Source organism: Diospyros lotus, chromosome 7, assembly GCF_014633365.1.
Source record: "Diospyros lotus cultivar Yz01 chromosome 7, ASM1463336v1, whole genome shotgun sequence".
Taxonomy (NCBI): Eukaryota; Viridiplantae; Streptophyta; class Magnoliopsida; order Ericales; family Ebenaceae; genus Diospyros; species Diospyros lotus.
The window spans coordinates 34,511,224-34,655,402 of record NC_068344.1 but is presented as its reverse complement, the minus strand read 5'-3'; the positions used below and the strand labels follow the sequence as shown (position 1 = coordinate 34,655,402).

The following is a 144,179-nucleotide window of genomic DNA, read 5'->3' as shown; positions in this document are numbered from 1 at the left end:
ATTACTGAGGTAATAAGATGATGATGGGCACTGACTTATCTGCCTTGACCAGAGTGGAGGCGTGGGTGGTCCTTTGCTTAAATAATATTTTGGACCTAAAAAGGCCTATTTTGGACTATACACTTGGATGTTTGTGACAAGTCTGGTTACGTGTGTAACTTGTGATTGTTGATTGACATACAAATTAAAAAATATAAAATATAAAAAATATATTTAAATTTTTTATATATTTATTAAATTTATCTATTAACAATTAAAAAGAAGTTATGTAATTTCTTATTTGATATTTTTTATATATGTTTATTTCTTCTCTTTTAAATAAATATATTTTAAATTTTATAAATAAAATAAAATAACACATGTCTTTCAATATATTTTAAAATATTTAACAAATAATTTGATAAAAAATTTAAAATATTTTATATTTTTATTTAAATTATTCTATATCTTAATTCTAAAAACATTCTAATTTTAACAAATGCTACTTTAAATGAAAACTTCTCAATTTACAAATAATGATGTAAGGATATGCACCAACAAGAGACTTGTGAGGAAAGGCCTGATTAAATAATTAACATAATTAAGAGAAAAAAAACTTGTAAAATAATATTTAATCAAAAATATATACATAGGTATTAGGGGTGTTTAAATTTCCATCCGATCCCAGATGGATCGAAATTTAGTTTGGTTTTTGATTTAAATTTTTACTTTAATCTATTTTTGATTTGTTCAGGAGTGGTCTAAGACCATAAATTAATTTTAAAAATAATATTATTTATTAATAATACATAACAATAGAATATACATATAATATATTATTAAAGTGTAAACTAATTGTTTCTTGTTTATTTATGAAAAATTTTATTTAAATAAATAAATAAATATATGTATATGCATATTTTTTAAAAATTTATGTTGAAAAAAAAAAAAAACATATTCATGACCACTCTAAACCAATTCACATTTGAAGAGAATGTACGTCTCTTAAGTATATATGAACAAAAAGAACAAAGAGAAAGAGTAGAGAACAGATAGTTCTCAGAGTATAGATCAAATGGTTGAACTATGATTAATTGAGATTTGTACCAATAGATTATAGATTCGATTTCTTGCCTTGCGCAGTAAAGTAAAATCTTCACTTGCGATTTATCTCTTCTACCAAAATATAGGGCACGAGCGACAGAAGATTACACAAAAGTTATAATCCCAAAAGTAGAAAGCATATATTATTTCTTGTATATGAGGTTTAATATTTGGGTGTAGCATTTTTATAATAGAGGTATCGTTTGACACTAACCCCATGTTCTTATATGGCTAGTAATTAGAGGAGTTTTCTAAAGATTTAATCTCGAAAAGATTAATGATCTTAAAATTTTATATGATAGATAATTATATCAATAATGCTACATTTATTTACTTTATTGGGATGATTCAATATCATATTAGCAATTTATTCAAATGACAATTAGTGATGACATGTGAACAAAATCAATTCATCAAGACTGCTACTAGGAATGTATTTGAAATTGACTTAGATTTAGGATTTAAGTTTTAGGGTCAAATTGAGATATTAATTTCTAAAATCATCATATCGTAAAAAAATTTAAAAAATTGTCATCACCCCAAAATTAGCAATTTTTTGAGCATAATCGATTGCTAGAGAATTAAAATAAAAAAAAATAGTAGTTTTTTGCAGATATCTAGTACCAGCATGTTATATCACCTTACTTTGTACACCCAATTGAGTTAACATTTGAAGCCCAACGTGCTAATCCTTTTTTTATTGGGCCTTAGCCCAGCCTATTGAATTTACCATTTACATGCCCAGGTTAGAATTCTAAACATGCCCACTCAAACTCTGTCGTTGGCAATTTTTTTGGTAATTTTACACCAAGTATTTGTTGCCATTCCAAGCATTTGTGAAATAAACTTCAATTGTGCCCCGGCTGCTACTCTTTAATTAAATGTTTAGGTGATAGTATTATAAATTATGAAAGATCAATTAAATGTGGGCTGAAGTTTAGGGCTGCCCACAACAAAATTTAAATTTGTAAGGTAAATTTTTTAATAATAGTTCAGTCCAAATTTAGTTTAACTCACCCCTAATTTTTTCTAGCTCAGCCCACCTGCCTAGATCCACCACTGATTCCTCTTAACTAACTAACAAACACATGATAAGAGTATTAATTATTTGTGTTTTTAAAACATTTATCTACTACTTTGAATGATTTCATGTTATGACACTCAAATGCTCAAGTAGATAAATGATGATGGCGCCCTCAGGGCATATGTCAAGTAGTTGAACGAGCAATATACTAATGTTAATTTAGTGGGTTACGAGTTCGATCATCGTCCTACGTAAGAACCAAAAACTTAATCTATGATTTATCTCTTCTGACATAATCGACGGCACGAACATCAAAAGTTGCTCAAGAGTGATCATCCCAATATAAGTGATGGTGACTCGAATAATGAATTCTACTTAAATATTAAAGAATAATTGTGATGCATTACCAATTGTAATGATCCAATTCCAAATTAATAGGGTTTTTGGATATATTTTTTAGCTACACAAGTTATTTTTATTTATCATTTTTTATTAAAAAACCAAGTTCCATGGTTGCGGCCATGCTTTTCATGTGTGTGTGTGTGTATATATATATATAGGTGTGTGTGTGTATATATATTTGTGTGTGTGTATTCGAGAGAGAGAGAGATGGAGAGATAGGTATGAGAGAGAGAATTTTGACGGGAGTGACCGCCATCGCCAACCCACCTCGCAACCACGCATATAGAGAAAAAGTGTGTGTGTGTGTGTGGGTCAATCGGCTACCATGGCCGACCCAGCAATAGGTTAGGTCTGCCATGGCGGTGGCATGTGTGTATATATATGTGTGTGTGTGTGTGTGTGTATATGGTGCGGAAGAGAAAGAGAAAAGCAAAGGCTGGCGGTCGAAAGAGAAAATGGACCGTAGGTTATGGGAGGGGTAAAATAGACTATAAATAAAATGTGTAAACTATAAATAATTTTTTTTTTAATTTTTTAGGTTTTTTAGGTTCAGTGTACCCTCCCCTTGGCCTTGCCCTTGTCATTGCCCTATGCAACATCTCATCCATCAATTAAGATAAAAAAAATTCTATTTGCAACTATAATTTTTATTCTCTGCAACCAACATAAGTAAAATTTTAGTTTTTACTATTTACAACCAGAGTGATTACTTTTTGCAACTATTTATATTTCAAACATACCCTCTAAACATCCATCTCTCAAAAGACACTCTCCACGCGCAACAAACCCTTTTCATATCACTTCTCACATCAAACCATCTTATATTATTGCCACCTCACCAGAGTCGCTTGCCTCGCCCGCCCTTTTCACTGGAGTCCCTCGCTTTCTCATTAAAACCACAAAAGCCATGTAAAAAAGATTTAGGAAAATTCTATTTGCAGCCAAGTGTTTTGCTATTCGCAAGATAATATGACTATCCATCATCGCACCCAAAGATTTGGGGGCTTTGAAAGCACCCAAATCTATAATATGTATATAATTATAATATATATGTAAATAATAATATACATATAATTGTATATAATAGTATACTATTATATTGATACTATTACATAAATTATTACATATAATTATAGTATCAATATAATAGTATATAATATATTATATACATATAATAGTATATATTCAGGAGAATTGCATTCTCTTGAATCCATGAATTCGGGAAAATGACCCCGAATCCATGAATTCAGGAAAAATCATTTTCCCAAATTCGGATTCAGGGTATTTTCGAAGTTCTTGAACCCTGGGTTTGTGTTCAATCAATGGCATTCAGAGGCATCGAATGGCTCCGACAACAGTTGGCGAGAATACCTCTGAATCGCGAACGTTCGAAGGCGATGACAGCCACCGAACCCTGGGGTTCGAGGTTGCCCGAACACCCAGAATGCTGGGGTACGAGGAACCCCAAACCCCCCCAAACAACGAGGTTCGGGGAACTCCTAACCCCCCCGAATCTCATTGTTTGAAGGATTAAGGGTTCCTCGAATCGTGGGGTTCAGGGAACCGCTATGTTATTATTTTTTAATTAATGTTAAATATAAATCGTGTATTATCTTAATTTTTTAATTAATCCTAAATAATGCAACCTATGAGAATTTGTTTTTAAAAAATATTAAAAATTTGTGTGTGTTTAGTGTAATTGTGCAGATAAATAATGAGAATTTGTGTTTTAGAAATATTAAGGCATGTTCTCTTTGTTGTTTTCGACCCGTTTTCTGTTTTTAGTTTTTCAAAATACTCAAAACGTGTTTTCTTTGTTATTTTCAAAAAATACATTTTCAAAAACAAGAAAAAAATTTGTGAAGAAAATGCAAAACAGGAAAAAATCGTTTTTGCCGTTTTCAAGCCAAAACAAGGTGGAAATTGAAAACACGGAAAATGCCTCATCTTCCTTCTTACACAGGCCTTCTCTCCCAGACTCCATCTCTCTTCATTCTTCATGAAACTTGAGCACTCTCTCTTCCTTTTCTCTTCCAAGCTTCACTCTCTTTTCCGACCAGCAACCATATCTTCCTCGTCATCGATTGCGCCAGCCATGGCCATCACCGTCGCCAGCGGTCGTCAACTGCCATCTCTTTCCCTATTCCAGATCTAACTCCATCTCGCCTGTCAATCGCGTTTGCCACGACCATCACCACCGGGAGCAGTCATTGGCCGCCATCTCTTTCTCTCTTCCAATCGTCGTCGACTCCCTCTCTTCCTCGTCAACCATCGCAGCGCCTGCCACCGCCATCGCCACCGCCCCACGTCGTTGTGACCAGCAAGTCAGCAACCCAAATTCACCGCGCCTTGCCTTCACCCACGCCGGTTGTTTCTTCTTCCCCTTGGCCGTTCTCTTATACTAGTCGTGTCTTCTTCCTTGTCGCTGGTCGCCACGCCTTGCCTTCGCTTAATTTGATTTGTATTCTAATTTCAGTAATTCTTTGTATTTTGATTTCATTAATTTTGTTTCAGTGATTTCATTAAGATGCTTAAATCTGGATCTCTGTTTGTAATTTGATGCTTAAATTTGAATCTATGTTTGTAATTTTTGGATTATGAATTTGTTTTGGTGAGGAAATAGGGTTTTAGATTTCAAAAATATGATGTGTTCCTTGATTCTTTTAAAGATTTTTGGAATGGCTCTTGGATTTCAGATTTCAAAAATATGTTGGGTTGATTGAATTTGTTTGGTGACTGTTGGTATGATAAATGGGATTTTTATTGGTGATTTTTTTTAGTGTAATTTTGTGTCTTTAGTTTTGAAGGATGACAGTGGCCTAATTCATTATAACTGATTACATGTGCTTGTTGTGAATAGATGCACAAGCGCATTATAACTAATTATGTGTCTTTGTGTGTGTCAAATGAACAAATGCATTCAAAATGTATGATGAAAGTGAATAACTATATATGGCATTATAACTAATTATTTTGTTCTTGTTGAGTTATGTTAAATTGTATATATATATATTTTGTTGAAAATGTAATATATAGGTACATATATATATATATCATTGTCACCATACAATTAAACATTTTTTTGTTAAAGTTAATTTATTTTTTGTTTGTATTTTTTTTTTTTTTTTTGTAATGAGAAAAAAATATTACAAATTTACTTACTTCAAAATATATATTATTAATAATATACTAGTATTAAATTATTTTAATTTAATAAATAATAAAAAATTTCAAAATTTTTAAGTGAACGCATTTTCTAATTTTTAATTTTGAGAAACAGTTTTTCAAAATGACAAAAAAAATGCGTTTTCAAAAATTTCAAAACAAATACTCAAAACATAAAACTGAAAATGAATTTAAAACTCAAAACTGAAACACGAAAAGAACACTACCTTAATAATTTGTGTGTTTTAGAAATATTAATAATTTACGTTACGCAAAATGTATGATACCTCATTGGTAGTAAACGGTTCAATAGCTTGAAGTGAGAAAAAATTATGTAAATAAAAAACATAAACAATTTGAAAACATTGTTCAAATAATAATTAAATAAAAGTTTAATAATGTATAATACCTTATTGTTAGTAAACGATTCAATAGCATCAAGTACTGTTGAAATGAACAAAAATTATGTAAATAAAAAAACATAAATAATTTGAAGTAATGAAATATCCGGAACCATTGGATTCGAGGCTACTTGACTCCTCCGACCCGAAGGATTCGGGGCATCCTCGAGTTCTCGAATCATTCGGTTCAGGTACTCAAGAAGTCTCTGAATCCTTCGATTCTGGAGGTATCAACTTCCCCGATTCGGGGTATACTGATTCTCTCGAATTTGAGGATTCAGGGGCATCCTTCTTTGGGGGACACTCCAAGTGTCCCAACTCTTGGTTCCCGCCTGTTAATGATAAACAAATTTAAAATACAACAAATTTTCAAATACCTCATAGATTTGAACATCTTATTTCTCGCTGGAACATGAATAGTTATTATCTTCTTTGTAAAACTCCATAAACATTTGTTTATAATAATCTTTTATGCTTAATTTGCCTATGACGAGCAGAAGTGTGCTTAGCAATCTTCAGTGTTGAATAATAGTTGTTGTGCAATGCTTGATATTGAATAATAATGGTTGCGCGGTGTGGGTAAGTAAAGGTGTTTAGGTGTGGTGAGTAAAGTAGTTGTGGCAATGGTGGATGAGAAAATGCGTGCATGTGCTTAAAAGAGTAATGGTGGGTAGTTAAACGTAAAGAATTTAAATGAAAAATAAATATGAAATTTCATCTCAAAATATTTTAAAAATATTAAAACTGAGTTACGAGAACAAAACTTATTACTACGAATAGAATTTCCCTCAAGACAAAGCTACCGTATGACTGTCAATTCAAACTCCCATTAACCCACTCTCTCTCTCTCTCTTTCTCTCGTGAGTTTTGAATATTTTTTTAAATTTTTATGTAATTAATTTTTTAGGTTTATTAAAAGGCCATAAAAATTTAATAAAGTAGGATTGAATTCATGGTGGATAATGGAGGGTTATCTTACTATGTAAAAATTTTAATAAATAATTATCAATTGCATCATCATGCCTGGCCTCACAATAAAAAAATTTCAAGGACAGGACTTTTCTTTGAAGGGACACACATAATCTGCCCCCAAATCTTCTGTTCTTACATAATTTAAAGTGACATATTTGTCTTCTTTGACCAACGCATTTGAGGGCAAATCCATATTACTAGCAACTGATTTTGTACGTTATTTGGCTTTTAACAATGATTTAATTTGTTCCTCAAAATCAGGAGAAATATAAGGAGTTGGACTTGACCATCCAATCATATTTTTTAAGTTTTATTATTTATAATAATAAAAATGTAATCTAGAAGATTAAATTTAATATTTATGTCCTGTTATATTGATAAAAATATATAAGATATTAATATAAAATTTAAATAAAAAAATAAATTTAAATATTTAAATAACATTTAATTTGATAATAATAATACCAATAATGCAAACGAGTTGTCTGTTTAATTTGTCCCACGTGTTGAAGACAAGACGAGATTAGGTTAGTAAGACAACCCTATAATCCATTTTGAAAATTCTTAATTCTGTAAAAAAAATATCATTTTCGGAGAGGGTCTGTGACTGTGAGTTGCCAGTGGGGAATTAATTGGGCGGAAAAGGCGGTCGTTGGACTGATGCCCGCAAAAGCTTTACAAATGCAATAAACACAAGCGGACAAATGGGACCTTTTTGCCTCTTCATGGCGCTATCTGTCCTCTCCCTCCCTCCCTCTAAATTGAAGGAAATATCCAACCCAACCCAACTGCCGTCCCCCTTCCTTTATTGTTGAGGCTGAGGCTCCATCATCTGTCCCATCCATCAATATCAATGTTAATATTTTAAATATCAGATATATATATATATATCTTCCATTTGCGTGTTGAAACAGCCATCCCAATTCCCCATTTCACAGTAGTTTCGTCTTTTCAATTCAATTCTTTTCTGATGTATGAAATGCAACTGTATTGGATGACGGCAATTAATTCAGAATTAAGCTTAATTAAGGATCCATTTCTTAATCACTTTTTTACTTTCAACAGCCTAATTTAGATGATCTTAACCAAGACCAAGGGTGGCATATATCATGCATGCATGGTGTTATAATAAAAAGGCCGAATAGATAAATATGTTTTAAATTTTAGGTTGATTTTTAATTTTATTTTGATTTAATTTTACTTTAATTTAGTTATCGATCTTTCAATTTTATTCTTAATCTAACAAGCGTGTGTCTAATCTTACCTGGTTGCTGATGTGATGGTTGAAGTGTCAAATAACTAACAACTCAGCTAAAATGACACCGTTTATGTCATTTTTGTCATATGTCGTTTTGGTCGTGCATAAAACACCAATCGAACCCCCGCCCGGATATCCCAAGCACCCGGACTACCCGAACGGGAGCACCTACGGGAGGAGAAAAGAATGAGACACCAGACAAAAACCACCCCGGCATGCATACTCAAAGATGAGAGCAACGGAAGCGAAGAAAAATACATGCATGCACTACGGGTACCCCGCTAACACAGCGGTCACAAGATAAATAAACAAACACAAACTCCTGTGCCGAAATACACAAGACTCGAGAAAACACCTGGCACAGTAGAAAATAATAGAGTGGACCCTACACAATCATCAAAGTTGACAGGGATTGACGAGACTGCCTGTACACCACACCGACTCTGCCGTTAAAGCTGACTCCCTTGCCATGGCCCACGCCGCCACTACCTGGAATGATGAAAAGCAAGATGAGTCGAGAGACTCAGCAAGCATAAGGAAGAAAAGGCTGAAGGCTACACAAAACCAGAAATCTCACCCCAGAATAAACCCCCAGGTACACACAAGCCATGAGACGCTACAACACAATAGCTCAATAGCATAACAAAATAAAGGCACATACCGGTCCTTGGGGCCCACATAAGACACTTGGCACCCAAGTCCCATACCAACCTGTCGCTGCCCTGAAAGGCAACAAATATCTCCACAAACCTGCGCGCGCTGTCCCAGGCCGGTACTCCCGTCACCTGTATCCGTCGGTACTCCCGACAACCGAGCCATAGGCTCCCTCGGAACGGTACTCCCGTCCGAGAACTAAATACTATCAGTATCCATGCAATGCACATAGAAATGCAATGGCGTAGTGAGCATCAACGTGATACAAGGCGCCCATACATCCAGGCATCAGGCCATGCTCCGCCCACATAGTAAACCACACGCCATGCATATGCTCGCGCTGGATGCAACCTAACCAAACTAGAATGTCCGTGTCCAAGCATTCTCAATAAATGGATATCCCAATATGCATCCCGTACCCATGTGCATATCAAATCATGAACAGTAATACAATGTATCTAATCATGCAGTAAATCACATACCGGCAGAGCTAGTCAGCAATGCCCGGCACCGGTCAACGGTCAGTGACTAGGGGTGTCCACCCGACGGTCCACATCAGGGCCGTACCATAGTCTACCCCAACGTCACCAACAACCGACCCCTGCCCCACTGCTCGATAGCTCTAACCGAACCACAAATAAATCTGAGAAAAACTGTAAGTAAACCTAATAAAATCGTAAATAAACCCTCATGTCTAGGAACCTAGTCCCCAAACTGGTTCAGCATCATTCCCAAAAGGAGTGGGGGCGGTACAAACCCCCATAAGCTCACAACAAACACAACTCTAGAAGTCTCGGATTTAATTTAAATTAAAACAAATGAATAATAGTTCAACTAATAAGGCAATGTACCGAATTAAAGTAAGGGAGGTGATAAAATACAGGAAATCACGAGGTCTTTCACGGGAATTAAAGAACACGAGAAGAGGGTTAGGAGCTTGCCTTTACACGACCGTTTCCTCCATTTCTTGCATTCCCGCTGCGAAGTAAAATGTTTAAAAACGTTTGATAACAATTAATAAAACCCGAGACTCACATTAATTAAATCTAATCGTATAATATAATTAATTTAGCCATCTAAATCCCACATAGGCACCTCGTAAATAAAATCCCAATAAATCTCATATTTCTTTTAAATTAAATCATGCCCAAAACATTCCTAATTCGTATAATTAATACGCAAAATCAAACCGAATTAAGGGAAGACAAGGGATTCACCAAATGGAAATAGATCGCAAGGGTAGAGGAGAACTTGCCTCGCTTAAGCTGATTACAGCGTTTCCATGCTTAAACATCACCAAATTAATACACGCTGTAAATTAGATTAAACTCCCAAAATTAATAAAATTGAGCCCAAAATTAAATTTCAACCGTAGAGAATGTATAACACATAATTATTTACTTACCTGATTAATTAAATCACGATTAAACGTAATTTAATCTTCAATTTTTCTCTAAAAAATGACCCTCGCGCGCGCTGCTTCTTCTTCATTTTTCTTCCTCTGGTTCTGTCTCAAATTTGGCCGAAATCGGCCTTAAATCGCAGCAAAAATGCTGCTTTAACGCGAGGCAAATGGGCGGCCCACAGCGCGCCACGTGGCGCGCCTAGCAGCTGCACATGGCTGTCACCGCCTTGCCCAAAACGACGCCGTTTTGGGCAAGGATTTTGGCTGAAAAATCAGCCAAAATTCTCCAGCGCGCGCGCACACCCGAGGGGGCTCGAACCCGCGACCTCACCCAGCACACGAGCACTCGCGACCGCCCGCGCTAGCCGACTCCTTTAACCATATAATGCCTTCACTTATATTTAAGGTGATTTGCGGCCACTTCGGCAAATCACATTTCAGCCCCCAGAACTTTCATTATTGGCACACACACCCCAGACTCCAATTTCCTTTATTGCACTTACACCCGAAAACTTTCAAAAATCCATTAAATTAATTTATTTTTTCTTATATCTCCAAATTCCCAAATAAATTAATAATTTCCATAAATGCAAGAATTAATAATTATCTTATTTACTTATTTTCTCAAAATAACATAAGTAAATATTTTCTCTTAATTTCTCTAATACTCCAAAATGACATCAAATGCCAAAATTATTAATCATTATTTATTTCTCAAATTTTCGGGATATTACAATTCTCCCCTCCTTAATAGAATTTCGTCCTCGAAATTCGCGCTCAGTCCATGTCCTCAAGATACGCTCACGATTCTCATGATATTACCTAACACATCTTCCGAGACCTTCCATATCATCATTTTCCAATTCTCACAAGTCCAAGTCCACGACATATCCTACTTGACTTAATACACTAGCACATCTCCCTAATCCATCACCGCAAGTGAACCACGATATGACCACTAATACCTTAACCAGCCTAAGAGACGTCATCAAGGTTCTTCTATTACTATCTCATAACTCAACTGATAACGATAGGAGTGGGGCCATCCTCTTACATGGCGAGAAGCTAATATTCGATAACACGACCTAAACCTGCCACGTACTTACGACGCACTGAAACACGGAAACGATACGACATCCTCAATCAAGGATTCAGCAGCAATATCCTTTAGTCTGACTTTTGCCAACTGATTCTTAACCAGATACACATCATTTTCTCGTCAGTACTTTCTCCCACAATTTGCCGCGTACGTTCGGGGTCCTGTTAATAAACATGAGTAGCCATTTAATCAGAACTATCAAAGGTTACACGTTCCCCCCTCAATACACCTCGAGATCTTAAATGTCGCCAGATCTCCCCTCCTTAAAGGAATCAACACACCTAATTTTGACTTATTCGGTGACCACCAACCCTCAATCTTGACCTGCCGCCGATCTTAACTCCAAATAGCTAATTGGCCATACTTCTTCTCGATCACTAAATATTAACCCTGACCTCCTCAAAACCTTATACGGTAGTTGGGACTCGATCTTTAGAACCGATCTTATTTACTCTATAGCCTGTACGACTAAAAACACCTCACCGTATCAAAAACTATTCCATTCCCACGACATCTCATAAGTCGCCTCAAAAACGAAAAGCAACCTAAAGATGTGGGTTAAGCGTTCCTCTGACTGGCATAACAAGCCATCTCATGTTTCTGCCGATGTACCACTTGACCAGCACCCAAAGGAGTCTCATCTCCTCTCTCGGTCAATAATCCGACCCTAGGGCATGTGGTCCGTGATTAGCACCGCACGTACTCATAGCAACTACTATCCTTGCAGCAGAACCCAATAGTTACTTAGACCTGTATCCAATTTCGGCCGTGGCCATACACCGGGGTATCTCCCACAACACCAAACGTAGAGGGGTTTTCCTTACTTCTAATTCACATTATCACGAATGCACCACGATAGCCTAAAACACCTGTTACCACCTTTACTTTACCCTATTTGTTACAGAACCTCACAGCCTTAGCTCTTCGTCACGCCAACCGCGACGTCACCTGTACTCCGCTCCACTTGTGAAAACTAAACACCTACACACCATAGCCAGGTCGTGATGCTAAATCTCCAAACAGCATAACCACTGTAAACTCCAAGTTCATAAGTCCATAATAATCCCTCAATAAATTCCCATCATAGATCTCTCTTGGGACTTCGTATTAATGTTCCAATTTATCCTTCTAGATTCGATTAAACTTAGGGTGGATGCCCTAAACCTCCAAGAAAATGCAAACCCCTCAGAACCTCAATTTACCTCCATACCTCATCAAATAACACGTCTCTCGACCAAATATGTACAGACAATTTAACTGTTACACACGAGCTACCGCATTACCCAACCTTCAGCTTCTCATCTCAGTACACCCTATACACATCTCGGTACCTACGGATCTACCATTTACCATCAGACTCCTATAACACATTTTCCACCATGTGGGACCTTCCCGTACCACCCCTAGCAAAATCCAATCATGGACCTCCATCTCACATTTTACCATGACCTCATCTCTCATGACATTGACGCTAGCCTTAATAGGACGTCGACAACACCTAGCGAGACCAAGGAACTCCAGACCTCTTTAGAAAACACCTCAGAGTTAGCCCGGCAAATCATCTGCCAAGTAAGCTAAGTCCAACAAGTCCCTCCGGTGGTTATGACGACACCCTCACAGTGGCTCAGACTGACTGAGTGTCAGGTAGTGTTCCAATCCTGGGCACACTCTGTATCAATCCCTAGTAAGGCTCCCATCATTCATCACTACTTTAGTCAGTCGCCTCCACATGTCCTTCATGTGCTCGCAGGCGAACATGACTTGTCTCTCTGACAGTCCCCAAAAAGATCTCGTGGATCATCTCTTGAGACAACTCGTCAAGCCGATACACATAACCCACTAGGTACTCCTCTTCGTCTTGCCCGCCTCCCCATCCAGAAGCAAACTCCTGTTGCCACTGACACCATAAACAATGCAATTCTGGGAAGGCATCCAAATTGGGTAGGGGTACACTGGGATCTAGGCCTTCGGGTTCCATTGGGAAAACTCAAAATCTGTATACATCACCAAACATCAGGCAGCTATATTAAGGCGAAACCACCATCTTACCCAAACACCTAGGGGCAGGCACAAGTCCTAAATAAACCTTATTCATACCATTTCACAGTCCCTTCCTAACGTGCATTTATCACCCTTGCACGAATATAAATTGGGACACGATCTCTTACACGAATCAGCAAAACACAACTGGGACACAGTCTAACCCTATTCGGTTCACCTAGACATCCCTAACTCTACCCGACAACCTTGGTGTACAGGAACTCGTCCCTCAAAACTGACTCAAACTATGCTCTGATACCAACATTGTAAGCACCCCCGCCCGGATATCCCAAGCACCCGGACTACCCGAACGGGAGCACCTACGGGAGGAGAAAAGAATGAGACACCAGACAAAAACCACCCCGGCATGCATACTCAAAGATGAGAGCAACGGAAGCGAAGAAAAATACATGCATGCACTACGGGTACCCCGCTAACACAGCGGTCACAAGATAAATAAACAAACACAAACTCCTGTGCCGAAATACACAAGACTCGAGAAAACACCTGGCACAGTAGAAAATAATAGAGTGGACCCTACACAATCATCAAAGTTGACAGGGATTGACGAGACTGCCTGTACACCACACCGACTCTGCCGTTAAAGCTGACTCCCTTGCCATGGCCCACGCCGCCACTACCTGGAATGATGAAAAGCAAGATGAGTCGAGAGACTCAGCAAGCATAAGGAAGAAAAGGCTGAAGGCTACACAAAACCAGAAATCTCACCCCAGAATAAACCCCCAGGTACACACAAGCCATGAGACGCTACAACACAATAGCTCAATAGCATAACAAAATAAAGGCACATACTGGTCCTTGGGGCCCACATAAGACACTTGGCACCCAAGTCCCATACCAACCTGTCGCTGCCCTGAAAGGCAACAAATATCTCCACAAACCTGCGCGCGCTGTCCCAGGCCGGTACTCCCGTCACCTGTATCCGTCGGTACTCCCGACAACCGAGCCATAGGCTCCCTCGGAACGGTACTCCCGTCCGAGAACTAAATACTATCAGTATCCATGCAATGCACATAGAAATGCAATGGCGTAGTGAGCATCAACGTGATACAAGGCGCCCATACATCCAGGCATCAGGCCATGCTCCGCCCACATAGTAAACCACACGCCATGCATATGCTCGCGCTGGATGCAACCTAACCAAACTAGAATGTCCGTGTCCAAGCATTCTCAATAAATGGATATCCCAATATGCATCCCGTACCCATGTGCATATCAAATCATGAACAGTAATACAATGTATCTAATCATGCAGTAAATCACATACCGGCAGAGCTAGTCAGCAATGCCCGGCACCGGTCAACGGTCAGTGACTAGGGGTGTCCACCCGACGGTCCACATCAGGGCCGTACCATAGTCTACCCCAACGTCACCAACAACCGACCCCTGCCCCACTGCTCGATAGCTCTAACCGAACCACAAATAAATCTGAGAAAAACTGTAAGTAAACCTAATAAAATCGTAAATAAACCCTCATGTCTAGGAACCTAGTCCCCAAACTGGTTCAGCATCATTCCCAAAAGGAGTGGGGGCGGTACAAACCCCCATAAGCTCACAACAAACACAACTCTAGAAGTCTCGGATTTAATTTAAATTAAAACAAATGAATAATAGTTCAACTAATAAGGCAATGTACCGAATTAAAGTAAGGGAGGTGATAAAATACAGGAAATCACGAGGTCTTTCACGGGAATTAAAGAACACGAGAAGAGGGTTAGGAGCTTGCCTTTACACGACCGTTTCCTCCATTTCTTGCATTCCCGCTGCGAAGTAAAATGTTTAAAAACGTTTGATAACAATTAATAAAACCCGAGACTCACATTAATTAAATCTAATCGTATAATATAATTAATTTAGCCATCTAAATCCCACATAGGCACCTCGTAAATAAAATCCCAATAAATCTCATATTTCTTTTAAATTAAATCATGCCCAAAACATTCCTAATTCGTATAATTAATACGCAAAATCAAACCGAATTAAGGGAAGACAAGGGATTCACCAAATGGAAATAGATCGCAAGGGTAGAGGAGAACTTGCCTCGCTTAAGCTGATTACAGCGTTTCCATGCTTAAACATCACCAAATTAATACACGCTGTAAATTAGATTAAACTCCCAAAATTAATAAAATTGAGCCCAAAATTAAATTTCAACCGTAGAGAATGTATAACACATAATTATTTACTTACCTGATTAATTAAATCACGATTAAACGTAATTTAATCTTCAATTTTTCTCTAAAAAATGACCCTCGCGCGCGCTGCTTCTTCTTCATTTTTCTTCCTCTGGTTCTGTCTCAAATTTGGCCGAAATCGGCCTTAAATCGCAGCAAAAATGCTGCTTTAACGCGAGGCAAATGGGCGGCCCACAGCGCGCCACGTGGCGCGCCTAGCAGCTGCACATGGCTGTCACCGCCTTGCCCAAAACGACGCCGTTTTGGGCAAGGATTTTGGCTGAAAAATCAGCCAAAATTCTCCAGCGCGCGCGCACACCCGAGGGGGCTCGAACCCGCGACCTCACCCAGCACACGAGCACTCGCGACCGCCCGCGCTAGCCGACTCCTTTAACCATATAATGCCTTCACTTATATTTAAGGTGATTTGCGGCCACTTCGGCAAATCACATTTCAGCCCCCAGAACTTTCATTATTGGCACACACACCCCAGACTCCAATTTCCTTTATTGCACTTACACCCGAAAACTTTCAAAAATCCATTAAATTAATTTATTTTTTCTTATATCTCCAAATTCCCAAATAAATTAATAATTTCCATAAATGCAAGAATTAATAATTATCTTATTTACTTATTTTCTCAAAATAACATAAGTAAATATTTTCTCTTAATTTCTCTAATACTCCAAAATGACATCAAATGCCAAAATTATTAATCATTATTTATTTCTCAAATTTTCGGGATATTACAAATCGATGCCACCTAGTTTTGCGATTTCCGACTAGGGTTTTGAAAATGACCACGAGACCAAGCCAACGACGACGAAAACTCACTATAATCGAAGGCGACTCATAGGTTCAACGGTGAAGGAAGAGCATGGGTTCAAAGGTGACCGAATCAACGGCGATGGTCGTGAAAACTATCGACATCGGCTAGGCATCAACTTCTCTCTCTAGGCTGTGTTTTGTCTCTCGATTAACCCGTCTTCTATCTCTTGGTGGAACTGCATATTGGTTCCTATTGTTTTATACAATTGACAAAAAAATTTGTTCATTTCTTATAGTTATTTTTCAAATCAAATAAGTAGCCCTATTTTCCATTGTTTTTGGCTTTCACTTTTGTGCTTATGCTTGATATTTAGAGTAAAGAAGTAGTAGTTTAGGTAAGCTTCCACTAAATGTAATATGTCTTTTTGTTATGACTTTATTTGTTTTTGTTATGACTTTATAATATTTAATAATATTTTTTTTACGTAAAAATTGGTAATATTTAATAATGTTGTATACATATTTTATAATGCATAAATTGGAGGATATTGGCAAAGTTGAAACTTAAAACTAATCATTGAATTGAATTAAATTTTACTATCTTGTCTCAATTAAGATGACATCTAATTTGGAAATCGGTGAAGCTTCAATCAACTCCTCTACTTCACATAAAAAAATTGTGTCAGCATGGTGTATCTGTTTGGTGCAATACATCATTGTAGTAAGTCTAATATATCTTGAAAGGAAATTCTTGCAATATTGATTTTGGAAGGTAATTTGTTATCCATATTTATGAAAAAGATGTTAATGTGAATGATATTGATTCTTGGATGGTTTTGTGGACAAGATGATGATTGAAAATGATTTCAGTGGATTGATGATTAACACACTACTTGCGAGAAAGCATTATGTGGTGTTTTGTTGGACAGATTGAATGGAATCAAATATAACATGACAGATATGGTTGAGAATGAGAGAACACTACAAGAATAAGCGGGGGTTTTTGAAGAAAAGTTTTAAGGAGAAAGGAAAAGTTACTAAAGCTTGAGAAAGACAATAGGTATATTTTGGAAGAAAAATTTCAATTGAAAATGAAACTTCAAAAGTATAGATCGAAAGATAATCAAATTATTAGGAGTCTAATCGTGTTAGGGTTAGTTTGTTTTGTGTAAATTTTATGGTTGATGAAAAATGAAGGAAGTAGTTTCAAATATTTGGCTTTAGTGTAATTGGTGTATGAATAATTGTAAGTTAACGTAATAGTCATCAAGTAATATAAAAACATTTGTTGGCTTATTATTCTACTTAAGATGATTATCATGTAATCTGATCATATATATGGAAATTGAGTAACACCTTCACCCTCAGCAATCATAGTATACAAACCCCCATCAATAAGGACAAAGGCATGTGGCATATTTCACATTTCAAAAACAAAGGTCACACAGATACCATTGCACATTTTAATTGGCAAGAGAGATGAAATGAACTGAACTAAACTATGTACAAGCCCTCATCAATATAGAAAAATCATCATCATCATCATCAATCCTATCCTTAATGCACTAACATGCATCATAAAATCATAAACAAATGTACATTAATCAACAATTCAGTTTCCATAAACCCAAAATACAGCATGATGTTCATCATTAATTTAGAAAACTCACTAAATTGTCTTGTCTAGATGGAGAAGCTGGAGGAATGTCTTTTCTTATACATCCATTTTTATTGTACCCATATTCATAGTAAATTTGGCATTACATTCTAATCCCAACTCTGAACATCTTTTGGGAGGATGTGTCTCTCTCATCCATTGTTTTTTCCCCTACTAATTTTAGGTCTACCAAGACCCTTCTTGTAAAGTAGGGGTTTCCACTTTTTCTCCATCAGCAACGGGCCACATCTTTTTGCCATTTATAGCCTCCAATGCATATTTATAAGCCAAATAATAAGCATTTTCCTTAAAATAGTCATTCACATAATCAACTACCTCTTGCTTCATGTAATGAATGCAAGATATAGCTTGACTATAAAGAATACCACTAAGACTGCATAATCTGCATTAGCATGTACTAGCATTTAAATCCAATATATACTAATCTTCCCCAAGTCTCACTTGAAACTTATTGTTTAAGGCTGGTTTAGGAGTGCATTATCTTGAATCTAACTTAAGTTTTTCAATCTTCTTCCTAATTCTAAGACACAACACGTCATCATATTTTAGTATCATGTTTACTTTGTTGTGCTCATCTCCATAAGTGATGTCCTAATCTCCTCTAACATCTAAATAAGAGACATTGTTCTTGCCTTACAGAGATAACCATTAAAGGTTTCAGCAATGTTGTTATCCACGTTATCACATTTAGGAATAATGCTAATAAATGACTTACAATAACTTGTGGTACTTTGGCCCCTAAATTGCATTCACAGCATTCCAAAATAGAAATTTTGGCTCATGTCCCTTATGCACTTTTTTCTAGTCTGTATAAATGTGCCTTGCACAATTTCAATACTCAACATGTACAAATAGTTTGGCCACAACATTTAATCAACCCTATATAAAAGACAAACAAATGATGAGTTAATAACACCAACAACAAGCAACATCATTGTAACTAAAAAAAAGACAAAGATAAACAAGTTATAGTGATAAACCTTTTGTTGGTCACTGATTATAATATAACCAAACCTAGTGCCCATCCTTAGATGTTGTGCCAATAGGGATAAAAACCACGTCAACATCGCTTCAATCTCAGCTCTCATTACTGCTCATGCAATTGAAAACATTTGATTGTTTCCATCTCTTCCAATTGTAGTCAAAAGGGCCTCACCAATTAGAGTCTCCAAGAAAGCACCATCAACATTAATAATAAGCCTGCAACCCTCAATAAACCCCTTTCTCAAGCTACTAAAACCTATATACAACCATTTAAATATAGGTTCATTATTTTAATTATCCCTATCTACTCCCAGCTCAAATGTGCCTTCAGGGTCCACACTCTTTAACTCAATAATATAATTCCTCAACCATTCATAATTTTCTTCTAGAGTTTTTTTTAATTTTGTTCATTGCCTTTTTCCTTGCCCTATAACAAGAAACTCTACTAACAAACATGCCATATCTTTCCATCAAATCCTTCTCCATTGCCTGCACTTAATAGTTCGAGTTCTTCCTAAACTCTAATAAATATTATGATGCCAACCACTTTGTTGTAGCTTGCCTGTTGCTCATGAATCTGAAACATGTGTGACTGGAATCATAAGTCTTCACTATAAAAGTTCTTTCACTCTTGTTCTGAGAGGCATATAACCCCCATTTGCATGCCTCATTATATTTGGCTTCCATCATTCTATCAGTTTTTCTCACAATACAAAAAATAAATAATTTAATGACAGATTTAGCGACTAACTTTTTTCGTCGCTAAATAGAGACGTCTTAGTGATGGATAATCCATCGCTAAATTTTTGTGACGGAAAATTATGTCCCCAAATAATTTTTAATATTTTTTATTAAATTTTTAAATTTAGCGATGGAATATTCTGTCACTAAATAATTAAAAAAATTCAATTAAAATTAAAATTATCTAGCGACGAAATATTCTGTCGCTAAATAATCTTTAATTAATTTTTTTAATTTATTTTTATATTTTTAGCGATGGGGCTATCCCATCACTAAATTTTGTATTTTTTAGCGATGGGGTTATCCCGTCACTAAATTTTATATTTTTTATTTAATTTATTTTTATTTTTTAGCGACGGAGGTTATCTCGTCACTAAATTTTATATTTTTTATTTAATTTATTTTTATTTTTTAGCGATGGGGTTATCCCATCGCTAAATTTGGCATCTTTTATTTAATTTATTATTTTTTTTAGCAACGGGTGTTACCCCGTCACTAAATTTTAATTTTTAATTTAATTTTTTTTTATTTTTTAATGACAAGGGCTATCCTCACTAAATTTTGTATTTTTTATTTAATTTATTTTTATTTTTTTTGCGATAGGATAACTCGTCGCTAAATTTTAATTTTTTAATTTAATTTATTTTTATTTTTTAGAGACAAGGTTATCCGTCGCTAAATTTTATATTTTATATTTAATTAAATTAAATATATTTAGCGATGAAATATTCTGTATCTAATTAATAAAAAATTAATTAAATAAATAAAATTAAATTTAAATTAAATATATTTAGTAATAAATAATTAAAAAATTAAATTAATAATTAAAAATGTCAGTCCCTAAAAAAGAAAAAATAAATTAAAAAAATAAAATTTACTAATTATGTATTAAACAAAGATTAAATAAATATTAAAATGTATTAAATGCATATTTTATGTATTTTATTTACAAACCAAAAATATATAAATTGATATGATATTGTAAAATTTATAATAACAAATATGTACTAAACTAATTTTTAATCAAATAAAACTTAAATATTTAAGATATTAGTTAATTATAACATTTAAGTAGTACATTAGTTGCGTTAAAATTTATAATATTTATTTTTTTAAGTATTAACTTATAAATTTAAAGGATTTAAAATTTAAAATAAAATTAAAATGGCTGGAAGCTAAGTATAGTATATAGTTAATATGTGCAGTGTATTAAGGAGCCTCGCAGCTCGGACGGTCATGCGGACACATGCGACCAAGGATCGAAATTGAGGAAGGGGAGAAATGAGTGCGCTGGGAAATTATTCCTGTGTTACACGTGGCGGTTCAAGGCGGCGCCACCTGGCGCTTGCAAGGCAGCGCGCGAGTCCTTCCAGCGTGGGCTATTATTTTTTTTTAAAATTAAAGTCAGCGACGGAAACAGTTTCATCACTGATTAGCGACATAATTGTTTCTGTCGCTAATTCTAATTTATTTTAATTATTTTAATATTCTAATTTTTATTGTGAATTAGCAATGAAAGGTTTTCCGTCGCTATTCAGTGACAGAACGTTTTTAGTCGCTAAAATAATATTTAATTTTTTAAATAAATTTTATTTTTTTATTTCTTAATCAGCGATAGAAATTTTTCGTCGCTGATTTGTGCCGTTGCTAAAATTTAGCAACACCATTTTTTGCGATGGGAAACTGCCCGTCACTAAATTATTTAGCGACGAATTTTGATGTTTTAGCGATAGATTTTTCCGTCACTAAATTATGTTTTTCTTGTAGTGTCACCCACTTTATGTTGTACAATTGATTGATACCATACTTCTAAACAACTTGTTTAAATTGTGTACCATTGATTGATACCATACTTTTGAACAACTTATTTAAATTGTACACCATTGTCAAATATCATACCAATACAAAAAGTCTTAACTTTTTTTCTTACTTCGCATCCTAACAGTAAATTTCACTTTCTCACTATTGTCTGGTGTCTATATTATCAAGGCCTAAACCATAAACACCAACCATTCCCAACCTTTAGATTTACATGTCTGATATTCCACATTCATTATGTAACTATACCCTAAATAGTTTATTCTATTTATTAAATATCTCAATGTCAACCCCTCCACAATCTGAATCAAAACAGCCTCACCACCCTCATACATCATCATGAGTTCACTAACAAATGTACTATCATACCATAACTCCGCTAATATGCTGTCACTATAAGACAAAAATGGGCACTAAACAAATGTACACATAAAAAAATCTAAGGTATGTTATCACTATAATGCAAAACAGCCGCATAAATAAATACAAACACATATAATGGGAACTTTGAAGTCATGTTTGTTGGGAGACAAAACATGTTGCATATTGTTATCAAATAATGTAATGGAGAGAAATAGACACAACATGTTTCATATTGTTATTAAATAATGCAATGGACAAAATAGTAATCAAATAATAATTTAATAATATCATTGTTGCACATTATTGCATAACATGGACAAAACATGGAATGGGCATAACAAAACACGTGTAGGGGATCACAGATTCTTACTCTCGTTGTCTTTTTTGCCTTTTGCCAATGGTGGGAACAAAATACAGCCTTCAGGACCACAAATTCGGGACCCACCGATTCACAATTTCTTATGAACTTCACCTAACACCAAACACTATTATTAAATTCCAGCAATGTATTGTATAAAGCAAAGGAACTAATATCCTCCACTTGCACACCTCATTACATTTGGCTTTCATCATTCTATCAATTTTTCTCACCCACCTTATGTTGTACCATTGATTGATATCATACTTCTCAACATGGCCGACCCTACCCTTAAGCCATGTATGCCATGGCATTAGGCCCCAAAAATTACAAAGGCCCAAATTTTTAAAATTTATAATATTTATGTATATATTTTTTTATTTCTTAAAAATTAATATTTTATTAAAAAAATTAAATACAAAATATTATATATTTTTTTAAACTTCCTTTCACCATTTTTCAATTTTTAACCATTGTGTGGTGTTCCCAAATCCCAATATCCCATAAAACCCACTTTTCCTTCTCAATATCCCATGAATATATAGTTTTTTTTTGTTGACATTGACCTTTTTAGAGTTTCAAGAAAAATTAGTTTTGTTTTTCTTTGTTTATTGTTCTAAGTTGTTTGACTTTTTTTTTCTTATATCTGAGACATTATATTTTAATTAAAAATTTGTTATCATTAAGAAATTATTATATTTAATAGTTGATTGAATTTTATTTTATTTAATAAAATAATAAAATATTTATGTAAAAAAGTATATTATTTATTTTTTTATAAAAAAAATAATACTCAAAGGCATCAAAAAAATCATTTCGCCTAAGACCCCCAATTCTGTTGGGCTGACTCTGCTTTTGAACAACTTGTTTAAATTGTACATCATTGTCAAACATCATACCAATACAAAAGTCAAACTCCTTGTACTCACAACTAGGATTGTAAATATTAATTTTTTTCTTGTTTCGCACCCTAACAGTCCACTACAAGAAAAACGATATTTAGCGACCGATTTTGTAATGGCACAAATTAGCGATGGAATCAATGACTGAAATTTCCATCGCTAATTAAAAAAATAAAAATTATTTTAGCGACGGAAAACGTTCCGTCGCTAATCAGCGACGAAAACAGTTCCGTTGCTGACTTTTATTTTAAAAAAATAAAATAATTAATCCCACGGGCAGACACGTGCACGCATCTACACATTAAGCGAAGCTCCCTTAAGCCACCACGTGGACATTGGGATTAATCTCCCGACGCAACTCATTTCCCTTCCCTTCCTTAGTTTCGATCCTTGGTCCCTCGCGTGAGCGCGCGCGTGCACGATCGTTTGAGTTACAAGCCTTCTTATTACATATATTGCACATATTAATTATATACTACATTTAGCTGCCAATTGTTTTAATTTTATTTTAAATTTTAAACCTTTTAAATTCATAAATTAATACTTAAAAAATAAATATTGTAAATTTTTAACTCAACTAATGTACCACTTAAATGTTATAATTAATTAATCTTTTAAATATTTAAGTTTTTTTGATTAAAAATTAGTTTAATACATATTTATTATTATAAATTTTACAATATCATATCAATTTAAATATTTTGGTTTGTAAATAAAATACATAAAATATGCATACTAAAGAATTTTAATTTTTATTTAATTTTTTTAATACATAATTAATAAATTTTATTTTTTATTAATTTTTTTCTTTTTTAGCTATGGGTTATCCCGTCACTAAAGTTTCTAATTATTAATTTATTTATTTTTAATTTTTTAACGACGAAATATTTTGTCACTAAATAATTTTAATTTAATTAGATAAAAAATTAAAAATTCAATGACGGGATCACGCCCGTAGCTAAAAAATAAAAAAAATTAAATAAAAATTAAAAATTTAGCAACAGGGTCACACCCGTCGCTAAAATAGAAAATTAATTAATTAAAAATTCAGCGACGGGGTCATGCCCATCGCTAAAAAAATAAAAAAAATTAAATAAAAATTAAAAATTCAGCAATAGGGTCACACCTACCCGTTGCTAAAAAAGAAAAAAAATTAAATAAAAATTTAAAATTCAGCGACGAGATCACGCCCATCGCTAAAAAATAAAAATAAATAAATAAAAATTTAAAATTCAAAGACGAAGTCACACCCGTCACTAAAAAGGAAAAAAATTAAATAAAAATTGAAAATTCAGCAACGGGGTGATGCCCGTCATTAAAAAATATATATATATATTTTTTAATTATTTAGCAGCAGAATATTCCATAACTAAATTTTAAAAAAAATAAAAAAAATTCATATTTTTCACTAAATATGAAAAATATTTAGTGACGGAATATTCCATCACTAAATTTTTTTAAAAAAAATAAATTGGGGACGGAATTTCCGTCACTAAATTATGAATTTTTTTTAGTGGTCAATTCCCCTTTCTCACTGTTGTTCGGTGTCTTGTCATCATCGTCAGTGTCATTATATACACTGTGGCAGCCATGTCATCACTAGCATTCACTCCATCTCCATCATCATTTTCATTTTTCACCACCCCTAATAAAGTATTGTGTACTTATGTTGTCTCTATTATCATGTCATAAACCATAAACAACAACAATTCCCAACCTTTAGATCTACGCGTCTGATATGCCATATTCATTATGTAATTATAGCCTAAGTCTTTTATTCTATTTACTAAATATCTCAGTGTCAACCCTTCCACATTTTGAATCAAAACAACCTCACCACCCTCATACATCATCACAGGTTCACTAACAAATGTACCATCATGCCATAACTCTACTAGTATGTTGTCACCATAAGAAAAAAATGGACACTAAACAAATGTACCCATAAAAAATTATGAGGTATGTTGTCACTATAATGCAAAACAGCCACATGAATGATGACAAACACATAATGGGAACTTTGAAGTCATGTTTGTTTGTTTGGAGGTGCATGCATGCAATTGGGTTTAGGGTGTGTTGGTGGATGATAATGGAATTAAGAACCATTTTAAACTGACAAAAACATTATAATGTCCTTAATAACACTATGCATGAATACAGTACAGTACATAATACATAAAGATGTTGTAGGATATTGCATAAAACATTAACTTTATGTTTATGTAGCATTTTTTTTTTTCCATAAATTTGTCTTTCTCATGAAGTAACATATTGCATAAAACATAATGAAGAAAATATGCTTTAACAATGTATACATTAGGGCAGATACTCACACAGTATTTAAAGTGTTAGGAGACAGAACATGTTGCATATTGTTATTAAATAATATAATAGACAATAATGACAAAATCGTAATTAAATAAAAATTTAATAATATCATTGTTGCATAACATGGACAAAACCTGGAAGAGACATGATAAAACACATGTACGTAGGAGATCACAGATTCTTACCTTCGTTGCATTTTATGCCTTTTGCCCATGGTCAGAACATAACACAATCTTCAAGACTACAAATTTGGGACCCACTGATTCACCATTTTTCGCGAACTTCACCAAACACCAAACATAATTATTAAATTCCGGCAATGTATTGTTTAAAGTAAAGAAACCAATATGCAATTCCAACAAGAAAGAGAAGACGGGTCAATCGACCAACAAACCACAACTTAGAGAGAGAAGCTTCAAACCCGAGAGAGAAAGAAGTTGATGCCTAGTCGATGTCGATGGTTGTCATGGTCGTCGATTTCAAATCCATTGACTCTGGTGTCACTGTCTATTCAATCACTGTTGATCCCTTCGCACCTTCTTTGTCACTATCAAACCCGTGCATCACTTTCGACTAAAGTGATTTTTCATCTCTGTTGGCTTGGTCTCATGGTCATTTTTGAAACCCTAGTTAGCAATTGCAAAAAGGAGTAGGCAATGGTGTTTTATGCACGTAATTGTTTTGGCCAACCTTAATGACAAAAATGACATAAACAACGTCGTTTTAACTAAGTTGTTAGTTATTTGACACATTATTAACCACGTAAACTTGAGCACACGCTTTCTAGATCGAAAATAAAATTGAAATAAAATTGAAAGTTGGACAACCAAATTGAAGTAAAGGTTAAATCAGAATAAAATTAAAAATTAATCTAAAATTTAGGATATATTTGTCTATTCAATATATAACTTCTCGAAGGTTTTATCTTAATTAATTAGGAACTGATCAACTTTAATTTATTTATGAAAATAAGAATAAATGATTCATGAACCATGAGGTGGGCACCTTCCTCTCCTCTCCTCTCCTCTCCTCTCGTATTCAAATGCACCTTATCCTTAGCATTGAGAGAGAGAGAGAGAGAGAAGAATGCAAAAATCATACAGAAGAGAAAGGTTTTTGTGCATTAAATTGGGGTAGGGAGAGATAGGAGAAGATCATGGTGGGGAAGCCTACCCAAGAGATTCTGGCTGGCCTTTGATGCGATGCAAACGCAGACAAATTCATACATATATACATATATATATATATGAAGGTATCATATTTTCTTTCTTTTTCTCTTAATTTCTACCTGATCTTAAGAATTACAATATCTTTAATTTCTTTACGTTTTAAACATATATAATTAATGATAGTAAAAATAATATTAAAACCACAAATATAACAGTGAGAGCTCTCTGAAAATAACTCTCCAAAACTAGCACAAACTTATCCTTGTTGGGTAGGTATATATATATATATATATGTGTGTGTGTGTGTGTGTGTGGCCCTTATAGCCGAATTCTGTGATATATGATCACACCCACGCACACGTATATATACCATAAAGTCAAACAACACATTAAGGGTGCGTTTGATTGAAGGTAGAAAAATGAGGTGAAATTTTAATTTGATGAAATTTCAATTCTCATCTCACCCCCTAAAAATTTTAATTCTTTGATTTGAAGGAAAAATTTCATTTTTTAAATTAAAATAGAATTCAAATTTCATAAAAAATAAAAAAATTTTAATAAAATTTTTTAAAATTTAAATAAAAAATAAATTTCATCCTATTTTCCTTCCTTATCAAACACACCTTTAAGTGATATCCAACTTTCCGTAAAATCTCCCGTACAAAAGATGAAGCTCCTCTTAACATGCAATATTGCTTGGTGCCGCGATTGACTCCCAACCTATCTTCCTTCCTGCCTCTAAAGCACGTTGACTGCCGCAACAAAAGTGAAAGCAATTTTGCTTCCCCACCATACGCTCTGCGTAGTCATATGTATGTTATGGTATTAGGTCCCAAAAATTACGAGCCTCAAATTTTAAAAATTTATAATATTTATGTATATATTTTTTTATTTTTTAATAATTAATACTTGTTATTGGAAGCAATTCATTGGATACATATATATATATATATGTGTGTGTGTGTGTGTGTGTGTTTTATTTTACTGTTTTGCTGGTTAATTACACGCTTTATCTTCTGTTGTGATTCTATATATGTTGTATGTTGGAGTCTACTTACTTGCCGGCCGGGCACTTTGAGTCATCCTCTTCCTCTCACCCTTGTTCACAAGCCGCAACCTAAGGAGTCGGAGCATGCTCTTTGACTTTATGTACTTCCATCTTTGTTGTTTGACTTTAACTTCAACCTAAATATATAAATATATATATATATTAATTTTAACCCCAAAAAGCCTGCATAAATCATTTGTTGTACAGATAGTATTTGTTAATTAAGATATAAACAGAAAAAAATGAAATATAAAAAATATTTTAAATAAAAATATTTTTTATTATATTTGTTAAATTAAACATTACTTGCATAGAAATAATGTGAATTCTTATATTGAATTTTTTAAATAAATTATGTCTAATCTATCATAATAATGTATATCTTAATATAATATATAGGCAAACTCAGTGTTGCTTAAATATTTGAATTTTAAAATACCCTTAAAATTCAAAAATAAAAAACTATATATATATGCTATCCATTTCCAATAATTAACTAATTAAATACTATATAAATAATTTTTTTATATAAGTAATACTGAGTACAATTGGACCTTCCTTATGGTGTCGTCTATAAAAGACAGCCGGTACAACCCACAAAGCTGCGCCTTTCTCCTTCTCTTTCACTCCCGTCTCCGTCTTCTTCTTCTTCTCCAACACCTCTATGGCCATGCTCGGAAAAGCTCTATCCGCGGCCATGAATGCCAGAACCGTCGGATCTGGCGCTGGCGAAACTATAGTTCTGGTTCATGGGTTCGGAGCAGACCAGTCGGTGTGGGACAAGATCCTCCCGGACCTGGCTCAGAGGCACCGGGTTGTCCTCTTCGACTGGAGCTTCTCCGGCGCCGTGAAAGACCCAAGCCTGTTTGATCCGGCGAAGTACTCCAGTTATGATGCTTTTGCTGATGACTTGATCTCTCTCATGGAGGAGATGAACTTGCACAGATCTTCGTCGGTTTTTGTTGGTCATTCCATGTCTGCCATGATCGGATGTATTGCTTCCATCAAGAGGCCCGAACTCTTCAAGAGGCTCATACTGATCGGAGCTTCGCCCAGGTTCATATATACATATATATGTGCATAAACCATGAATATATGTATATATATTATCAAATTAATTAGTTTGATGATGATTTTTCTATATTTATAATTCTTGAGTGTGTTGAATTGCTAATTAATATACATGGTGTTCAAAATCATGTTATTTTCTGTTATCTATGGTTTGATATGTTATATTATTATAGCAAAACTTATATTCATTCATTTCATTAAGAATTAGCAAACACAGCAGAAATATCACATATTTTTATACATATATATGTATATATATATATTATACTACTAAATGTGTGCCCAAAGTTCGATGTTTCCTCTGCAGGCAGTTATCATGTCTTTCATGGTCCGTATAATTCGTTCAGTCCCCACCTCTCTATGTACATCTCTTCGTTTTCTGATTCATATCTACCCATTTATTGGTAGAAAAAATGAGAAATGTTACTGTTAAGTCATTATCTTTTTCTCTTCGAGTACTGTTTACTGCAGAAGTTTATCGATCCCTTCACGTACAGGTACATAAACTCGGAAGACTACGAAGGGGGGTTCGACAGCACCGAAGTTGATAAATTCCTATCCAGCATAGAAACCAACTTCCTCGAGTGGGCTTCAGGCTTCGCTTCTCTCATCGTCAACAGCCCCGACGACCCTCTCTCGGTGGCCAAATACCGGGACTGCTTGCAGAGTATGTCCCCGGAAGCGGCGCTCGCCGTGGCCGGAGTGGTTTTCCGGTGCGACCACAGAGACATGCTGGAGAACGTCGTGGTCCCCTGCACCATCATCACGATGCCCGACGACGCCGCCGTGCCGGACTCCGTCGCCGGCTACTTGCAGAACAAGATCAAGGCCGAGTCGACGGTGGAGATCATAGAAACGCCCGGCCATTTCCCGATGTTGACTGCTCCTCTCCGGCTGCTGGAGGTGCTCGCCGGAGCCCTTGCCTCGGATCTTTAATCTCAATAAAAATAAATAAATAAATTGTCCCAATAATTGCATGGTAGTGTTTTTAAAATTAGGAACCATCGGATTTATATTTCTTTCTTTCAGCATAGACTCATAAAATTATTCCGTTGTGTGTATCATTAGCTATTATGAAAGTGTTTTAAATTTATGAATAATTTTTATAAATTAATTTATGAAAGTGTTTGATTTATTATCATAACAAAAATAATTTTTAAATAAATAAAAGTCCATTCTGGATAAAATAAATTAATGAGGTAATGCGATGGTGATGGGCTCTGACTTATCTGCCTGAATCAGAGTGGAGGGGTGGGTCGTCCTTTGCTTAATTAATATTTTGGACCTAAAAAGTCCCATTTTGGACCATACACTTGGATGTTTGTGACAAGTCTGATTACGCGGGTAACTTGTGATTGTTGATTAACATATAAATTAAAAAATATTAATTTATTTTATCCTTATCTAGACTAAGCCTATGTTTTTAGATGGCAAGTGGTTCGAGGAGCCTTTCTGAAGATCTAATCTCGAAAAGATTAATGATCTTAAGATTTTATACGATAAATAATTATATCAATAACGCTACATTTATTTATTTTCCTGGGATGATTCAATATCATATTAGCAATTTATTCAAATGACAATTAGTGATGACATGTGAACAAAATCAATTCATCGAGACTGCTACATAAGTGAATGTAGTTTAGGAATGTATTTTGAAATTGACTTAGATTTAGGATTTAAGTTTTAGGGTCAAATTGAGATATTAATTTCTAAAATCATCATATCAGAAAAAATTTAAAAAAAAATTGAGCAATTTGTAGACCCAATTGCGTTGAAATTTGAAGCCCAACATGCTATCCTTTTTTTTATTGGGCCTTAGCCCAGCCTACTGAATTTACCAAGATTTAATGGGGCCTCTCCCTGGGCCGTACTGGATTTGAATGGGCTTTGAACCGAAACCATTTTACATGCCCAGGTTAGAAGTCTAAACGTGCCCACTCAAACTCTGTCGTTGGCAATTTTTTTGGTAATTTTATATCAAGTATTTGTTACCATTCCAAGCATTTGTGAAATAAACTTTAATAGTGCCCTCTAACGCTACTCTTTAATTAAATGTTTAGTTGATAGTTTTATAAATTAGGGCAACTCACAACAAAATTTAAATTTGTAAGGTAAATTTTTTAATTTTTTAATAATAGTTCAGCTCAAATTTAGTCCAACTTATTCCTAATTTTTTCTAGCCCAGCCCACGTACCTAGATCCGCCCCTGACTATCTCTTAACTATCTAGATCTGCCCCTGACTATCTCTTAACTAACTAACAAACACATGATAAGAGTATTAATTATTTGTGACACTCAAACATTTATCTACTACTTTGAATGATTTCATGTTGTGATACTCAAATGCTCAAGTAAATAAATGATGAAGACGCCCCTAGAGTATAGGTTAAGCAGTCGGATAAGTAATATGTTGATGTCAATTCGATGGGTTACGAGTTTAATTCTCGTTCTATGCAACTGTCAAATACTCAACTTGTGATTTATCTCTCCTAACATAATCGAGGACACGAGCATCGAAAATCACAAAAGAGCGATCACCTCAATATAAGTGATGATGACTCTAATAATGGTTTCTACTTAAATACAAAAGAATAATTGTGATGCATTATGAATTGTAATGATCCAATTCCAAATTAATAGGATTTTTGGATATATTTCTTAGCTACACTATTTTTATTTATCATTTTTTTATTAAAAAACTCATTTTACGTGACAAATATATTTATATACATATATCAACCAACCCAAAACTACTACTAAGTGTATTATGTATATGAATTAAGAAAATATTTTGAATCAAGAAATTTTGCCATAACCAGGTCCACAAATTTGCCATCGAAGCATAGTGTACCTATTGAATAATAATTAATAATAAATATATCTTATTTTTAAATTATATTTTTATTTTATTTTATTTTTAATTTCGAAATGAATTTATTAAACGATTACATTTTTTATATATTTATTATTAATCAATAAAATAAATTGAAAATAAAAAATATAATATAATAAATATATCTTATTAAAAAGTAATATAAACTTGTCCTTATTTAATGATAAAAGTATTATCCTAATAATAATATTAAAATAATAATACCTTCATTGAATATTTAGTACGTAAAAAGAAACAAAAAATAAAGCTGTTCAGTCATTCGTTAAGGATAAGGTGGTCCCCACACTGCAGATGATACGACCTACATAAGACTCATCTGATGATGGTAACTACCCACCCTAATATGCCAGTCCTAACTTATCGTCATTTTATCGCCACGCGAGTTAGTTTTCTCGCGAGAAAATTGTAGTGTCCCAACTTACATCTTAAAATGTTATGTCTGTTTGATTGGGCATTTTTTTTATAAAAAATAAAAAATATATTTTTTATTTAAATTATTTTTTTGAGATGTTTAATTGATTAAATTTTTTATAAAAAATAATTTTTAATTTGTGATCACATGATACTATTTTTTTCATTTTTGCTGGAATTGATTTTTTAATAGGGGTGTTAGAATCATTTTTTCATGTCCACGCTGGTCTTCCCCTTCCATCATCGCCTGCCGCCGCCCATCAACGAAGAAGAAAGATCAGTGATTGGAGAAGATGTAGGTGACGACCATGGTAGCAGTAACGACGACAGTCGCTCCAATGGGAGCTCAACCCAAGGCGAAGAAGAAGCCGAGTCAAACTGTAATTCGGGTCCCGATGTCAGTGCAGGAGCATGGAGAATCGAAGGTCTTTGGAAGACCCTAGCGAACCGATCTAAGTCAGTTATCGAGATATACTGGCGGGATCTGAAGGAATTCGGGTCGGGCTTGCAGAAGGAAACGATGGTGTTTCACGAGGTCACAAGCCGCGCCGTGAAGGATCTACTGACGTCGATAGAGGCCAGCGCGTCGGTGGCTCACGGATCCCTGGAAACAGTGGGGCACGCCATCGACGGAGTGTGGAAATCGATGGTCGAGATCATCTCGCAAGGTAAGGACACCCTTCTTCAACCTTCTGATGGCGAATCGGACTCCGATGTGCTTAACTATAGTAACCAAAGCGTGAACTCGACGAGATACAGTTGGTTCGACGGGCTATTGTGCTCGATCCAGAGTGATCAGAGTACTTACTGTGACGAACCTGATGATTTGGAGGAATACCGCAAGTGGAAATTAGGATTTGGAGGAGAATAGTGAGGAAATTAGGATTTGGAGGAGAATAGTGAGGAAATTAGGATTTGGAGGACTACAGCCAATCTGAGAGGGAGGCTGAGTGTCGGGTGGTTCACGGAAAGCCCCTTCCAAGTCTCTGGAAAAAAAAAAATGGCAATCAGACATGAAATATTTGAAAAGTACAATAATTTTAGATAAAAAATTAAATTAATCAAATACCTTTAATTAATATTTTTTCTGAAATTTAAATCTAAGTAATTCAATTATTTAGAAAAAAATTTCTTTCCATGCAAATTCTATATTTATAATCAAACGCACCTTACAACATGTTTGATTAGCTATATTATTCATAAAAAATAGTCATTTTCTATCTAAATTATAGTTTTTGAAGTATTTGATTGACAATATTTTTTAAATAATACAAATTCTAACTTTTGATCACGCGATAATTTTTTCTCACTTTTGAAGAGGGAAGAGAATACATTTTATAGGCAATTCATTCACTCTCTCATCACTCCCGACGCTCCTTCAACCTCGAGTTTTTCTTGAAATCGACATCGAATCTTCCTCTTGTTCATTGCCATCTCCACCGAGGACGAGTTTCGAGGGTTCATCTTCATACTCGGTCAAGGTAAAATTTTCGACCATCTTATTTTTTCATTTCCAACTTTCATAAAGATCTATAAGTAAATTTGTAGCAAGAGAGGGACAACGAGCGAACGAGAGGAAGCACGGAGTGAGTGAGAGAGGGCAGCGAGCAAGAGCAACACCGAGCGACCAAGGGTTTGAATAGCTCTTTACTGAAATCATTTTGAATCAAACATGTGATCTTAATTTTTGAGAAAACATTTTGTATGTGGGCTGATTATCTTAGTGGACGATGTTTAGTATAATTTAAACTCAATGCGGGGAGGTTCCAATATGATTGCACAACATATATAGACCAAACGATCTTGTTTAGGCTTTGCTTTCAACAACTTTCTTTTAATATGGATTCCATCTATCTATGTGTTATATAATTAATAAACAATAATGGATGGGCAAATTTAATTTCCTGCAAGCTGGCCAGGCCCTAGTTACAGAAAAGATTGGGAAGAACCATGGATATTTATGATCAGACTTTGGCAGGAAATCTTCAGCTCCAACAGCAACTAGTTGAAGAAAATCGATCCACATCTTCTCGGAGATGACACTACTGTCTTCCTCCACAACCTATCTTACATGTGGCTACCAACCAAAGCTGGCCAACTCAACTTTGTACGAGAGCTCGTGAAACACAAGCCTGAACAGGCAAGGGAATTGAACAAGGATGGGTTCAGACCACTGGACATAGCTTCAGCGACTGGGATGTGCTGGAGATATATGGTGCAGGAGCTTATCAACATTAATGCTGTTGATGAAATTTGTCGGCTTTAAAGGCAAACAGTGAAGAACAGCTCGATCTTCACCACGCTTAACTAGTGGACGATGTTTAATATGTTTGTTAAAAATATTATTTAATTTATAAGATAATATTTAATATTTTTATAAAAAATAATGACAATCAAACATTAAAAGTTGAAAAAATATAATAATTTTTAGATAAAAAATTAAGTCAATCAAATATCTTTAATTAATATTTTTTATAAAATTTAATTTCAGACAATTCAATTGTTTAAGAATATTTTCTTTTTATACAAATTTTAGACTTGCAGAAATAACGGATAAAATTTCACTCAAAATGTATGGTTAAAAGAATACAGATATTTTTTTATATTTTAAATTTTTAATTAAATAATAAAATAATTATATTTATATTAATAGATAAAAATAATTATATTTATATTAATAATTGTTACATTTCCAAGCAAATATTGAATTTTAATTATGTTTTTAATTTTAAACTGACCTTTTAATTTTTGTTAATAGATACGTCTAGCTTATTATTTAAACTTGGTACTCATTTGTTTTTGTTAATAATTTTTATCTACGTGAGCTTTTCAATTCACTTTTAAGATAGTTTATTTAAGTTTATTATATATTATTTAAAGAAAATTAATAATTTCATAATTTCATAAATTATTAATTTAAACAAGTTTTTTATAAAGAATATTTTATATCCAAACAAATGAAATCGAAATATATTAATTTAAAATGTAAAAGATAGATCTGAAATTAGAAACATGTTTAAAGCTTAGTATTTTTAATTAACTCCCATCAATTAGTAATCGTTGTTTATGAAGAAATTATTGTTAACTGCGTCTCGAGAGATATTGGCGAGAGGAGAAGTGAGATTAACTGAACCTAGCCATGAATTGAAGAATGATAATAAGAAACGTGGCTGTGGTCAACAAAGAACACAATTGACACGTGGCAAACTGCAATAGTCAGCCGTGTAGGGGCTCCCCTTTATACGGTTCCCACACGGCTCCTCTTACTCTGTCGCCGTCATCAGTCGTGCAATTACTAAATTACCCTTTGAGATCCCCTACCTAGCTCTTATAATTTCATAAAAAATTATATTTGTAAATAAAATACTTTTATTTTATTACATTATCAAAAACATGGTAAGTGCTGTTATATGTGATTGTTTTAATGGTTGAATAAATTATTATTAATCATAAAATTAGGAAAAATAGTACTAAAATGTAAAAAAATTAATAGAGGTTATTGTGAGAAGAGTTTATAATAAAAAGAACCAATAAAAAATTTTGGTGAAATACACTGGCTTAAATATAATATTAGTTATAAAAATTTTACAAAAATAAAATTATAAATAAAAAGGACTCTTATATTCTTGAAATATTATTATTCACCCCAACAGGAGAAATAGAAGGAAAAGGCCAGGGTAGTTTTGTCAAAATGGAGGAAATGGGTCCCACAGTCGGAGTTCAAAACAATCGTCTATCTATAAATTAACAGAAGATATCGATCGCATTGCGTTTGGCTTTGGCTTTGGCTTTGGCTTTATCTTTGTTCTTTTTGTCTTACCTCCTCCTCCCCTGCCGTTTCCGCCGCCGGCCATGGCAGGCGGTTCTCGGTTCGTACAAGCCACGAAGCCTCGCCGGAGAAGTAGCAGGTTGCGGAGGCGGTGCCTGTGCGCGTTGAAGCAGCAGAGGGCGAGGCTCTACATCATAAGGCACTGCGTCTTCATGCTTCTCTGCTGGCATGACCACGACGACTCATCGTCCGATTGAAGCCGATCAAAGCGCCGTCTGTGATCTGGTCGGCTGAATTAGATGCCTTGCGTCGGAGAACTTCCAGTTCGATTGGCCGGGCTTTTCAATGAAGTTTCCGAGACCGAGTCGGCGAAGACGATGAAGTCGTTATTTCGTTGTAATTTAGGGGATAAATTGGAATAGTGACGAATCGAGTTCGAGTCTGGATGCTCTTTCCTAGAATCCGAGGGATGTAAAAGAGACAGCATCGGCGATGTATGTACATATATTTGCTCTTTTATCACAACTTTTAGAGTTCCATTTAGTTTTAATTTTTTACTTATAATAATAATCTTTACGTGACATGTTAGTTGAATTTAATCCATTTTTTAAATAAAAAAAAAAGTTTTGTAAAATTGGAATGAGTTGAGTTCACCATATTTAGATTATGTTTCTTAAGAAAAATATGGGTAAAAAAAAATAGAATATAAAAATAATTTTAGATAAAATATTTTTTTATTATATTTATTAAATTTATTTGATGATTCTTAAAAAAAAAAAAAAAGATAGGTGGACTGCTTATTTAAAATTATTTAGATACACTTATTATTTATTTTAAAATTTATAATAAAAAAATAATGCATATATCCCTCTAATTCATTCTAAAAAATTTAATAAATAATTTAATAAAAATTTTAGAATACTTTTCTTTCTTATCATTTTATATTTTAATCTATAAAATATTATAATACTATCTTAATATAATTTTATGTCGTTTATTTTAACAAATGCTATTTTAATAATTTGTGTGAAAGATCATTTACATTTAATGCCTAATATAATATTACATATCATGCCCATATGGCAACTATTGAATAATTGATAAACATACAATTATTTTATTTAATTTTAATCTCTAATAATAATTATTATTTCAGACTTTATACTCAATGGAAATATGCTAGTTATTAAATAGTTGCAAACTAAGAAAACCCTCATTTTTATTTTGTTAGGCAAAGGAAAAGAACCCTTGAATTGAAGATTCATAATTAACAAAAAAACAAAAAAAAAACATAAAACCAGTTCTTATTTTGTTTAGATATTTAAGTTTAATATTTTTACTAACACGATTAATGTCTTACATATTTATATTGATATGAAATTTAACATAAAATATTTACTATTGTCAATATATAATAATATTTTTTTTATAGTCTTTTGCATTGTGGTGAGCATATCTAAATCGAATGGTGACTTTCATATTTATAGATATGAGAGTAATTGAATGACCACATCCTTTGAGACCTTTTTTTAAATTTGTAAGTGAGAATATTGGATGATCTCTCGAATAACAATTATCAAATGATTAATGAATTCTCAAAAAAAATCTCTCAAAGGCATCAAAAGAGATTGTCAAATGAGATGACTTGATCGTAGCATTGGTCTTTCAAGTTGTGGTCACTTGTGGACTGAAGTTCCTCACAGACTAAAGTCCCTCTGAATTCTATTACAAGTGTCTCATCGACTAAAGTTCTTAATAGATTTCTCATAAGTCATGAATTTTATTATTTTATTTAGATATCTCTCTTAAGTTTTTTAGTAGATGAGCTTATTTCCTTAGAATTAGGCTTACTTTCTTTGACACAATAACATTAATGTAAAGTGTCACCATAAATATTAAAAGTTGATTGCATTTTCTTAGTATATATTATAAATTTATTGTTTAAAATGTAATGGTGTTTTAAATTTTATTATATTATTTAATTTTCATGTGAGAAGTTGTTGAATAAGAAAAGTAATAATCTTGTGTTTAGATGACTTGATGTATGTAACTAAGAGAAGAATCAAAGTTTTATTCAACACAATTTTTTTATCATATTGATAAAAATAATTTTTAATTCTTAAATCAAAACCACGGCCCCATAGCTTGACATGGGCCGCACAATGCAGGCCAGCCCGAAAGAACGGGCCCGGGCCCAAGGCCTTATTTTAAGACTCTGTTCACATTAAATTCTAGCTTTATTTAGTATCTAAATAAAATCTTAATTATATTTAAAGTCCAACATTTCACTTTAGCAGGGATTACTTGGTCTTATTAATATGTTATTGTTACAAAATTAGATTGAATACAAACCATGATCAAATTATTAATCACACAAATAAATACAGAATTTTATGTAAAAAATCTAAATTGAAAAAAATTTACTGACAGAAAGAATAAGCAAATATTGTTAGTACAAAAGTGATATTGTCACATGCTAAAATTTTATGTAATCTGAACACCTATTTATAGATCTAAAATCATTTATAGATGTACATAAAAAATCATATCATAATCAGAAGATCATGGGAATATTACTTTATATGAGATAAATTTCATACAAAATCGATTTTGATAACATCATAATCACAATCAAATTTAAAGTTATATTCATGATCAAATTAAAAAACTCACTCATATAAATTAAAATTTTGAATCACAATTATTTATTTTTATTACCACTATATATCTTTATAATTATGTCACTGTTAAAAAGAATTACTTTAAAATAGTTAATATATTCTTCGTGAAGCTTTCTGGACCATAAGTTTTAGTATTACTTTAAAATAATTAATAAATTTTAATCTATCAACCACTTTCTAACCTCTAATTGGCAAATTTAGGGATAATAATGAGTCGACGAATAAGTTTAATTAATTTATGTGAAGAAATAATTATAATTTTTATATTTTAAATTATGACAATCAGCTTTAATTATCCATTTAAAGTGAAATAAACTTAAAAATTTTATATTAAAAAATATAAGCATAAAATATATTTTAAATATTTATTAATTAAATAAGCAAGGTTTTTTTTTTTTTTGGTTAGAAGTATATGAAAGTAAACCCAAACAAACTCACCTCACATCATAGAAGTATACTAGAAATAGTCCTCGAGATATAGATTAAGTGATCAGACAAGTTATATGTCAGATTTGTACTGGTGGATTGTGAATTCAATTAAAGTTGACCCAACGAAACTGGGGGTCTTAGGCGAAAAGATTTATTGAGGCCTTTGAGTATTAAATTTTTTTATAAAAAAATAAATAATACATTTTTTACACAAATATTTCATCATTTTATTAAAAAAAAAGTTAAAATTCAATTAACTACAAAATATAATAACCTCTTAACGATAATAAATTTTTAATTAAAATATAATGTTTCAAAGATAAAAAATAAAATAAAAAACCAAATAACTTACTACAATAAACAAAGAAAAACAAAACTAATTTTTCTTGAAACTCTAAGAAAGTTAATGCAACAGTGAAAAATTAAAAAATGGTGAAGGGAAATAAAAAAAAATTATAATGTTTTGTATTTAATTTTTTAATAAAATATTTATTATTAAAAAAAATAATATATATATATATATTACAAATTTTTAAAATTTGGAATCTTCCAATTTTTGGGAGTCTTATGCCATGACATATATGGCTTTATGGTTGGGTCGGACCTAAGTTCGATTCTCATTCTGCACAGCGAGACAAAGTTTCATACTTACAATTTTACTCTTCTACTAAAATTGAGGGCAAGAGTGATGAGAACTGCGTAAAAACGATCATCTCTTAAAATATACTAAAAGTATGAAGCATACTAGAAAGCAGGTCCTTAATCATAGGGCTTGACCCTTTTGATTCCTTGTTTACCTTTTCAATCATATGGTTATTCTTCTTTTCTTTCTTCATGTAGAACTTAGATTTAACAAAATACTCACAGAACTTGAAGCTGTTGTATCAGATTCTTATGCTTCTTTTACCACTCGGCCTCTATTACCAATCTGCTCAATATCCATTCCTACCTTATCAAGATTTTATCGTTCAATTAAAAAATTCAATTTTCAAGAAAGCAAATATCTACATCCTCTTCTATTAAGGAACAAAGTTTATTCATCCATCAACAAACTCACCTGGATTGACTCAGACTCAGTTGGAATAGGCTTAGAAGCCCTCTCAAATAATACCTTTAGTCTCATTAATACTGGATGACTCCCAACCTCCTTCCTTTTAACAAATTCCACACCTTTTCCTCTATTATTTTCAATAACTTTATAACCCCTTGTCTCAGAACTTTACCCAGTTGCCTAGGACACCTGGATAAGCAATGACCAAAGACTTGACAGTGGGTACAAGCCCAAGGCCCCTGTTGATATTCTACTAGAAGCCAAGATATCTTAGGCTCCAAAATGTGAAACTTAAGATATCTTAAAGGATTTTCGCAACTTATTTTCAAGATTTTTGTAAAAAGGGTTAATAACGAAATTCAAGATCAAGGATTGAACACAGGACCATCACTAATTATATATCAGCTACAGTCTAATGATTCTTTAGGTTCTAACTCGTGCTCGCCCAAATATCTTAAATTGATTCATAAATTCATATAATTCTTAATAATGAAGTTATTATGGTCATTATTAATGATAAATAAAGTACATCTAACTAGATGAATATTTTTTAATTTAATCCACGTGCCAGGTGAAAAGAATCACCGACGTGACTTTTAATTTTTTATTCGTTCCCCCTTAATATATAATTTTCTTTCCCCAACAAGAGGGACGACTGACACAGTGACACGCAAACAGCCACCCACACACACACACAAAGTCCTTTTATTGATATAAATATTACTTGAAAGCTAGACAAAACCCAATTCTGACAAAATGCCACGTCAAATCCCTGTAAGAAATTAATAAAGAGATGATGTTGAAGATCAGAGCACTAACTAATTAATTAATATTCAGATGATCACTGATAAATTAACGTCTACATAATTAATTAATTAATTAATCTCTTCGTGAGAATTAATGATGGTAAGGCCGGATGGGTCAATTGGTGCATTAATAGTTATGGTTGTATTTAACCATACACAATATGTTCCAAAAAGGGTTATGAGGTCACGTTAGGAAAAATTAAAATAATTAATTAAACACTGTCTTTCATAAATGGAAAATTTAATAAATTTTAAGTTCCTAGAAAAAAAATTAATTAACTAAATAAATTATAAATCTTAGACTCAACTGGAATTGAAGTTAAGACTTAACCTTGCCACTAACCAAAAATTTCATTAATTTGTGTTACGATTATTTTAGAAGCAAATTAATCCAGAATTAAATAGGGTGATTAAATTATAAACTCAAACTTTAAGTCCTGATTAATTACTACTCTTTCCTATCTGATCTGAATAAATAATTAATATTATATCCTTATCCGGAATGGCATCATCAGTACAATGGGCTTAAATCAATGTTGGAAAGTTGGATTTAATTAAAGCAAAGCTTTATGGTAAAAGGCAAAAGAGGGAGAAACATGAAAGGGATTTGGGATTAGGAAGACTGGCTCTTGATTTGGTTGGGGGCGTGAGAATTGAAAGGGGGTGAGGTGGATGCTTGCTGTAAAGCTCCCATTTTAGAGAGGATCCTCATCTCCATCTTCTTGCCTCACCAGGCAAACAAATTAAAAATCCCACCCACGTACTACGCTGCTTGCTGCAGGTTGCTTCACCTTGTTACTTTGATTTCTAAGCTAGTTTTAGCATTTATATGCCATATCGACTAAGTATTTACTTTTACAAAAAATATAACGAGAGTAGAAAAATAGAATAGAACGAGTATTTCATTTCATCGTTACGTTTGAGATAGAAGTAATAATAAAATCACAATTTCATTTTATTGTTAAGTTGGATAGTGTTTGTTTTAATCTCTAAACATTTCAAATGATGATGCTTTTGACCGCAGCAATAACTAATGCTAGCAAACAAGGACCAAAGCTAGCAAAAATGCTAATAATTGAAGGTTTGGAATTGTTTTTTGGTTAATTAGTGATGAAAGAAAATCGTGAACGTGGTACGACATGCACAAATGCCACAAATGGTTGGCATTTGTGGCAGTGGAATGTGACAAATTGGGGGGGGCCAAAATAGTGGAAAATTTTTGTACAATTAACTGACTAACTGAATGAAGAAAGGAATCTTCCATCCGATCTCTTCCACTTTTCCTCCGTCCAATGGATTTTCCTGCTTCCCGATGAAGTTTCTCGAAAGCCAAACATAAAAAAGAAAATACACTCTCGAGAGAGAGAGGGAGAGAGACCCTTATAAATTAGGCAAGAAACAGAAAGAAAATTACCCCCCCCCCCCCCCCCCCCCCCTCTCTCTCTCTCGATTCAAGGAAGATTCAAAGAGGGAAAAACCCAAATGGCGGATTCGAGAGTTTTCCGAGATTATGCTTTGTTTCTGTTGATGGTTTCCGGGTTCTCGATCGGCTCGAGCGGGTCGGGCGTGGGGGTGAACTGGGGCACTCAGGCGACCCACCAGCTGCCGGCGAAGAAGGTGGTGAAGATGATGAAGGAGAATGGGTTCGATAAACTGAAGCTCTTCGAGGCCGATCGGAAGATTCTGGAAGCTTTGATTGGGACCGACATTGAAGTGATGCTGGCCATTCCCAATAACATGCTCCAGCAGATGAGTGAAGATCCGGAATCTGCTGCTTCCTGGGTCGAAGCCAATGTCACTAGCCATGCCTACAATGGTGGAGTCAATATCAAGTTCAGAAACAAATTTCCCTTGATCATCATTTGTTCTTGATATGTTGTTTCTTTCTTCCAGTTTTCAATGTTGTTGGGTTTATATAATTATATTGCTTGAATTGAATCCCGGCTAGTTGAATTGTTACGGGTAGGTAGTTCAGTACTGCTATTGAAGCGTTGCCTTGTTAATTAGGGAAATCGTGAGTTTGATTCCCGTGGATTGCTATTTGAGGGTTTGAGCCGGCTTGTTCTACTTCTACGTTCCTCTTAATCAACTTGAGTCCCATTATGTTGCAGGTATGTAGCGGTAGGCAACGAGCCTTTTCTCGGAGCATACAATGGGTCCTATCTCCCATTCACATTACCAGCTCTGAGAAACATACAGGAAGCTCTCAACGACGCGAAGCTCGGATCGGAGATCAAGGCCACCATCCCCTTCAACGCCGACATCTATTTCTCCCCAGAGTCGAATCCAGTCCCGTCGGCCGGCGACTTCCGGCCGGAAGTCCGGGACTTAACTATCCGGATAATCCAGTATCTCCACTCAAACGACGCTCCGTTCACCGTCAACATCTACCCTTTTCTAAGCCTCTACGGCAATGCTTTCTTCCCTTTCGATTACGCCTTCTTCGACGGCTCCAACAAGCCGGTGAAGGACGGAGGCTATGTCTACACCAATGTGTTTGACGCCAATTACGATACTTTGGTTTGGGCGCTGAACAAGGCCGGCTTCCCCGACATGAAGATCATCGTCGGAGAAGTCGGTTGGCCGACCGACGGAGACAAGAACGCGAATGTTGAAAACGCCAAAAGATTCAACCAGGGCATGCTCAACCACGCGTTGAGCGGAAACGGTACTCCGGTACGAGCACGTTACTGTTCTTCTATGGCATATTTCATATGAATCAAATGAATGAATGGCCATATTTCTGCATGCATATATATATCCAGGGTATCAATCGAGTGAAATTACCCAGTATGCCGATTGGGTCGGAGTTGACCAACAAGGTTCAAAATTCCATTTTTACCCTTGTTTGCTATTTTCACTATTAAGTGGAAGTAAGGGTGAAAATGAGATTTTGGCCCCCAGGTCACTCTCCATGAGTTGTCCATATCCATATGGTATTCGTGTACTGAAAGTCGTAGGATAATTGACAGGCCCGGAAAGGCGCGATCGACGTGTACCTCTTCAGCCTCATCGACGAAAACGCGAAGAGCATCGCGCCGGGCAGCTTCGAGAGGCACTGGGGCATCTTCGAGTTCGACGGAAAGCCAAAATACGAGTTGGATTTGAGCGGCATCGGGCAGAACAAGGGCTTAATTCCAGTTCAAAACGTCGAATACATGATCAAGAGATGGTGCGTTCTGAACCCAGAAGCCAAAGATCTGGAGGACTTGCCGAAGAGCATCGACTACGCCTGTAGCCTCTCGGATTGCACGGCTCTCGGCTACGGCTCGTCCTGCAACCATCTGGGAGTGAAGGGCAACGCTTCGTATGCCTTCAACATGTACTACCAGTTGCAGAGCCAGAACAGCTGGGACTGTGACTTCTCCGGCTTGGCCGTGGTGACCGAGGAGGATCCCTCAGACGAGAAGTGCCATTTTCCGGTGATGATCGCGGAGAGCAGGCGGTTGATGGTGATGCACGGGACGCTTTTGGGGATCTTGCTTGCTGTTCTTGAGGGGTGTATAGTGTTCTTGCTTCTGGTGTCTTAGCTTGAGGCCGGCCTGGTGAAGTGAACATATATAGGACTTGAAATAAAAATATTCATCATGATTCTATTTTATAAGTTCAGCGGATTTTTTTATAATGATTTGATAATAATTTCTTTTCTATTTTTCAATTTTTAAAAATGATTATACGACAAACTAAAATGATAGAACAACCCCTTCTATGTAGATATTATTTTTTTTTCCTTGTGGCTTACAAACCTTCATTCTTGAACTTAAATTTGGGTTTGGTGAACAAGATTCAAATTTAATTATTTTGCATTATTTCAAATTTAATTCTTCAAGAAAAATAGCCTACAATTCTATGATGCTCTAAAATCTATTGGGAGAGTCGTTTTGGCATTTTTAAAACGTTTTCGTTTTTCAAAATACCAAAAACCATTATTTTTTGTAATTTCAAAAACCTTTTAGGGTCATTTTATAATATTAAAAAATATTAAAAATACATTTTCGTAGACAAAGAGATAATTTCAAGTTAGACATGAATTTTTTTGATTTTTTAATTTATTTTTTATTTTTAATTAGTAAATCATGATTTAATTTATTGTTTGTTGGTTTTTCTTTATCAGACGAAGATTGTTCCTTTTTTTTTTTTTTTCAATTTCTGCAATTGCTTTGTTTTTTTTTTTTTTTTTGTAGTTTTTCATCATCTGCTTGATTTGTCTTTGCTAAATTTGGTTTGTATTTGTTTGATCTGTCTTTGTTGCTCTTTGTGTTTTTTGTTGTTTGGGATTTGTGTTTTTTCTGCTCTATGTTACTTTTTGTATTTGTGTTTGAACTGCTCTTTGTTGATTTGTGTTTTTTCTGTCTTTGTTGCTCTCTGAGTTTTTTTTTTTTTTTTAATTTGTGTTTTTTTTAGCATATTTGAGCTATGATGTATTGTTTTTGTGTTTACTTTGAATTGGATTTGAGTATTGATCTAACATATTTGGGTTATTGGTATATTATTTTTGTGTTTAATTTGAATTGGGTTTGAGTATTGATTTAACTAAATTTGTTTTTGTTTTTTTTTTTTTTGTGTGATTTTGGTTCTTGTAATTAATAATAGTGTTGATTCAATCTATCTTTGTAGTTTTTTTTTTTATGATTTTTTATGCAAATTGACCAATTGTCTTTTGTTTGTTATGGAAAGGGATAATAATGAATATTATTGCACAAATTTACTCAACAATGACTAAAATATTTAAGGTGAGTGTGAATGTGGTGATTGCTCTATTTCAACTTGATTCATCCCAACTCAGTACTCAAAGAAAGATACGAACAAAACATTTCTCAATACAAGAGGATTCATACTTGTTTTAGCATGGCTAAATATTAATTCGAATGCTATACATGATAACGATCAAATGAAACAAAAATATTGGGAAATTAAGGATTCATGCTTATTTTCATAAATATAAAGAATTTGAATCTAATCGAACTCCTAATTCATTGATGCATCACTAGTTTATAATCCAACTTGTAGTAAGCAAATTTCAAGAATACTATAACTAAATAGATGACAAAAATCAAAGTAGAGCAACATAACACAATAAGATAAATTCATCGGTTATTCTTTTGTTGTTAATTATTAATATCATGTTAATATATAGTCATTGTTATTAATATTGTTTTTAACTTATTAGATTAGTTGAGATATACAAGAGCCTATAAAAGTTTGTCTTCACATTTCTACATTGTTGGTAGGAGTTGTGGCATGCACCAAAATTTTGCTCTACTTTCTCGGGAAAAAAAAATTCCAAAATTCTTCAAAATACAAGTCCAACAACATCATCACCATCTACTCCTGATTCGATGAACTTGTCTGATATTGATGTCCGAAACAACGAACCTGCATTAGAATGACCAATGGAAAGAGATGCTGCAAAACAACGTGAAAGAAAAGATAAATCAAATGTAACAAAAGCTTCGGTTGAGGAAGTAAAAAATATGTTGAGGGAAATGACTAAAAAGATAACACAATCCAAAATGACATTAGTTGAACAAACGAATGAGATGTTAAGATTGGAAAGAGATAAAGTAGACCTGGCTAGGGAGAAGGCATAATGAGTTAAGGAGAAGGTAAAACTAGAAAGAATAATGGAAGGGCAAGAAAAAATATTTTATGAAAAAAGAATTATTGGTATTGATACTAGTAATATGAATGAACTTCAAGTTTAATATTACAAATATCTCAAAGACAAAATTATTTAGAAAATACGAAATGCAAAGTTCCTAGATTTGTAAATGGATGAACGTTAAGCTTGCTTTTGTTGTGTTTAGCTTGTGATCTTTGACAAAAGTAGCTTGTAAGTATTTTAAATATCAAAGACTAAATGATAATGGATTTAATTGGTTTTTTGGAGTTATAGTATATTTGGTTTTTTTTATGAAATTATTATTGTTTGGGGTTGGGATTTAGTAAACTTGATCGGCACTAACTTGATATTTATATATATTTCTCTTTTATCACTTTTTACTTTTTTTCTTGCTCACTTGATTTTGTTTCAATCCATTTGTTGTTGTGTTTAGTATTGATAGTTATTTCTCATGAGCGTTAATTTGTGATCAATTATTTTTGTCTAATTGTTATTCAAATTTGTCTATTGGTTACTATTTTGTTACACTTTGTTGGGTTATGCATGTATGTATGTATGACCATAACTAGGTATATGGAGAAGTGATGCAGTATCTGATAAGCTAAGGTCTTAATTGAAATTGAAGATTCTTGTCTAATACAATAAAAACACAATACATTAATTTATTTCAATTCGATCGTTTACCATGCAGTTTTCACAAATGCTCCACAAAATCATTTTGGAGTTGAATATGTGTTTGTTTATCTCGAATTTGATGGTGAACCTGTATAAACTTCATCATTTCATTTGTGCGATTGTGAGACAATTCAATTGTTGGAGTGCCAACAACTGTATCATAGTTAAAATTCATATCTTCATGAATTGTATCACGTTCATCTTCAACTATCATATTGTGCAATATTATGCAAGCCGTCATAATATATTTGAGTGTTTCAACATCCCAAAAACGTGACGGCCCACATACTATTGTAAATCTTGATTATAGGACTCCAAATGCTCGTTCAACATCTTTTCTAGAATATTCTTATTGTGCAGCAAAATACTTCTCTTTATTCATTTGTGGAGACAGAATAGTTTTGACAAAAGTTGGCCACGAAGGATATATAGTATCGGCAAGATAATATCCCATGACATATTCATGTCCATTGATAGTGTATTTTATTTTAGGATTGCGATCTTCTATCAATTCTGAGAATACATAGGATATATCTAACATATTAATATTGTTTAATGATCTCAATAATCCAAAAAAGACATGCCATATCCATAGATCATAAGAAACTATTGTTTTCAAAATAATGGTTGGCTCACGAGCATGATCTGTATACATTTCATCCCATGCAGTTGGACAATTTCTCAACTTCCAATGCATACAATCAATGCTGCCCAACATTCCTGAAAACCCATGCTGGTCAGCCACTGTCATTAACCTTACAATATCAATATTATTTGACCTTCTCAAATATTGCTTGCCAAATACTTCAATTATTGTTTTCATGAATCTCTTCAAAATCTCTATTGTTGTATTTTCGTCAATCATAATATATTAATCTACAGCATCTGTAAGTGATCCATATGTAAGCATCCTTAATATAGTTGTAACTTTTTGGAATGATGATAATCCATGAACTCCTACGGCATCAAATCTTTGAACAAAGTATTGATCATGTGATTCAATTGCTATTTGAATTTGTAAAAATAATGATCGAAGCATACGAAACCTTCTACGAAATAATTATGGTGGATATGTAGGAGAATTAGCAAAATAATCACAATAAAGTCTCTCATGACCTTCAACTCTATTGCGATTGATGACATGGTGGTTCATCAATGATCCACTAGGATGTGATACAGAATCGTGATTCGTAGACTGAATATAATGTTCAACTAAGATTGTAGCAATAGACTCATCATCTTTATCGTCTTCAATTTCTTCATGAATCATTCGAAGGAATATACGAATGTTGTTGGACATGGTGACTAATGTGAGATTATCAAAGATTGGTGACGAATTCGTAAAAGTTGGTGCTTTATATGGTGACTAATTATAATTGTAAAAATATGATCGTTGAAATATAGTCGTTGAAATATGACCGTTAGAATATAGCCGTTAGAATGTGGTTGTTGGAATATAGTTGTTAGAATATAGTCGTTGGAATATGGTTGTTGAAATATTATTTTTAACATTTTAAAATTTTAAATTTATTATTATGGAATTAATTTTAAAAAATATTTAAAAATATTAGTAAATTGATTTTAAAAATATATTAAATAATATTAAATTTTAATACAAGAATATTTATTATTAAATTATAAAATAAATACTAAATTTTTATAACAGTAAAAATTATAGGTGAGATAAAAAAATTAAAATTAAAATTTATTAATAAAAAATAAAACTACAAAATCTTTGACCTTCAACTCTTACGACATCAAATCTTTGAACAAAGTATTAATCATATGATTCAATTATTGTTTAAATTTGTAAAAATAATGATCGACGCATACGAAACTTTTTACGAAATAATTGTGGTGGATATGTAGGGGAATTAGCAAAATAATCACAATAAAATCTCTCATGACCTTCAACTTTATTACGATTGATGATATAGTGGTTCATCACAGATCCATTAGGATATGATACAGAATCATAATTCATAGACTGAATATAGTGTTCAACTAAAGCTATAGCAATAGACTCATCATCTTCAATTTACTCATGAATCATTTAGAGGAATATACGGATGTTGTTGGATATAGTAACTAATGCGAGATTATCAAAGATTGACTACGAATCTGTAGAAGTTAGTGCTTTATATGGTGACTATTTATAATTGTTAAAATATAACCGTTGAAATATAGTCGTTGAAATATGGCCGTTAGAATATAATCGTTGGAATATGGTTGTTAAAATATTATTTTTAATATTTTAATATTTTAAAATTATTTAATATGGAATTAATTTTAAAAATTATTTAAAAATATTAGTAAATTGATTTTAAAAATATATTAAATTTTAATACAATAATATTTATTATTAAATTATAAAATAAATACTAAATTTTTATAATAGTAAAAATTATAGGTGAGATACAAAAATTAAAATTAAAATTTATTAATAAAAAATAAAACCACAAAAACTAATTTACCTGCGGTGACTGCATCATTTTGCTCGAGATCTAACTGCGTGGTGCGGATCACAGACCCGTTACATCTCCGCCCCCACCTTAATTCAAATTATGCGAAAAAGCGGGCGTTTTCAAATTGAAGTAACGGTCTTATTTGCCCTTTCAATTCCACATGAAACCCTCCCCCCCCCCCCCCCCCCCCCCCTCCCCTCTCTGTCTCTGTCTCTCTCATGAACTTCGATCTGTTATCCTTCCTCACGAAGCCCTAAACTCTTTCTTCGCATTTCTCTCACATTTTTCTTCAATGGCGACCCTCACCGCCGGAATTCTTCTGAAGCTCCTCCAGTCGATGAACTCCGCCGCCAGAGTCACCGGTGACCACCGTTCTCCGCTCCTCCAAGTCATCGGCATCGTCCCGGCTCTGTCTGGCTCCTCCGGCGAAGATCTTTGGCCTAACCACGGTTTCTTTGTCCAACTTTCGGACTCCATCCACTCCACCTACGTCTCCCTCTCCGACCGCGACATCGACCTCATCCTTTCCAACCGCCTCCAGCTAGGCCAGTTCGTCTATGTCGACCGCTTCGTCTTCGACTCCCCGGTCCCTCGCGCCTCCGGGCTTCGCCCCATCGCCGGCCGCCACCCCTTCGTCGGCACTCCCGAACCCCTCGTCGCACGCATTTCCGCCTCAAGCCGTGAGTTCGTCATCCAACCCGTTTTGGACTCGGATCCGGCGACTGATCCGATTGCAGCTTTGTTAACTAAAAAGGTTAAAGAAGCTGAGATTGATTGTGAGGAAAAGAAAAATGAGGTTAAGAAGTATAGTGCAAGAAGGGTTTTGGCGCCTAGAGATAATGTTCAGAAAGAAGAGGAAGTGAATCTGAAGGTTTCTGAAAAGCCTCAGAGGTTTTCTTCGCCCGCAGCTTCGAGGAAGAAGAATCTGCCGGCAATTGAGAGAGATCAGTCGCCGGCGGGAAAGACGAAGCGCTCGTCCTCGCCGGTGCCGTCAAAATGTGTGGTTCCAAGTTTGGTTGCTGCTCGAGAAGAGAATAGGAGAACGTCGAGAGAACCGGCGATTGTAGTGCCGTCCAGGTATCGACAGCCGTCGCCGACTGGCCGGAAACAGCCCTCGCCGAATGGGAGGAGAATGTCCCTTTCGCCGGCGAGGAGATTGTCCAGTGGAATCAAGGTGTCGCCGATTCTCGCCGCTGTCGATTCAGCTAATAAGAAGAAAATGGTGCCTCCAGCCGCTGGGATTTCGAAGGTCTCAGAGGCACTTGTGGCATCTGGAAAGGGAATGAGGAAGAGCTGGGCGGATGAACCACCGTCGACGGAGTCCGAGACCGCCTCTACCGAGCAGAAAGAGAAGGGTTCAACCAAAAACAAGCCGGACTTGCAAGCAATTTTACGTACTCAGGTAATTTCATCATAATTTGTTCTTGATCAGACAAATGGTTTATAATTGCAGCATGCTCGTTATGTGTTTGCGATATTATCGGAGAGAAAGGTCTTTGTGGTGTAGGATTAAGGTGTGTGTTAGATCGAGTTGAGCCTTTTCGTTTTAGTCCTTGCAGCTTTAGGTGAATTGCCTTTCTTCTTGTCATTTTGTGCTTATACTGCTCTTCAGGTGATTAGATGAGAGTTTTACTTGAGCCACGGAAAAGCCATGGGCATGTGACTAATTTAAGGGCCGTTAATCCTTCGTAGGCGTTCTTCTTTAGACATGACTGAACCATCATATGTTTCTAGCGGTTGTGTACAACATATGCAAAAGTAACAGTCAGATTATACACTTCATGTTGCCAAATTCTTTTTCTTGCTGCCTTGTGTACAAGTATCAAGCTGTAGGCTGCTCTTGCCTGCTAGCATGCTTGTCAAGCTCTGCTTGTATGGTGAATTCAGTTCACTCGTGCCTTCCTCTTTAGTCATCCCTTCAAGCATCAATTTGGCCACTTGGCATCTTGCAAGATCCTATGTCGTAGACCTAGCAACAACATAACAAGCTTTTATCCTGGTTACATGCATCCTAGTATTCCTTTTATTTTTATCTCTAGCATTATCTTCTTTAGAGTCCTATTATTAATATGAAACCTTAGGGTCTGCCATCAAGTTCTTTTTAGTGTTTGTCTTCCTATTTTACTAAATATTTGTTCTATTTCATCTGCTCTGCACATATCTATCTTATTGACAGATAAGAATGGAACTTAGAATAGTTCATGGGGGAGCCTCCCGTTCTTCCACGCCAAAATAAATCATTGCAACTTTGACAACACCATATGCCATAATATGAATTTCAGTTATCAGGGTACCAATTGACTTAGACCCAAAGTGTTGTATCTGCAAAAAGATTCATCCATTCTAACTGATTTTTTTGCATCTTTAATTCTTTTTGGTAATTTACTTTTGAATTGTGGGGATATCAATCTGCTTAACTTTTACCTATTTTTTCTCATTCTAGTGTTTCTTGTGTTCTTCCTTCTACCCATTTTTGTATAGCTCTTTCATCCTAACGAGTAGTTTTAATTGATTGCCTTCGGTGAACATTTTCAGGCTGCTATTTCAAGGCGCCTAAGTGACGTGGATGTTCAGAAATGCAGCAAAGATGATTCTGAAACTAGCGAAAAAGGAAAATCTAGCCTGACCAAAGGTGGTGCTTTGGTGCCTGACATGCCAACTTGCCCAGCTCCAAGAATCACTTTTCATGAAAAGAAATGGTCAGATGGCAGTATTTCATTGGATGCAGTATCTACAAGCCTTGCAAATCTTGGGAAGGTACATATGAAAAATTATCAAACTTATTCAAGTAGCTAGTACTGAAGTACATTAAATCTACCAAATTAGTCCCCATGGAATGATTATCATAATTTAACAGCAGGGCAAGTTTTGAAATGATTACCATCAAACTCAGTTAAAATAGAAATCACTTAACTAAATCATCCCCTGCCATCGGGACCTGATTTCCAGTTTCCTCATGTTGACACAATTCAGGAAGCTATGCACAGGAAGGCTCTTGCTTCTACAGCTGCAGCTGAAGCACTGGAGGAGGCTATTGCCACTGATTCTATTATAAGGAGCTTAAGGTAAAATCCTCTCCCTCTCCAAGCAGACAAACATTCAGTCCAAGCGAAGTCGATTTTGTTAACATCTTAGGAGCTGAGTTGATATCTCTGTGTGAGGTTGAAGAACAGACATCTGAGTTGATATGGTTGTGTTAATTTGCTTGGGAACTCACTGAAAATTCATTCATCAGACCCACCGGGTGATTTAGCAATAAATTTGATATTGCGTTCAATTTTACAATCTGATGCGTGGCTTTATTTTTACAGCTTTATGTGATCGTGATTCTCCATGCTTTCTTTTTTTTCAGCATGTTTTCAGATCTTTGTTCTTCAGCAAAGGCAGGAAACCCTTTACCAACTATTGATCGCTTTATGTCAATATATGATGAAATCGTGAAATCAACAGCTACTGTTGAATCAATTGCAGTCAACCACAATTCTGCCAGTCCTAACAAGAATACATTGACAGAGCATTCAAGATCTAGTTATCTTTGGGTTGAAGCTGCTCTGGCCACAGATCTTGAAATTGTCTCTCTCCTTAATAACCAAATCATTGAGCCCCAGCCAACTTTGCAGAAAAGCTCCTCCTCGAAAAGACACTCTCTCAATGCGGCTTCCAGAAACCACACATCAGTCCCTCCATCACTGCCCATGGATGCTACTAAGATGTGGACGAGAGGCCATGGAATGAATGAAACTATCAAACTTGCCATGAATTTGCAGTCAGAGATGCAAATGTGGTTCATTCAGTTTGTTGAAGAGGCCCTGGATGCTGGTTTCCGGGTGCTTGGGAAGTATTCCCCCGACGGTGGCCTGGACTGTGCGCCAATTGCTGCAGCACTATCACAGCTGAAGCGAGTCAACGACTGGTTTGATCGCGTGGCATCAAAACAGGACGAAGTCCTGACAGGGAAGATCGAGCAGCTAAAGAGGAAGATCTATGAATTTGTGATTCAGAATGTGGGAACAACAGTAAATAATTCCATGCCCGTTGCCTCATCTTGATTTCCCTTGTGTTCTCACAACTTTTGCCAATATCTTGTTGCAACAGTTTGCTTTTGCGCAGAATTTATTCTTGATTATGATTGGAAACATTTTCAGAACTGCAAAGTCTTCTTTCGATATAAATTCTTTCTTTTGCAAATGAGTCACTGAAGCACTGTGTTTTTTTCTTTTTCTTTTTTATAATTCTTAAAGTTATATTGATAAAGTATAACCCAGGAGACACAGTCTAAACAGCTGGAAAAAAGATCCTGGGGACACGCAATTCCTCCACAAAGTCAAATAGGAAAGTCTGAAAAGATATGAATTCTGTTTTCTAATTTGGTCACTTGGAAATTCTTAAAGGTTACAATTTTTTATACAAATGTGGATTTTACTGCACGAAAGGGTCTATTCTCCATGGAAACGAACAACTGTCACATCCATTATCCTATTCTTCTTCACGGTTAATAATAGAGATTACAGATTAATTGAATTCTGAGTTTGAATTTAGGATTAGGATTACTTTGTTTTTAAGCTTGAATTTACTCCAATTAGGTTTATCTGCAAAATTTGTCAATTTCCTGTAAGCTTGAGGTTTGGGAAATTCTATCGCGAACCCAAAAAATTACTCTTCATAATCCACGTCCCATCAAAATTTCTAATAATTTTAAAATATCTATTTTATCTCCCCACAGCCCACAGCCAACCCTCTTCTCCGACCATCATCTCGCATCTCTCTTTCCCTCCTACATTATATACACACAAACACATACATATATATATATATACAGAGCATGGCCGCGGCCATGGCAACCGCGACCATGCAACTAGCAAGCTCACACACACACCCATATATATATACAACAATCCAGCACACACACATATATATATATACACACACACTCATACACACACATATATATATATATATAAACACACTCACACACACAAAAGCATGGCCGCGGCCATGAAAACCTTCGCACCTCACGGTGCGGAGGTTTTTAGCAACCCCCGCACAGCAAGGTGCGGGGATTTCAACAATCTCCGCACCTCGCGGTGCAAGAGTTTTAGCAACCCCGCACTGCGAGGTGCGGGGATTTCAGCAATTCCCGCACCTCGCGATGCGGGAGTTTCAGCAACCCCCGCACCGCAAGGTGCGGGGATTACTGAAATCCCCGACTGCCAGCAGTTGGGAAAGCCAGGTTTCCCCGACTGCCAGCAGTCGGGAAGACTTTTTATATTTTTATTTTAATTAAAATTTTTATTATAATAAAATAAAATTAAAAAATAATACAAATAAATAATTTTTAAATTTCTGCATTTTAAGTAATTATAATTTAACTAATTTTAAATTTTAAATCATGGTGTTGAATTTTTAATACTTAAAAGAATTTAAAATTAATTAATTTATCTTATTAAATTACTTAAAGATACACATATCTAAAAATTCTATCATCATTTAAAATATATATTTTTTATAATTACATATATTTAAAAAGAATATATTTTAAATGATGATAGGATTTTTAAATTTATCTTATTGAATTAGGTAAGATATATATATATATTTAAAAAAAAATATTTTAAATGATGATAGAATTTTTAGATATGCGTATTTTTAAGTAATTCAATAAAATAAATTTTAAACTTTTTAAGTATTAAAAATTCAACACTTAATTACAATGATTTAAAATTTAAAATTAGTTAATTTATAATTACTTAAAATATAGATATTTAGAATTTATTTATTTATATTATTTTTTATTTTATTTTATTATAATAAAACAAATTTAATTAAAACAAATTTAATTAAAATAAAACAAATTTAATCAAGCCTTCCCAGCAGTCGAGGAAGGCTTGATTCCCCGCACCGCGAGGTGCGGAGATTTTAGAAATCCCCGCGGTGCGGGGATTTCAAAAACTCTCGCGCATCGTGGTGCGGGGATTGCAGAAACCCCCGCATCGCGAGGTGCGGGGGTTTCCATGGCCGCGGCTGCCATGGAACTTGTATATATATATATAAGTGTGCGTGTGAGTGTGTGTATATATATTTATATAAGTGTATGAGTGTATATGTGTGTGTGTGTTGGGTTGTATAGTCGTGGTTGTCATAGTCGCGGTCATGCTATGTGTATATATATATATGTATAAATATGTGTGAGTGCGTATTTATATATTTAGGTGATGGTTGGGGATGAGAGGTGATCAGAGAAGAGAGTTTGCTGTGGGTTGTGGGGGGTAAAAGAGGTATATTAAAATTATTGAAAATTTTGATGAGACGTGGGTTTTGAAGAGTAAATTTTCGAGTTCTGAATAGAATTTCCCTTGAGATTTTAATCTCTTGATGTAAACTTAAACTTCGACCGTTAAGTTAGTATTTGATAACAAGAGTTTAAACAAAGTTACGAGTGAGATGAGAGTTAATGTATACCTATTGTCCAAAAATTGCTGAATTTTATAGTTCGAGCATGATCTTGGTTAAAAATCCTATCTAAGACAATATCAAACATAGTATTAGGTTTTGCCACATAGTCGCTTTGGATGCCTTTCAAGTAGTGTTTAAGTCCACTCATTAAAATGAGGTGATGTTACATGTCAATCTCTCGCTGGTCTATGTGTCTTATTTGAGTTGGATCACATGGCACTTTGGGATTGCCGGATTGACTAATTATTTATTTACATCCATTGATATTAATTTGTATATAAATATCACTTTAAAAAGAACGTTATATGATAGAATAATATACATAATTTATTTTTCTAATCAATTTTTTCTCTACATTCAAATAGGAGTAATCAATAAATAGTCCTTTATTTCCAAAATAACATATCAATAAAATAGCAAAAATACAAATAAAATCCCTTTTATTCCCTCAAATTTGGTGTTGGAAGCATATTGAGGGTAATTTTTAAACCCTTTTGCTAACAATTTAACTTAAAAGAAGTATTAAATTTTAACTTATAAAATATGATAAAAAATTTAACATACTTGAAAAAATAATAACTATATCACTATAATAAACCAAATATAGTATCTTACAAAATTATAATTGTTATGTTGTCGACCAACATAACAATTGTCTGACGTCGACAATTTGAGAGAAAGAGTATGAGCCCCGTGGAGGTGGTGGAGGCCCACACACCACTCCTTATTAGCTCGCGTTAGCACGAGTAACGTATCAACTCTCCTTACAAAATAGTTATATAAATATATAATATATAATAATATTTAGAGAGATGAGAAAAAATGTAGATCGTGATTTTAAAATTGCAAGTGACCATTTTGAAGACTTTCTCAGGCATATTTCATATATTTTTTTATATTATAAGGATTGTATCATCTAAATTAATAGTTTAAATACATATATTTAACTTTTTATTCATATTTTCATTATGATACTAAAGATATGTCCTAACAAAAACAGTAGACACTTTGAATTTTTTTGTTCAATAAATTCTTACTTCTAAAAAAAATAACATATCTTTTTATTTTAGTAAAAAAATAAAAGCACATTTTTTGTGCTTTTTGTATTTTTTTTTCTTTTTACTTGTTTAGTCTAAAAGCAAACAAAAGTAGCAATCAAATGCCTTTAATATTTTCTTAGAGAAAATAATATTTTAAAAGATATGCAAAGGAAGGCATGATTAATATTCTATATTTTTTAATAGTCACCACATTCTAAGCAAAGGAATATTTTGATAAAAAGAAAATTACACATACACCCTGTGATTTGACTTATTTATGCAAATACCTATATATTTTAAAAAGCTAATGTCATCTATTTTCTTAATTGAAAAACGACGTAGTGGTGTTTCATTTTAATTAAATTATATTAAAATAAATTTAACTAAATATTAGAACGGAAAATTAAAAAGAAATTATTAATAAATAAATAAATAAATAAAAATAAAACGTCTATCTATTATTAGTTCTAAACTTGTAATTGAGAATGACGGACTCTTATCAATTAGAACATATTATTTTTTATAATGGGTGATATGATCAAGTGGTGAGCTTGATTAAAAATAAAACATGCAATGATTTCTTGAGAATAATAAGATAACGATGATTTGATAATTGAGGGGTTTAATTCTCTATCCATCGACAAGGTTTTTATAGAGTGAACTAATATTAAAAGTAGTAGCTTTCACAATTAGTGGAACAAGTTTTTCATTTTTTCTCTTTCTCTCTTCCTCAATCTATGAAATAACAATTATTTTTCGCTATTTTTCTGATTTGAGATTTAGAATCTATTATAAAAAATAATTAATTATTATAACTCATTAATTATATTGTGAGAAAATTGATTTTTATAATGGTTCTTCAAATAACTATCGTTTCTTAGTTATCAAAAAGAGTGGGTCTTTGTTCGGCTTTACACTCGTCACTAAAAATATCACCCTTTTACAAAGTCCGACAGCTTTATTAAAGGGTGTCAAAATTATAAAAATATCATCACCTTACAAATTTGTTTCTTTTGCCCTTGCATTCTTTCTCTCTTTTCATGGCAGCTTCCAACAAGCGATGACCGTCACTGCATCACCTTGTCGACAGCCACATTTGCCTCGCCTCGTTGATCATTGCTATGGGATGGTAAGGTGAGGCACCGAGATAAAGGTGGCGAGGTGGCCAAACTATACAGCAATAATTGATGCTTGTTGGAGGCAACCATGAGAGGGAGATATGTGAGAGATGAGGTGGGGGGTAAGGGAAGCAAATTTACAATTTAACTGAGGACATTTATGTTATTTTGTATCCTTTGATCAGCTTTTCATTAAATCTCTCTAGCAATATAGATTAATCCATGGGTTTCAACCTGAGAAACCACAAGTTTCCAAGTCAAGATACTTGAAGTGTTTTTATTTTTCTTTTAATTTTTTTGTTAAATTTATTTTAATAGAGTTTAAGATTACTCAAAACTACATCATTCAAACGTCAGATGGGTGTAAGGCTAATTTTAAAACATACGTCTAAATGGGTCAAAATTATAATTAAATTAGTTATTGTGTCCGCAATTTATTTATAAAATAAAGAGTCATTATTAATAATTTAATAGTCTATTTTCTGATGTGTCATGTTTATCAGGAGTAGGATGGCTGCCACGTATGCTCGAAATGTATAATCAATCTTTATAAAGTGATTCAAACCCCCAAATAATTCATATTAATATTTTTACAATAAAATATATGTATAAATAAATACATAAAATATAAATATTACTTAAATATTTAAAAATAACACTCTCACATTAAATATATTATATTGTGTGTCTAATCAATAAAAAATTATAATATACCAATATAAAAATGTCATCTCAAATGTTACGAGAGATCAAATATTTCTTACAATAAGTTAATAATTGATTAGTTTATATTTAATTATAGATTAATATGTATAATTATTGGTCAAAAAGAAAATAATGTGTGCAAATTTTATCATAAAAGAAATTAAACTCTAATTATAAAAAAAATGATTATAATATGTGATGACAGAACCAATTTTGGGTGGCCAAAAGACATTTCAGTCCCCATGAAAACAACAAGCACTGTCAAATTTGTCATCAACCTAGTATTGGTTTTTTTGTTTTCTTGCCCATTAAGAGCTTATCGAAACAGCCGTGACACAAGTTAAAATGACAGGCTCGTAAGACTATACACTGTCCAGCCACCACGAATCCAACCCAACCCCCTTCTCTCCCTGTCTCTCTGTCCTCCCATCCTTTCCCATTTCACTCTTCGATCAACCGCCATTTGAAGAACTATTCTCCCCTCCCCGATCCTCCGCCAATTTCACTGCTACCCGATTCTCCGATCTCAAGCAGACGCAAACCACTCGCATGTATAATCCATTTTCGCATCTGCTGATGTCTGCATTTCGTTGCCGATGTTGATCGAAGTTTGATTGCCATTTTGATTCGATTGATCAGTCGCGGCGATAATTAGGGTCTTGCGTTGGCCAGTGAGGGGAACGGTTGAGGCTAATTTTCACATACGTAGCGAAAACATATGAATATTGTGTACGAATGTTTGATTATGTGTTCGTTAGTCTACACTGATTTCTGACCGTCTTGCTGATTCGGTTCGAATTTGGCTAGGGTTTGATTTCTGCTGATCAGTTCGGGCAAGGGATAGAGTTTTGTTACTTAGGGTTTGCTTTGAGCAGTGCGAAGAGCGTTCCGAGGGGAAATCTTGGGTGAATTTTGCGTGGTGAAGGTTCCAAATTGTTCATACTTTGAATCACTGATGAGAGATAGGGTTTTGTTGGATAGAGTTTGGGTTTGATTAACAATAGAGTTTTCAGCGTAAACGTGAAGCACTGGGGGCGAATCAGTCTCGGCAGAGCGGGCCGTCGGCGGTGCCCGGTTCGGGACTATGGTTTTTTCTCCGCCCTAGCCCGCCTCGAACCCACACTCTCGCGTACCTTCCTCATATGGATTTTGTAAGCCGACATGTTGTCGCCTCCGATAACCACCAACCTCCGCCAGAATCATCCACCTCAGCCCCATCTCCACATCCTAACTCAGTTGAAGAGCAGGAGTACCTGGCCCGGTACATGGTGGTTAAGCACTCATGGCGAGGCCGGTATAAGAGAATTCTCTGCATATCCAATTTCTCGATCATTACACTAGACCCTTCGACACTCTCTGTGACAAATTCTTATGACGTGGGGAGTGATTTTGAAGGGGCGGCACCTATTTTAGGGAGGGATGACAGTTCGCAGGAATTTAACATCAGTGTTCGAACTGATGGCCGTGGGAAGTTCAAAAATATTAAGCTTTCTTCAAAGTACAAGGGGAGCATTTTGACTGAGTTGCACAGAATAAGGTGGAATAGGATTGGGCCAATTGCAGAATTTCCTGTCCTTCATCTTCGCCGAAGAACTTCGGAATGGGTTCCTTATGTAAGTATTAACTTTTCTTCAGCATCAATATCTTTTGTGATGCTATGTTATTAATAAGTACAAGTTAGGTAACTGGCTTAGGTTTGAAGGATTATTTGATGATCCAGAATCTGTAAATTTTCTTAAACAACACCTAATTGCAACCTAGGACTATCTGTTTGTGTGAGGTCATGTCTGTGATCTAGAGTAACTACTTTCTTGATGAGAACATAATCTGGACAAAGGCACCATAAAGCAGAAGCACACTATTGAATGCAAAGTATATTTGGATAATACAAAACTCTATTGGCAATAAATATTAGAAAGAACGCATGATTTGTTGAGATTATTGTTCACGTGCATGGTGTTAGTTAGCTTGGTTGGATAGATAACCCAGACAAACCTGAATAAAAGGCCTAAAGATGCACAAATCAATTGGATAGCAACTTGAATGCTATTAGTCATGGCATCAAAGAAACCCTAGGAAAATAATTCAAGAAACTAAAGTTGAAAATATACAACAGTCACAAACTTTAATCCCACTAGGCATGGTCAGTTACATGAATCCTAAACCTTTAGCCATCTATGTCAATAGCCAAACTAATATAGAAAATATGCTCTATTTTTTTCCAACTATGCTTTATTTTTTTCCTTTCCAAACCTCTACCCCAAGTCTCCAAGTACCTTAATACAGTGGATAAATATCGGTTCTTGGTCCCTGAGTTTTACTAATATAGAATATATGTTGACTTGATTAGCTCAACTCCCAATATCAAATTGATATCATCATATGCAGTCTGAAGTAAATGCCCTTTCTTTGTTTTTTTGGGTTTTCTGGCTAGTACTATTTTGAAAAAGCTAGTAGTTTGAAGAGCTTGTTGTCCACATGCAAGGTGTTAGGTTGGCTGAAAAGATAATCCAGGAGGACCTAAATAAATGTATTAGTTTGCAGATATATAGGCTTTTCTTTTCTTTTTTTTTTTATAAAGAATTCGTCTCTAGGCTCTTTTGGGTATATTTGCTTTCCATTTATCTAGAAAAAGAAACAAAATCAAATCAAATCAGACCCAAAATTGAAATGTCAGTAAGGTTTAGTTGTGTGTTTGCTCCATTTTCTGTTATAGGACAAAAGCTTTTGATGACCATACACCACAGCCTTTAAACTCCTAACTAGTAATGGAAATAAAAAGAAGGGGTAGCCCTCGGACCTCCTATTTTTATTTTTGTCCCTGGAGGTGTCTGTAGTTAACCTTTTCTACTCGGACACCCCATCCGCTAGATTTTGGCGAAATGCCATCAATTAAACTCAAGTTAGGTTATATTTTTAACTAGGCCAGGGTTTCTCCACTTTCTTTCTTATTACAAAAAACTGAAAAAACCGCCACTAGTGGTGGCCGGTGATGAAGTTCTGCTGATCATTAACTGTTTAAGTGTTTCTGCTGGATAGCTGAGTTGTGGTGCATTAATAACCAATAATAAATGGGTTATGCTGATCATTTTACTATTGCACTAGTAACATCTGGACAAATGGTTTCTACAGAAAATGAAAGTTACCTATGTTGGAGTTGAACTTATTGAATTAAGATCTGGAGATCTTCGTTGGTGCTTGGATTTTAGAGACATGGATTCACCTGCAATAATATTGCTATCTGATACTTATGGGAAGAAAAATGTTGAGCATGGAGGTTTTGTTCTTTGTCCTTCATATGGAAGAAAATCTAAAGCTTTTCAAGCTGCTTCAGGGACTTCAAACACTGCTATCATATCCAATTTGGTAAGGTGTTCCTCTCTGATAATTAGTTATGGTTTCAATACTATCTCTTGCATGTTTCCAATATAACCATAACCTGCTATCTCTCCTACTACTCTAAGTGCATAAGCACTGCAGGAAGCTAATTGCCTTCTTGATTCATATTTTTGTTCTATAAACTACTCTGCCTCAATCTGATGCTCTTAAATATTTTTTCACAGACAAAAACTGCAAAGTCAATGGTTGGGTTGTCACTATCCATGGATAGTTCCCAATTACTCACTCCTGCTGAGTATATTAAAAGACGGGGTATCCTAATACTAAAATTTATGCTTTTTTTTGCTGATTTAAATTTTATGCTCATTAATTCACTCATTCTTCTTCCTTTCTCTTTATTATGCCAAAAATTTATCTTCTCCTCCTAATTTTGTTTTTTGATGCTTTCTGTTAATTTTTGGACACGTCATGTGAAGCCAAGGAGGCTGTTCGGGCAGAAGAAACTCCTTGTGGTGCTTGGGCTGTAACAAGATTGCGATCTGCTGCTCGTGGAACTTTAAATGTTTCGGGTTTGAGTTTGGGAATTGGACCAAAGGGAGGACTTGGGGAACAAGGTGATGCTGTATCTCGTCAACTCATTCTTACAAGGGTATCACTTGTTGAAAGGCGACCAGACAACTATGAAGTAAGCTGATTACATATTCTATATAGGCTTTAGAAAGATGCCACAGTATTAGAGCTTCCTTCTTGTGCACATGCCAAATGTTCTGCTTATGCATGCTTCCAATGGTGTTTGCATTAGTTTGGATTTAATTATATATCCAGATTGTTGTCTTTTGGAGTGGAGTGTGAGTGAGGTCTTTTGTTCACACAGTTGAGAAGTACCCAAATTTCTTCTCAAGCATTACTTATCAATATCTATATATGCATGTCTTCTCAATTATTGAAGTTGGTACTAAGGATTGTATTATGCCCGTAGATATCTATTCCTGCAGAAAAAAGCAGTTATGGTGTTATGCTCTGGTGCATATACAATTATGGTGTTTAACAGTTGAGAAGCACTTGCAAAATATAATTCTCATGTTTTCTGATATGTGGACTCTGCTGACATTGTGTTCATGTTAGTCTTAACAGGTAAAGAGATGTGGTGTATGATAAACTGAGCCTGAATTAGTTTTTAGTTTATTTGGTGTAAACTTTATCCTCCAATTCTAGAATCAAATCTGCAAAATTTTCCATTATTCTGACTCTCTGAACGTTGTGTCAGTCTAGGATTATGGTAGTCCTACAAGAAATCAAAATCCAGTGCATATAAAGGAAGCTGGAATATAGTTTTTCTATCTGGTTTTAGATGTTCGAACAACTGCATCTTTTTCTAGTATTACTTTCTGTGCCTCTACAACACAAACTGCTACAAGTAGGAGCTAATTGTGTTTTAGCCCAAATAGATTATCATGCCTGAAGTTATGGTCCCTGAAATGTTATCATCCACTTTGAGAAAATGCAGAAGTTGTTGTGGGTAGGGGGTGTATGTTCATCTCCACTAATTGTTTACTTAGGAAGACTTAATTCCATCCCTTACATGATGTATCATTGAAATTAAGTAGGTATTCTATCATTTCTAATTGATTACTTAGCAAGACTTAATTCCTTCCCTTACATGATGTATCATGGAAATTAAGTAGGTATTGTTGGAAATGGGTAAGTACTTACTACAACAACAATGATAAGCTTTTTCTGAGTCTATAAATACCATATGCTAATATTTTTGTTTATCATTGGACTTACCATTAAGTGTCTCAATGAGTATATGGCTTCTATTAACCCACCAAGCATAAAACAAAATTGGTTTTCAAAAACATTAATTTCTCTCTTTAACCTTTGCTCATTTTTCCTCTCCCAAAGTTTCATCATGTGGCTTGTTAGTTTGATCCTTCTATTAGATTAAAATGCAACCTATACTTTTGAGACAATTAAAAAGATGGAATTCTGCACCCTAGCCTGTTGACTAAGGGTATATATTTTCTCATTAGGTCTTTCTACACTGTCGTCATTTTTAGAGGAATTTAAAGAAATTGTTAAGAAAAGAAAGTATCATTTTTGAGATGCCTGTATCTCTCAGATGCTACTAGCTGATATAATAAACGCCATTGATTCTTACTGCTGATCCTTTTTATGTTCTTATTTCTGACATTTCACGTGTTCTTAATTCTGACATCTCTCTGTGAATGGATGTTGCAATTTATTCCCTTGGAGGTCTTAGATTTGTCCTACACCTATGATAGATCCATTTATTTCTACCCATGTTTCTTGGTGCAAGTTTGGTTCTTTCCCTAGGATTATCGTGCCAGATTTATGTGCTGGTGTGCAAGGATATTATGTCACAAACTATAAATGCTGTTTGTTGGTTGCTTCCCAAAAATCAAAGGCACTGGAGTCCAAAGAATGAATGCAGATCTAAAAACATGCACAATGTTTTTGCTCATAGGCTTACCTGCTTTTTTATCCTTCATAGCCCTGGGCTGGGTGTCCTGTGGTTGGGCCTTGTAATGGAATATATATGCAAACCATCTGAAATGCATTGCATTAACTACAGATAATGGGCATATATTTGTTCCTTCACCTGTATGCTTGCACATGGATGTCACAACCCTGCTCTTGAGGAAGGAATTGATCACCCTGCTCTTGAGGAAGGAATTGATCCTTTCTCCGGTAAGAATTTCGTGAAGGGTTAGTGGTTGAGTGAGAGTAGAGAATAGAGAGTAGAGAGTAGAGAGTAGAGAAGAGAGGTTAGAGAGTGAGAGAGAAATAGGAAGGAAACAGATTTTGATAATTCTCATTCATGATTTCCTCACGATGGAGGGGTACAGAAATATAGGTCATTTGGAGGGATATTCCCTTGTCAGAGGTGGGTCCGCACCTGTTCTAACAAACTATATTCCTTTTTGTCTTCTTCCTACCTAGCCGATCACCACCTTAATTCAGCTAACGCCGAATCATCCAAAATGGCAGTGTTTTAACCTACCAGCTACTATCGAACAATAATGCTGGAATTTAAAAAATGCAACGGAAATAAATGCGGGAATGACTGGTCATTTCGTGACAACTCCCCCACCGTTAGCCATTTCTAGTCCTCGAGAAATGCTAAGGAGGCTGGCCGCTTGTGGAAACTGATTGAGGAATTCCGGTAGGTATTCCCACGTGCTGTCTTCTGAAGTGTGCACTCACCATTTGACCAATACCTGGATGAGTGGCGCCCCGTGCTTGTATATCACCCGCCTATCGACAACAGCCTTTGGCTCGGTCCTTGCACTGACCTCCTTGGGATGGGCTAGTAGTACTGAACTTGTGGGTTGAACTCCTACCAACTTTTTTAAGAGTGAAACATGGAAAACAGGGTGAATTTGTGACCCTGGGGGAAGCCTCAATTGATAAGCTGCCTTCTCGATTCTGGCCTCAATAGGGAATGGTCCATAATACTTGGGGCTAAGTTTAGTGACCTTCCCTCGAGAACTTGACTTTAGGTGGCTATACCTCAGTCGGAGATACACCTGATCCCCTGTTTCGAACTCCCTCTCGCTTCTCCTTCGGTCCGCGTTCTGCTTCATGCGGTTTTGGGCCGAGGCTAGCTCTTGCTTCAACTGCTGTGTCATCTCCCTCCTTTGTTGCAAATATTCCTCCACTAAGGCCACATTAGAGCTTCCTCCTACTGCTGGCAGAATGGGTGGTTTGTACCCGAATAAGGCCTCAAAAGGGGACATCTTGATCGACGAGTGGTGGCTGGTGTTATACCACCACTGCGCTAGTGACAACCACTTATGCCACTCCTTGGGCTGCAGCAAACAGACACACCTCAGGTATGTTTCAAGGCTCTGGTTCACCCTCTCGGTCTGCCCGTCGGATTGGGGGTGATATGCGGTGGAGAAATTTAGTTTTGTTCCAAGGGACTTCATTAGCTCCTGCCACATCAAGCTGGTAAAAATCTTGTCCCTATCAGAGATTATAGCCTTAGGAGCCCCATGCAATTTGATCACCCTATCCAAGAAGACCCTAGCTACATCTTGAGCCGTGTAAGGATGGGTCAGCCCGATGAAGTGGGCAAATTTAGTTAGCCGGTCAACTACGACTAGGATGTTGTCCCTCCCTTCTGATCGAGGAAGCCCTTCCACAAAGTCTATCGAGACACTAGTCCAGGCCTGGTCTGGGATGGGTAGGGGCTATAGTAACCCCGGGTAGGCCACTGTCTCTGACTTACACCTCCTGCATGTGTCGCATCTTCGGACCAGCTCCTTAATCTCTGTCTTCATTCTCGGCCACTGGAACACTTGCTTAACCCGGAGGTAAGTATTCTGTTCTCCCGAATGTCCTCCCAGCGGCGACTTGTGTAGTGCTTGAAAGATCCTTTCCTTGATCCTTGGATTTTGTCCAATCACAATCCTCCCGCGAAACCTCAGCAACCCTTGGTTTAGGGTGTAGCCCTCTACCTCCTGGGCTCCCATCGTCAGTTTTTCCACCACTGACTTAATTCTGCAGTCTCCTTCGTAGCTGTCAATCACTTCTTGATACCATTCAGGCACCAGGGTGGTTATGGCTGCTAAGTATCCCTTCTCATGACGTCTGGATAGTGCATCAGCTACCCTATTTTCTTTTCCCTTCCGGTATTGAATTCTGTAATGCAGACCCATTAGTTTGGTCATTCCCTTCTTCTGTAGTTGCGTTTGGAGCTTTTGTTACAGTAGGAATTTTAAGCTCTCGTGGTCCGTTTTTATGATGAACTTGTTGCCCTCCAAGTAGTGCCTCCAACGGTCTACCGCCATGAGTACAACTAGAAGTTCCTTTTCATAGATGCTGAGTCCTAAGTGTTTTGGACTCAACACTTGGCTCAGGAAGCCTAGGGGTCGTCTTCCCTTTTGAGCCAGCACTGCCCCGACCCCGGTTCCACTAGCATCTGTTTCTAGAGTGAAAGGCTTGTCAAAATCTGGGAGGCCCAACACCGGTACTCTGCTCATAGCCCCCTTAAGGTTCTCGAATGCTTCTTCTACCTCCTGCCCCCAATTGAATCCTCCCTTCTTCAGTAAATTGGTCAGTGGCTTGCTGATAATTCCGTAGTTTTGCACAAACCTACGATAATACCCGGTCAGTCCTAAGAATCCCCTCAAGGCCTTCAGGGATGTGGGCCTCAGCCAAGACAGCATTGCTTCCACCTTCCTGGGATCGGTACTAACCTTGCCATCTGATATGAGGTGCCCGAGATATTTCACCTGCCTTTGGGCAAAAGCACATTTGGATTCCTTAATAAAAAGCTGGTGGGTCCTCAGGATTTCAAGGGTAATTTTGAGGTGGGCTAGGTGTTGGTCGAATGTAGGGCTGTAAACAAGTATGTCATCAAAGAAAACCAATATAAACTTGCGGAGGTAGGGTTCAAAAATTTTGTTCATGAGGGATTGGAAGGTTGCCGGGGCATTTGTGAGCCCGAAGGGCATCACTAGGAACTCAAAGTGGCCATGGTGGGTTTTGAAGGCTGTTTTTGGTATATCTTCAATCTTCATCCTAATTTGGTGGTTTCCTGCCCTTAGATCCAGCTTAGGAAAGAATTTGGCATGGTTAAGTTCGTCTAGTAGGTCCTGCACTAAGGGTATGGGAAATTTGTCTTTAATAGTCATGGCATTTAGTTGCCGGTAATCAACACAAAATCTTCATGTTCCATCCTTCTTTTTTACTAGGAGGACGGGGGAAGCGAATGGACTTTGGCTGGGTCTAATGAGGGATTGTTCAAGCATGGTTCTCACCATTTTTTCAATTTCGTTCTTTTGGTTGGGAGGGTATTGGTATGCTCTAATAGGGGTGTTCAAAAAAACCGATGCACCGCGGAAACCGGCCAAACCAAACCAAACCGAACCAAATCGATCTGATCGATTTTTTTTTTTGGCGGTCGAAAACGGTTTAGATTCTGTCCAAACCGCGCGGTTTGCGGTTTGGACAGTTTGCAGTTCGGTTTTAAACCAAACCGCTCAAGAAAATAATAAAAAAAATTATAAAAAAATTATTATTATAAAAATCTAATAATTGGCAGCCCATCCTATTTATTTTTTACACTATTTTGTCTTTATTTTTTGTTCCTATTTATTTACATTTAATTGTCTTTATTTATCAATATTTGTGTCTTTATTTACCATTTTTAAATATCTTTTTTAGTGATTTTAAATAGCATTTCAAACCGCGGTAAACCGCACTAAACCAGACCGCGGTTTGGTTTGGTTGAAAAACCGCACTAACGGTTTGGCGTGCTGAAAATGATTCAGACCGGCCAAACCGCACCGCGAACACCCCTATGCTCTAATATTGATGGGTTCGGCACCTGGTTTGAGATTAATGTTATGGTCAAACATTTGGGTAGGGGGTAAAGTTTTTGGTTCTCTAAGGAGATCCTTGTAATCCACCAACAGTTTATTAAGGGCGTCCGAGTGGCATACCTGGTTTTGCATTCCCTGGGGTGTGCTTACTGTCAACCCCACCTTCCCTTGTATCGCGGCTTCTGTGTGATCCCCTTCGGCTGCTACCACTGAGAAGAGGTGAGCTATCTGACTCCACTTGCTCTTCAACACTCTTTACAGCCTCCTCCCTGATATCATTTTACAAACCCCCATCTCGTTCTTCCCGGTCAGTGTCATCCTCCTACCATCTTTTTCAAATGACACCTCCATCCTATTGAAATCGAAGCTGATGGGGCTCACCCCCTTCATCCAATCCACTCCTAAGACCACATGGCACCCTCCCAGTTGAAGCAACCTCAGGTCTGTCTCAAACTTCTCCCCCTGCATTTCCCAGCAGAAGCCTTTGCAGGTAAAATTACTCAGCACCCTTTGGTCGTTGGCAGCTGTCACGCTCAGGGGGGTGGTTCCTGTGAGCGGGCATTTCAACTTCTCAACTGTGTTTTCATCGAGGAAGCTATGAGTGCTTTTGCTATCAATTAAAATCATGAGGTTGTAGTCCTTAACTTGGCCTCCCACCTTGATAATCTTGTTGTCGGCCACCCCTTTTAAGGCGTGTATGGAGATCTCTCCATTGTCCTCTTCATCACCCTCTTCTTTGACTTCATCCTGCTCCCCTTCTTCTTCTCCTTCCAACAGTAGGACCTGCCTCTTGCACTGATGGCCCGGGTGATATCTACCCCGCACCTGAAGCACAAGCCAGCCATCCTTCTTTGTTCACGTAGCTGCTCCCCATAGGGAATGGAGCTCGTACCTGTAATTGGCTTTCCTCCAGTGTTTCCTCTGTTAGCGTCACGAGTGTACCCCTTCTGCCCCATACCAGCTGTTCCTGTGTTAGCTCCTCTGGGTAGTTGTCTTTGCTTCTTGATCAAGGCCTCCACCATCATTTCTTGTAAGCGAGCACTTTCTGAAGCTTGTTCAACTGTCTGCGGCTTCATCATCTTAACCATTGGTTTGAGTTCCTCACTCAGTCCACTCATGAAGCTTGATACAAAATAAGTTTCTGAGAGGTGATGGTTATGACTAACCATATACGATCTAAGCTCCTCGAACTTCTTAAGATAGGCTCCCACGCTCCTAGTCTGCAGCAGCTTATTGAATTCTTCGATGGTGTCTGCCACACTTCTTTCCCCAAAGCGTTCACATAACTTCTCAAGGAATTCCTCCCAGGTGTATTCTCTCCTTAAACTCAAACACCCCTGGAACCATGCGTCTACCATCTCATTGAAGTATGCAGCGGCTAAGCCCACCCTCTGCATTCTGGGTACGTTATACCATTCGAACAATCTCTCGCACTTCCTCAGCCACCACCGAGGATGTATCCCCTCGAATACCGGAATTTCCATCCAAGGCATAGGAAATCCTGGAGGGTGGTGGTTCTGCTCTTCTCCTCCTATTATTTCTAACTCCTCCTGACCTCTTTCTTCCGGGTTAATCATAACCCTTTGTAGGAGAGGTTCATTCTCCCCTCTATGTGGAAAGTCTGGAGCTAACCTGACCCGGTTTTGTTGGGTAAACATCACCATGAACTGCTGGATTTGAGCTCCCAGCTCTTCTCGCACCCGTGCGATCGACCCTTCTAATCTCCTTTCAAGCCCTTCCATAGAGTCTTCCATCCTTCGGTCCATGGCGATCACTGCCTCATGGTTTCTGTTAGCTTCCAACTCCGTCCTATCCATTCTATTCTGGATTTCGGTCACTATCGCTCCCAGCTGTTGGAGCCGCGTCTCCATGTCTTTCATGTGAGTCCCTTCCGCCATTGTTCTAAGTCACCGAGCTTTGGCCGAGTATCTTTACTCTGATACCAAGATGTCACAACCCCGCTCTTGAGGAAGGAATTGATCCTTTCTCCGGTAAGAATTCCGTGAAGGGTTAGTGGTTGAGTGAGAGTAGAGAAGAGAGGTTAGAGAGTGAGAGAGAAATAGGAAGGAAACAGATTCTGATAATTCTCATTCATGATTTCCTCACAATGGAGGGGTACAGAAATATAGGCCGTTTGGAGGGATATTCCCTTGTCAGAGGTGGGCCCGCACTTGGTACAACTTCTAACAAACTATGTTCCTTTTTGTCTTCTTCCTACCCAGCCGATCACCACCTTAATTCAGCTAACGCCTAATCATCCAAAATGGCAGCGTTTTAACCTACCAGCTACTACTGAACAATAATGCTGGAATTTAAAAAATGCAACGGAAATAAATGCGGGAATGACCGGTCATTTCGTGACAACAGAGTTGGTGGGTGAAACCAGAATATGTTGAAAAAAATTAGAGTGTGCCTGGAATATTTTTAAATCCCAGTGCTCTGATGATGCAGATAATATAATTTCTCAAGTCTGGACAAACCCTGATCCAGTTGGCTATTTGCATGTCACATTGGTGTTTGTGTTGCAATTTTTCAGTTGCAATTTTTTGAGGTTCTGAGCAAATGTATGGAATGATCAACTCCTTCAAAGGCTCTATCATTCCTCTCCTAGTTATCTTGTTCTTGTTGATTTCTGTTCTGTCTTTTTCTCAGTTTCTGGATGAGCTGTTATGTTTTTTTTTATTTTTTATTTTGCTTTGCTTTCTGCAAGCAGTTGAGCTGGGTGTTTTGTATTGGGCTTTGTCTTTGGTGGTCTCTTCTATTGTCTTACTTGTCTGAGTGAAAAGGAAAAAAAAAAAAAAAAAATTTGGACTACATAGTGTTTATAGCTGTTGCATGCATGCAGGCCGTTATTGTCCGTCCTTTATCTGCAGTCAGCTCTCTTGTTCGATTTGCTGAGGAGCCCCAGATGTTTGCAATTGAATTTAGTGATGGATGCCCAATTCATGTAAGAAACTTTTACCCCTTTCCTGTTTGTTATGCATATCTATATTTTAATAATAATAGTAAGCCTTACTCCCACTAGGTGGGTTAGCTATATGAACTCTAGCTCACTAATCATCTCAATCCATGAGCATATTTATTTTTATGATGTCATTATACTCCATGTCATACTAAAAGAGTTTCCTACTAAGTTTCTTTAGTCTTCCTCTACCTTGTTTGTTATAAATGTTTTCTATTCCATCCACTGTCCTCAGATTTCTCACGTGCACAAACCATCTTAATTGTGTTTTGTGCACCTTATCTTCAATCGGCACCACTCCGACCTTATTGCATATAACCTCATTTCTAATCTTGTCTTTTATTATGTGGCTACACATCTACCATAACATTATAATCTCAGTTATGCTCATACTTTGCACATGTTGTGTACATACTTGCCCAGCATTCTAATATGTTTTTGTATATTTGTAACCTGCTGACTGTTAAGGTTGATTCCCAGGTTTATGCTAGCACATCACGTGATAGCTTGCTTGCAGCAGTTCGGGATGTGTTGCAAACAGAAGTAGGTAGATGTGCACTATTCTGGTTAATAATTTGGATTTATTTTGTGAGATTGGATAGTTTAGATGATAAATGCATATTTTTATTGTGATAAATTGTATCTTACAACTTATGAGTTTTTCTGGTCATACTTATGAGTATTGTTTCAGAAAATGTGGTTTACATGTGTATTTTCACTTGTGCAGGGTCAATGCCCAGTACCTGTACTCCCAAGGTTAACAATGCCTGGTCATCGAATTGATCCACCTTGTGGGAGAGTTCATTTGCAAATGAAACAAATTTCTATTGGACAACGTCCTGTTGCTGACATGGAAACTACAAATATGCATTTGAAACACTTGGCAGCTGTTGCCAAGGATGCTGTGGCTGAAGGAGGTTCCATTCCTGGATCAAGAGCTAAGTTGTGGCGTAGAATAAGAGAGTTCAATGCATGTATTCCTTATAGTGGAGTGCCTCCTAACATTGAAGTACCTGAAGTGACTTTGATGGCTTTGATCACAATGCTCCCAGCTGCGCCGAATCTCCCCCCAGAGTCTCCTCCCTTGCCTCCCCCTTCTCCTAAAGCAGCTGCAACTGTGATGGGTTTCATTGCATGTTTGCGCAGACTGCTGGTATCAAGAAGTGCTGCGTCACATGTGATGGCTTTCCCAGCTGCTGTTGGAAGAATAATGGGTTTACTTAGAAATGGTTCAGAAGGGGTTGCTGCTGAAGCTGCTGGATTAATTGCAGTGCTTATAGGTGGTGGTCCTGGTGATATGAATATACAGACAGACACAAAAGGAGAGTGGCATGCTACAATTATGCACACAAAGTCTGTATTATTTGCTAATATTAGCAATGTTATTATCCTTGTCAACAGACTAAAACCTATGTCTATATCGCCTTTGTTATCAATGTCTGTTGTGGAAGTTCTTGAGGCAATGATCTGTGAACCACTTGGTGAAACTACTCAATATACTGTTTTTGTTGAATTGTTACGCCAAGTTGCAGGCTTGCGACGTCGCTTGTTTGCACTGTTTGGTCATCCTGCTGAAAGTGTAAGAGAGACAGTTGCTGTGATCATGCGCACAATTGCAGAAGAAGATGCAATTGCAGCAGAGTCCATGCGTGGTGCTGCTTTACGTGATGGAGCTTTATTGCGGCATCTGCTACATGCTTTTTTCCTTCCTGCTGGTGAACGTCGTGAAATTAGCCGACAGCTTGTTGCTCTTTGGGCAGATTCTTATCAACCTGCTCTTGACTTGCTGTCTAGAGTGCTTCCTCCTGGGCTTGTTGCTTATCTGCATACACGCTCAGATGGGGTTTCTCCTGAAGGTGCAGAAACTATATCTAGTCAAGAAGGATCGTCGTCCTTGAGTAGAAGACAGAGACGATTGCTTCAGCAGAGGAGGAGGGGTTCAGGAAAAGGAATAACTTCCCAGGGTCCCCCCATGTCTCCAGTTAGTAACTTTGAAGGTGATCCAGGCCGGCTGACAAGTGCTGGTGGTTTGAAGGGTTCAGATAGCTCCCAAAAACCTACGGCAGATCCAATTTCCTCACAGGTTCCTGCCACAAGCTCTTATCCAGTTTATTCAGGTGATAACTTGCCTAGTGAATTGCCTTCCACAGGTGCTCCACAAGTGGATTATTCAACAACTATAGCTTCGTCAGGTCCTCAATCAGTGAATGCTTCTGCTTCTGTTCAATTGGATGCTTCAAGTCCAGTTAATTCTGACTCTAATGTGGTTGGTTTACAAAATGCAAGTGTTCCTGCTCCTGCTCAGGTTGTTGTGGAGAACACACCTGTTGGTTCTGGCAGGCTACTTTGTAACTGGCCTGAATTTTGGCGAGCTTTTAGTCTTGATCATAACCGGGCAGATTTGATATGGAATGAGAGGACCCGGCAGGAGTTGAGACAGGCTTTGCAGGCGGAGGTTCATAACTTAGATGTTGAGAAGGAACGCACAGAAGATATTGTTCCTGGAGGGTCTGCTGTGGAGATTATGACTGGGCAAGATAGTGTTCCTCAGATATCATGGAATTATACTGAGTTTTCTGTTAGCTACCGTAGCTTGTCAAAAGAAGTCTGTGTGGGCCAATATTACTTGCGTTTGCTGCTGGAGAGTGGAAGCAGTGGCAGGGCCCAGGATTTTCCATTGCGTGACCCAGTTGCTTTCTTTAGAGCCTTGTATCATCGCTTCCTGTGTGATGCAGACATAGGACTTACTGTAGATGGTGCTGTTCCTGATGAAATGGGCGCATCTGATGATTGGTGCGACATGGGAAGATTGGATGGTTTTGGGGGAGGGGGAGGCTCTTCAGTCAGAGAGCTGTGTGCAAGGGCAATGGCAATTGTATATGAGCAACATTATGGAACAATCGGCCCTTTTGAAGGCACAGCGCATATTACAGTTCTTTTGGATAGGACTGATGATAAAGCTTTGAGGCATCGCCTTCTTCTACTTCTGAAGGTACATAAAAAATTGTTTCATGCTTCCATCCCATTCTTCCAACTGGTTCGTGGATGTGTTCCTTGCTTCTTTGTTTGTCACTTCTTTATTAGCTTATTTATTTCATAGATAATATTCCTTTCAAGGGATGTGTGTTGGTCATGAGGTTTTGAATCACTTCAATGCTTCAGGATACATGAAACTGCATTACAACCAGGCATGCTAATGGTGCACCTTTTTTGGGACTCCCTATGTCGCAGCATATGTTTCATGTGTCTTAAATTGTGTTTACATGCTTATCTCCTTCTCTGTTTATTTTTCCTTTTTACTTGAGTGGCCAACCATTTCTGTGTCATTGAACTTTGTATTTTATATATGGAACCAATTCTCTGTCACTTGAATTTTGTATGATATATACAGAATGAGACATTGCTATAGCCAAACTTCTTTTCTTTAGTATTTTGCTAGGGTGGACATAGCAAAGTTACTGATGGAAGATTACTTGCAGATTTTTTCTTTCTTGACTTTGCTAATGTCCTTTTTTGTGAATTTCTTTCCTCTTTGCATTTTTACTGTGCTTGTATACTTTCATGTGTTATTCCATTTAAAAAAAATTACAGAGAAAAAGGGTTGTTTTGTCATAAGGTACATCCTTGACCTTGCATAGAGAAATCATTTTTGCTCATGTTATGGGACCTATAAAGCTCTATTTCCCATTCAGAGTTTAAATAACTGATCACCGATTTCTATTGCATAAATAACCTCCTCCAGTTATTATGATTCTAGAATTTTGTGTTATGTATGTTTCATTTTGCATGTGGTCCAGTCCATGTTTTAGAATTAATTTAGGCATCATGTATTAGAAAAGGGTAAGTGAAGCATGCTTTTTGTCTGGAAGTAGCCCATTTTGACTTCCATTTAGTACATTTCATTCTCTTTTGCTCTTGGAAGATTTCCCATCTCTCTTCTATATGGAGTGGAGTGGTGGCAGAGGCTGCTGAAAACAACCAGTCTTTGTCATGCAAACAAACTGTTTTTCAGAGTATTGTTGAGCAAGCAGATAGATGAACAGGAAATATATGTCCATATGAGTGAGATGAGCACTTTGTTTTGCTTCGGTTCAACAATGCCACTAGGTTTTTAACCTCATAACCATGTTATAAGATTCCAGCCTACTAATTCCCCGATGTTTGGTACCACATCTGATGCATGTTTTTGTCCAGGTGTCAGAAACCATTACAGGGTTATATCCTGCTTCCTCCTTAATTATTAGATTTTATTTTAGGTACACTCTAGTCCAGAAACACCTAGTAATTGTTTCACATCCAATTTTTATCTATATGAGGTTTTTATTTGAATGGAACTAGTTAGTTTACATAAATATTATGTTGTGTTTGAACTTTGATTAAGCCAACAGAAAAGGTGCATGGCATGTACCAAAGCCAGTTTATCTGGACAACCATCCTTGTATCCTTGTTTACTTCTCATTTTTGCATATTTTTCATAAAGTGTTCCCCCTATTTTTACTTGTGTCATGTGAAACCATCTTTTTATCAAAACTAAGCAAAAGATTCGCTGGTGAGTGCATTTCTCTAATGTCCTGCCCAAAAAAACATGCTTTTGATTGATAGCTGACAGAATGAAATATGTGTGAATGGTACTTTAAAAAAAGCCTTATTAGCAAAAAAATAAAAATAAAGTGCCTTGGTATATGCACTTGCGATATCATAGATGTGATTGAAATCAAATGGTAGTTGTTGTTCATGTTTAACTGTCATAGTTACGGTGTAGCATTCTCCCTTTATTTATGCCACCTGGACCTTGATTCTCTCAAAGCTGACTCATGGCTATAATTCTCAGTAAAATGAGGTGAGCTCACTGAGCTGTGAACTCATCTTCATGGGAACTAGTAGGGTGAGGATAGGAAGCACTTTCTCTCTTCTATTTCTAAATCTATCAAGCCCAACAAGTTGATGCTTTCTTCCTTAGTTGATTAGGTTTGCCATATAACACTGTTCATGTCCTTCATCTATATCTGCTTGGAAATTTCTCTATCCATCAAACCAGATTTTTCTAATTTCGTAGTTGCAAACTAGATCCTTTTAGATCAGTCTCCCATCTCAAATGAAACTTGGTAGTGTAGACATATATATGCACTGCTCTTCTAATGTGTACCGTCAAGACACATCTGGTTGAATTAACAGCTACACATGGAACTGGTTGAAATTGTAAAATGCCTGTTGAAGGGAAGTAGCAAGTGTGAGAAGTAAGAACTACATCATCATAACTCCGCACTTACTGTATTGTTGGCTATATTTGCAGGTTTTAATGAAAGTTCTATCAAATGTAGAGGCTTCTGTACTAGTTGGAGGGTGTGTACTAGCTGTTGATCTGCTGACAGTAGTTCATGAAGCTTCAGAAAGAACAGCTATTCCTTTGCAATCCAATTTGATAGCTGCTACTGCTTTCATGGAGCCACTTAAGGAATGGATGTATGTTGACAAGGAAGGCGCACAAGTTGGACCCCTGGAAAAGGATGCTATCAGAAGGCTGTGGTCAAAGAAAGCTATTGATTGGACAACACGGTGCTGGGCATCAGGGATGCTAGACTGGAAGAGATTGAGAGATATACGTGAACTTCGTTGGGCTATGGCTCTTCGGGTTCCTGTTCTTACCCCAACCCAGGTAATTCTCTTACGTGTTAAAAAAAATTATATGGTGGGTTCTGGGCTGCGGATACAGTTAATTCTAGGGAAGTGTACTTCTATCGAGTGGCACAGCTGATGCTTAAATGCACTGAATTTTCTTTTTGTGCTTGTGTAGATACCTTTCAAAATAGTTGTTTGTTCTTTACTGCACAATTATTGTTATAGTTTCACAATTAATGATGTATGATGACTAGATTTATTATCTGATTTGAATAGTCTGTATGTTGTACTAAGTGGAATGATGTTGCTAAATGCTGCTTCTTCTTTTCACTATTTCCAATTCCATGGGTTTTATTTGAGGTTACATTTTTGGAAATACATTTAGTAAATTCATTGTGTTTTTTGTTGCATTTACTGAAAAGGAAATTCCAATGTACAAGACTCCCCACTTTCAAAGATTGGGGAAGGGTTGTTTTATACTCAGCCTTCGCCTTGCTGTTTTTGCAAAGAGGCTATTTCTACAACTTGAATCTCTCAAGTCACTAAGGAGTTACACCACAGTTGCTACAGGCTTACCCTTGACACGATCTAGGCTAGTAATTTTTAATTTTTATTTTTACAGATTATTTTAGTCTGTGTAATAGGTTAGTTATTACTTTATTTACAGTTGTGGGATATTTTAGGAGCAATAGCCTCTAGCAGAGGAGTGGAAACTGCTCTGTTAAAGTAGTGGAATAGCCTCTATATAAGGCTGTACAACTCTTGGTCGAGATTATGCTTTTGATTAATTGAAAAGTTATTCCCTTCTCTCTGAAATTCTCCCGTTTTCTCTCTTGGGTTCTCTCTTATTCTCCCTATCTCTTGTCTATCTCTCTCTAATATTCTCCCTTATTCTGTCTTATCCTTCCCAAATTCTCTCTATTTCTCCTATTCTCTCAATTCTATCTTTGAGAAAATCACAAGTCAGGCTCGGGACCCTAACAAATTGGTATCAGAGTGCTAATTCTTGGCTGGATCTAGACATTTTCACTCAAGAATTTGCAGGCGAGCAGGACAAGCTGGTTCCTGGAAGCAGTTCAAAGGCAGTGACTGTAATTTAGATGCAGTTATGTTGGCTGTTCAGGGTGAGGTTGAAAGAAATCGACTGAGGAAATGGCAGAGGGAACCCGCACGAACCAGTTAGAAACAAGGCTGGAGGCCATGGAGATGGGTTTGCGGCATACTCGGTAAGAGTTGGGTGCCGGGAGGAGAACACAGCCACCAATGCCGCCACCAGAGAGGCTGTGCAATCACTGGAGAAGGAAGTAGCTAACATGGGCTAGCAGTTGGATAACATCAGCCACAGGTTGGATGGGCTCCTGAGGATGTTTTCCAAGAAGCCCAGGCAAGCTTGCTGGAAGATTTTCCTCCAAGAGCCATGTCAGAACCAATCTTGACATGAGCAGGCATTCCTCCTCATGCTTCCACTTCACAGGAAGATGAGGAACAACCGGTAATAGACCCGGCATTCCAGGCAAGGGGATCCCACCCAAATCACCAACATACACCTCTACCTAGGCTGGAAATTCCCATACTTCAGGGGTGGAACAAGGTGAGGGTGGAGGCAAACTGGACCAAATTTGTGGAAGACCTCTGTGACAGGTTTGGGAGAAATCTATAGCTGATACAATTGAGGAGTTCAATAAGTTGAAACAGGAAGGATTGGTACTAGACTGCCAGGTCCGTTTTGAGGAACTGAGGTCCCTCAGCCTTTGTGAGCGGCTTAAAAGATGAACTGAGGCCCACAGGTAAGATGGTGCAGCCTGTTAAGCAGGCCGCTGAGAAGGCAAGGTTACAAGGGATGGCCTTGGAAGCAATCCTTAAAAGGCACCACCTTCCAGTGGAAATTCAACCATTGACAAGTCAGCATTGGAAGAGATTTTGGAGTCTGCAACATCAGGATGGAGCCCTAGGGTTATTACTCCAGTCAAATCCTTGTCCATGGATCAAAGGAGATAGCTAGGTTGTGCTACAGGTGTGGAGAGAAATTTAGTCCAGGGCACCAGTGCAAAAGGCAATTACTGTGCATGGAAGGATTGGGAGGAGGAGGCGGCAAAGATGCTACAGGGGTGGGATGAAGGACCAGCTGCTGAGAATTTTTGTGGACAAGAAATCTTTAAGGGGGAGGGAATGTCACGATCTAGGTTAATAATTTTTAATTTTACAGATTGTATTAGTCTGTGTAATAGGTTAGTTATTGCTTTAATTACAGTTGTGGGATAGATTAGGAGAAGTTACCTCTAGTGGTGGAGTGGAAACTGCTCTGTTAAAGTGGTGGAATAGCCTCTATATAAGGCTGTACAACTCTTGACCGAGATTATGCTTTTGATTAATTGAAAAGTTATTCCCTTCTTTCTGAAATTCTCCCATTTTCTCTCTCGGGTTCTCTCTAATTCTCTCTATCTCATGTCTATCTCCCTATCTTTCTCTTTGATATTCTCCCTTATTCTGTCTGATCCTTCCCAAATTCTCTCTGTTTCTCCTATTCTCTCAATTCTATCTTCAAGAAAATCACAAGTCAGGCTCGGGACCCCGACAACCCTCTTTTGTCATGTTTACTAAACCCATTATTAGGTTCTGCATTAGATATAGTCCTAAGAACCCTCCAGTGTAATTAAAAAAACAACAAGAATTTTGTTGTACAATGTTACTGAACAGAGATTTGAGATCAAAAAAATTGTAATGATAATACAAATTTGAAGACAAATAAATAAAGTGGAGCACATGGAATACTTCTATATGTTCAAGATAGCTTATTGTCCTTGCACTATACTATTGGACATCTGAACTTCTGAAGATAGTTTATGAAGTGCAAACTTTGAAATATACTTGAATTAAAAGTGTGGGGTATATTAATGCCTTGACTGGATCTGTTTGCAGTAAAACTTGGTGTTTTGAATTAGTTATTTTGGCAAGAGGATACAAATTGGGATATTGAGGGTACAAACCACTGGGAGTATCTAAGATGATGGCATAGCTTTATCATTGAAATGGGACCTACATTTGTGTGAGAATTAGCTTTCTGTTTATGGGAAAATGATGAATCTCATCTTTCCTTAATGTTTTCATTCTTTAGTATTTTGATACTGTTTGATCATTGGCTCATTTGGCCCACAGTGGGATAAAGGCTTGATATAACTTAGCTTGTAGCTGTAGAACCTCTGTATGGTGCTTCTCTGTAGAATCATTAAACCAACTTCTTTCCCTTTGAATGTATATTTACCAGTAAAATGCAATTAATACTTGCAGTTAGATGTGGCAGTTTCTTGTTCATTGTTTTTCCTTATGGGTTTTATGTGATGACTTATTTGGTGGCCTCACTTCTGTAGCTGGTTGTCATACTAGTAGTTGAACATATACATGAACCTGTAGTTATTTCATCTACCCCGTCTCGCCTCCTTTCCCAAGTGCAAAACTTTCCTTCCTTTTTTATACTGTCCTCAATCTGTACTAATACATGGACTCTGCTTACAGGTAGGGGAAGCTGCATTGTCCATATTACACAACATGGTGTCTGCACATTCAGATTTAGACGATGCTGGAGAATTAGTAACTCCAACTCCTAGGGTAAAGCGGATCTTGTCAAGTCCTCGCTGTCTTCCACATATTGCACAGGTATCATGGCTATCAAATTTACCAGTACAAGTAAAGGGCTATTTTCAACAATATCCAAGTACGGACTTTTTTCAAAATCTGAAACAGCTAACCAAAAAAAAAAAATCACAAACTAAAATTCAAACAAAAGTAATTCCCATACTAAATTTCGCATCATATCACCTTCACTAAGCAAGAACTTTTGAGGTGGCATAGTGGGGTTGCAAGATAATAGAAGAAACCGCAAAGGCAGTTTCTAAATTAAAGAAGAAACTGAGTATGAAACTGCAGAAAGTGTTTTCTTTAATGAAGGAACAGCTTCTGTGGTTTCTCCTTTAAAGGAGAACCACAGAAGCAGTTTTCATATTCATGTGAGAAACTGAAGTGGTTTCTCCTTTTTAAAGAAACCTCCTGGTTTCTTTCTCATTTTAAATTAAGAAACCACAAAGAGGTATCTCCTTGTTAAAGAAATCTGTTGATTATTCGTGTTGCAACCCGTGGTGATTGGAGGCTTTGTAGAGAGATGTCTGTTACAAGTTGAAGCCTAACTCTCAATCACTCTGACACATGTAAACTATATATCTGTATGCACGTTCTTGAGTATGGTCCTTGCTCTTTCTATCAGAGTTGGATGGTATGTCATTATTATTTGTATTTTTTCTGTTGTTGTTTGGGAATGTAGGGTATGCTTACAGGGGAACCAAGTATTGTAGAGGCTGCTGCTGCTTTGCTGAAGGCTGTTGTCACCAGAAATCCAAAGGCAATGATGAAGCTATACAGTACAGGAGCATTTTATTTTGCTTTGGCTTACCCTGGTTCAAATCTCTTCTCAATTGCCCAACTCTTCTCAGTTACTCATCTCCATCAAGCTTTTCATGGCGGTGAAGAAGCTGCAGTTTCTTCTTCATTGCCATTGGCAAAACGGAGTGTGTTGGGTGGGCTTCTTCCTGAGTCCTTGCTTTATGTACTGGATCGAAGTGGTCCTGCTGCATTTGCAGCAGCAATGGTTTCTGATTCTGACACTCCAGAAATTATATGGACTCACAAAATGAGGGCAGAGAATCTCATCCGTCAGGTAATTGAGAACTTACACTAAGCTGCATGACAAGTTTGGTTCATGTGCATTTTTTCTTCTTATGTAAAGAAAAATATTCTCTTATTTTTTTAATTTGTACTTCTTTCTTTTAGGTTTTGCAGCATTTGGGTGACTTCCCCCAGAAATTATCCCAGCATTGCCATTCTTTATATGATTATGCTCCTATGCCGCCAGTGACATATCCTGAGTTAAAGGACGAAATGTGGTGTCACCGTTATTACCTCCGTAACTTATGTGATGAGATTCGATTTCCTAATTGGCCAATAGTTGAACATGTTGAGTTCCTTCAGTCATTGCTCGTAATGTGGCGTGAAGAGCTGACACGGAGACCTATGGATCTTTCCGAAGAAGAAGCTTGCAAAATTCTAGAGATATCCTTGGATGATGTGTCCAAAGATGATGCCATTAAAAATCATTCTGAGGAGATTCCTAATATATCCAAACAAATTGAGAATATTGATGAAGAAAAACTAAAGAGACAATACAGAAAGCTTGCCATGAAATATCATCCAGACAAAAATCCAGAAGGGAGGGAAAAGTTTCTTGCAGTGCAGAAAGCTTATGAACGTTTGCAGGTAGTAGTCGATCTTGGGTATTACTAGATAAAACACTTCAGTTTCATAGTTTGGAAAATGCAACAAACATTCTTCATATTGTAATCTTGAAAAACTGATGATGATGCCCAAGATCTGGTTTTAGTTACAGATGAAATTAGTTGAGCAAGCAATATAATGTATGAGATTCAGGTGAATCAGGTCTATGTGTGGTATGTGTCAATGCACCTCAATTTTTAGATTTTAGATTGGCCATTTTTAGGTGTTTTTATCAGGCTATATGTGATTTAAATGAGGGATTCTTAATTTGTGGGGATGCCATTCTGTGGTGATGCACCAAATTAACATTTGTTAACCATTTTTAAGTAGTTCTCTAAACAAAGAGGCTGTTTCATGGTTTGTTCTGTGACCTCATGGTCATAATTGAGAGGAGCAGAAAAGTGCACAAGGCTCCTGATGAGATATGTTAGAATGAACTTATAAAATGTATGCCTTGCTGCAAATGTTGTTAGGATCAGTAACCATTTGACTAGTATGGTAGATGAATGAGTCCAGAATATTTTTTCAATCTCTTTAAACAAAGTAAAATTTTGAAATCATTCAGTAAGGCATGAAACTATGTATTGAAATTCATTTTGCTAATTTTCTAGTTGGTGTTATTTGGGTTCTTCTTATACAAAAATTAGGATGTTTTTGCAGTATTATAGATTTCTGACTTTACTGGGCATATATGAAGCATATCCAACTTAATTGAAAAAGATCTTTGGAATATGAAATTTTGTTTTGTGGTTTGTTGGATAGCAAATATCTTTTTTTGTTGTCCTTAGGTTGAATAGTTTTGGGAAATGCATGCTCCAAGAATCCCAACCTCAGAAAACCTTACAAGGAAAAGTTGAAAATATCTGCATAAGAAATAGAATACTTTGAGGGTTACCTGTTAATAAATGAGCATCCTGCATATAGATTCATTTTGTTACTCCCACCTCTCCTCCCTCCACTACCTTCTCTATTTCTGATATATGGCATGGAAACATGTCTTCCAGCCTTTTGTTATGATTGTGCTCTAATTTTCATTTAATAATCATAGATTGTAATTTTCTGAATATAACCATTTCTGACATGATTTTTTTATAGGCTACCATGCAAGGGTTGCAAGGTCCCCAAGCTTGGAGGTTACTTCTTTTACTGAAGGGGCAATGCATCCTATACAGACGATATGGAAATGTATTGGAGCCTTTTAAATACGCTGGATATCCCATGCTGTTGAATGCAGTCACAGTGGACAATGATGACAACAATTTTCTTTCTTCTGATAGAGCACCTCTCCTTATTGCAGCTTCTGAGCTCATCTGGCTGACGTTGGTTCTCTTGTTATTGTTGATTTCTCTTTTCAGTTCCTTGATGACTTCTATTTGTATTTTGTTTTTGAGTTTCTGCTGATAATTTTGTTAACCTTTCTTGTTTCTCCCGTGTTTTAGGTGTGCATCTTCTTCACTGAATGGTGAAGAACTTGTGAGAGATGGTGGAATACAGCTTCTTGCAACTCTTCTCTCACGCTGCATGTGTGTTGTCCAGACAACTACCCCTGCAAGTGAACCATCTGCCATTATTGTTACAAATATCATGCGAACATTTTCTGTTTTAAGCAGGTTTGAAAGTGCCTGGCCTGAGATACTTGAATTTTCTGGACTTGTTGAGGACATTGTTCACTGCACTGAATTAGAGCTTGTACCTGCTGCTGTTGATGCTGCCCTTGAGACTATTGCTAGTGTTTCAGTCTCCTCTGAACTGCAAGCAGCTTTACTGAAGGCTGGTGTGTTATGGTAATTTGGCTCCTTTTACTTTATCCTCTTAGGTTTTCCATTTATGGTTTTTCTTTTACTGAAGGCCTTTTTCTCCTGCCGAGTCTTACATCTTGCTCAACAGCACAACCCTGCACTACATATCTTATTCCTTATCCTTGTGACCAACCTATTAACTGTTTCCTTTCCATTTCCTCTACCTGTTTCGTCTTCATTTTTCTAATAGATCTTAGTCTGTTTGCCTGTTACCACAGTGGCTTGTTCAATTTTAGATGCCCTTTAGTGCTTGAATAGGTAGATCTAATCCTATTGCTCCCTCTTACTGGATTCTTATTACAGTGGTGAAAGAAATCACCAATAATAAAGCTCAAGGAGAACAGTTGAAAGTAATGGACATCAGAGGTCAAAATAGATATCTTTGTAGTGTTCGTGGCAATGCTTGAACCACAATTTACAAATGTAGTTTCTTTCTGTTGCTTATGACTTCCCAAACTTTTGGAATTCTATAAACTTATTTTCATTATTGAGAACTCTCTTTCTCAAGTTGTACATCAAGATTGCATAGACATCTTATTGCTATGGGAAGCTGGCGTGTCCCGTATTTGTCTAGCAATGTATGATGGACTAAATTTCTTGCATGACACTTCAGCATCCCCTCTAAAAATGTTGAGTAAGATAAAAGAACAAGGGAAGATTGATAATCATAATGGAACTTGCTTGGGTTCTGCATTATCAAGTGTAGGGTGCAACTAAATCATAATTGTGGTTTAGTTTTCAGTTAAACTTCCATACTTTTTTTTTTTTTTTTCATTTTAGTTATTAAGAGCCTAGGTAGTTTGGTAAATTTATTATTTTGCTGGGCAGAATCCTGGGGAGACATTTGTTAATTTCTAGTGCTTTTCATGACATAGTATCCTGAGTGATGCCCCTTTTTTTTTCTACTACTTATCTTTTTTGACCTTGTCTTAATTAATAGATTTGACTTTGGTTTCTAAGGTTCAAGGCATTCTGCATGGGTGATGGAAATAGTTATTTGGTAAAGCAACAAAAAATAGGATGGGCCGTAATGATTCACCTACTTTATGTAAGATTCAAATTGGAGTAACCCAAGTTATTCTAGCCCATCTGTCATCTATATTGGATTTGATGGAAATTTTCAACATCATTCTTGTAGAAGGGATTGAAAAAGTTCCTTATTAACATGGAAGTTTTTTTGGTCAAAATAAAAGTGGATAAACTTAAACTTTTCATGAGTAGTCGAATTGTTTGCCCTATTAAAGACAATGGCTTGTAAATCTGTCTTTACCATTACAATTCCTTCTAGGCTGAGTTATCATGAACTTTTTTTTTTTTTCTGGAACTGAATTATCATGAACTTCATCAGCCAATCTTGCAAATGCCATTGGAGAAAATATTTCTGTTGGGGAAGTTACTTATAGTAATATCTTGATTCTTCATGGAGTTCTTAGATGATTTATACATGTGTGTCCATTGATAGGTTTCACATCTTTTGTACAAGGCTAAAAAGTGTGAACGCTCCTAGGAAGGTGATGTCTTATGTTGATCATCTGTGTTAGACACCACTCCCATCATAAACTTCTAAATGCATGTCAGATGCTCATCAAGCATATCTTATTATTATCATTTATCAGTGTTATTATTATTATTATTTTACTTTCAAGCTGCACTATTGTCACTTGGGAGATGCATGTGTCCATCACTATATTGCTTGTCCACCTATTTAACAGATTAGAGCCAGTTTATAATATTAAAAGTATAATTTAAAAATCAAGTATGAAATAAAAATAATGTAGATTTATATTTATTTGACCTCCCTCACTTTGTAAAATTTTAATTTTAAGAATCTTAAATTCCTAAACTTTGAAAATAGAGTTTTGCATCATGTATATTATGACTTTCTAATCATTTTTTTGTTTATGTTACATAGAATGTGAGCTATTCTTGTGCCCATGTGTAAAATGTATGATTTATTGATTGATGTGTTCCTGCCATATCAGGTCCTAGTCTTCTTGAAAAATCCCGTCAGTGTCATGTCTTATTGTGTCTGTACTTGGGCATCTTAGGTTTATGATTCACTCCATTTCTTTCTATATGATCTTATTATTTATTAAAAAAAATCTCCTAATTATAGATACATTCCAAATAGACCAGAAATCTTGCAATAATGCTGTTGCTTTCAAAGAAGAGCAAAAGGGAAGGGCAATCATGGAGGCCATAGTTCAACAAGTTCGAATGATCAAAAGTAATGGAATTTTACTGAACTTCATTATTGTGTGTGAATTGAATGGGATGCAATTAAACCTGCCTGATCCTGTTTAAATTTGCTACTTATATGACTGTGCACCAAGTGCATATGGTCTTGGATATCTACTATGCTATCTATTTTACCTATTCCACGTGCCAAAAACAATTCACAAACTTGGAATTTTTCTTTTTGGGACGAATTGAGTTTTCAGAGACTTGCTGAATGACATTCTCATGTGCTTGGGCCACTATTGGCCAAACCACTTGGGCACTATGCTAATATAGTTGCTTCTCTGCTCTGTTTATTAGTTTCATGCATGAATTCAGGTTATTTAGCACAAGTATCTAAGTGGTAGCATGATACCTCAGGTCCTCTAATCTTGCATTGTTATTTTAACTCTCTTTTTCGTTTTGCATTAAATTTGATATTATTTCAGGTACCTTTTGCCATTATTGCTTCAATATGATTCAACCGCAGAGGAATCTGATGCAATCGGGGCACATGGCGTTGGTGCTAGTGTTCAAGTTGCCAAAAATTTGCATGCCATACGGGCATCTCAGGCCTTGTCAAGGCTCAGTGGTTTGGGTACTGATGAGAATTCAACACCTTATAATGGGACTGCAGCTAATGCTCTCAGAGCTCTGCTAACTCCTAAACTTGCTAGTATGCTAAAAGAGCCATTACCAAAAGAACTACTATCAAAGTTAAATGCCAACTTGGAATCACCAGAGGTGATTGCTAGCTTTTTCCTCTGTTTTTCTTTTTGCATATTTCCCTTTTGGAAGTGCTTTGGTGTGGGCGGGTGTGTGTGGTTTTGGTTGGGGTGGGGGGGAGGGGGGAAGGTCAGGGAATGCTATGAATGCCTAATCATTCCATGTCATCTTTCTTCATGGCTGCATGTATTTATTTGCTTGATAGGACAAAAACCTGATGTCTGCAATTTCTTCCATTTCTCTTTCTGGGTTTTTGATTTGGAGGAAGGGGAGGAGCTTTCGAGCTTGTTGATTCACTTTCTATTTGTTTATGTATAATTATTCTTTTAGTGGGTCCTGTCAGAGAAGTTTCTACATTTTTTATCTGCCCCTGGGCCTTCAGGAATATGAATGATGAATGCTCATAATATAAATCTAGATTTGGAAGTGAAGTTTCTAATGTGAATAGCATTAGTAACTTCACTAATCAATAGTCAGTGGTTACTTTTATGAGTTACCATCAATCATAGACATTTGGTATGGTGATGAAGCAGCCTTCTTTAAGTCTTGCAGGGTTTGCTATTTATTTCTTCTTGTCAGTAATCAGGCCTACAATGTCAGGATGTTGAAATTAATTTTTTGAGATAAAGTATTACATTATAACTTCACACTTAAAAGAGTATTTGGTGATTGCAACATTATACTTGAGATGTTCTAAATGCTGCCAGTATATGCATTTTTCATGTTTGCAACGCGATTAGACAACTTCCACATTTTTTTTTTTTTACTTTCTTTTTTGATAGTCATGAGTAGCGTTTTACATTTTAACCCTATAGTAAAAGTTAACTGATTATTTTCTTGTCAAAGGGCTGAAAATTGTGGGGTGAGGATCAACTGAAAAGATAATTTTCTCTATATCCCTGGATTCTTGCAGTCTGGTTGAGGTATAGGGCCTGGTCTATATTTCTTTCAAGTAGTCATAGTATAGTTGAAGGTCACAGGTTTCTTTGTGACAAAAAGAGGACAAGCCTGGTATCAATTGTAAGGTTGCTTCTTTGTAACCAAAAAGGTTGGTGATTCCTTTGTGATCAAAAAGAGGGTAACCTCTAATAGCAATGGTAAGGTTGCTCCTCTGTAAATAAAAGGTCACAGGTTCAAGTTGTAGAAACTGCCTCTTTGCAAAAAGGTAGGAGGAAGGTTGAGTATAAATACAACCACCCTGCTTGCAAAGCAGAGTCTCATACTTTGGGGACACCCTTTGACTTAGAGTATGGTTAAAATGCTCTCATGTGGGGGCATTTAGAAGGTGTAATTTGATGCTTATAGAAAATTGGTGGTTCAAAAATAAATGATCTATTTCAACTATGTTACATGGATTTGGGTATTTTTCTCAAGTGCAAGTATGTCTCCAAGCAGCAGAGTCATTTAATTCCCATGTCCTAGGATACAAGGATATGGCTAAATTTAAAATTTTAAATAATATTTATTTAAAATATTGTAAAATTGTGTTTTCATATGAGTATATTAGTTTTCATGCATAAAATAAAGTTTTATGCATATTCGTGAGTATTTACTTTATTTTAAATTATTTATCAAGCCTTTACCAACTGACAATGTTGAACACATTTCATATCCTATTTAAAGTGTAAAATGTCTGACACTTTGTGAGTTTAGAAAGTCCATGTGACATAGTTCATTTGCATATGTAGCTTCTCAAAGGTAAAGGCAAGTATTCATTCTTCATCTTTCTTAGCCTGGGATGGAAGTGACTTGTCCAATTTTGAATATAAGCAAATGCATGTTTGTTTGTATATATGAATTTATCACTCTTTTGGTTGCAGATTATTTGGAACTCTTCAACACGAGCAGAACTACTGAAATTTGTGGACCAACAGCGTGCAAACCAAGGTCCAGATGGTTCATATGACCTGAAAGATTCACATCTCTTTGTATATGAAGCACTGTCAGCCGAACTATTTATTGGCAATGTTTACCTGAGGGTCTACAATGATCAACCAGATTTTGAGATTAGTGAACCAGAAGCTTTTTGTTCTGCTCTTGTTGATTTTATATCATCTCTAGTGCACCATAGATATTCTGCAGATTCAGATGTTCAGGCATGTGGATCAGCCTCTGAGAAAACTGAACTACAACCCAATGCTGGCAATGGATCAATTAATGGACATACTGCTGCTGATGATTCTCCAGCAGTCTCCGATAGAAAAGTTATGAGCAAGGAGGATATTGAACTTGTTAAGAACCTTCAGTTTGGATTGGCTTCACTTCAGGTGCAGGACTGATTTGTTTATATTGAACGAAGTGAACTAGATTATCTCTCCCCCCCCCCCTCCTTTCTCTCTGCTATTTCAAACATGGAATTAATCTACCTTGGTATCCTTGTATTGAATCTGCAGAACTTACTGACGAGCAGCCCAAAGCTAGCATCTGAATTTTCTGCCAAGGAGAAGCTATTACCACTTTTTGAATGTTTTTCTGTTCCTGTTGCATCAAAAAGCAACATTCCTCAACTTACTTTGACTGTATTATCACTCCTGACCACACATGCACCTTGCTTGGAGGCCATGGTTGCAGATGGGTCCAGCCTTCTTCTTTTGCTACAATTGCTTCGCTCTTCCCCTAATTGTCGTGAAGGGGCTCTTCATGTTCTTTATGCTTTGGCAAGCACTCCAGAACTTGCATGGGCAGCTGCCAAGCATGGTGGAGTGGTGTATATTCTTGAACTTCTCCTTCCTTTGCAAGGTCGACTACTTCTCTCACTTTCTATTAACAGTAACCTCTAAAAGTGTCATTAACAGTTGAATTCTATTTCACAGAGGAAGTTCCCCTTCAGCAGAGGGCAGCGGCTGCCTCTTTGTTAGGGAAGCTTGTTGGACAGCCAATGCACGGGCCCAGAGTGGCCATAACACTAGCAAGATTTCTGCCTGATGGCCTAGTATCTGTTATTAGAGATGGACCTGGTGAAGCTGTTGTTTCTGCACTTGAGCAAACAACAGAGACTCCAGAGCTTGTGTGGACACCAGCAATGGCAGCATCTTTGTCTGCACAGATTGCAACCATGGCATCAGATCTATATCGTGAACAGGTGAAAGGCAGTGTTGTTGATTGGGATGTGCCTGAGCAGGCATCTGCCCAACAGGAAATGAGAGATGAGCCACAGGTATCACCTTTTATATCCTTCTTTTGTTTCACAAGAATCTATTCATGCTTATTGCTAATCCCTCTCTCTCTCTCTCTGATTATGTAGGTTGGAGGAATCTATGTCAGGCTATTCCTGAAAGATCCTAAATTTCCTCTTAGAAATCCGAAGAGATTTTTGGAAGGACTATTAGATCAGTATCTTTCATCCATTGCTGCCACACATTTTGACCAGGCTTTTGATCCTGAGCTCCCTCTTCTTCTGTCAGCTGCATTAGTTTCTTTATTGCGAGTACACCCTGCCCTTGCTGATCATGTTGGATATCTTGGATATGTGCCAAAACTAGTGTCTGCAGTTGCCTATGAAGCAAGGCGAGAATCAATGTCCTCAGGGGAGATGAAAAATGGTGGTTATGCTGATGGAAGGTTTGAAACAGAAGACAGTTCGGCACAGCCAAGTTCACCAACTCCACAAGAACGTGTCCGTCTCAGTTGTTTAAGAGTTTTGCATCAACTAGCAGCTAGTACAACTTGTGCTGAAGCAATGGCAGCTACTAGTGTTGGAACACCTCAGGTATGCTTATGTCCTATCTCCTCGTACTAGTACTTTATTCCAAGTTTCCCCTTTTCTGTCTGTGAAAATGAGACTCATGATTGCCACGTGCTACTGTTGAGTAGTGTTCTTAAAGATGTGATTTGCCATGTTGAATTTGTTTTTTTTTTTTAATAATATTCTTGGGTGTTATTTCTGGCAATATGATGCGCACATACTTCATATGTTACTACTACTATAAAGATGACTGGCTTAGGTATTTAGCCCAGTAGTATATTTCATTTTTTTTTTGGGGGTATCTTTAGATGGTTTCCAGACTTCCGGACACACCATTAAATAAGTTCTTAGAATATTGTTGACCATCATAATATGCATATTCATTTTGGTTCCTCCAATGAAAACCTTTTTCTCTTTGCTCTTACCTTCAGTTTTGAGCCTTTTTCCTTTTTTTTGGGTTGTTAGCACTTTCACGTTCATAGATGAATGCTCTCTATTGAATTTTATTGTCAGATATGCATGCTAGTGTGCTATTTATTTTGCATCCATCTGCTGACTCTTGTTGCTTTTCTTTCAGGTTGTTCCACTTCTAATGAAAGCTATTGGATGGCCAGGAGGAAGCATATTAGCACTGGAGACACTAAAACGTGTTGTGGTTGCTGGAAATCGAGCAAGGGATGCACTTGTTGCACAAGGACTTAAGTGAGTATATGGCAAGATTCATAACCAATTCACTATATGATCCAATTAGAATATATTTAGTCTTAATGAATTCCAGAATCTCAAATCATTTAGCACAAATATAGTGTTAGGATTACATGTCATTTACACATCAATTTTATTTGTCTCTTTCAATTCATGGGCTTACTTTTATTTTCTGTCTTCAACCTATAAGGATGAGAGTAAAACATCTTATATAGGTTGATTGTTGTTAATTTGGTACAATTATATAGTTTACTGTGAGTAACAAATAGCAGGATGTCAATCTTTCTCCAGAAGAACATAAGATTCGTTTGTGCCCAAGTAAGAGGAGTTCCTCAGGGTTGCATTGATAGAGAAGATGATTTTTTTTACAATAATCAGCAGTTAAATTGCCCCGTTATCTTTTTATTTTTATTTTATGAGAAAACAGATATCTAACTTTTTTATCCACGTTCCTTCGAAACAAATTGTTGTCAATTATGCAGGGTTGGTCTTGTTGAGGTGCTTCTTGGTCTTCTTGATTGGAGGGCTGGGGGAAGAAATGGTATTTGCTCTCAGATGAAGTGGAATGAATCCGAAGCATCCATTGGACGGGTGCTTGCCATTGAGGTAGGTGTATGCCATTTGTAATAAGTCATGTGCTCTTGTTCTTGCCCCACCCCACCCAAAAACAAAAGGAGAAAATGTGTTCTTATAGTTACTATTCCAATGGAACAATTCCACTACATCATGGTCTTCTCATTGTACCTAATAAATTGATTATTCCCTTTTGATAATTATAGGAGAATATAAGTTTTGTTCACATTGAAGCTTGTATAATAGGGATGAAAGTTCACTCCAATAATTGTATTTGTCACCTCTTCTCCTCATTATATTTCCTAAGAGGGGCTTTCTATCATGAACTATTTTAATTATTTCTTATTAAGTTATTGTATGGAGAAACATGGTGTATTCCGTCACTTGCTACATGTCCCTTACCCCTGACATGAAAAGGTCATGGCTACATGAGTCACTTGTCCTGGGATGAACTTCTTAGTTTATATTGATGTCAGTCTTACAATGACATTTAGCTGTATTCTTCTTGTCAAGCGGGAATGAACTCTGAAGTTGACTTAAAAAGGTTTTTCCCTTAACCAAAAAAAAAAAAATGTTTGCTTCCAACTTGAACAATTTTTAATAAAAGAGTAAAGAGGAGGTACCGTCCATGTACAAACGGAGAGGACGAAACCAAAGGCCTGAATCTCTTTTGCATTAATTACTCAAAAGATTTGTGTAAACCAAACATGACTGACTCCTGATGCCAACCTGAACCAACTATAAGATGAGAGGTGGTCTCCAAGCTAAATAAAGGGTCTTTTAACTACTATTTATCTAGCATTTATATTTAGGCAAAGGAATGTCATCTAGGTAAAATCAAATTGTTAGTTTACAATTACTGTCACTCTACTGCATTAATGGTGCCTCTTAACATAGGTGAGAATAATTTGTGACTTCATTAGTTTTGTGGCTGATACTTTGAGAATATATTTGTCCAGGTTTTGCATGCATTTGCTACAGAGGGGGCTCATTGTACTAAAGTGCGTGAGATTTTAAATGCCTCTGATGTAAGTCCTGATTCTTTGTGCATGCTAACTCTTTCTAATTTTTAAATCTTATAGTGTAATTTTTTAATGCTTGTAATTCTTGTTGTTTATATTAATGTATTTGAGTTTGCTATTGTTCGTTTGTATTGATACTACTGTAGTGGTATTTGGAACCCAACAAGCATGAAACTTCTTCCCGTAGGTGCCAAGCCTGTATTGGACATTTTATAGTTGGACATACTTGAACACATCTCAGATGCCCACCTAAGTTGGTTCTTTTAGTTTTTATTTATTTAGAATTGGACATTCTTCTGACACTTGATACAGGCATCCATCATGAAACATGTGTGCGTCACTTATTAAGATTGTGAGTTGACGACTTATATCTCATGATAGAACAAGAAATATAAAGGATATAGCTGCATTTGCACTTCCAACTGTAGGAACTATAGAAACATATCTTTCGATCGCATGCAGTGTTCGGAAAATGGCCTCTCTTTTTTTCCATCCGTTCAAGTTGGAGAAAAGGCAAATCCATCCCATGCCCAAACTGTTGCCAGCCCCTAATTTGTAGCTTTTCTCAGTAAAATCAGAAACATGTTTTCAATGTTATCTTTGATATTTTTGAAATCCTATTAGAATATTATCTTTGATATTTTAGAATTGTCATGCTCTATTCCTCCATAAAGTTTGACGCGTGCATGGTCCAGGTAAATATCTTATTGATATTGTTTTCATTGTGAACTTTTCAGTCATTTGACAACTTGTAATTTTTCAGGTTTGGAGTGCTTATAAGGACCAAAAGCATGATCTGTTCCTTCCTTCAAATGCTCAGACATCGGCTGCTGGTGTCGCGGGCCTAATAGAGAGTTCCTCATCGAGGCTTACTTATGCCCTTACAGCTCCCCAATCGCAACCTTACCAAGTCAAACCTCCTGCTTCTGCCTCACCCAGCTTGAATGGAGGGAGGGAGGATCAGCTTTCGTAGTAGAAACCAATAGAAAGAAAAGCACACCATTGCATTGATAACTAATCAACCCCTACGAGTAAAGGCTGATTGGGCTTTCGATATAGAAAGAATTGAAGATATGTAGGCATATGATGGTATCAAGTTGGTCAATTGAGTTCTGCAGTAATTTGTATAGTGGTCTGTACAGTTGTAATCTCTCTCTCTCTCTCTCTCTCTCTCTCTCTCTCTCTCTGTGAAAATATTTTTAGGTATAAAGTAAAAAATGAAGAGTGCCAATTCTCCTGTCTGATGCGAAGTGGAGCTAGTGTGTAAATCATGCCTTAATTCCCCAATTTTCCTATGTAGTCTTGAGTTGTTGATTTTGATTAATGGATTTTGCAATTGTTTTCTTCAGTTGGAAATTCTTCAATTGGTTGGTTAAATCTCTTCCATACGTTGGTTTTGGTTTTTTTGTGTGTGTGTGTGTGTTTTAATCTTGTTCTTCATATAAATGGACATCCCCTTAACGGTGTTGTTATGTTTTTTGTGGTCTTGTTCTTGATTTCAGAATATATATATATATATATAGGCTTGATTTTCAAATTCTTCTAAAAGCAGAAAAAATAAATTCCCAAAGTTGTTAGATTCTTAAATTTCCGAAAACAACAAAAATAAATAACTAAAATACAACATTTTATTATAATTCTCGTTTAGAGTAGCAGGGACTCGTTTAAGAAATTCTAGGGCCAATTTGGTTATAATTCTAAAAGCAAGCCACCATTTGATTTGGTTTGAAAAACACTGCTTGAACATATCCCCATTTCATTTCATTCACATATTAAAATAAGATCTACATGAAATCCACCACTTTAAAATTTTCACTAATTTTCTCCAAAAAAGAAAAAACAAATTTCAAGAATTCTCAGTTCTGAAAACTGCAAAATCAAAACCAAGCATGATTCGTTTCCACTGTTGAGAAGATCTTCATGCTCATCTTCTTTGCCCATTACGCCCCAAAAACATTAAAAAATTACACTTTAAATGTGGGATTGTTCTACTTATTAACCTCAATTGTGTCAAACCTACAAAACAGATGAGAGGACAATAGACTATTGGACTTCTAACAGGATTCATTCAATTAGTGCATGTTTGATTGGACATATTTTTTTAATGAAAAAAAGACTATTTTCTCTATAAATTTTAATTTTAATAGTATTTGATTAACTATATTTTCTAGATAATACAAATTCTAACTTTAATCGCATGATATCCCTTTTATCACTTTTACTGGAAAACAAATTCTCAAAACAGGAGGAGAGTACATTTTTTAGGCAATTCATGCATTCTCCTCCTCAAGTTTCTATTCCTATTTGACCACTTCTTCGTTCTCGACTTTTCAGTGTTGGATGTTTCCCTTGTTCGTCGTCATCTCTGCCAAAAATGAGCTCCCCAAATATCTGAAAACAGATCTGCAACAAGAGACAGACGACGAGCATTCGAGAGGCAGTGCCATGACGTCTCAATTTTGACCAACTGCAACGTCTATTTCTCTCAAAAACCATATTATGTCTTCAATCTTAACTTCTCAAGACGTGGTCTTGACCACCACCATGGTCGTCTCCGACAACGTCATCCTCCTTGCATTGTGCCTCCAAAAGTCATTCTTGATCGTCGCCCCTCCTACCCCTTGGCCTACGTCTCCAAAAGTGATTCAAGAAGGAGAAAAAGATAATACATTTTACAAAAGGGAAGAAGTGTTCATGTACAATCCTTGATTTACCCCTCCAATTTTGTACAAATTACTTGGTCTTCTTCTTCTCTTTCTTAATATTCCCACCCTTTGCACGTCTCAAGCTTGCCAAGTTCCAACTTGCCAAGCTTGGTAGTTGACCCACAATTGAGGTTTGCAAGGCTTCTTCAATATTTTTTTTTTATTATTTTTTTTCTTTTTTTGTGAATTAGGCTTTAATGATTTTGAAGTCTATTTCAAATTTTAAGTTGAAATAGGTACACTTTTCAAGAAAAAATTAATAATTTTCATGAAAAATAATAATTATCAAACAAGTAAAACTAGAAAAGATGACTTATTCTATGAAAAATATTGATAATTAAATATTAAAAATTAAAAAAATATAACAAATTTTAAATAAAAAATTAAGTGAATCAAACACACTTACCTAACAATTTTCAAATAAATTATTTCTAAACAATTCAATTACCTAAAATTTTTTTTTTTTCATATAACTTTCATACTTCTAATTGCTTATCCTCTAACAATATACTCCCATGGTATAAGAGTGGTGTGACAAGAACAATCAGAAGGTGAAAACTCAGAAGATATGATGGAAGGAGACGTCTTGGGTAGTGAAACGTCAAAAGAATTGAATTCACTCTCTGACCTTGGAAGGTGGAAATTACATTTTCCAAAGCAAGCCATTGTACATTCAATGCCAAATCTTCAAACAAGTACAGAATTCTTAGATGTCATGATGTCCTTTCCTGAGCTCAAATAACAAGGGGAAAAAGGGGCCCGGGGGGGGGGGGGGGGGGGGGGGGGGTTGAGGGAAACGTCCAGCATACAACAGCTATCCAGATATGGTATTCCAAAAGCTAAAACAGTTACTTGATTTTAATTAATTCTCCAGGTCAACCTGGTAAGTACACAACATTTGATTGGAAACTTCACACAGAATGATGTGCCATGACATTTCTGTAATTCAGCCAACTTTGGAAGGATTTTTTTTTTCCCCATCCCAATGTATAAATATCAACAAGAACATCGTTTTGTAAAAGAACTCTAAATAAAATTTATCTAAGACAGATTTCCTACTCTTCTCTGTTCAAACAAAGATAAATGTTGGAAGGTAATAAATAGTTAACTTACCAAATCTCTATATAACCCCTGCAAGCACACCACTGCACCCTTTATAGAACATAGCTATAGAGCATTTAGCAACTACATACCAAGAAAGAGAAATGGGGAAGAAGAAGCTTACGCTATTGTCCGCTTTGGTAGCAATGCTGGCCGTGGTAGCAGTAGCAACGATGCAGGAAGATGAGCAGGAATGCGCAGACCAGCTCACCAATCTTGCCGCTTGCATTCCATTTGTATGCGGCACCGCCCAGAAGCCAACACAGCAGTGCTGCCAGGACACCCAGAAAGTAAAGAGTGCCAAACCCAAATGCCTGTGTGTTCTCATCAAGGAGAGCACTGAGCCCTATATGGGCCTCCCTGTCACTACCACTTTGGCACTTCAAATGCCATCAAAATGCAACATTGACGCCAAAGTTTCTGACTGCCCCTGTAATTTCTCTAGTCACACTTTTAACACCCAATTGAAAATACCTGTGTTTTCTCTTTGAATTAGCTCTGCAAAGAAGTTTTGTTGATGAGCATAATACGAGTCTCACTTCCAGTGTTGTAATTGTTGTTCATACAGCTTTCTTTACTCAATCTCCCACCAGATTCACCAGATGCTAAGATCTTTAAAGGGGCAGATGCAGGCTCGGGCATGAGGACAGCAACAGGTTCACAGCCAACTTCAGGTTCTGCATCGGCCGGAACATCAACTTCATCTTCTTCTGGTACTGGTTCAAGAATGGACTCAAAAGGAAGTCCAAGCAGCAATGATGTGGCAAAGTTGAGTGAAAGGTTGTCGGGAACAATCTGTTTGGTATCAGTAGCAGGGTTGCTCCATTGAGCTGCCAACAGATAATGAGTTTTCATGATCCATGGGCCCAAGGCTGCAGGGAAATAAGTAGTTAGTTTCTTGTCTTTTGCCAAGCTTGTCATCTTTTCACTTCCGTAATAACAGAAGTACAATTCAGAACAACTGCATCGTGATGATTTCTTTTCTTTCCAATTCACGGCAAGGCTTCCAAAGCTACACAGCTAATTCTTTATCCAGAACAAGTAGCAAGCCATGGAAGCAATAAGTCCAGTAACAAAGTTAGATGCTGCAAAAATTGATAGCAAGAAATATTCATGTAGAAAGTTGACCAGAAAATATAAAACATGGTAACTTAATATACCCATCAGAAGTTTATAGCTCAAGATAACTGTAATCAAATTTCTGGCAGTCTTAACACACAGACAGACATTCCCAGATAGGTTCCGCGCTTCAAGGACAAAAAACAAGCATGTGGCATAAAGAGAATGCAGAGCAAACAGGCAATATATGAAAGCAAAATTTACGAGGAGATATGCCATTGAAAGTTGTATCACCCAAAATGAAACATGGAGACAGCGGGATCCCAGCTGCTGTAAAAATCAATTCAGCAGATAAACTATATCACACTGTGAGAAGTTATCCATCCTTGATAAGCTCAGTCCCTCTCCAATCATTTATCATGACAGAGAACAGTGATTAAACATCTATTTACATCTTTCTATCTTGACTTTTGATCACAATAATTGGAATTAAGTCTATTATACAAGCTTGATGATGTGGCTCTTCATTTTGCTCAACTGTGCATCCCAGATTCAGTGGCAAATAAAGGGTAAGAATCAATCTCAGAAAAAGTGTTCCTTTCAAAATGGCAACTTGATCCCGAAAATTGATCACATTGTACTCTTAAATCTCTCGCACTTCTCCTTCACACTTGTTGGCTGGAGTCTTCTGATGGAAGATTCCCATTACTTTCACCTATTTCAAATTTACAAAGTGGACAGGAAGCGTTGATCTTCAGCCATTTATCTACACATTCTCTATGAAAGAAATGAGAGCAAGGCAACTCTCTCAACTCATCATTGTCAGCATATCTTGCCAAGCAAATGCAACACACCTGAAAGTATTAAAGCAGACATTGGTCAAAATAATACAAACATGAAAAGGCATGGAGGCAATTCCAGCATGGCAACCAAGGATGGCAGTAGAATAGCAACAAAACCTCCACATTTTCCACATCTTCAACAAGTAAAGAATTGTGGAAGGAATGGGGCATAGCTGAAACAGGGCCTATGACTGACCACTGTCCCGGTATGGTAACCAAGAATGGCATTTGATTAGCAACAAAACCTTTGTACTTTCCACAATCTTATTGTATCATCTACAAGTGAAAATTAGTGGAACAACTGATGCATAGCTGAAATAAATGCCTAAGATTCGGATTCTGTAGTGCCAATAGAAAATAGTATAGGCCCCACTTGACATATCGGATATACATAAAAAAGGAATGGCAATCTGCTTTTTGAGCAACAGTAACAAATTAGAAGACCATTATAAAGTGAGATAATGATATTTTTATATTAGAGTTCCCAATTACTGAAAAATGAAAACCTCATGCATATGAACACCAGTACTTACAGCATCTTCCCCTGAGATTGCACGCTCTTTTTCTGTTCCTGCTGCCAAAAATCCACCCTCATCAACTCCTGAATTACTCTCTCTACTGTTGGGGGTTCCTTTTTCCTTTAACTTGAATCTGTGAGTTGGTAGAGAACTAATAGTTTCTTCAGAAGCCCCTCTTATTCGATTCATATCATCACGGACGCCCAGGATGGAAATAATACAAGGCAAACAGCAGCAAATCATTGAGCACAAAATGAAGGGCATGGCATAGCCAATGCAGCTAAACGTAATAAACACAATACATAACCTGCAAAGAAGCCAGTGAATATGCAAGGCATTCGAGAGGGAAAAAACAGAAGATATTGTTTACGCAGATCAAGAAAGGTACCTATACAAATTTGGAGCATCAGAAGAAGATGAATGCCCTCCAAAGATCCATATATTGCCAACAACAAACCACACAGCAAAGAAGCAATCCAACGCCATCTTTAAGTGCTCCATCAACGCACCAAGTCTGCTCAGAAGAAAATGTCTTATTGCTGAATCCATACAGTGAATATATCAAATCATGATAAATTATACAAAGCTCATCCATAGCTACACGGAACATGGTACGTACGTTCCGATTGGTGGCCTGTATTCAGGTACAAGGTATGCTACTTAGCTAGATAAGTGTTCTTGGGGGGTAGGATTAGTGTACACCAATTTGGTTTATGGTTCGCCTTGAATAATGCATTGGTATGCTTATTAAAAATTGAAGGAAAAACTTTTTTATATTCATAAGATATTGTAATGAAAATAAGGTTCAACTTAACTAAAAGCAAGTCTGAAATTACATAAAACCATAATAGTAGAACTGAAACAGGGAAAAAAAACTGAATGCCAACATAGCAAATTTAAAGCTAGTAATCATCTCAAAAGCTTAATGATAAGAGCACCTAAATCCCAAAAATCCCAAATCTAAACGACTTGATAAAAAAGATGGAGAAAATGATATATATAAATTAGTTAAAACAAGAGAAAGAAAAACAAGGGATCTAAACCAAGTGAAATGCATAAAAGATGAAAACCAAAATGTATTAGTGAATGAGGGAGCGATTAAAGAGAGATGGAATGAGTATTTCACAAAATTATTCAATAATGGTGGGGACACAAGAGTTAGGTCGGGACATCTTAGTAACTCCGAAGGGAATGCGAGTTATACATTTTATTGACGCATAAATTTAAATGAAATAAGGCAAGCATTAAAAAAGATGAAAAATCATAAGGCAGTGGGACCAAAACATGAAAATGCATGAGAGAAGAGAGCATCTCCTGGCTAACGAAATTATTTAACGCGATCTTTAAATCATAAAAGATGCCAGATGAGTGGAGGAATAGTACTTTAGTTCTTATATACAAGAACAAAGGAGATGTTCAAAACTGTGAAAATTACAGAGGAATTAAGTTAATGAGTCATACCATGAAACTCTAAGAGAGAGTAATAGAGCAGAAGCTCAAAAAAAATACAAACGTTTTGGAAAATCAGTTTGGTTTCATGCCTGGTAGATCAACAATGGAAGCTATATATCTACTGAGGCGCCTAATGGAAAGGTATCCGGATCATCAAAAGGACCTGCATATGGTGTTTATAGATCTAGAAAAGGCCTATAATAGGATCCCTAGAGAAGTACTATGAAGGGTTTTAGAGAAGAAATGAGTCCGAATAGCCTATATACAAGCCCTTAAGGACATGTATCACGGTGTAAAGACAAGGGCCAGAACATGCGGAGGGGATACTGAATAGTTTAAAATTACAATGGGAATGCATCAAGATTCTGCACTAAATCCATACTTATTTGTTTTAGTACTTGATGAACTCACTAAACATATTCAGATAGAGGTGCCATAGTGTATGCTATTTGCAGATGACATAGTGTTAGTGGATGAAACAAAATAAGGAGTGAACACTAAGCTTGAGTGTGGAGAAACAATTTAGAATTTAAGGGATTTAAATTAAGTAAAAGAAAAATAGAATATATGGAATATAAATTTAGTAAGAATGCAAGAGTAGAGCATGTTATAATAAAATTGAAAGACCAAATCATACAAAGAAAATACCATTTTCGATATTTGGGATTAGTGATTCAAAAAGATGGAGAAATTCACGAGGATGTCACGCATAGAATTAAGGCAGGTTAGCTAAAATGGAGAAATGCATCGGGGGTGTTATGTGATGGTAAAATCTCATTAAAACTAAAAGAAAAATTTTATAGAATAGCCATAAGACTAGTCTTGTTGTATGGCTCAGAATGTTGGGCAGTCAAATACCAGCATGAGCAAAAGACGAGCGTAGCGGAGATAAGGATGCTAAGATGGATGTGTGACCATACAAGAAGAGATAAAATTAAAAATGAGATTATTCGTAATAAGGTAGGAGTACTGCCAATCGATGAGAAGATGAGAGAGACTAGACTAAAATGGTTTGGTCATGTGAAAAGGAGACCAAGAGACGCTCTTGTGAGGAGAGTTGATGAAATGGAACAATTAGTCAAAAATAGACATAGAGGCAGACCCAAGAAGACTTTGGGAGAGACATTAAAGTTTGATATGAAGTGTATGGGTCTAAATGAAGATATGACAAAAGACATAAATACATGAAAGTCCAAAATTCATGTAGCCTACCCCACATAGTGGGATAAAGGCTGGATATGTTGTTGTTTTGTTGTTGTTTAGAATTGCTTCCTTCACAAGCTTAGATGATGGCTTTGTATGTGGCAGCAAGCAAAGCTCTTAAGCAATCTTGTGTAGCTTCTTCTTCATTTGGCATTTCAACATATTAACCATCTAGAGAACTCTTATCTCATCTCCTCCGATCTTGTAAAAGAATCCTCTATGTTATCATTATCCGGATCAATATCCCATCTTCTATAAGGTCCAACTTCATAATTTTGACAAAACTGTGATTGAAGATGAATATTTGAATGAATAAAAACCTTATCAGCCCTTGTACTGTTCATAATTTTGGGATCGCCATTTTTGGAGATCCAAGTCGCATCCCTCCCCGTTCCAGCAAGCACTCATACTGCAAACAGATTCGCACAATTGGAAACGAAGTTCATAGGGGGGTGCCATGAATTGTGTAACTAAGAGCACTTCCAATTGAATGGCCTGGCATGGTTCATAGCCTATTTAACAAGAAGAACTACTGGGTTACATGGGCTTGGGTCAGCATAACTGTATGCACCCCTTTTGGGGGCTGGTAGTGATGGTTGTTGGAGCTCTGGGAGTTCAGTTTGTATATGAAAAGATTTGAACCTAGGAGAAATTGTCAATAGTTACAACAATGGAGAAATAAGATTTTTCAAACTGAACTACGTTTATGCCCTCTCACATGCCAATAAAAAACAGAAACATGTATAGATTGAATAAAACAGCAAGCCACCCATCACAACAAGACAGAAACTACAGAGAAATGTTATAAAAATGTATAATAGAACTGCATTTTCAATGTATTGTGAGCAATATATATACACACACATGCAAAACTGTTACCTAGCATTTGGGGCACCAATTGTTCGACCATTCCAAGTGCCTGAAGATGTATTCTGACCATCTTCCTCTTCTGAGGTCCGAGTTAACGAGATAGTGATGTAAGAATTAGATTCTGATGTAGGGTTGCCTTGGGAAGAATCCTGACGCAATTGAGATGACCCTTGTTCATTACCCTGGTTGCGATGAAGATAGCGCCAATAAAGGACAGGAAGGCTTGCAGCACATCCAATTGTGTAACCCACAACCCAAGCAAACAATGGAGTTTGTGGTTTCTCATGTCCTGAGACAGACAGAACAGCAACAGCTGCAATAATTTGGCATATGGTGAACAACAGCTCAATCGAAAGCCATAAAACGGTATTGAATGGGCTCCAATGGTGACGGCCGGAGCCTTCCTCTCTTCTTGTAACTGAAGAGCTCCTAATGTTCAATCCATTCGATGAAGAAGAAGGCGGTTCAGTGACAGGGTGCTGAACACTAATTGAGGGTCTATCTTCACTTGTTGGTAAAATTGAGCCATGAAGAGAACCATTATTACATGAGCCTGATGAGGAAGCACCACAAGCCCTTTCTATCTCAATAACATGTTCTTGATTTTCATTGCCTTCATGTGGCTCCATGAGCAAAGGAAACCTGTCCATTGAGTTCTCTTGACTTGGTTCTTGCACTGAAACTGCCATCTTATTTTGCCAATATTGAAGATCAAAATGAAGAAATATGATTAAAGATATCAGACAGCGTCCAGCCAATAGAGACTACTAGTTTATATAGTGCGTTGAATGGCAACGAGAAGAGGCAGAAAGGAGTCTAAAATTTGTGCTATCCTTGTTCTTTCTGAGAAAACAGGGTAACAAGAGAGAGAGAGAGAGAGAGAGAGAGAGAGAGAGAGCTTGTTAGGTTCTTCTAATGCAAAATAAAAGCAATAATCATTAATCATTAATATTCATTTTGTTACAATTACAATGGAAACAGAACAATTCAGAAGATAGAGATATATAAGAGCATCAAAAGAAGTGATACTTTAAATTTCTTAAAAACAGTAATTCTAGTTCAATCTCATGTTTTTTGCTTTTCAAGACAACACACCAATGAATGCTCTTCTATGATTAACTTTTTTGCTTTCTCACATCCTAATCATTGCTTGTAAGTAATGAAAGATCAGCAATTCCCACATCTAAACAATTAATTTATCAACTCCATCCCATTCATTGCCTCCAAGAAATAAGGTCTGGAAATGCCCACACCTAAATAGTAAAATTGATTAACCCCATTTTAATCATTGCAAGCAAGAAATTATGTCCACGAAGTGCAACATCTAAATAAAGGTAAAACATCAACTCCTTGAAATCGGACATATTATATGAAGAACATAGAGAAGTCGAGACTATTAAGAAGTTAAAATGGATAACCAACTTAACAAACAAAAATTCAATCAGGAAATGCTCAAAGATGAAGCAAAGTATATATGGTAAACAAAAAGGAGCCACAAAAACTCAGAAAGCAATACCTTAATTTTGACTGAATCTCAAGAATCGAACAATGCAAAAAACCAAACTAATGAAGAATCATTCTAGAACCCTTTTCTTGGAAGGTATTTGAGAAGGAAAGTATTGAAAAAAATTTGCTTTTCTCTCTTTAAAAAATCAACTAAACCACAAACTAACCAAAACCCAAAACCCCAACGTTAAAGTAATTCTCCTAAAGAAATGAAAATTATAAAACTCATGCATTTTCCTCTTCATCCGTGAGAAACAAAAACCATCTTTTGACTGAGCTAAATGAGTAACTCAAAATTTCAAACTGTAATTTCCGTAAAATATTTGTTCGTGACAACTTTTTCAGCTACCAAATATAATTTAACCTGCCAATTACAGAAAATTTCCAACTGGAAACAATCCAAAACCCTAATTTGAGAAAGGAGATCATCCAGAACTCGAATGCCTAATTGGACAGACTCTCGATTAAGCCAAATAGATTCATCCAATACTACAACCGTGTGCAATAAACTCACATGAAATACAAATAATAAGCGAGAAAAGTTGAGGAATTGCAAAGAAATTCAGATAATTCTAACATTCTGAAGATTCATTGTAAAAGTTAGGAAAATCTACCAATAATTTACAAGGCGATCGCAGATTTTGTACAATTCGATCTCCAATATTTTTCTCTCCCTTCGTGGATTTTCTCGAGAAAGATAACGTCAGCCATCAAACAACCTTCCCTTCTTCACCGATTTGCTCTGTGGAATTTGAGGGATACCTTATATATATACGAGTTCCCCACAAGGACCCCGCAAGATGTACTTTATTCCATTTTCACCCCTGACACAAAAATTATTCTGTTTTATACCCCACTTCGACCAGGCAATGATTTTTTTTTGGATAAAGATTGATTATTTTTTTATTTTTAATTTAATCAATTTAGTTGTTGGCCTTTTAAATAAAAATCATTTTTTTTTAATTTCTCTTGGGCCTACCAGTAGTAACTTGGGCCCTCATATCTTAACTTTGGAAGAATGCTAGCCTCAAAGGCCCACTAACATGATGGGCTGAATGACTTTATCCGTGGAATTATACAGGCCCAATCAATGACTTTGATCTACATATATAATAATAGTATATAAAAATAATTTATACATTTAAACTAACACGTTATATGTGAAATCATCGTGTGCATGTATGCTGTCACATTCCATATAAATGCCACCGAATATACAGCTTATAAGATGGCAATTTAAGGCTTCGAGGTTAACTTTGTTAGGAAGTAGGCAATCCAGTCCACACACTACTCTCTCCAAATCTTCAATTAATGCAACCAATTATATGGTATGATTGAGTCATGATTAAATATGGGCAAATTCATACTTTTTTTTTATAATTTATAGTTATTGACTATATAATTATCTAGCCAGTATTAAGCGTGTATAATAATTGTGTTATTAAACACTTAAAAATAAAATAGTAAAACACCATACCAGCAATAGTCAGATTATAAACTCATTAATAAATAAGTTACGAATCCTCAATTGGAGCAAAGAGAATGAAAAGGAGAAGAATGTGTCGATCGCAACTTGCAAGTCCCCAATCGAAATAAAGAGAAAGACCTAGGATTAGTCGAAGATAATAGCAATCGACGAGAGATTTGGTTCTCCCAATTGAGTCAACAAGAGATGAGGGCAAAGGCAAAACAACTACCAATGCGAAAGGAAAGATGGAAGGAATAATCAATTTAATTGGTTCTTTTTATGTTTTTTTTATTATTATTTTTTTAACTCACATCACATGTAATTGATACATTATTTTAAATAAAATTAGATATTTAATATATGTAAATTATAAAAATTAAGTATTTAATATATATTATATTTAATTCTTTTCATGAAAAAATTTTAGGAGAAAAAATATGGTTCCGCCTTAAAGATGTGATGAATTGTAGACGAGAAACGGACCTCAGGAAGCGGTTCACCAAACCACGACCAACCCGCATCGAAGGACGCTCTTTCTTGTAAGAATGGAAAGAGAGAGAAAGTATTGAAATAAGTCAAATAAAGTAATCGGTTGCTTGCTTCCATCTCCCTGCCAGAGTTATGGTCGCAGGCGCTGTGATTGGAGCGGCCCAGCGTGAGTTAAAGCCGTGGTCACTGGTCTATACCATTTTGGTGATCCCTCCAAAATTTTGAGTTCCAATTTGGTAAATTTTGTAAGTTCTCTTGTTTAAGTCTCTAAAATATTTTTATTCGCTCGCATTTTGTTATTTTTTATTTAAACAACTATTTAATTGGTTTGATTCGGTTTGGGTTTTGAAAAAAGTTTAGTCTATTCATTTTAAACAATTTAGCCGATTCGATAATAGAATGGTCACCCAAAATAAAATTACCAACATTAATATAGAAAACAAAAAAATGGATAATTTGAATTCAATGGCTCGTTTTTATAGTGACTGGTGGGCCACCATCCAATGGTCCTTTCAAGATAACGTCTGTAAAACTTGTAAGCAAATGGAGCTTTTGACATTCCCAAGCTTATTCCATTATGGTTTTTAAATTTAATTCCCACACGTCATTTGAAAACTACCATTAACTTTTTTATAAATACCCATAATACATTTATTTATATTTATATCTCATTAACCTCCTTCCGGGCCGGCCGTGTAGGCAGCCGCCTAGTGCCATGCACATTTCTAGTCACTAGAGGGCCAATGCCCATTTTAATTTTTAAATTTTAAATTAATTAAAAAATAAAATTTATTAAAAATAATAAATTTTAAAATTAAAAAGACGTTAAGAGTCATGCCCATTTTAAATTATTATAAATTTTTAGTTAATCTCAATCTCCCATATTTTTTTTTATCAATAAATAATCTCATAAACATCATTATAATGTTTAATTAATCTTAATCTCTCACATCTATTTATTAATAATCAATCTCATCCTTGTGTGTCTGGCAGTGGCACCTATATCCCCTCATAACTATTTCATATATTTTTAATTAATCTCAATATTCCCCTTGTATAATTGTATCACAAATATTTCTATGTGTTTAGTAGTGATCGCGACTTCATCCTCTTCCTCAATTCCTCTCCTTCTCAATTTTTTATCCATCCATTGTCACTGGCATCTGCCATCAATCTATATAGGCGTAAGTCCTCATTCCAACCGATTTCACAACTACACATTCTCTTTAGCAATTCTATTTTCGTTCTCATCACCCTATCATGTGACTTATCAAATATATCTTTTTATTTTTTTTATTAGTCCTTAAATTATTAATTAATTTTGTATATATATTTCAATATTTGTGATCCCTTTGTTATTAGTGAATCTACATTAATGGTTTGATGATAGTGTCTATTGAAAAATATATGTTAGAATAAATTAATTGTAATAGTTTAATTATTGATTTTTCATATAAAAAAGTTAAAAGAGAAAATTAAATGTGAAATATTGTGAATTTTATATAATAAAAACATTTTATTCATATTAATTTTATTTTTAAATATAATTGTAGGGGACTCATAAAAAAATTTGTTTAAGACCCCTAAAATTTCAGGGTCAACCCTCTTCCTTCTCTCATTTCTCCATCTCAATCCTCTCTTTTTTATATCCTACATACAAAATTGTCGATAATTATGATTTCTTTTCCTTTTAATTAATTTGACTTTGTCTAGTTATTTTCTATCACCCTTTGCTTTATATTTCACTCATTTAAAGACACATTATTTCATATTAGATTTAGCTTTCTCATTTTCAGAAACATTTTGAATTTAGGTTCGTATCAATTACTAGAGACGAACACGGCTCGCAATGAGCCGAACTACTAGTGAATTGGCTCATTAAGTTAGCTCATGATACAAATGAGCCAAGTTTGAGCTCAAATATTTGGCTTATTTAGTAAATGAGCTGAGCTTGAGGTACCATTAGCTCGACTCATTTGGCTCACAAGTCAGTTCGATATACTTATATATATATATATTAATTTTATAAATTTATTAAATAAAAAAATATTTATTACTTAATACTCAATAATATAAATATATACTTAATAATTTTATAAATATATTATTTAAATATATATATATATATACATAAAAATAAGGTAATAGTCAAATTCAAGTTGAGCCGAACCGAGCCAGCTCGTAGTCATTATCGAGCCGAGTTTGAGCTAAAAAAATCAGCTCATATCGAGCTCGAGCCGAGCTATAAGCCAAATTAAAGTCAATCGAGCTGAGTCTAGCTCGGCTCAAGTCGACTTATTGCCAGCCCTAGGGATGAACCCATCTATATGTAAGTTTGCCTTTTGTTTCTAGGCATTGGGTTCATCTAAGATATAGGTCTATTCAATTTTATTTAGGTTTGATCTAAGCGTTCAATTTCATTTTTCATTGATTTCTTCAAACTTGAGCATTCATTCATCTGTCGCCGCCTACAATTGAACGCTTATTTTAGGGAAAAGAATGAACATTTATTTAAGTTATTTTAGGGTGATTTAGTACTTTTAATGTCATAAAATGAATTTTTTACTAATGGGAAATAAAAAATAGAATAGCACTGACATAAATAAATTTAATGCAACTAAATGATAAAGCTGAGATGAATATTAATATATATTTATTTATTATAGTTTTATTACTTTACAATATCAATTTATATATTTATTTATTTATCTAAAGCCCTTTAAATAATTTTTAATTGATCAAATAAAAAATTACAAATTCTTTTAAATTTTGGCTTTGAATAACAGAAATGGAAAAATAAAATAACACCTATTTAATTATTTTAATATAATTTAATAGCTTTAATGTGATATAAATGCTCTAGGTTGAGTTATGGGTACCTATAACCGTATAACGTGACCTTACATGGTGGGTTATGGCAAGGTACTCAACCACCGTACTACTTCTGAGTTCTGAGGAGTTCCTGGCCTCCTATTGATAAATTTGGGACTTGGGAGGTTAAGCAATCAAAGAAGCCTTATAAATAGTGGCATTCTGTAAATATAACAAAAATAAATTAGTGCACACTTGGTCCCATCCAGTCTATCCCAGTACATGGTAAACTTATTTCCCAAAACAAAAGCCCCTTTAGCCTGACTACAAGAGCTTAAATGACACTTTCAATAGGCCTTGCTATCGCTAAATTTCTTTCGATCGTCACAATTGACAATCAACATTATCATCTCTTCTCTCACAATGGCTATTAACGTTTTCAAACGACATCATTGACCAGAAAAAAGAGGTGCATGCACAATGAAAGGCAAATTGATTGTCAGATCTAATAATTGTAAAGACCAAAAGATATTACGGCAACTAACAGAATGACCAATTATAGTAATTTCATGAGCGATCGACGGTTTGCTGAACAAGCAAAATGAGTGTCGTCCATCATTCTAGTGATTTTTGTTTTTTTTTTTAATTTTTTTATTTGTTTAATATTAAATGAATGATATTATATATTTATATATTTGATTATTAATTTTTTTATATGTTTTGTGGATTCTAGAATCTTATTCTTTTTTATTTTTTCGATTGTAAAATCTCCGGAATCATATTCTAATGAAGCATATGCAGCTGTACGTCATTTCCGAAGAACCACCTAGAAGTTCCAATTGTAGCGTTATTCAAATTTTGAAGAACATTGCCAGAATCCTGCATCTGTAGATTACAACATTGCCCTTTAGAAAGGTGCTAATTACTAAAATGCCGGTTCCTCGTGGACCCAGGCTGGCCAATTAGCTTAACCAATTTTTATTTCGTCAAATCATACGTAGCTGACCGGCCGCCTCTCCCCTGCAAACTAAATAATCACGTGCACGGAGTAGCACGACTAGTTTTCAAGTAGTAAATTATATTTAAAGATGTAGTTTCGAGTCATGATAGTTATAGTGTGAGAGTTTTATCTTTCTATGGGGATGACTCTTTGTGGGCACCATGCACTATGTCTCCTACCTAATACGTTGTTGTATACCGTGATTAACCATTCTCACGTATATGGGATAATGTGTGAGGTCCTTAAGACGAGAGATTTCACATTTTACACTCAAGAGCTAAACAATTGGATTTACATTTGTGTTTTTATTATTTATCATCAAATAATATTGTGTATTAAATAAAATTTATTTATAATTCTTGTATTATAAGTTGATCAATGTTTTATATTAATTCAAACTTGAATCAATTATTATCGGTAGGAGGCAATTGGTGCCCACCCTTTTCTTCTCTTCCAAGTTCCAATCGACACAGGTAGTCCCACCACCTCTTCCCATCATCGCCGACCACGCTTTCCTTCCTTGCTGCAGCGATCGCCGCCACTAGCTCGTCACCATCATTGACCCTCATAGCCTATTTTCACCTTTATTATTAATAACATATCTTTCAAAAAAAAAATTCTTTCCAAAGACTTTCTAAGGAGTCTTCTTTAAAAAAATCAATTCAAAATTGGGAGAATACCTATCGGCCCGCGCGAGAGGGGGGGAGGGTGTTGAGTATACTTTCCAAAACCCTTTGGATCAAAAGGGTTGATCTTTCTAAAGCTTAACCCAGTGATAGTCGAAAACTTTCATCGAAAAGGTTGTGTCACGTTGCCTTGTGCATGTGTGTCACGTGTCTCAGTTCTTCAAGGGGTATAAATACTCCTTGACCTCTTATTTTTTATATTATTGTTTTAAATTCGAAGACTTTATTTCGACTCTTCCACACATACCCTTCCAAATACCTCTCACTCTTCGAAATCCACCATCTAACACTCATCTACATTGTATCTGCATCTTTTCGTAACATGATCACATTTAACTTAGCCATTGAAAGGCCTACATATGAGAGATCCCCTGTGTCTTTTTATTGTCTTTTATTTTGCAAATAGGAAGACCCAAAGCTCTCCCAAAGACCCATTCGAAAAACCCTTTTGCAATTTTAGACACCTAAAGACCTCTTCGAAACCACCCTTACGTAATACCCCTTTTTGGTGACTCATTCCAAGTAGACTTTGTTCCTCTGCCTAGCATTGTCAACTTTATACCGAGTCTCCCTAAAATAAATAAGGCTAAAGTCATACCCAGCCCCCTCACCTTTCACCATTAAACCATTTTGCCCCCTTAACTTCAACAAGGACCTATTAGCCCCCTTAACTTCCAATTTTGAATCTTACATATACTTGGGTCAATGCGTGTATTACACACACGATGGAGGCATGTGCAACACATCACCTCATTCTTCCCCATTATCTCCGGCGACCTTCTCCTGCTCGCTGCCTCTCTCCTCCCGCCCGTTGCTGCTCCCTGCCTCTCTCTCGCTCTCGCTCTCTCTGTCGGTGGTTGCCAGCAGCATCCAAGGCGTCAACCGAGGTTGGGGGGCCGTCGATAGCAGCTACCAGACGTGGGCGAGCAAAGGGTGATGGCGTCGATTGGGGTCGGGGCAGCGTGGGAGGTGGGTCGCGGGCAGATCTGGGCTTTGGGCGTCTTCTTTCTCTCTCTCGCTCTCGCTCTCTCTTTGTCGGTCTCTCTCGCTATCTCTCTGTCTGTATCTCTCGCTATCTCTCTGTCTGTATCTCTCGCTCTCGCTCTTTCTCTATCTGTCTGTATCTCTCGCTTTCGCCCTCTCGCTCTCTTTCTTTGTATCTCTCGCTCTCGCTCTCTCGCTCTTTCTATATCTCTCGCTCTGTATCTCTCGCTCTCTGTATCCTTTGCTCTCTCTGTACCTCTCGCTCTCCTTATCTCTCTGTCGTCTCAGGTGGCTATCAGCCGCCGCAGGCCGCCAGCCTTCTTCCTCTCTTACAGATCGAGACAGGTGGCACACTTTCATTGGCTTGATCAATGTGGGCCCCACATCAAATGGCATGCGCAACTCACACAGCAATGCTTGCTGCAATAAGGTATGTAACTATTACAAAATTAGGAATTAAGGTATATAATAGGTTTAAATTTAGAAGTTGAGGGGGCTAATAAGTTCTTATTTAAGTTAAGAGGGCAAAATGATTAAATGGTAAAATGTGAGGGGCTGAATATGCCTTTAGCCAATAAATAACTTTCAATTATTGTATTAGAGTATAACATTCACCAACCTTTCTCCTTCTATATCTCTCTTCGTCTTCCCTATTTCTTTCCATTTCCCACCGCCCACTACTTCTCCATACCTCTTGACTCTTCATTGGATCATTGCATTGTGTTCTGCCATCTCTGATCAACATCTGTTTTGCCATCTCCGATCAACACCTATGTCTTCTCATCTCTTCTTCTTGTTTTTGCTTTCTCTGCTATTTTCTCTTTTAGTTTATCTTATTCCCTCTATAACCATCGCCCAGAACTGCTGTCCTACCACTCTATCTTCTCTCATTTTATTGTGGGCCACCACTACACAACCCCCCTCTATTACTCTGACTTCTCTAATCTCTCCCTTTTTGTCGTGGGTCACCAGCGAGTGGCAATTGTTGTGAGGGTTTCTTCAAAATTACTCTTTCTTTATTTCAACATTTAAGTTTGATCATTATTATAATGATATTCTACAATAATGTTTTGTATTTATATAATGATCATATTTATATAAATATATAAAATATCAAAATTAAGTATTTAAATAATATTTTTAAAAATAATAGTCGTTGACGGCTTGTGAGGACCAAAATTATTCCCCAAATGGTATGTTTTTGAAATTGGTTACGTTTGAAAGGGAGAGAGAGTTTGCCTTCAGACAAAATAAAAAGAAAACAAATAGTTGAGCTACCCCCATAAAAGCATCCAAATCTTTTGCCCATAGAACTGGCTCAAATTGGACCACAATGCCGCCTTTTTTGGTCACCATACTCATAGTCAAAGTAGGCAACACACCCAGAAAAGAACCAAATTAAGCAACCGAAATACCATTTTATTTACTTTTATAATTTTGTTTTTTATTTTTTAAATAAATAAATACTACTTGTACAAATAATTGACGCAAAAATAAAAAAAATATTTTTCACCCAATTTGTAGATTCACCACCTCTGCCCTTGTCCATCTCTTTTTTCTTCTATCATAACCGTCTCCAACAAGTTCCATTTCACTGATTGATCGTTGATGCATCATTTCGTTGTCTCATTACACTGTCTTGCATGACTGCTGTTGCATCTTGTCATTGCCCTATTGCAGCACCTCATGTCGATTGTCATTGCATCATCTCGTCATTTAATTTCGCCGCTATCATTTCTAGATGAAGTCTCAGATTTCATTTTGGATGAAACCTGAGCTTTTCTCTTACGTGACACTTTGATAATCGATGATGAAGTCTCATTCGATCATCAAACCTATCGATACATATAGCAAAGTCTTTCTAAATATTATCTTTGGGCTTCCCCTCAAATTATGATGGTAATTTATTGAAATAGTGTTAAAGTCAATTTCTTGCTGGTGAACTACAAAAGATAACTTTTTTAAAATCGTAATTAAACGGACACAATTATATTTCCCCTGCTTTTGGAAGAGCCCAGCAATGGAAAGCACCATGTAACGGCGTCTCCCACTAATAATTAATGATGGATCGCTTTCTTTGCTGTCATCTCGCCAAAGTACAGAAACACACACAAAAGTGTGATTTGTTTAAGAAGTCATTAATACCAATTTTTATAAAAAAAAAAAAAAGATGTAAATAAAAATTAACTTGCTTTTTACACTTTGATAATATATTATATTATTAATTATTATTTCCAAAACACAGACTTAGACCTAATGCAGACGATTAAGGATCACTCAGATTACATTTTAAATAGAAGTTGTCTTAAAATAAAATATTCCTAATATTGCAATATCGAAGCTAACTACCATTTAATTTGACGACTAACCACCTCGTAATTGTACTTAAAATTTGAAGATAATTTTAATGGACAGTATAATGTACCTAAGAATAGCTAAAAGAAGGATGAATTACGATATTGGTGACGTCGTAATCACAGGAAAAGCCATTCAACGGTATTGTACGCAATTAATTTATTATTTGGATTAAATGAAATAGGGGCATTTTGGTAAAATAGGGAGATGAGTTGGAAAATTAGGGGAAATGAAAGGAGAGGCGGGAGGTGAGGTGGCCACCATAAATCGCGTCGTCGGAGGTCCAAATCCCCATCACCACTCAATTCTCCTCCCCCTCTCTCTCTCTCGCTCTCGCTCTCGCTTTCGCTTTCTGGCTCTCTCTCTCTCAGAAGAAAACTTGAAAACAAGAGGAACCGGAGAAAGGCCCAAACGGAGCACGACAGAGGCGATCTCAAACCCTAGAAATTGCGGGAGAGGGGAAGCCAGGGTTTGCAGATCAGGAAATGTTGACTCTGTGATTCGCATTTGCGTACGTATGTTAATTCTTGATTCTCTCTAAAAAGTTTTCGGTTCTCAGCTTCGGGAGATGTGAAGTTGAATTGTTTTCTGGCCGTGATATGAGTTTGGTGCTCGAGGTTTAGTTTTGGCTTGGATTTCTCGGTGGAGAGGGGGTGATGGTGATCGGGCATTTGAGTATTGTGAGATTAATGTTCAGATCTGTGTCTGATTCTGTTGCACGGTTCTGATTTTTTGATGAAGCGTTCCTGGTTTTTGTCGTTTTATAGGTTGCTTCATGATGATTTGTACGGGTCGTTGGTTTTGTGACATTTGCCTAATTTCCAGATTCGTTTGTATTTTCTGCCGCTACTGGCTTTAATGATTTTCTGTAGTTGTCAGAAAATTTATAGCTCCCTCTTCGTATGGAATTTCAGGTTTCTTGTAAAATTTCGGTAACTATGACAAATGGATAGCTCTTTTTTTTTTTTTTTTCTTTTCTTTTTTCTATTTAAGGTGTCGTCCTCAATGAGGTCGTGGTTTTTGATAATTCGCAGGTTTAAAATTTTTTATTTCATTTCCCGAGTCTTACATCCTTGCACATTCTCAGCAGCTAATCTTGAAACTTATATATCAACAAATTGAGGTGCAGTTTTTGTTGTTGAAAGTTTTTACCTTTTTAATTTTTTCCCCTGGAAAATAGAGAGAACCTCTCTCTGTCTCTCTCTAGCTCCTCCTCAGGCAAGGTAGCTTTCCTGGTAAAGGATGCCCTTTTGTGTGTGGGTGTGGTGGTGGTGGTTTTTTTTGGGGGGGGGGGGGGGGGGGGTGGTTGGAACCGAATATGGTAGTAGAAAGCAGTTGGAAATTTGAACTCATCAGTTCATTTTTTTCTAATATGTTAACTTTCAAGCCTTGCAGAGGTTAATGCATTTTTTTGAGCGTTAACTCGGTCGTTGATGCATTTTCTTGAATCTTTCAGATTGGTGGCATCTGTCATAACTTTCAATTCGCCAAGATTACAAACGAGTAATAGCGTTCATTGAATTCCGTCATGGTTGCTACCGCCGCTACTTCTGCATTTTTTCCAGTTAAATCCTCAGCACCTGAATCCGGGGTGAATTCATCCAGCAAACTTGGAGGGGTGCCAACGAATGTGGATGCTCAAGGGAGTAAATCAAAATCTGCTGCTGCTGGGCGTTTGCAGGTCAAGGTCAATGCACAAGCTCCTTCCAAGGTAAATGGGACAACAGTTGGTGTAGTGGAAAGTCTGAAGATTGAGGATGAGGTGCAATCACCTCCACCTAGGACTTTCATCAATCAATTACCGGACTGGAGTATGCTTCTTGCCGCTATCACAACAATATTCTTGGCAGCAGAGAAGCAATGGATGATGCTTGATTGGAAACCAAAGCGCCCTGATATGCTCATAGATCCATTTGGTTTGGGAAAAATTGTTCAGGATGGTCTTGTTTTTCGTCAAAACTTCTCTATCAGATCCTATGAAATAGGGGCTGATCGGACGGCTTCCATAGAGACGGTGTTGAATCATTTGCAGGTATAACTACGTCTTCATTAATGATATAGTCAAAAGAGTACGTGTCTAAATACATAATATGAAGAAGACGTGACGTGTCCAATTTTGATGAGGCATTGTCTAACTTTGTTTAATTTTCACAAGAGTAAGCTTTTTTTCAGGAAACAGCCCTGAACCATGTGAAGAGTGCTGGACTTCTGGGTGATGGCTTTGGTTCAACTCCTGAGATGTGCAAAAGGAACCTGATTTGGGTGGTTACTAAGATGCAGGTTGTGGTTGACCGCTATCCTACTTGGTAAGTCATGGTTAGTTTGCTTACCATTGCTTTCTTTTAGTGGCTCAGATGGTACAATTGTCTTTGGGACCTTGATGTGATGTTTGGATCATGGATGAACAATTTTCAGCTTTGGCAATAAATGTGCTGAAATTGTTTCTGAGCACTCCAACCACCCTACCTTGTTAATGTGGTGTCTTGGAACAATTTTGTCTAGACTATTGGAATGATGTGGCTCAAATTGGTTTCCTGAATTTTGACTGTGTTGTATAGGCTAGCTTTTGTTGGTTTGTAATTTTGGTCGATGGGGGTTTCTTTGGATTGTTAATGATAGTTTAAAAGCAGTGACCAGTTCAAATACCTGCTTGTTTTTATTTAATTGTCTTCCAGCTAGAAACATTTTGGTTATTTTTGTATAAGCATGTTGGATGCAATAATTGTGCGGAAATGCATCATGCTTGTTTCTTGTTTACCTTAGTTTCTCAATAGATGAGGCAAAAACTGTCAACTTCCTTTCCTAGGTCACAAGTAGTGGTTGTTTTGAGGGACTAATGTATTATATTAGAAACAAGAAATTCAGTGATCCAATCTATGGTGCATACTCCTTGTGTTATTTTTCAGTTGAATTTGTTATTTTACCTAGACTTGTACGTGCAATGTATCATGTTTGTATAAGTTATGTATAGGTATATGACTATATGACCATGGATAGGAATAGATGGGAAGCAAGCTAGAATTCCTGTAGCCAACCCACCTAGGGGGATTTAAGAGTTGGGATTGTTGTTGTTGTTCCTTTCCTTTCCTACTCCCTTCGGTTTCACCTTATAGTTTTGGGAAAAGTGAGTGATATAGACTGGCTGTTCTAATCAACCTAAATAGCTATTTTGGTACAAGGATTTGTTATTTGCACTTGGGAAGTAGAAATTTAAGTGAAGGTTCTTCCTGTGCATACATTTCATCATCCTTTGGGAAATTGATGAATTCCATATTAGAATGGTACATGCAGTTGTTGCAGGTTACATTGTCAAATGGTTGGTTATGTGTTCAAGATTTCATTATACATGCTTGACATGTATAATTGTTTGTTTATAATGTCTTACCTTTTAAATGGGTTTTTTTGCTTGTTCTGAGAGGTAATTATTGAATGCAAGAAACTAAGTGTGTTTTGATGCCCCTGTGAACTGGCACTGGTATGCATGATTTGGGTTTGTAACCCAAAGTCTGTCCTATTTGAAAACATTGTCGCCAGATATAAGGTGAGTTTTGGTCAATTCCGGTGTCCTTTTTATTGCAAATCAGGTTATTGGTCAAATTCTGGTAACCATGACATGCACTATGAAGAACAGTAAAATATGACCATATGCTACTAGAAATGAATGGATGTGGCTCATTTGATTGATTGAGTTCCTGTGGGAACCCACACATTGATGCATTTTAGGTCAAATAACTCTTATGTACACACGATGATCGGAATATCAGATGCATTAATTAATTCTTCTTTCTGTTTTGTTTTTTTTATGATGAACAGAAGTATTAAATTTATAGGAAACCCATGGAAATTAGTAGTATTAGAGTTGTGGATGATTCTTAAAACTTACTGTGTAATAGTGGTTTGACTTTCTTTCATTTCTCTCAGGGGTGATGTTGTGCAAGTAGACACTTGGGTTGCTGCATCTGGAAAGAATGGCATGCGGCGTGATTGGCTTCTTCGTGACCGCAAAACTGGGGATGTCATCACTAGAGCATCCAGGTAAGAATCTATGTTTTCAATCTCATGACTTTACCCCAGGATATGAGATGTTAATGCAAATTTCTCTGAACTTATATTTCCTTTGATAATGGTTGGTGGGGCCACAACTTCAATTTTGAGAATATTGAACAAATTAGCAGATTATTCTTCACCAAACAAAAATACGACTTTTTTTCTTCTTTTAAAAAGAATTTATCTAATTATAGTGCTAGTAGCAAAGGCCATCAACTAACGCAGAACTCATGTGCAGTTGATTGGAAGTCTTCAGTTAAAGTTGATTTGTGTAATAGGAAATATGTTCTTAGAAGGATTGGCTTTTATGTAGCCTATGACTTTAGTATGTCAAGAATAATTTTTCCTATGAATGAATTTGGACAAGCTGACTGAGTTTACGGTAGCATGGTAGCCATAGTATTTTAATGTGCCTTCAGCAACTTTGTTCTGAGGATATATTTGAATAACTTGTTTGGACTGACTATGGTTGGGTTGGGGTATTTTTTTGAACAAATTGCAGTGTTTGGGTGATGATGAATAAAGAGACACGGAGGTTATCTAAAATTCCAGATGAAGTGCGAGGGGAAATAGGTTCTTATTTTGTAGATTCACCTCCTGTTGTTGAAGAGGACAGCAGAAAATTACCAAAACTTGATGAAAGCAGAGCTGACTATGTTCATACGGGGTTAAAGGTAACTTTGGAGACTATTTTCCTTTCAAATATAACAAATAACACTATAGCTCACAGATTGCTTGTTTTTATTATGTGTGTGTTTGAATAAACCAGCCTAGATGGAGTGATTTGGACGTTAACCAGCATGTTAACAATGTGAAATACATTGGGTGGCTTATTGAGGTATTCTTTTTCGGTTTTTCTTGAAAGCTTTATCTATTTGATTCATCTTGTCTTTGACTTTCTTCTGTATCATGGGATGTGATCTATGATTCATATTGGCATGTGCTGCTGAACTTGCACATTCAGCCAAATCAGTTTGGCCAGGATACTGAAGAACCAAACCCTTGACTCTTCTTATTATATTAAAATAGGTATACCTTAGGTTTTGTTCACTTTATGGCAACTGCTGAAAGGGGAAAAGTGAAATCTTGATATTATGGTGTATGCACTATACGTTATATATCTCTTTTCAATTTCTGAGAGTGGTTTAGGTTCAAAATGCAGAACTGAAAAAGCAATCTAAACCTCCAGAGTCAATTTCTTGCTTATTAATTGGTGGTATAAAGAGTAACACCAGATTGAGGTCCCTTACCTGGTGAATAATTATGCCAGTTGATTTGAAATTTCCTTAGGCTGCTCGCATCAACAAATGTAAAGTTCTTGTCTTTTGTTACTCTAATGTAGTTACAATGTGATCATCTCTTTTTACCTTTTCAGTTGCCATCTTTTAGTCTCTCTTAGTGGGACCAACTAGTATACCAGGATTGTAGACCTCCCATGGAACCACGATCCAGATTGTGAAATCTCAATCGTGGTGTGAGCGTGTTAGGTTGCATTGTGGACTTTGTTGACCGACACCTGTTTTAAAGGAAATATAATTCAAGAAATTAAAAAATATATTTATAAAAAAAGTCTAGGGTGCATAAATCAAACACACTTTGAAGCTAGAGATATGAAATTGACATTGGGGCAAATAGTAGACCAACTTGTTCTCATTCTAAATATTATTGGAATTGTCTTTTATAATATAGTATGAGTATGTACGAACACCTTACTTCCGATTGAACCATGGCCCCAAAATAGGGCTCCAACTAAGCTTATACCCCTGTGTGGAAAAAAATGTCGTGCGGCATGTTAGTACCCATGCTGCTTACCGTAATGTACCAGGAACCAAGAACATTGGAGCTCATTAATCAAACTGAAAGTAGCATTTTGTGTGGCTTTCTTATATTTAAATATGAGCTACCCAACCTGAAGAGTGTTTGGAAAAATCATTTTATTTTAAGGCATTTAATGTTATTTATTAACCTAATTGAGTTGACAGGGGATGAAATTTATGTCTTCCTTTGAAACTGAAGAACTTTGTATGTTATATATCAGTTAAAAAAATCATTATTCTTGTAGCATCAAAATGAGTTGGTACCCTTTTCTAAAATCAAGATAGGTCATACAATCACTAAACAAACTAATTTCCATTTGATTGATTAAATACATTATTTTGTTTTAGGGTTTAGGGTTTAATGAAGCACAATGCTCTAATTCAACCAGGAAAAATCTGAATGCTGTCGTGACTTGTTCAAAAGCATTACAAGTTGCATTACTTGTTAAACATGATATTCAATCGAATAAAAATGGATAATTGGATGCTCCTATGAGTAGTGTAAAAACATTACAAGTTGCACACTTTTATCAATGCCTGGAGTGGGTAACGTGTTGGAATTCATGATTTACACTTTTCAATGACAAACCAGTTGAGATCTGGTGCTTACTACATTGCTTCTTCCTTGCAGCTTAAGCCTAGGTTTCCAGGTTTCTACCCACCATCAGCCCTCTCCAGGACTCTACTAGTACCGTGTTTGCTAGTTCTGGGAGAGGGAAAAAAAAAAAAAAAAAACCTAGCTGGAATTTATTTTTAGACCTATCTTAATCTTATTGGCTCTTCTACTTTTAACATTTGTCATTACCTTGTCAAGTATCAAAATTTGGTTGCCATATAATAAGAACAAAGAATCTGGTGATTGCAGAGTGCACCGCTGCAGATTTTGGAAAATCATGAACTGTCCAGCATGACTCTGGAGTACCGGAGGGAATGCGGGAGGGACAGTGTGCTGCAGTCCTTGACTGCAGTCTCCGGTGGTGCTATTGGTAGTTTGGCTGATCATGGCTACGTTGAGTGCCAGCATTTGCTTCGACTTGAGAGCGGGGGTGAGATTGTGAAGGCCAGAACTGAGTGGAGGCCCAAATTTGCCAACAGCCTTGGGAGCAGCGGTCAGCTGCCTGCTGAAAGTGCATAATCCTCGGAGTCTCTTGCTAGCTGGAATGGCAAGTGTTATATCCTGTGTGTCGCAGACCCCGTGTAAAAATCCTACTCGAGTCTTTGGATTTATTTATGCTCCTCCCTCCTATATACACACATATATATATATATATATATTCGTTTCCTTGTGGTCTTATGGTATTCTTTGATGAGAGAATAGAGTTGTAAACCCTTTGTAAGTAGTTTTTGCTGCCCTCCCACATTAACCTCTCTCATTGCTGCATCTTCTGAACCTATGAATCAAACCCCTAATGTACCTTTCTCAAGTCGGCAACTGATACAATTCATCATTTTTTGGGGTCTGCTCTTGCCTGAAATTGAAAACGTGAAGATTGCGATTTATGTAGTACTGTTGAAGCTCATGTATTTAAACTTTCTTAGGTGTTTCTCAATGATTGGTTGTTTGTTTCCATTAATATAATATGGCTGGACAAATGGTGTGGTGAGCTTACTTTTTATTTATTTATGAAAACAGAGTTTTCCATCCATGTGCAGCAGTGCATGTGTGGGGTTTAAGGGAAGCAGAGTTGAGTTGAAATGCACTGTACTGTTTGTGTTGGATCCGTGTTCTCTACTCTATTGCTATTGTAGTTGTAGTTGTAGTTGTAGTAAACAGAGGTGCATGCACATGGCTGATTGCTGCCGCCTGCATGGAATTTGGCATGATTAGATATCCAACAATCAATCAATCAACCAATCAATCAAAACCTGGCAAACATAATGGCATACCCATGTCCCAGACAATGGATAAAGATAGGGGTATTAATATTAATACCCCAAGAATATTATTATGTTGAGAAATGTTTTGCGCAAGGGAAAAGTTGAAGAGGTCATGTCTCTCTCTCAAGGGTCTGTCCTTCAGGAAAATTGAAGAGGTTATGTCTCTCTCTCTCAAGGGTCTGTCCTTTAGGCCCTCCCTAGACTTGTAAGTAGTAAATTCTCTCTAGCTCATGTCTCATTCGCGCTGTCAAAGTACAGTTTTCTGACACCAGGGTGGGCTTACTTTTTCTAATAGTAATATTTAAGCTCTTATACTAGGGTTTAAGTCTATCCACTTTGACCTTGTGTTTGTTTACTGTGGGTAATTTGAGATATATAGTGTGTATGTTCAATAAGCTTACCTAAATTTGAAGGTTAGTGCACCAACGATTTCAAGTTCTGGCATCAAAATTTGTTTAGATTTAAACTGGAACAAGGATACATGAAGCTCCCTCCAAAACCTTCACTTCAATCAAGTACCAAGTTGTCTCAACCTCTAATAACTAACTATTATGTAATGGGTGTGATTGTTGGATTTTAAAAGAGACATAATTGCTTCCATGCATGTGCTCTCTCTCTCTCTCTCTTATCTCTATCTCTCTCATGTTCTCTTGTCTATCGATTCATCTAAAACAAAAGAGTCCTAACAACTAGCAAAGCGATGGAGGAGGAATACTTGAGAGAAGAGTGACTACAAAATTTCACATTAAGAACATTTTCAAATTATATGAAATCAAAATAATTTTAATGAGTGAGTGACATATTCTAATTCTTTTTCTTTTTTTTTTTTTTGAGGGGGAGAGCCCATCTTTTGGTCAAAATGCACTGAATGAGAGTGGTGAATGTATCTCAAAACCCCAGACAGACTGTTTCCTTCACTCTCTACAGGGTTCAATAGACCAACCAAACACTGTTCAATTTAATTATCATCACAATTTTAATTTTGGGCGGTTTCTAATTTATGTTATTTTGACGTTTAATTTTGATACTTAGAAGTGATATTCTATTTGATATATTATACAATTGCATTGATATAACATAGTACAATACATCAATACTATACATTAATGTCATTCTAAGCGTCAAAATTGAGTGTTCAATTAGCATTTCCGATTAATTTATCATGCTATTTTATGAGCAATGCCAGCTATTGTTTTGAGGACAATAATTAAAGTGTAATAAATTTATTTTATGTTCAAATAAGACACATTTATTCTACTCTGTTTCTAATTTTCAAACAACTTTATTAATCAATTAAATGTTTTAAAATACAATATATTTATCATTAATTAATTAAGTTATTTAAATATTAAAAATAAAGTACAATAAATGTATCTTATCTGATAATAAGATACACTTATATCATTAACCTTATTTTATTTATGTCAAATAAAAATTTCATTTTTAATCAATATTCATAAAATAGAGTCGGTATATATAAAATGAAAACATGAGTTTAAATTGTAAAAATAAGTTTTTGTTGGCAGCAGTAAGGTTCAGAGATAAATTTTGTATGCATTACGTTGAATGTTTAATTTTGAGTGTGTAAAGATTATGTCTGCATTTAGATTTACTTAGATAAGGTTTGTTAAAATGAACAAGATAAGAGAGTATCAAGATATACCTTGAATGATTTTCGGACCAAAATATGAAATGGTCAAGATAAAATTAGGAAGCATTTTAAGATTTTTATCATACTATTTGTTAAGTTTTTTGGAATGCATTAAAAGACACAAATGTCATTTTTTTTCTTGAATCATGTTAGATGTACACCCATTTTGTATATCTTGGATTACATAAGAGGGTATTATGACTAAAATACCCTGCGTCTCACGCGCCTCTATGCACCTCATGAGGGATTTTTTTGTCATAATACCCCTTTATGTAGCCCAAGATGTACAAAATGGGTGTACCAATAGCATTTTTATTTTTTCTTATATATAGGGACCAAAATATGTTTATCTTGAGGGGAATGAGAGATATGTATATATTAAAAAATTAAGATAAGAGATCATTAATGATTTTTTCAATAATGGTTAAATAAGTTTAACAAACATATTGGAAATGATAGAAATTATGAATACATTCCTTATCTTAGTTTTTTCACTCCATATCTTGATTAACAAACGCCAGCAATGCTATGTTGCTTACTAGCGGACAACATAGAATTTGCATGCCAGTACATAGTATTTGCCAGCCAATGAGAAGGGCGCGGGCCCATGCACGTGGGGTTGGCCTCTGCACATGGCCCCATATGCATGGATCCGCGCCTCTTTCATTGACGGACAAATACTATGTTGCTCGCTAATGGATAACATAATATTGTCGTAACAAATACCCCCTTAGAAGATACATCAGGAATGAAGGTAATCTCTAGAGATTAATCAGGTGAAATGTCTCACACATTTCACGTGAATTAAAAAAAAGTTTTTGTTTAATTCCGCTTAATTGAAATATTTTGATACATAACTTGGAAATGGCGAAAGTACCCTTAGTTAAAACACCATACCTCTGAGAGAGAGAGCGAGCAGTAATCTAGTGCGGCAAAAAAGTAGGGTAAACAGTAGATTCGCGAATTGGAAAGCGACACATAGCGGAATCCAGCACCTGTCACGTGGATGTCGGCAACATAAGCTGCCCAGCTCACACGTTTGACAGCGAAATGAACTGAACGCTGAACAAAATTTACCCGTTGCGCATGTCAACCGTAAAAAGGTAAAAATCGTACGCGACAAAAGAACAGTCGCAATAAAATTATTGAAAAAGTTCGGGGCCCACGTGTAATTTTTTGAAGAAACCGGGGGCCAAAGTTCCATTTGGCAATGTGCCGATGTCCTGGTACCATGTAACCCATTTGGGTTGAGGCCAAAAGTGGTGTTGGCTTTTTTACACAAAACATATTAATGTTTGTGTGCTTTAAAAGGGTGATTATATAATACGCCTTTGTCTTTAGCGGGATTAAGATCTTATCACTTTACAATATTTAATCATATAAGAAGAAGACACGGGCTCAATCAATTCACCAATTTAAGAACAATAGACTTAATTTCGGATAAATTTATATTTTTGCTCTTAATATATTTAAATTTTTTATTATTTTAATTATATTTTTATATTTATATTTTTGAGTTAATTTAATTTTTATATTTTAATTTTTTTATGTAACAATTTTAATTTTTTATTATTTTAATTACACTATTATCTTATATTTTATAATCAATTTAATTTATGTATTTTGACCTGAATAAAGTGTAACATATATTTTATTATTATTTTTTATTTTTTTTATACAAACATATAAAGATTAAATTAATTCAGAAATACATATTCAGATATGTAATTAAAATAATAAAAAATTTAAATTATCATACAAAAATATAAAATTAAAGTATAAAAATTAAATTGAATCAAAAATTAAATTTAAAAATGTAATAGAAATAACAAAAAAAAGTTTGACGAATCATAAGGAAAAAATATAAATTTAATCATTAAATTATAGTATCATGTTGAATTCACAAATAAAATTTTTAATAGTTTAATATAAAATTAATAATAAATTATTATACATTATAAATAAAATTATTATAAATATATATTAATTTATAAAAATTATTTATCAAATTTATCGATGGTATTCATTTCCCAAATTTAAAATAACACCATCATTTCAATTGTTTAAACCTAAAAAAAGTATATAATCTAAGAGCCGAACCGCACGCAGCCAATAAATGCTCACAGGAAGGGGATCAAGTGCCATGCACCGACCGCTGACCCAAACTCCTAAGTGGCCCGAATTCACTGCATCAACCCACCGGGCACTCTCCCCACGTGGCACTCTTTTACGGGCTGCCACCAATTTATAGCCGCAAAGGAGAAGTCCCACTTTCCGCCAAGACGAGACAATCTTTCGCATGCATAATTATGCCGCCGCCGGAATCCATGGAGTCCCCGCCGAAGTCTGGCATCTTCGCCTTCATGAGCTTCGACGAAACTGAGCTCACCTTGCGGCTACCCGACAACCATTGTCCTCTGAAGAAATTGGCAGCGATGGCAGGGCCTAATTGCTTGACTCGTGGACGTTTCCTGACCGTTGATCTGAACGCCGGGAGATATGATGTTGCCGACGGCGATGAAATAATGTCTGAGAGCTCTTTATCTAGCACTGGGAAATCTCCCGCGGCTAAGTACATGCAGATTTTGCCCAAGTTGACATAAACCACGTACAAACCCAGTACTTTCTATTATCATTAATTGGTTTTTGAATGGTTGCAGGGCGGACGTGGCTGGGTGGCCGCCGGTGAGATCTTTCAGAAAGAAGGCGTTGGAGAGCCATGCCCATGCATACGTGAAGGTGGCCGTCGACGGAGCTCCCTATCTCCGGAAAGTAAACCTGGAGGCCTACGGTAATTATCCAGATCTACTGAGGGCATTAGAGGAAATGTCCACTGGCTTTTCAACCTGCAATAATAGTAAGTTTCTTATCTTTGTATTAGCTTTGTATTATGTTCGAGTTCAATTATTTGGATTTTTTTTTTAAAGTAATAATTTCTATTTGGCAATTATGCCCCCGAGGCCTTGCCTAATGGGCTGAAATGTGTGGGGGTGGTTTAGATAATTTACATAAGGAGAGACAGATGGTGCCAACGTACGAAGATAGAGACGGTGACTGGATGTTAGTTGGAGACGTTCCTTGGAAGTAAGCCCTTAATGTAGCTCTTAAGAAATTTCTAGATTTCTCCTTTCATTCGATATAAGAGTTTTGAGAAAATTGTCAATCCAAAGTCAGGTGTATAATTTCTTTAAGTAAAACTAAGATCATTTGATGTGTTCTTATCGCTCTCATGCATCTTGCAGAATGTTCAAAGATTCATGCAAGCGTATTCGAGTAATGAAAAGCTCAGAGTGTCTTGGCATGGCATGGACAGTTAATTGGCCCATATGATGAAAGGAGGTTGATTTCTTATTCTTTTTGTATTTACACATCATGTAAATATATATTTGAACTTATGAACTCATACTTATCAAGTGACTATATATACTTTTGAATCTTAACTAGAAATTTATTAATTTATGCATGCAGCTCAAGAAGAAGAAGAAAAGCAGAAAGGAGAAAAGAAAAGAGATGAAAACGTGCGTGTAACCATCCATGTACATATATAGAAGAAGATTGACAAAAATAAGGGATCTTATTGTAGTTTTCATTGGCTTTTGAGTCACTAACCATTAGTGATGATAATTTATTTGAAAGAAATCACTTAGCATCTATATATAATATTGTTTTGATATTAGAACTTATGTAGGTTTAAATAAAAATGAATTAATGGAGACTTAAAATTATTCATATAATTATTGATTCAAACTTAATTTATTAATTGTTACAATGAAAATCGTAATATATAAGTATTCAAACTCCTAACGAATTTCTTAAAATTGTCACATATATATTAATATCTATATATATTATAATTGTAAATGTCGAGAAAGTTGTAGTGATTCTCGTGCTAATAACCTCAGATTGGGCCATATTCAGTGTACCTTGGTAAGATTGGTATTGATCAAATTAAAGATGTAACCTTTTGACTAAATAAAAGGTAAGTGGAATGAATTAGTCTTGGGTGCTTGGGACATGATGGATCAAAAGATTGATAGTGATACCAAAGCCCACCATTTTATTTTTTTTTTTTCAAGGTGCAAATCAAATGATCTCATCTTAATCCATAACATTGGAAGATAGAATTATTTTTCAATAACTAAGGTTACATTCTTTTTCGAGATAAATTTAAACTCAAATTCAAATATTTAAAAAAAGAATGTACCCAATAGGCCAGGGCTACAATATTGTCAGCATTATGTCCTTCAACTTTTAACAATATTTATATAGATGTCGACAAATTATCCCTTTTTATGTGAAATGTAATTTTCATTAATTAACTTTAAATTCTTAATAATTTCTGTAGCACTTCACTAAAATAATCACTTTCAAACGGTTTAGGTGAGCGGGTGGTTGGTAAGGTGAGGACGGAGAGGAGCGATGAGAGAGAGAGAGTATCGACCCCCATATAATATGTGAAATAGATTTGAATTTAAAATTTTTAATATTATTTGATGTAATTCTCATTAGATTGAGACTTTGATAGTATTATCTCTTTAATTTAAATTAGAAATAATGTGAGGATTATTTGGGAGAGGTAAAATCTCTCATATTAATCCTAATTTGATGATAAGTATGATTAGAGATTTAAGATAGATTTAAGTGAATTCCAATATCAGTATAACTTGATTTTTATTGCTTATAAATAAGTATGTCTAATTTAGTCTAAAATATGTGTTTCATAACTTGATAATTAATGTAATGTTATGTGACACGTCCAATTATCTAAAGTCTCTATATTTGTTTATCTTGACTAGTAAATTATTACTTTGTTGTGGAGTCATAAACGTAAATTATTGAGTCGAACTATATTGACTTTTCACATATAATTATTTTTCTCATTTGATTCCTATTTATATTATTGATTTAAGTTCGATTTTACCAAATTTCAATCCCTTTCATTGTCACATTGATAATCCACTAAACATATTTTAAATATATTATTTAATCTCATAAATTTAAAAATTACCTTCCGTACTCCTTGTCATGTGGTGTCAAGAGTTTCTAAATTTTAAAAAAATAGACTCAACAATTTGGTTTTGGACCTTGCTACATTTAGTTGGGCGTATATTAAATTTGGTAACGTGGCATATATTGATTGGTCTAAATAAATATTAAATTTTAAACAATAAAAATTACTATTAAATATTAAAATAAAAATCTAGTAAACCCTAGATGAGTTCAAAGAACCCATTTGGTCACAATTTGTTTGAAGGTGGAGGTTGGGAAGTTAGAAAGTCACTTTAGTTAATTTTTAGATTTGAGTAGGATTTGTTAAGTTGGGTGGACTTTGGCTAAGTCTAAGACTTATAATTCAATTAATTTTAATCTATTTTTATTTTTTAACCCATAATTGAATTGGTCTTATAAGGGGGCCAACAATAGGAATAAAGGTTGAGTTGAGGCAGCTGCATCCGACCCGGCCCGACCCGACTGTGTTCACCCATTGTCAATCCTTTTGTTTAAATACTTGAAAAAAAAAATCCTTTTACAATATTTTTTAAATCAAATTAATAAATAGTGCACAAATGCTGTTGTTAGGCACCTAATCCCACTTGATTAGGGAACAAATTAAATATAAGTAAATTTTTACTTGATTTGACATTTTGTCTACATTCATAAATTAAGTAAAATTAAACATTTATTATGTGAATAATAAAATAATTATCTCATTCTCAACTAAAAAATCTTAACCTCGCCCATAATAGTAATGATGCATCAATGCATTAAGATTAAGGTTATATTGAGGCACATACATTAAATTATTTATTTAATTTTTTTTTCTTTTTTTTTGGGGGGGGGGGGGGGGGGGGGTGCAATAATAGTGGGAGTAAATGAAGGTTGAGAAACTGATGGAAAGCAGCATCCGAGGCTCAACTGTCAATTTGTTCTTTCCTATTTATTTATTTTGGTTTGTGGGTTTGAAATTTTAATTAATTGAAAAAGGGTAATAATAAATGGTACATATAATAATTGAAAAGAAAGCATGTTGATGAGACGAGAGGACAGCACCAACAGGGCAGGGCTGCACATCGACCGAGGAGAGAGAGGGGAGGGGAGGGGAGGGGGGGTGGGGAGTGTTGCTTTATTGGTCAGTGAATTTGGTGGACTCAGAAACACAAGCAATTAAGCGAAGGAAAGCAAAGTTGAGGATTCATTTTCCAAACAAAAAGACCAAACGGGCAACGGATGTAAATGTAGTAGTCTGTAGATGGTATGTATGTGTATGATCAAAGGATCAACACCACTTGACTCAAATCAAGACTTCTTTTTTTTTTTTGTTCTTCTACCCAAAAATGGGCTCCTCTCAGATTCATCATTACTTCTTGGATCTAAAGCAAAGCTCATAATTCATGTCATGGCTGCCCCTCTCTCTACTCCTTCCTCCATCTCTGTAAACTTTTCAACCTAAACACCCAAAAACCCCAGCCAGGCCCTCTCCACACCCACCCAGGTACTCTCTCTCTCTCTCTCTCTCTCTCTCTCTCTCTCTCAGGGTTTCCTGATGCCAAATCTGGAAATCAGCCGAGGTAGTCTGCATTGACTTTGATCTTCAAGGGGCGGTTGGGTTTCATGTTTGCTTTTGCTGCATGACTGTTCACATTTTCCCAGAATCTTATGCATATTCATACAATATATATGCAGTATTATGATATTCTCTCTCTCTCTCTCCGTCTATTTGTATATGTGTGTGGGTAGAGGTAAGATTTGCAGATGGGTCTTCTAATTTGGTGGTTTTAGTTCAATACTGATCTGGGTTTTCTTGGCAAGTTTTGGCTTCTTTGTGTTGTAGCTAGTGGTAGATCCATGATCCATCTCCATTTCTATTCTTCTTGCCCCAGATCTGTGGTTTCCCGCAAACCCCCACCCCCAAAAGTTCTCTCCTATTTCAAAAAATTGTGTTCATGGATTCATATGCATATATACAGCTAGATTAGGCTTTTTTTTTTCTTGATCTTGCCTTGTTTTCTTTTGCAAGAAAATGAAAACACAAGGATTCAAATGTGCTTGTTGCTGATGGCTCTGCTCTGGAGCCATTTTATCCTGAAAATTGGGGTGCAGAAAGAAACTAGAAATAGAAATTTTCTGTTGCAGCTTGAACTTTTCTTTTCTTTTTATTAAATTGCTTTAGAGATCATGATATTGATTTGCTCTTAGGATCATCTTACTAAACATTTGAATTACTTTCTGGGTTTGTTGATTAAAAGCTTCCACAAGTGACCAAAAAAAAAAAAAAATGCCAAATTGATAAGCAAAGGACAGTAATTCATAAATCGTAACATAAAGAGTGTTCCCTAAATGCCATTCCACTTCCCTACATTCTAGATTTCTGCAGTGGTTAATGTTATTCCTGAAATTTTTCATTGATCTTCATGGTGTCTTAGATATAAGGTTTGGAGCACAAGTATAACTACGATGCTTAAGCAAATTCTGGGGAGACTCCCGCGGAAAACATCAAAATCTGATTCTTTAGACTCTGCCGGGAGCAATTCTTCTGGCAATGGTGGTCTCAACTTTGGCAGTGGAATCCAATTTACCAACAGTTGCAATGTTGTGTCGGCCAGATTGAATGTGGTTAAACGGATGTCTTCGGCGATTTTCCCATCCAGTAATGGTACCGTAGTGGAAATGGTGGAACCCCATATATCTTTCAAAGATATTTCGAATTCAGAGAAACAGAACCTATTCATCAGCAAGTTAAACCTATGTTGTTCGGTATACGATTTCAACAACTCCGGTAAGAACTGCGAGGAGAAAGATGTTAAACGGCAGACCCTGGTAGAACTTGTTGATTTTGTTGCTTCTGGATCTGCAAAATTCAACGAACAGGCAATTGCTTCGACGTGCAAAATGTGCGCGATTAACCTTTTTAGAGATTTTCCACCCAAGTGTAGGTCTTATGCTGCTCGGGGTGAAACTGAAGACGAGGAACCGATGTTTGATCCTGCTTGGTCACATTTGCAGCTCGTTTATGACCTACTCCTTCGGTTTGTAGGTTGCAATTCTCTTGATGTAAAGGTAGCGAAAAAGTACGTAGACCATTCTTTTGTTTTAAGATTACTTGACCTATTCGAATCAGAGGACCCAAGGGAAAGAGATTGCTTAAAAACCATACTGCATCGGCTTTATGGGAAGTTCATGGTGCATAGGCCTTTCATTCGAAAATCTGTCAGCAACATTATCTACCGTTTTGTTTTTGAAACCGAGCGTCACAATGGAATTGCTGAGTTGTTGGAGATTTTTGGAAGTATAATTACCGGGTTTGCTGTACCTTTGAAGGAGGAACACAAAATGTTCCTGTGGCGAGCTCTGATCCCTCTGCACAAACCTAAATCAATCGGTGCTTATCATCAACAGTTAACCTATTGTGTTGTACAGTTCGTAGAAAAGGAGCCGAGATTGGGCAGCATGGTGATCAAGGGGTTGTTGAAATATTGGCCCGTGACAAGTAGCCAGAAGGAGTTGATGTTCTTGAGCGAGGTGGAAGAGCTTTTGGAAAAAATTAACACAGCAGAGTTTGAAAAGATCATGGTCCCATTATTCCGCCGGATAGCATGCTGCCTCAATAGCTCCCATTTCCAGGTATTCTTCTAGTATCTGTAGTTCTCTATTTGTCTTTGTCTGCTATTGATTCATTGCTTCCTATGCTGGCTCCTGCCTTTTTTTCCAGTCTCTTTGCATTGTGTGAAGCAACTTTGATTCGGGTTCGAAAGATTCCAAAAGATAGCATCCATTTCTGTTATCACTTGTTCTTCTTGTTGTCTTTATTGATATATTTCTGTCCTTACTATCTCCCCAAGTTATTTCGCCACAACAGTAACAACTCTTCCTGCAGTGTTGAAGGTGTTTCTTATTTGCAGCCAATTGCAAGCCTAGATAAGGGAAGGGAGTTGTGTTAGGTGGTTGACAGATAGCGTAAAACTCATTGGATCAAACATCATGAATTCTAGACAAACCATTAGGATGGTAGATTGATGAAAAGCACTTGTGAGGCAGGTGGACTAAATGGAGGCACTTTGCCACAAAAGAGGGAGAGAAAGACCAAAGAAAATAGTTGGTAGCCTTTAGAGTGATATAGGATAATAATGGCCTTACAGAAGTTATAACCAATGGAAAGAGGTGTGCCCAACCACCCCACTAGATGTGGGTGGGGTACCTAATGCTTCTTTAACATTATATTTGAGAAATGATTGACATGATGCTCAGGAAGAACACCAAGATTACCCATCTTTTATAACTATTTAGTTTTGCTAGATGCATTGAAATTTTACCAGTGTTAAGAAAGCTAGAAAATTGATAGAAATTTATCAACCTTCAGCTAGCATCCAGTTACATCTGTGTGAATGAAATTATGTGCTATGTTGCTTGCTTGATTGATTTTTGTTATGCAACAAAGAGGGAAAGGGTCTGCTTGTTCTGCACTCGGCCACAAAATGTAATTAATCCAGAAAACTCCTCTCTGTAGCAAAACCATTAGCGATCTATAGGGATTATATAAGGTCGGGAAAGGGGAGAAATGAACTAATAAATGGATATTGAGGCTCACTAATAAAATGTGCAAACTATTTGCAGGTGGCTGAAAGAGCACATTTCCTATGGAACAATGACCACATCCTAAATTTTATCATGCAAAACCGGCAGGTGATTCTGCCTCTCATCTTCTCAGCTCTGGAGCGAAACACCCAAAGCCATTGGAACCAGTCGGTGCTCAACCTGACACAAAATGTTAGGAAAATGTTCTACGAGATGGATGAAGAGCTCGTGCTCACCTGCCAAGGCAAGTTTGAGGAGGAAAACTCGAAGCTGAGCGTTGCAGCTGAGAGGCGACGATTGACATGGGAGCGCCTGGAAACGGCTGCTGCTTTTCAACCCGTTGCTCACGGTAACCTCAGAGGTCTGGTAAAACCTGCTGCCTGCGCGGTTGCATGCTAATAAGTGGTTAACCTATGGCCTTGCGTTCAAGCTTCTCCTAGTACTAAGATGCTGCATTTGGGAGATTGAAAGCAGTATAAGAAGGCTGAAAAGCCTTTATTGTAACATATGAAGTGTTTATTGAAATATGAACACATTTGGGATACCAATCGTTAGGATTGTATTTGCTAAGCTGGGTTGAGAGAAGTGGTGGTGCTACAGCTAGCTGATAAGTTCTGAGGGCTCTTTGTTTTGTGCCCTCCTTTTTTTTCTCTCTGTCTCTCCCTCTCTCTCTTTCTTTTTCTACTTAATTATCTCTCCCTAGTTGTTAGGAAGATGGAGAGCATGTTGTCTTCCTCTTGGAAATTACAGCAAGAATGTCCAGGCTGTTTGTTTCTTTTCTTGGCTCGGTAGCTAATTGTCCCTCGTCTGGTGCTCCTTTGGATCACCATGAGAGGTTTAATCTGGCCATTTCACTACACCATAACTCTTCAAAAAAGTTCATATTTGGATTTTCTCACAAGTTATTCAAGTTGGGTTAAATTCTCTTTAATGAACATATATTTAGAAATTAAGACATACTTCAACATGTAAGATTATAGATAAAAATGATTGGAGAATTAAAATTTATATACTCAATTTCTATATAGGGAAATAAGTCTTAAATATCTTATTGTTATTATTGTTGTTCATATAAAATAAATTTTATAATTTAATAATTCATAAATCTATCAGTTTAGCTCAATACAAGAGGGAGCTTTTTCTCAACTGCTAGAAACCTTCAATAAAACTTTTTTCCACGATCTTCCAACAATTTTATCAACTGCCTCCTTGAGTCCATCTGGGTACAAATTCTTAGATTTGATTAGGGGTATGGACGGTGCGGTTTGGTCGGTCTGAACCATTTTCAGTAAGTCAAACCGTTAGTGCGGTTTTCTGATCAAACCAGACCGCGGTCTGGTTTGAGTGCAGTCAAATCGCACCACATTTGCGGTCTAGTTTGGTGCGGTTTATCGCGGTTTGAAAATAACTATTGACAACATATAATATATTATAAAAATATTAGAAAGAATAATTATATATTATTATAAACTATTATAATTTATTGGCAATTATAATAGTTATATATTATTATAAACTTGTTATATATTATTATAAAAATATAAGGTGATTTTTATAATAATCAGGGTTGTAGGGGCTGTTGAGGTGATTTTTATAATAATATATTTTTTATAATTTTTTTTATATTTTCTTGGGCGATTTGGTTCGCAAATCGTGCGGTTTGTACAACCACCAAACCGTTTTGAACCGCAAAAAAAAAAAATCGACCGGTTCGGATTGGTTTGGTTTGGCCGATTTTTGCGATGCACCGATTTTTTTGAACACTCCTAGATTTGATGCTTGGTTTGGCTGGACTTTTATTTTTGTAGCTTTTAAGCTAAGTAGTGTTTAAGCTGATTATAACGTTTAAGTTAGATAGCGTTTAAGCTGATAATGTGTTTGGATAAATGTGCATTTAAGCTATTAGTTAATAGTTATGTGTTTGATTTAAAAGAGTTGATAAATGTATTACAACTTAATAAAAAGAGGTAAATAGATATGTTATTGAATGATATAAAATTTTATTATTAGATGTTGATAAATTATACATAATTATTAAAATTATATTAATATAATATTATTATATGTATTATAATATTATATATGTTATATAATAACAATATATATTATTATGTGTTATATATATACATGTTTATTGTTGTTATATATATACATACATAAACGGTAGCGGGGAGAAGGGGAGGCGAAGCATGAACGACGAGCACGAATGGCAACGAGCAGCGATCGATGGGGGTGACAGATAGCCGGCGATGGCGAATTTGAAGCAAATTGAGGCGACGAATGGCCTGCGACGGAAGAGACAATGGGAGCAGCAGTAGGGGAGACGACGACCAATGTTGCCGATAAGGGTGATGACGATGGCCGACGGTGGCAATTGAAAGAGCTGAAAAAGAAGAAGGCGGCATGAGGCAGAGGTTGAAGAAGAGGGCATGGCTAAAAATTAGCAAAAAGATGAGGGTAAACTGATAAAATGCTTGGTTAACCTAACTTTTAAATAAGCAACGTTTTACAAAAGTTATCTCCCAATAGCTTTTGCAAAATGCTATGATAGTAGTGTTTAAGCTACCTTAAACGCTAGTGAGATACACCTAAACACTTCACCAACTTTTCTTAACAGCTTATAAGCAGTCAAACCACTGCCAAACGCGGCCTTAGCCCATGCTTAGTGATATATAGATAAATAGATACAGCTCAATAATATTCACGTCCAGATATTATAAAAAAAAAATTGGCTAAATTTATATTTTTCTCTTAATGTTTTCACATTTTTTTGATGTAATCACTCAATTTTTTTTGTTATTTTAATTATATATTTGAATATATATTGAAATCAATTTAATCTCTATTTTGACCCTTTTTTTAGTGTGACAATTTAAATTTTTCATTATTTCGATTACACTCGTGAACCTATATTTTTTAGTTAATTTAACCCCTATATTTTAACGTAAATAGAGTGTGACGTATGTTTTTTCATTTCACTTTATCTTTTTCTTTTTATACATTAAAATATAATAGTTAAATTCACTCAAAAATATAGGTTTAGGAATATAATCGAAACAACGAAATAATGAAAGTAACAAATCCAACCAAAGATGAAACCCCTCCCTTTATCTTCTTTATCTGGTTGTTCGTAACAAATTGTTTTATTAGTAGTATACAATTTTTTTAAACATGAAAGTAGTAATTAAAAAAAATCTGTGCAATGCACAAGAATTTTATCCTTTTCTACTATTATGAATATATCAACCCCGCCCTTTTTCTTGGGTACCAAAAGGTGAAATCCCTCACCCCGGGGGCCCCTCTCTGACTGCCCCACGCCACGAGAGAGGAGGTAAATCAGGTACACGGCGGCCATGGTCAATGGGAGGCCCAGTGCTGGCTGCCCACAAGGACCCCACCCCTGAGGAGCAGAAATCCCACACTGCGGCTGGCCAGACTCGAACCTGGCTCCTTGGGTACCAATCTATCATCCCACAACCAACCGTGCTACGCCCTGGGGGCAACCCCGCCCTTTTTCTAGTAGAGATAGATACAAACTTTTTAGGCCTCCGATGGATTTGGCAAAATGCATCACTAAATTTAATACCCAACCAGAGATATTGGACTCCACATATACAGATTAGATTTTATCTGATTGTCAATTATATTATCTCACATGCACAACTATATTATCTCACATCCCCCATTTACAACCAGATTGGATTTTACCTAATAAACTGAGAAAAAAAAGGAAGGGATTTATGCCATTTATAGTGTTGGAATCATGTACCTAACAAACTATCTTAATACTAAACTGAATCAGATGACATTTACACCTAACCAGCTCATTTTATGTCTTTCACTCAGATATTTCAATACTAGGCAATATTTTTTTGACCAAAAAGTTACCGTATTGTTAATGAGAATAGAAATGTACAACAAAGTACAGGTCAATTACAAAAACGGGAATCACATGATGTTTATACTCACGAAGCTTATTCACTTGAACTGATGGGCCTTAGAACACATATAAGCAGGCAATGGAAGTCAACAAAGTGGTCAGCAGTATGGAAACAAGGTTCACAGCATTGTTGTCTAGTATGTCAAGGCCTGAAATTTTCTTTACTGTCGGTCCTGGTTTACCGACAACCTGCAAAGACATCAGAGTATCCACTGTTCAAGCTTTTATTGGAATATTTAAGATACAGCAGAGAGGATAAATGAATTTATGGAATCACCGAAACATTTCCGGGTAGATAGAAGAATATATAGCTCCTAAATATTTATTTTACCATACATATTCATCTTGCAGATAAATTTTTGAGTCAAACCTGAATGAAATATTTGAAATCTGCTAAGAGCTTATCATTTGAGGTCAAACAGTAAACAATGAAGCAAGCACATTAAAATACCAAATAGAGTAGCTAAAATGAAGCACATCCTTAGAACATCAAGTTTTCCTAGTATTCTTTTCCATAATCACCAACTAAAAGTGACTTAAAAGGAAGAATTTTTGAGTGTTCGTAGTTATCCAAAGAATCAATAGTATAGAGGTAATGCTTGGCAAATTGGCTGCAAAGGGTAATGCCTGAGAAGCCAGCAAGTAACAGTTAAAGTTGTGGTAGTTGGTTTGATTGTAAGCCCATGTCAAGAGGATCACACTGTGAACTTAGATCAATATAAAAATTTACAACGGGACAAAAAATATATATATATAGTTTAATTAATTTCTCAAATAATATGCGGACTCACCTTATTCCGGACACTGCAGAATCCACTGAACTGAAGTGTTGCTCCCAATAGTGAGTCTATGACACTTCCACCAAGTCCTGCCAGAGTGGAAAGAGGAATTACCCAAAGCTGCTTCAGAACCACATCATAAGAGCATGTTGTTGTGACAAATCCCAAGAGAACAAAAGTCAACCCAACGAAGAACCCCGCTGCTGCAGCTGCTAGGAGTCCTGCTTTTGTGACCCCTCCATTTGTACCTCTTCGAACTGGCTGAGAAAAAGGAAGAAACAAACTCAAGATCCATAATCTCTGTGAGCTTGAGAATCAAGTTAATGGCATCAAGCCTGCAGCATCCTTTAACAAGTACAAAGATAAAAATCAGATACCCTTTGTTGTAGCATATATGGTATTGATCTTGTAGGAAAAAAATGTAGCTGATTAGCTTCAAGTGATAAAAAAAGGACGAAGCAAAGCAAAGTTCTAAAGATCATATAAACAAGTTCAACTGTAGTAGTGGAGGCCCTTCAGTTATAGTCAAGACTACGTTTTTTATCCCAGCAAGCTACATATATAATTAATGGCCTCAATAAAAAGCACGAGCATCCCCATCTCTGTTGAGATTTGCACAAGAAGAGTGCACCAGAAGCTACGGAGAGTTCACGTGCACAGGTACAGTAATCCTTCAATTAATCTAACTATTAACTGAGAAATCAGAATGAACACATATATCACCGTGAGAAAAGCATGCGTGTTACTGATATCAATGGGAGGTGAACTTGCAGGGGATTGGGATAAATAATATTGAGGTCTCCAGTGCACAACATTCCCGACTTTGTGAGGGTGTTTTGTATGCAGCCTCACTCTTGCTTTGCAGAAAGTCTATTTCCATAACTTGAACTTGTGACCTTTTAATCTCAAAGGAGCAACCTTAGATTTATCCTCCAGGATAAATAATATTGACTGATAAAAAGAAAAGATATATCCACCTTCAAAGTTGTTATTAATCGAGGCTGTGCATCACTAAGTATCCCAAGCTCCGATGACCAAGTGTCTCCATTGCAGCAGGAATAATGACCAATTATACCACCAATTAAAGAGGTTACAAGAGGTGATTCTTTTGAGTCCAAACACTTGTCTTGTGATCCTATCAGCTTCCAGACAATCAGGACCAGAACACTAGCAATGCCACTATTAGAGAGAACTTGTATCCTGCAAAGAAAAATTATGGAACAGCTGTCAGAAGTCAGCAACAATAGTTGAAGAGAACTTTGCAGTAAGCTCAGCAGCATTATAGCTACAACTATAAGGACATTAGTATGTGCCTATGTAATGCTGGTTAGTTCTAAGTTAAGTTGAACAAACTACTCTGCCAAATGTCAGCAAAAGCAGGGACGGGATGGGCAGTTTACATGCACATGATTTCAACGAATGAGTCATAAAGCAAGATGCTGCCTGGATTATCCATATTTTTATGGCAGAAATTCAAATTACCACCAGAATTTTCTCAACTAGGATGCTTAGGGAAGGACGGTTTTCACTGTGAGTACTTCTATCTGTGTAAGATACAAATGCATTACTTTTTTGTCTCAGATAAATACCAAGTATAGTTTTGGATCGCATTACAAATTTTCAAGTTTGCATAAAGCAAAGTCCCAAGAAAGTGTAAGAATTCAAAAGAGGCAATTGCTAATTCTTCTGTATTTCAGATCATACAACAGAAATCACAAAAGAGTGGAAGCATTATTGAACAAAAAGCATGCACTGTATAATCTATTAGATGGATACAAATTCTTAAGGCTCTGTAATTTCCTGGGCATATGCTCTAACCAGGAGTGGTGCATCGAGCTCAGCCTTCTGCTCAGTAGACTTAAAAACCAGTGGAGAAATATTGAAAACTTAATAGTTGATTAATTATGTTTACAGCCTTCTTTAATTAGAAGTGTAAAACAAAACACTGGCGTATGATAATATATTATTTTCAGGTTTTCAGAAAGAGGATCCATAGAAATATTCAATCTGCAGCCTCAAGTGAAGTGAAATATTTCAAAGCACCTCTAACCAGTGCAAACTACATTTGTGTTGCGAATAATCTCATATGAGAAAAACAGATTACAATTGTGGCTTTCTTTGGTTTTGAAGATGCAGTCATTCAAGCCAAAACAAGATTTAAAAATATCTTGGATCTGTATCAGGACTCCATTTGATTTCAGTACACAATTAACCAGCTTCACAATTGTTCCAAGACAATTTGCATCACCTACAGCCCTAGAAAATAACTAGTAAACTCCAGAAATTCAGTGCCTACCAACCAACCTATGCCCCAGCTATTGAATTCAAGTTTGACAAAACTCCAAGTTCCACAACTTGAGAGCACAATTTGCTGTTGTTCTTGTTGTAGTACTTACTAGCATAAATGTCAAACCCCTTTGAATTCTTAAAAATAAATTCATCTTTTTCTTCTCAAACACCGATACTAACATATAAAGGCAAACCTCCAATTTTGTGTCTCCCACATTTTGAAACTCCATCCCAGATACGAAAGAGATTAAGTTCCATAACTACTTCAAAGCGGTGTGAAGATCGGTACGTCTTTGCATATTCTGAAGTTGTTACTTTAATTTTTTTTTTTTTTTCAGTAAGTGCATATTGTGAAGTCTTCACCTCTATAATACATATAATTACACTGCAGTGTGTCTATTGTAGACACTGATGAATTGAAGCTTCGAGCCACATATCACCTCAAATTCAACAAAGTCGCAGATTCACCACGGCAAGAGAGAGAAAGAGAGAGAGATTGCACCTATTAGTAATAATAACCTAATTTGCTCCTTTTTCCATACAGACAGAGAATTAACCAAGAAAGTGAGGATAAGTACATACTCGCATATTCACCTCTATAATACATATAATTACACAGCGCGTATATATTGTATACATTGATGAATTGAAGCTTTGATTTACGTATCACGTCAAATTTAAGCACTACTCATAATAGCCTAATTTGCTCCTATTTTCCACACGCGCACACAGAGAGAAATTAACGAAGTGAAGATCGGTACATATTGCATATTATGAAGTCGTTATTTTATTTTATGTTATTTTTCCGGTAAGTGCATATTGTGAATTCTTCGCCTCTATAATACATATAATTACACTGCGCCTGCGAATACCGCAAACACTGATGAATTGAAGCTTCCAGCTACATATCACCTCAAATTCAACAAAATCGCTGATTCGCAGAGCAAAAGAGCGAGAGAGAGAGTGGAGAATTACCAATTGCGCTGACCTCCCTCTTTGAAATCAGCATCAACTCTACGTTTCTTCTCCTCCCCAACCTTCGTGAGCTTCGACGAAGTGAAGAAGAAAACCAGCAACATCGCTCCGAATCTAAATCCACCACGCGTACACAAGTACACATACCCCTTAGCATTGGAAAAATTCAAATCGATTACAAAAAAAGAAAAGTAATATATACATAAATACAAGAAATAGACCTGTAATTGACTGCGATGTGAATGCTCATAACTAGAAAACCTAGAATCGCTCCTGAAAGGTTGAGAGACTTCCTTCTGTAAGCTCTAATGGCGATTGCAGATGAAACCGACACTGCGTATAGAAACTGGAGCCAATTCGCTTCCATCTTCGGCTTTCAGGCGCCGGTGAGGCACTGTTCGGAGATTGACGAAGACGTAGTTCTGCGGTAATCTGTAGATTCTGTACATCCACTTGTTCATCTGCTGGCGCACATTTCCTCATTTTATACACGTGTACTACTTCTCACAAAACTGAAAGACCGTTAAAAAATTACAGCTCCATTTTCTAATGGCTTGTCCCTTTTCTTGTTTTTACCTTCTGAAATCAAGAAATGAGTTATTAAATTTTACGAATGAATGCTCTTTTTTTCTTATAATTTCCAATTCCGAATAAAATAATTTTTAAACCATTTTATTTTCGTTAAAAAAGTAATTTATACAGAATAATATTGTCACATATTAAAAAAAAAATCATTCAACAACTTATAATTCTTGAACATTATTAGTACACCATACTTTTTGGCCAATTTATAAATTTATTTAAATATTTTAATTTTAATAATTATATTATAATTAATTTAATTAAGTATAATTTTATCTAACATTTAAAATTAATTTTAAAAGCGAGTGTCATTGCTAACTGACATGACAAATTATCTATTATGAAAAAATATATATATGAATAGAATTCACATGCATAATTTTATTTTTTTTTCACATATTTATTAGATTTCATTCATATTTTTATATGATAATTCTCGTGTCACATCAGTAATAATATATGTCCCTTAAATTAATTTTAAGTATTAAATAAAATTGTATCAAATTAAATTAATTAGAATATAATTATTAAAATTTATACGTTTGATTAAATTTATAAATTTGTGAAAATATTTGAATTTTTTTTTACTATTTACCCAAGAAAATACAATTGTATCATGCCCGGCTTAATATTTGTTTTGACTCAAAAGTGTGTGCGTGAGGACACAACTTTTGTCTTACCATTGACTTGAACTGATTTAAAATTATTTTTCTAGAATATAAGTTCTTTCACTTTTATTTTTAGTTATTTTAATTATATGATAGTTTGAAATATGGATATGTTTATGTGCTCTAAGTAATTATTTAGAGAGGAATTACTTATTTTTATCATAAAATTTGAACATTTATGTAAAAAATTAATTATACTCGGGGGAGATGAAAAGATAAATCAAAAATAAAATGTGGACTTTGTGTTTTTTAAATATTTTTTTTAAATAATCAAGTGTTTTTATTATAAAATATTGATATTTGCACTTTTCTTTTTATTTAGATATTCAAAATTTTTAATTTTTCAAAGACAATTGAATTTGTAATTTTAAGTCAATTGCATCCATAAATTCTTTTGTTATTTTAATTATATTCTTAAATTCATTATTCTCAACAAATTTATCGAGCTATGTAATTGAGTTAAAATTGTATAATTCAATGATATAATTAAAATAATAAAAAGTTTAGAAACACAATTGATTGGAAATTGAATAATTTAAGAATGTTTTTGAAATAATAAAAATTTTAAATGTTTCAATAAAAAAAATATAAATACATAAGATAAAATATGTATTTAGCTTCAACAATGCCCCATCTAACTTCTAAGTCAAAATTTAAGGTTGATTTTGGGTAAGGTTAGTAATTGTTTTAGGGGTAATGATTGATGTCTTTAATAGACGGGTCGGGCCATTAGCGGGCTATCGGTTCATATCTGTCTTAGCAGATAGGACAAGTTGAAGCTGGGCTCAGGAAAAGGTTGGATTTACGTAATTGGGCTGAGGGCCTTAGGCCCATTTTTGAAAGCCGAGAGGATATACCTAGAAATGTTGTTAACCAAAAATGTGCCTCTTACATGAATATGTTATATCTATATTAAAAAATTATAATTAAAAAGAAATGAATTACTATCATATTGTTTTGATGATCAATTTTTATTAAAAAATATAATGAATTATTATTATTTTTAATAATCAGAACATACATGCAACTAGCATCATAATGAGTCGAATCTTAGAATATAATGGAAATCCTAAATTTTAAAAAAAATTACGATTTAAGATATCAGTTTCGAAATCTATAAAATCATATCAAAATTTATAATTCAAAACCTATGGCACACTAATATATTAAAATCTATAAAACTTATTTAAACATGCAACTTTAAAAAAAAAAAAAAAAAGGATATATAAGCCAAAAGAGAGGGACACAAAAGCATATTAATAAACAACCAAGTTTTGACTAAATTAAAATTTACACAAGTTAGGTCAAAATTAGGTCTATAGACAGGGCATGATCCGATTCTAATAAGGTAAAAGAGATAGAATTAAGACTGAACCAAATTAGAAAAGAAATAAAAAATTAAACTAAGGTTATAGTTAATTGGTTGAATTCAAGAAAATAAAAGGTATATTTGTTCTGTATCAGTTAGGGACGCAATCATGCATGGTGAAGGTGTTGGAGAGGTGCCCATGCAAGGATATGAGAGGTCCAGTCAAAGGTCTCAGCAGCAGCAGCAATTAA

The 144,179-nt window shown here is 35.8% G+C and overlaps 11 protein-coding genes across 14 annotated transcripts; 9 read left to right on the top strand and 2 right to left on the bottom strand.

Moving 5' to 3' along the window:
- Positions 1-28,440: 28,440 nt before the first annotated feature.
- Positions 28,441-30,061, top strand: LOC127805855 (probable strigolactone esterase DAD2). The gene is made up of 2 exons (XM_052342664.1): positions 28,441-28,911; positions 29,424-30,061. The coding sequence occupies exons 1-2, from the start codon at positions 28,520-28,522 to the stop codon at positions 29,860-29,862; spliced, it is 831 nt and encodes a 276-aa protein (XP_052198624.1). The 5' UTR covers positions 28,441-28,519; the 3' UTR covers positions 29,863-30,061.
- Positions 30,062-32,373: 2,312 nt separating this feature from the next.
- On the top strand, positions 32,374-34,174 carry LOC127806505 (uncharacterized). Its single transcript, XM_052343854.1, has one exon. The coding sequence runs from the start codon at positions 32,449-32,451 to the stop codon at positions 33,103-33,105; it is 657 nt and encodes a 218-aa protein (XP_052199814.1). The 5' UTR covers positions 32,374-32,448; the 3' UTR covers positions 33,106-34,174.
- Positions 34,175-42,370: 8,196 nt separating this feature from the next.
- On the top strand, positions 42,371-44,690 carry LOC127806506 (glucan endo-1,3-beta-glucosidase 8). Its single transcript, XM_052343855.1, has 3 exons — positions 42,371-42,802; positions 43,082-43,646; positions 43,943-44,690. Exons 1-3 carry the CDS (start codon positions 42,453-42,455, stop codon positions 44,498-44,500), a joined length of 1,473 nt encoding a protein of 490 aa, XP_052199815.1. The 5' UTR covers positions 42,371-42,452; the 3' UTR covers positions 44,501-44,690.
- A 5,241-nt stretch (positions 44,691-49,931) lies between these two features.
- LOC127805841 (uncharacterized) lies at positions 49,932-53,919 on the top strand. Its single transcript, XM_052342645.1, has 4 exons — positions 49,932-51,135; positions 52,269-52,490; positions 52,707-52,798; positions 53,086-53,919. The coding sequence occupies exons 1-4, from the start codon at positions 50,026-50,028 to the stop codon at positions 53,780-53,782; spliced, it is 2,121 nt and encodes a 706-aa protein (XP_052198605.1). The 5' UTR covers positions 49,932-50,025; the 3' UTR covers positions 53,783-53,919.
- Positions 53,920-59,409: 5,490 nt separating this feature from the next.
- Positions 59,410-94,719, top strand: LOC127806613 (dnaJ homolog subfamily C GRV2). Its single transcript, XM_052344000.1, has 22 exons — positions 59,410-60,662; positions 62,182-62,415; positions 62,613-62,700; positions 62,865-63,073; positions 71,587-71,688; positions 72,184-72,246; positions 72,431-74,695; positions 76,997-77,359; positions 80,836-80,976; positions 81,638-82,030; positions 82,144-82,626; positions 83,740-83,963; positions 84,084-84,428; positions 87,110-87,404; positions 89,207-89,653; positions 89,780-90,125; positions 90,200-90,543; positions 90,631-91,095; positions 91,649-91,773; positions 92,259-92,382; positions 93,309-93,377; positions 94,135-94,719. Exons 1-22 carry the CDS (start codon positions 60,192-60,194, stop codon positions 94,342-94,344), a joined length of 7,806 nt encoding a protein of 2,601 aa, XP_052199960.1. The 5' UTR covers positions 59,410-60,191; the 3' UTR covers positions 94,345-94,719.
- Positions 94,720-97,281: 2,562 nt separating this feature from the next.
- LOC127805703 (non-specific lipid transfer protein GPI-anchored 14-like) lies at positions 97,282-97,668 on the top strand. Its single transcript, XM_052342458.1, has one exon. It carries the CDS (start codon positions 97,282-97,284, stop codon positions 97,666-97,668), a length of 387 nt encoding a protein of 128 aa, XP_052198418.1.
- An 814-nt stretch (positions 97,669-98,482) lies between these two features.
- On the bottom strand, positions 98,483-105,378 carry LOC127806612 (E3 ubiquitin-protein ligase At4g11680-like). The gene is made up of 5 exons (XM_052343999.1): positions 105,242-105,378; positions 103,131-103,964; positions 99,985-100,110; positions 99,612-99,903; positions 98,483-99,090 (listed from the first exon to the last, which is right to left on the bottom strand). The coding sequence occupies exons 2-5, from the start codon at positions 103,808-103,810 to the stop codon at positions 98,902-98,904; spliced, it is 1,287 nt and encodes a 428-aa protein (XP_052199959.1). The 5' UTR covers positions 103,811-103,964; positions 105,242-105,378; the 3' UTR covers positions 98,483-98,901.
- A 9,303-nt stretch (positions 105,379-114,681) lies between these two features.
- LOC127806681 (palmitoyl-acyl carrier protein thioesterase, chloroplastic-like) lies at positions 114,682-121,834 on the top strand. Of its 2 annotated transcripts, none has more exons than XM_052344117.1 (7): positions 114,682-114,931; positions 115,877-116,452; positions 116,593-116,726; positions 118,342-118,455; positions 118,970-119,141; positions 119,237-119,305; positions 121,150-121,834. In XM_052344117.1, exons 2-7 carry the CDS (start codon positions 115,949-115,951, stop codon positions 121,417-121,419), a joined length of 1,263 nt encoding a protein of 420 aa, XP_052200077.1. In that variant the 5' UTR covers positions 114,682-114,931; positions 115,877-115,948; the 3' UTR covers positions 121,420-121,834. The 2 variants fall into 2 exon arrangements, with proteins under 2 accessions (XP_052200077.1, XP_052200078.1); XM_052344118.1 differs by having other exon boundaries at positions 114,682-114,935.
- A 4,146-nt stretch (positions 121,835-125,980) lies between these two features.
- LOC127806614 (auxin-responsive protein IAA1-like) lies at positions 125,981-127,478 on the top strand. Its single transcript, XM_052344001.1, has 5 exons — positions 125,981-126,385; positions 126,474-126,670; positions 126,813-126,897; positions 127,056-127,152; positions 127,282-127,478. The coding sequence occupies exons 1-4, from the start codon at positions 126,123-126,125 to the stop codon at positions 127,141-127,143; spliced, it is 633 nt and encodes a 210-aa protein (XP_052199961.1). The 5' UTR covers positions 125,981-126,122; the 3' UTR covers positions 127,144-127,152; positions 127,282-127,478.
- A 2,427-nt stretch (positions 127,479-129,905) lies between these two features.
- On the top strand, positions 129,906-134,161 carry LOC127806607 (serine/threonine protein phosphatase 2A 57 kDa regulatory subunit B' kappa isoform-like). 2 transcript variants are annotated; one of them, XM_052343992.1, is made up of 3 exons: positions 129,906-130,066; positions 131,238-132,435; positions 133,426-134,161. In XM_052343992.1, exons 2-3 carry the CDS (start codon positions 131,269-131,271, stop codon positions 133,783-133,785), a joined length of 1,527 nt encoding a protein of 508 aa, XP_052199952.1. In that variant the 5' UTR covers positions 129,906-130,066; positions 131,238-131,268; the 3' UTR covers positions 133,786-134,161. The 2 variants fall into 2 exon arrangements, with proteins under 2 accessions (XP_052199952.1, XP_052199951.1); XM_052343991.1 differs by having other exon boundaries at positions 129,918-130,306.
- Positions 134,162-135,537: 1,376 nt separating this feature from the next.
- Positions 135,538-141,838, bottom strand: LOC127805753 (protein PGR). 2 transcript variants are annotated; one of them, XM_052342515.1, is made up of 6 exons: positions 141,591-141,838; positions 141,370-141,483; positions 139,083-139,305; positions 138,118-138,366; positions 137,356-137,515; positions 135,538-135,769 (listed from the first exon to the last, which is right to left on the bottom strand). In XM_052342515.1, exons 1-5 carry the CDS (start codon positions 141,734-141,736, stop codon positions 137,384-137,386), a joined length of 864 nt encoding a protein of 287 aa, XP_052198475.1. In that variant the 5' UTR covers positions 141,737-141,838; the 3' UTR covers positions 135,538-135,769; positions 137,356-137,383. The 2 variants fall into 2 exon arrangements, with proteins under 2 accessions (XP_052198475.1, XP_052198474.1); XM_052342514.1 differs by lacking the exon at positions 135,538-135,769 and having other exon boundaries at positions 137,111-137,515.
- Positions 141,839-144,179: the final 2,341 nt, after the last annotated feature.

What these genes read in the sequence shown, in the direction of transcription:
- LOC127806506 (XM_052343855.1), top strand. Translation starts at nt 42,453, where the DNA reads ATGGCGGATTCGAGAGTTTTCCGAGATTATGCTTTGTTTCTGTTGATG. An exon ending in AATGGTGGAGTCAATATCAA is followed by an intron (nt 42,803 to 43,081) that starts GTTCAGAAACAA and finishes ATTATGTTGCAG; the next exon opens with GTATGTAGCGGTAGGCAACG. An exon ending in TGAGCGGAAACGGTACTCCG is followed by an intron (nt 43,647 to 43,942) that starts GTACGAGCACGT and finishes GATAATTGACAG; the next exon opens with GCCCGGAAAGGCGCGATCGA.
- LOC127806613 (XM_052344000.1), top strand. Translation starts at nt 60,192, where the DNA reads ATGGATTTTGTAAGCCGACATGTTGTCGCCTCCGATAACCACCAACCT. An exon ending in GGGATGTGTTGCAAACAGAA is followed by an intron (nt 72,247 to 72,430) that starts GTAGGTAGATGT and finishes TCACTTGTGCAG; the next exon opens with GGTCAATGCCCAGTACCTGT. An exon ending in AAGCTTATGAACGTTTGCAG is followed by an intron (nt 82,627 to 83,739) that starts GTAGTAGTCGAT and finishes ATTTTTTTATAG; the next exon opens with GCTACCATGCAAGGGTTGCA.
- LOC127805855 (XM_052342664.1), top strand. Translation starts at nt 28,520, where the DNA reads ATGGCCATGCTCGGAAAAGCTCTATCCGCGGCCATGAATGCCAGAACC. An exon ending in CTGATCGGAGCTTCGCCCAG is followed by an intron (nt 28,912 to 29,423) that starts GTTCATATATAC and finishes CTTCACGTACAG; the next exon opens with GTACATAAACTCGGAAGACT.
- LOC127806607 (XM_052343992.1), top strand. Translation starts at nt 131,269, where the DNA reads ATGCTTAAGCAAATTCTGGGGAGACTCCCGCGGAAAACATCAAAATCT. An exon ending in TCAATAGCTCCCATTTCCAG is followed by an intron (nt 132,436 to 133,425) that starts GTATTCTTCTAG and finishes AACTATTTGCAG; the next exon opens with GTGGCTGAAAGAGCACATTT.
- LOC127806614 (XM_052344001.1), top strand. Translation starts at nt 126,123, where the DNA reads ATGCCGCCGCCGGAATCCATGGAGTCCCCGCCGAAGTCTGGCATCTTC. An exon ending in GGGAAATCTCCCGCGGCTAA is followed by an intron (nt 126,386 to 126,473) that starts GTACATGCAGAT and finishes GAATGGTTGCAG; the next exon opens with GGCGGACGTGGCTGGGTGGC. An exon ending in GTTGGAGACGTTCCTTGGAA is followed by an intron (nt 126,898 to 127,055) that starts GTAAGCCCTTAA and finishes TGCATCTTGCAG; the next exon opens with AATGTTCAAAGATTCATGCA.
- LOC127806505 (XM_052343854.1), top strand. Translation starts at nt 32,449, where the DNA reads ATGTCCACGCTGGTCTTCCCCTTCCATCATCGCCTGCCGCCGCCCATC.
- LOC127805753 (XM_052342515.1), bottom strand. Translation starts at nt 141,736, where the DNA reads ATGGAAGCGAATTGGCTCCAGTTTCTATACGCAGTGTCGGTTTCATCT. An exon ending in GAGGGAGGTCAGCGCAATTG is followed by an intron (nt 139,306 to 141,369) that starts GTAATTCTCCAC and finishes TTTTCTTTGCAG; the next exon opens with GATACAAGTTCTCTCTAATA. An exon ending in TCTGCAGTGTCCGGAATAAG is followed by an intron (nt 137,516 to 138,117) that starts GTGAGTCCGCAT and finishes ATGTCTTTGCAG; the next exon opens with GTTGTCGGTAAACCAGGACC.
- LOC127805841 (XM_052342645.1), top strand. Translation starts at nt 50,026, where the DNA reads ATGGCGACCCTCACCGCCGGAATTCTTCTGAAGCTCCTCCAGTCGATG. An exon ending in AAGCAATTTTACGTACTCAG is followed by an intron (nt 51,136 to 52,268) that starts GTAATTTCATCA and finishes GAACATTTTCAG; the next exon opens with GCTGCTATTTCAAGGCGCCT. An exon ending in TCTATTATAAGGAGCTTAAG is followed by an intron (nt 52,799 to 53,085) that starts GTAAAATCCTCT and finishes CTTTTTTTTCAG; the next exon opens with CATGTTTTCAGATCTTTGTT.
- LOC127805703 (XM_052342458.1), top strand. Translation starts at nt 97,282, where the DNA reads ATGGGGAAGAAGAAGCTTACGCTATTGTCCGCTTTGGTAGCAATGCTG.
- LOC127806612 (XM_052343999.1), bottom strand. Translation starts at nt 103,810, where the DNA reads ATGGCAGTTTCAGTGCAAGAACCAAGTCAAGAGAACTCAATGGACAGG. An exon ending in ATTGGTGCCCCAAATGCTAG is followed by an intron (nt 100,111 to 103,130) that starts GTAACAGTTTTG and finishes TCTTCTGAGCAG; the next exon opens with ACTTGGTGCGTTGATGGAGC. An exon ending in CAATCTCAGGGGAAGATGCT is followed by an intron (nt 99,091 to 99,611) that starts GTAAGTACTGGT and finishes TAATACTTTCAG; the next exon opens with GTGTGTTGCATTTGCTTGGC.
- LOC127806681 (XM_052344117.1), top strand. Translation starts at nt 115,949, where the DNA reads ATGGTTGCTACCGCCGCTACTTCTGCATTTTTTCCAGTTAAATCCTCA. An exon ending in GTCATCACTAGAGCATCCAG is followed by an intron (nt 118,456 to 118,969) that starts GTAAGAATCTAT and finishes AACAAATTGCAG; the next exon opens with TGTTTGGGTGATGATGAATA. An exon ending in ACATTGGGTGGCTTATTGAG is followed by an intron (nt 119,306 to 121,149) that starts GTATTCTTTTTC and finishes TGGTGATTGCAG; the next exon opens with AGTGCACCGCTGCAGATTTT.